The following is a 124,259-nucleotide window of genomic DNA, read 5'->3' as shown; positions in this document are numbered from 1 at the left end:
TCCAGCGATGACCCGAAAACTGCAGTAGTGGCTGGTGCTCACAATGCTGCGTATCCCCGCAGGATGGAAGATCCAGTGGTGAACCATGTACTCTGCCAGGACTGGGCCATGTAACTGTGAAAACAAAGCAGAGAGGCAGTAACAACAACGTGAGTACTCCATCCATTAAATGGGGTAACTCAGCTGTGTGGAATACAGTAGTACTTTATAGGGTTGACAAACCGGAAGTGCGTCATTCTGTAGTCCGGTCCAGGAAGTGGATGTTCCAGCCGGATCACATCTTTTAGGAGCCCCAACCAGGACATCTGCAAGAAGGAAGAGGCCCAGGAGGATATATTCGCCGCAGAGGAGTGCCAGTGAGGGCAGGCACCAGCAGTCTTCTCCCAGGCCGGCGGTTTCGCAGCCTGGTTTTGAGGAGATAGTTGTGTCGCCGCCTGAAGACCCGGATCAGCAGCCCAGGGGTGAGAGCTCAGGCAGGCATTCAATGCTGTCTGATAATTGTAACCATTCTTTTTTACAGGATTTAGCTAGAATTTTCTCTGAGTTAGCACAGGGTAATATAGCTAGGGCAGATCCGGCAGTAGTGTCGCCATCATTGGCGTGGACTGATCGTCCTTCATTGGCGGTTAGTGTTGCTGCTAGTAAAGGGGGACCAGTCCTTCAGAATGCTGTAGGGGTTAATGAGTCATGCTTGAAAGAAGCGCTATCTTGTGAGGCTTGTCCTCTGGGTTTTCATCTGTCAAATGTAGTTAAAGAAAAAATTTGGCGGTGGAGTATGTAGATATTATATCTTTACTCCCATCAGCTAAAGAAGTTTTTAAGGTTGATAAGAAGTCAAATGAAAAGTCAGAGGAAGAGAGGAGAAGAGGTGTATCTAGATCCTTTAACAATTGGTTTCAGGCGTTTTGTATTTACACTTCTATTTTAGTTTCTAAATACCCCCAGTTGTGTGTAGGCCTTTTTCAGCATGTTGACACCATTTTGGAAGCCTACCATAATTTTGGAGGGCTTTCATGGTTTCAATATGATTAAACTTTTAGACAAAAGTTAGCGGTTCATCCATGTTTAAAATGGGGAAATAAGGACGTAGGGTTATGGCTTAGTTTGATGCTCCCTCAGAGGGCGGTAACATCAAATAAGCAGCATATGGTGGGAACTCAAAATTTGATCAAGAAAGGCTTGTGTTTTGCTTTCAATGAGTCGGCGTGCAAATGGTTAAATTTTTGCAGGTATAGGCATGAATGTTCTGTCTGTTCCGGTCCTCATCCAATGTTCAGGTGTTTCAAAAGGCCCTCTGGATTCCAGCAGGCAGGCATTAGCCGAGATTATACAAAAAGCGCAGACTCCAGTGAACTTGCAAAACATGCGGCCATGGTTAGAAATTTACCCAAACAGGGAGAAAGCCGAACTTCTTCTTAAAGAGGACCTTTCACCGATCCTGACATTGTCAACTAAGTATCATGACATATACAGCGGCGCCCAGGGATCTCACTGCACTTATTATTATCCCTGGGCGCTGCTCCGTTCTCTCGTTATGTCCTCTGGTATGTTCGGGGACTTGGTTATAGTAGACGGTGTCTGCCCTTGTTCTGTGGGCGTCTCCTTCTCCTAGGCTGTAGCGCTGGCCAATCGCAGTGCAGAGCTCACAGCCTGGGAGTTTTTTTTCTCCCAGGCTGTGAGCGCTGCGATGCGATTGGCCAGCGCTACAGCCGAGGAGAAGGAGACGCCCACAGAACAAGGGCAGACACCGTCTCCTTCTCCTAGGCTGTAGCGCTGGCCAATCGCATCGCAGAGCTCACAGCCTGGGAGAAAAAAAACTCCCAGGCTGTGAGCTCTGCACTGCGATTGGCCAGCGCTACAGCCTAGGAGAAGGAGACACCCACAGAACAAGGGCAGACTCCGCCTACTATAACCAAGTCCCCGAACATACCGGAGGACATAACGAGAGAACGGAGCAGCGCCCAGGGATAATAAGTGCAGTGAGATCCCTGGGCGCCGCTGTATATGTCATGATACTTAGTTCACAATGTCAGGATCGGTGAAAGGTCCTCTTTAAAGGTTTCAGTTTTGGTTTCTTTGTTCCAAATTTTCAAGGGCCAGGTTGTAAGTGGAGTGAGAATTTAAATTCGGTATCACTTAATATGGAGGTAGTAAAGGATAAAATTAATAAATAAGTTGTGGCAGGTCCATTCACTACCCCCTCTTTTGAAGATTTTCGCATTTCTCTTTTGGGTTTAGTACCAAAAAAAAGCTAGTAATGAATTTAGGATTATCCACCATTTATCTTTTCCAGAAAAATGTTCATTGAATGATGAAATTGATCGTCAGTTATGTTCGGTATTATACAGCTCGTTCGATGAGGCTGTGAAATTATTAATATAGAAAGAATGGGCACTCTTATAACTGGACCACAAAGTTAGTAAAGCGACACTAATTTATTAGTAGCAGTATATAAGCAATGATCACCATGCATAAAAATAATATATGCCCTAAATAGAACTTGACTCTTAAAATAAATGATAAAAGTTGGTAAAAATTGATAGTACAATACAATTATCAGTCCACTGATATCGCTAATAGATAACAGGGCTGGGAGGCCTAATATCCCGGCCAAAATAGAAGATATAAAATAAAAATGAAAATGAATATAGAACCAAAATCTGTTCCAGCTGCCTATGTATGATCAATTAGCTGCAGTAGTGGCTGATACATACTTACACATAATTATTTCTTTTTTGAGGGGTCTTATTACCTGCAGACTCGAGGCACTGCCATGGGCACCAGATTCGCCCCCAGCTATGCCAATCTTTTTATGGCACAATGGGAACAGGAGACCATCATACCCAGGCTGGGGTCGGATCTGGTGCTCTGGCAGCGCTTCATTGATGATGTAATTTTTATCTGGCAGGGAGATGTATTTAGCCTCCACACCTTCTTAGAAGATATCAATAAGAACGAATATAATCTTAATTTCTCCTCTAATATTAATCAGGATTACACAGAGTTTCTGGACATACGGATCACTACTCAAATGAACCAATATATATGTACTACTTTTCAGAAAGAGGTAGCTAAGAATAGCTTCATCCTCTTCTCTAGCTGCCACTTACCCTCCTGGCTATTGAATATACCCACTTGTCAGTTCCGCAGAATTAAAAGGAACTGCACTAGCCAGGCAGGATTTGAGGAAGAAGTTATAAACATGAGAAAAAAAAATTTGGCGAAGGAATATCCAGAGACAGTGGTCGAAAATGCCCTGCAAAAAGTTAGAAAGATGGATAGGAAAAAGTTGTATATGTAACATTGAGCGAGTCTTTGTGTTATATGATCTAATTATCTATATAAGATGAGAATGCAACAGTTATAACAAAAATTATGGATAAGGAATGTTTCTGATGAACCCAAGATCATATAACACAAAAAACGCATGAATGCATAGAAAACCGCAGATGAACCGCATCAATATTGCAACACATAGAAAATCATATCTGTGAAATCCAGACTTCCCAGATCCATCTCGGGTTTACTATGGAGTCCTCTTGGAAGCTAATATGTATAAATAGCCGGCAAGCGAGTCAGATCCAACATAGCCACTGAGGAAGAAGGAGGATAACCTTCGAAACGCGTCAGGCGTGGAGGAATTGGAGCTGACTAAAACCGGCCAATTTTCAACTATAATAACTTGTTATTACTGACTGGACTAAGAAAGCGCTTTTAAAGAAAAGGAACCGCGGCCTTTTGGATATAGTGCAGCTACCTACGGGTGTGACTGAACCACAGGTGGAACACCCATTCTAATTAAGGAAATCCAAGGTGCATTCACAGCTGAACTTACAAAGTTACAAGACCGGATTGTACAGCCCTTCTATTCAGCAGTAAGGTAAGCTTACCCTGAACCTACACCACGTGGGACGCCACGGTGGATAGCAGGACTGAACGTGAGTAAGAAACTACAATCAATACTGCTGTAATTGCATTGACTGTTGCAAAATTACCTTACTGCACTGTCTCCGCTGAAATCTGTTGGACTACAACTCTGCGATACCCAGTTCACTCCTAGGAACTGTGTGGACCTAACATTGAAACATTTAATTGTCCTCTAGGAAAGCTGCTACAATATAGCAGAAAGACTGAGCTCTAGAATTACTATTAACTAGTGAGACGGACTGTCCATTGTTAATGCCGAGTCTCCAGAGACACTTTATGATTTTATACGGATATTGAATATCGCAATGATTTGAGCACTGCTATTTTTCAAATATTCTATATATCGACTCCTAGATATCTACACTTATTTGCCCTCATCTTAATAATAGAAATACTACTGTTTCTTTCACTAATTTGTTGTTAATATTGATATATATTTTTTTGCTAGCACATGTTACTTATTTTGGTGCACTTTTTGGATCGTACTTACTCTTGGGAGTGTATTTATATATTTTTTCTTTTCTATCTAACACTGCAATTTTCTTGTTTGCATTTATTTTTTGGGGATTTACTCGGTATCAGCCACTGCTGCAGCTAATTGATCATACATAGGCAGCTGGAACAGATTTTGGTTCTATATTCATTTTCATTTTTATTTTATATCTTCTATTTTGGCTGGGATATTAGGCCTCCCAGCCCTGTTATCTATTAGCGATATCAGTGGACTGATAATTGTATTGTACTATCAATTTTTACCAACTTTTATCATTTATTTTAAGAGTCAAGTTCTATTTAGGGCATATAATTTTTATGCATGGTGATCATTGCTTATATACTGCTACTAATAAATTAGTGTCGCTTTACTAACTTTGTGGTCCAGTTATAAGAGTGCCCATTCTTTCTATATTACAATTGTCCTTTTGGTGGTCGGGGTACGACATCTGATTGGTGCACCTTGCCATCTTGAACCAGGGGTGAGCCGTCCTTTCTTCTATTTTATCTGTGAAATTATTAAATTCGTTTGGCAAGAATTGTTTATTGGCGAAAGCGGATATAAAGTCTTCTTTTCGCTTATTACCAGTATGCCCAGAGGGTTTTAATTCATTAAGATTTCAGTTTGAGGAGAGATTTTACTATATGTGTTTGCCTATGGGTTTTTCGTTATCATGTTCATATTTTGAGTCGTTTTCTTTGTTTATTCATTGGGTTTGTATGTACAATGTTAGGGTAGGTGGTTTATTACATTACCTTGATGATTTTTTGTTTTTTGGTCAGGCCGGTTCTGAAGCTTGTTCTAGTTTGTTAGGTCGTTTTTATGAGGTTTGCAATTGTTTTGGGGTTCCTTTAGCTGAAGAAAAATCCTTGTTGCTCTATTGAATTTTTAGGTATAACTATCGATACGGTGGCTATGGAATTTAGGCTTCCAGCGGAAAAAATTGATAGGTTGCTGTCATTGATAAGGAAAATGTTGGCAGTAAAGAAAACTACTTTACGTGAATTACAAAGTTTGTTGTTTTTTTTTGCCTTTGCGTCTAGAGTAATACCTGTTGGTAGGATTTTTTCTAGGAGACTATATGGCTACTAGTGGTCTTAAATCATTGGGAGCGCATGTGCGATTGAGTAAGGAATTTAAGGATAATCTTAGGGTTTGGGAGGAGTTTTTGATTCATTTTAATGGAGCTAGCATTTGGCAGGGAGATTTCGTTGAGGCGGAGGCATTAGTCTTGTTTACAGACGTGTCAGGGTCATGGGGCTTTTTTACAGGGGCAGTGGTCGGCGGAGACTTGGCCTGAGTCTTGGAGAGCTATGGGGCTTACAAAAAACTTAGTTTTATTAGAATTATTCCCAGTAGTATTATCATTGGTTATTTAGGGTTTTGTTGCACACAGATAACAAAGGGGTGATGTTTGCAGTGAATTGCTTATCTTCTAATAATAAGTTAGTAGTGAAGTTATTACATGTTGTGGTCAAATGTTGTCTTTCTAGGAATATATGACTGAAGGATAAGTATATAGCAAGGAAAGAAAATAATATAGCCGACTCTCTTTCTCGTGCGCAGTGGGAGGAATTTCAAGTTCTGGTTCCAGACGCTCAGAAGAAAGGTTATCTGGCACTGATGAGTGAACATATTCGGAATTCATTGGCACCTAATACATGGAATGGGTATGCTTTAGCTTGGAATAAATGGGTTGTATTTTGTAATAAGCATGGTTTAATGGTTTTTGATGGAAATGTAGGGTCAGTTTTGGATTTTAGTTGTGGTTTGGTTAGGATGGGTTTAGGATTTTCAGCTATTCAAAAGACGTTGGCAGGCGTGTCTTTCTTTTTTAAGTCAGCAGGTCTTCCTCCTGTTAATTTGTTGTAAAGCAGTTTTTGAAAGGTTTTAAGAGAGGTAGTTTTGTTGTCTATGCTCGTAGGCCAGTTACGTTTGAATTGCTTGGTAGGTTAGTTTCGTCTTTGAGTCATGTGGCTTCCTCTGTTTTTGAGTTTCGGTTGTTTAAGTTAGCGTTTGTGTTGGCATTTTTTGGTGCGTTTAGATTAAGTGAATTGGTGTCTGTTAATACTCGGTCTGATTCTCAGTTGTTGCTTTCTGATGTCAAGTTAGGTGTATATTCAGTTTTGATCTCAATTAAGAAATCAAAAACGTATCAGATTGGTAGAGGTTCAGTTATTTCTTTGAATAAGATTGGGAAATCGGAGGTTTGTCCGGTTCAGGCGGTTAAAGAGTTTTTAGTGGTTTGTCCGGTGAGAGGTAATTCTTTTTTGGTTAATGAGGATGGTTCTTCATTGTCCAAATTTCAATTCAATGCAGTTCTTAAGAAATGTTTTATCTTCATTGGGCTTGGGGTCGGAGCGTTATTCATCCCATTCGTTTCGTATTGGGGCTGCTACTGAGGCCTCACGGATGGGGTTGGATAAAGCTTTGATAAAAAGAATTGGTAAATGGGAGTCAGATTGTTATAGAATGTATGTTAGACCTAATTTGGTATTATGATTCTTTTTCAGGTTCTGATATCATAGTCTGGATTATTGGACATTCATTCGTTTTTTGGGCTGAGAAGAGATCCTCTGCTCGTAATTATGCTCAGCAAGTGTTTTTTAATATTCCTTCAGTTTATTTGTATTGGTTAGGTTTTAGAGGTATGAAATGGCATCAAGTGGTCCTTATTTTAAAGGGTGAGTTACAATCCCATCTTCCTCCTCAGGTTATTATCTTTCATGTCGGAGGAAATGATCTGGGTAGGAACAAAACTTTGGATTTGTTGTCAGAAATGAAAAGGGATTTAGCGTATATTAACGAGCTTGGTCAATTTCGGTTAATACCTTACTTGCCTGTTGGGGTTAGTCGCTCATAATTCTGGGTGGACTTAAATTAACTCAGTAATGGACTTTATTATTTATTCAGAATGGTATTTATATTGGTATTTTAAAGTTGGTTGATTTTAATAAAGACCGCGGCCTTTTCATCCACAAGAGGTTTGTGTCAATTTATTAATTAATTATTGTTGAATATGGCACCATGATAGGGGCATGGCCTAAATGGGCTTTGCCCCTCATGGTGCCATTGAAACATGGATTGTGGTTTTGTGGAGTTTTCTACCCCTTCCCCCCTTTTTTTCTCTTGTGTTATTTCTCCTCAGGTAAAGTGAGCCGGTTTTATGCTGGACAGCTTCAGGATTGGACAATTAGATGGCTGGTCAGCGTTGCTATCGGTAAAATCGGTTGCTGGGCCTGTTTTTTTTTTTTATCTAATTCCCTGATAGGTTTCTGGTGGTGTGTAGCGGGAATTTCACCTATTTATTGAGACAGCTTACCTGTGGATTTCAGTCGCCGTGTCAAGATCAGGAAGAAGCTCATCCAGCCCTCCCTACAATATTTGTCGCGGTCTTTGTTGTATTTTGGGGGGGTTAGACGCTCAGAAGTCTGGGTGGACTTAAATTTATTCAGTAATGGACTTTATTATTTATTCAGAATGGTATTTATATTGGTATTTTAAAGTTGGTTGATTTATGTAACCCCCAAGATTTTAACCCCTTAAGGACACAGCCTTTTTACACCTTAGGACCAGGCCATTTTTTGAAAATCTGACCAGAGTCCCTTTAAGTGCTGATAACTTTAAAACGCTTTGACTTATCCAGGCAGTTCTGAGAGTGTTTTTTCGTCACATATTGTACTTCATGACACTGGTAAAATGGAGTCAAAAAAATAATTTTTTTTGCACCAAAAAATACCTAATTTAACAAAAATTTGGAAAAATTTGCAAATTTCAAAGTTTCAGTTTCTCTACTTCTGTAATACATAGTAATACCCCCAAAAATTGTGATGACTTTACATTCCCCATATGTCTACTTCATGTTTGAATTGTTTTGGGAATGATATTTTATTTTTTGGGGATGTTATAAGGCTTAGAAGTTTAGAAGCAAATCTTGAAATTTTTCAGAAATTTACAAAAACTCAATTTTTAGGGACCAGTTCAGGTCTCAAGTCACTTTGCGAGGCTTACATTATAGAAACCACCCAAAAATGACCCCATCTAAGAAACTACACCCCTCAAGGTATTCAAAACTGATTTTGCATACGTTGTTAACCCTTTAGGTGTTGCACAAGAGTTATTGGCAAATGGGGAGGAAATTTGAGAATTTCATTTTTTTGTCTAATTTTTCATTTTAACCCATTTTTTCCACTAACAAACCAAGGGTTAACAGCCAAACAAGACTGTATCTTTATTGCCCTGACTCTGCCGTTTACAGAAACACCCAATATGTGGCCGTAAACTACTGTACGGCCACACAGCGGGGCGTAGAGGGAAAGGTGCGCCGTTTGGTTTTTGGAAGGCTGATTTTTATGGACTGGTTTATTTACACCATGTCCCATTTGAAGCCCCCTGATGCACCCCTAGAGGAGAAACTCCCTAAAAGTGACCCCATCTAAGAAACTACACCCCTCAAGGTATTCAAAACTGATTTTACAAACTTTGTTAACCCTTTAGGTGTTGCACAAGATTTAATGGAAAATAGAGATACAATTTCAAAATTTCACTTTTTTGGCAGATTTTCCATTTTAATATTTTTTTTCCAGTTACAAAGCAAGGGTTAACAGCCAAACAAAACTCATTATTTATGGCCCTAATTCTGTAGTTTACAGAAACACCCCATATGTGGTCGTAAACCGCTGTACGGGCACACGGCATGGTTTTTGGAAGGCAGGTTTTGCTGGACTGTTTTTTTTTACACCATGTCCCATTTGAAGCCCCCCTGATGCACCCCTAGAGTAGAAACTCCAAAAAAGTGACCCCATTTTAGAAACTACGGGATAGGGTGGCAGTTTTGTTGGTACTAGTTTAGGGTACATATGATTTTTGGTTGCTCTATATTACACTTTTTGTGCGGCAAGGTAACAAGAAATAGCTTTTTTGGCACCGTTTTTTTTTTTTGTTATTTACAACATTCCTCTGACAGGTTAGATCATGTGGTAATTTTATAGAGCAGGTTGTCACGGACGCGGCGATACCTAATATGTATACAATTTTTTTTATTTATGTAAGTTTTACACAATGATTTTATTTTTAAAACCAAAAAAATGTTTTAGTGTCTCCATAGTCTAAGAGCCATAGTTTTTTCAGTTTTTGGGCGATTATCTTAAGTAGGGTCTCATTTTTTGCGGGATGAGATGACGGTTTGATTGGCATCTATTTTGGGGTGCATATGACTTTTTGATTGCTTGCTATTACACTTTTTGTGACGTAAGATGACAAAAAATGGCTTTTTTTACACCGTTTTTATTTTTATTTTTTTACGGTGGTCATCTGAGGGGTTAGATCATGTGATATTTTTATAGAGCCGGGCGATACGGATGCGGCGATACCTAATATGTATACTTTTTTTTTATTTATGTAAGTTTTACACAATGATTTCATTTTTGAAACAAAAAAAATCATGTTTTAGTGTCTCCATAGTCTAAGAGCCATATTTTTTTCAGTTTTTGGGCGATTATCTTGGGTAGGGTATGATTTTTGCGGGATGAGATGATGGTTTGATTGTTACAATTTTGGCGTACATGCGACTTTTTTGATCACTTTTATTACCTTTTTGGGAAGTAAGGTGGGAAAAATTTCAATTTCATCATAGTTTTTTATTTTTTATTTTTATGGTGTTCACCGTTCGGGTAAAGTAACATGACCGTTTTATAGATCAGGTCGTTACGGACGCGGCGATACCAAACGTGTAGGGAATTTTATTTTTTTCATTTTTTATCAGTGATAAATGTGTTTTTTGATTTTTACTTTTTTTTCACTTTTATTCACTTTTTTTTGACCCAGACCCACTTGGTTCTTGAAGATCCAGTGGGTCTGATGTCTGTATAATACAGTACAGAACAATATATATTGTACTGCACTGTATTTTACTTACACTGAACAGATCTATGCCTTTCAGCACAGATCTGTTCAGCACCATGGACAGCAGGACGCCTGAGAGGCGTCCTGTTGCCATGGGAACCTTCCCCGTCTGCTCAGAACTTCGCAGACGGGGAAGGGTAAGGAGGGGATCTCTCGGGGGGCTGTCTGGGGGCTCTCTCCCTCTCCATCGGGGGGCTGCAAAGGCACAGCAGCCCCCCGATGGGAGAGGGAGGGAGCTCCCTGCGCTGTTAACCTTTTCCATACAGTGGTCCGTACGGACCGCTGTATGGAAAGGGTTAAACGGCTGACATCGCATCGCAGATGTCAGCCGTTTATACCAGGGTGCCAGCAATGTGCTGGCACCCTGGTATACCCACTGAACACCAATGAATTTTCAAGGGAAGGCAGGCGGGGGATCGCGATCCCGCCTGCCGCACCGCCCGCAACCCTCCCCCTGCACCTCCCGCCACCATAAAAATCATTCGGGGGTGCAGGGGGGGGGTGAATAAAACTTTTTTTAGGCATATAAAGTTTCTGATCCCCGCGGACCAGAAACTGCAGAAACCGCAGGTCTGAATTGACCTGCGGTTTGCCGCGATCGCCGACATGGGGGGGTCACGGGACCCCCCGCGCATTTAGCCTAGGTGCCTGCTCAATGATTTGAGCAGGCACCGGGTTCCGATCACTGCCAGCCGCACGGCAGTGATCGAAAATACACAGGGCGTACATGTACGCCCTGTGTCCTTAAGTACCAGGGCACAAGGGCGTACCTGTACGCCCTATGTCCTTAAGAGGTTAGTAAAGAACAAGAGGTTTGTGTCAATTATTTATTAATTAATTAATATGGCACCATAGGAGTAATCTGACTGCATGGTGCGCACTATAATGAGAGTGGAGACCTGGCTACAGCATCTGGAAATGGTATAGGTACTGTGCTTGATAAAGGAGTAATATGAATGCATGATGCACACTAGAACCAGACAGGTGTAATGGCTACAGTATGTGGAGATGGTACAGGTATTCCACCTAAGAAAGGAGCAATGTGGCTGCATGGTGTACACTAGAACCAGACAGGTGCAATGGCTACAGAATCTGAAGATGGCATCTGTACTTCGCCTGATAAGGGAGAAATACAGCTGCATGGTGCACAGTAGAACGAGACAGGTATAATGGCTACAGCCTCTGGAGATGGTACAGGTACTCCACCGAATAATGGAGTAATATGGGGTGCATTAGAACCAGACAGGTGAAATGGCTATAGCATCTGAAGATGGTACAGGTACTCCACTTAATAAGGGAGTAATATGGTTTTGTGGTGCACACTAGCACCAGAATGGTGTATTGGCTACAGTGTCTGGAGAAGTAATACGGTAGCCTGGAACACTCTCCGACTAGGGGGTCTGTTGAATATAGCCCCTGGTAAATTACTCCAGCTGAAAAGGAGATACATTGGAACCAGGAAAGTCTGCTGGATACAGCATTTGGCAGTGGTACAAGTACCCTTCTGTGAAGGGGAAGGCGTACGTACCTGGGACACCACATAGGTGTGTCGGTGTGCTAAACACGGTGGCAGGTAAAGCACCACCTACTGGAGAGGCGGCAAGCTGACCTACCTGTGTGGATAATTACCTCTGCAACCAGGGGAGTGCCATCTGAAAATCCACTAAAGGGGATACCAACCCTAGAGAGGAGAGGTTACTCAGTGGACATTGGTCTTTGACCACCCAGAGAGAGTCTGTATGGTGGAAGACGCCTGATGCTCTGTTGAGTCAGAATCGGTGCAGAGGAGTCCCCCCGATGAGGCAGAAAAAACCTGAGGCGTTTCCCTCAGTGCTAGTCCCATCCTGGGAGGAAACCAGGATGCAGGGGATGAGCGGGACATATGAGGGGAGACCCTAGGCAGCTATTGGACTCTGCGTCCTGCCTCGGTCCATATCAGGGGGGCAAAGGACTCCCGGGGGGGGGGGGGGGGGGAGATGCTGCTGCTGCATGAGGGCAAGGAAGAGCGCCATAATATCATCATAGCTAAGAATGGGCTCAGGCTACGGTGGAGGTGAGGGACCCACGTGGGGAGAAGGTGACCCATGAAAAAAGATGAGGGTAACCCGACTGAGCCCAGTATCTAGTCACCGCATGCAGGCCAGCCAGGTAGATAGCACAGCAGCCTCCACAGGAGCAGGTGAAACCCTGGGGGAGGGATGGAGGGCAAGGGGACCTGCCACAACATGAACCACCGAACAGGGGCCCAAGATAATACGTCCCACCAATGACGCTATGCGGGCAGGGGGCCCTGTGAAGATGGAGAAAGCACCCTCTGGGAAGGACATCTCGTCCTCCCACCGGAAATTCTGTGCAGAGACCTCTAGAAGGTTATGAGGGAAGCAACACCCCTAGAAAAAAAAAAAAAAAAAAAAAGTGACGGGAAAGTGTTTGGCCTAGTCCCGGCAGAAGCCGGAGGCTAGAGAGATAGTGTAGCCGAAAATTAGGGACCCCCAGCGGACTGATCCTGCAGGGTGCTGGAAAGCGGAAAAAAGCTCAAAAAAAGGGTAGGCACGGAAATGGGCTTTGACCCCCATTAGTGAGAAAAATGACCCAATAGAACCCCTAGATGGCAGGGAAAAATCGGAAAACAGATGCGGCCTTGTCACAGCCGGGGACTAAAGTAGATGCCGCAGCCGAAAATGAACCACCCACAGCGGGCGGGACCTTGGGAGGGGGGGGGGGGGGTCATAGCGACCCCTATATAGAGAGAAAATGAGCCACACAGAGAAGGAAAAAGGTGGGAACTGGCACGGCCTAGTCCAGGCACAAGCCAGGGACTAGAGTAATTAGGAGGCCGAGAAAGGGAAGGATGGCCAGGAGGGAGGGGACCCTGATGGATGGGAGAGGAGTCCCTAACTAGTGTAGGGAGCATACTCACCATCTGGCGTCTTCGGGCGCCGCAAGGTCACCCCCTAGGTAAACTCGCACTAGAGTGGGATTACCGGTACTCCACTGCGGATGCAGTAATGGGGGACTAGGTGATTGGCGAGGTACCCGCCCGCAGGGGGTGCTAACTATAGTGGACTTCCACGATGAAGACACCCTGCTGCAGGATAAAAGAAAATGCAACTGTAAAGTGAAAAGAAAAAATAAAGCAAAAAAAGTAGCAGCAAGACCTGCAGGAGAAGAGCAGGTCGTGTATGTTTCCTATGGACACTAGACTAAGGGCTCATGCACACGACAGTATTTTGCGTTCAGTATACTGGCCGTTTTTTTTAGTTCAGTATGCGGTACATATACTGAACCATTCATTTCAATGGTTCAGCAAAAAAACTGGTGTCTCCGTGTGCATTCCGTTTCAGTATTTCCGTACCGTGAAAAGATAGAACATGTCCTATTCTTGTCCGCAAATGACGGTGCTTGGCTCCATTCAAGTCAATGGGTCCGCCAAAAAAACGGAACACATACGGAAATGCATCCGTATGTCTTCCGTATCCGTTCCTGCGGAACCATCTATTAAAAATGTTATGCCCAGCCCAATTTTTTTCTATGTAATTACTGTATAATGTATATGGCATACGGAAAAACAACGGATCCGTAAAAAACGGACCGCAAAACACTGAAAAAGCCATACGGTCGTGTGCATGAGCCCTAAAACTGACTAGCCTAGTGTCTGTGGAAAAGGTATAGCCCACCTGGGCGGAGCCAGCCTTTTTCATATCTAGTGTCGCCTCCCAGTGGTAGCTGGGCGTATACCCATGGTGCTGTGTCCCCCAATGACATTAACGAGAAAGATGTATTAAGAAATAAATCAACACAAAAACTTGGACCAAATATTAGAAGATGCTAAAAGATAATGAATACATTTCAGAAGCTCTGTTAAGTACCAAAGGGGAGTGGGCATTTGGTAAAACCTTCTCTTTCTAGAGATCATTAGTGGTCCAAAATCACAGACTTTATACCAATGTGAACTATTCAGATATCAATGACCTTGTAAAAAAAATCTATTTGACTAGATTTCTCCTTAAAGTGGTTCTCCCATTACACAGGATAGGGGTTAAGTGTCAGATGGGCAGGGATACAACAACTAGGGCCGTGTCGGGCACGAGAACGGGAGCACATATTCCCCCCCTTTGAATGGAGCACGGAGGGCATAGGTCCCTGTTTTCATGATCGGCGGAGCACCTGTGGATAGGAAATAAGTTGTCATAATGGGACGACCCCTTTAACCCCGTAAAGGGTTACTCCCATCTCAGCCTTTCATGGTCGAGATTGAAAAAAAATCTTGTGAGCGGGGGCCAGGGGTGGCTGGAGTTATGGAAACGGCGTGGCACAGCCTGCCCAGCTGTTTACATAACTCTGCTTACAAGGTTTATTCCAATCTCGGCCATGAGAGGAGTAACCCTTTAAAGACCAAGTCAGTTTTTTTATTTATTTAATTTATTTATTTTTTCTCCACGTAGCTCTATGAGGCTTTGCTCTTTTTGCAGGACATGTCGTACTTTTGCGCACATTACCCTTCAGTTTATACTTTTTTATTTTAGAAAAAATAATCTCCCCTCCCCCATAATACTGTATTTATATATTATATTTTTCAATGTTTTGGCACTTAGGTTTAATAATTTATTATAAAAAAAAAAGTTTCTGTATTTTTTTAAATCAGAAAGTATATTTTTAAACCTCAATAAGAACACTTTTTTACTATACCGTTGAAATTTTAATACAAAACACTGTCCTTCTGTCAGCACAAATGTTAAGATCTATGTAGATACATCATCTAGTGTCAGTTTACTGCTACTTTGCAGATAACATTTCCCCTCACAGCAAGGCCCCTTTCACACGGGTGAGAATTCCGCGCGGGTGCAATGTGAACGCATTGCACCCGCACTGAATCCGGACCCATTCACTTCAATGGGGCTGTTCACATGAGCGTTGATTTTCACTCATCACTTGTGCGCCGCGTGAAAATAGCAGCATGTTCTATATTCTGCGTTTTTCACGCAAAGCAGGCCCCATAGAAAGGAATGGGTCTGCGTGAAAATCGCAAGCAAGTGCGGATGCGGTGCGATTTTCACACATGGTTGCTAGGAGATGATAGGGATGAGCAACCCCATTAAAGTAAATTTACTGTATTATTTTCCCTTATAACATGGTTATAAGGGAAAATAATAGCATTCTGAATACAGAATGCGTACGAAAATGTGGCTTGAGGGGTTAAAAAAATAAAAATTAACTCCCCTCATCCGCTTGTTCGCGCAGCTGGCATGTCTTCTTTCTTCTTCTTTGAGGACCTGCCAAAGGACCTTTGATGGCGTAATTGCGCTCACCACATGGTGAGCACGGTGACGTCAGCGCAGGTCCTGCTGAATGAAGATCTTCTGACGTCACCGCGCTCACCACGTGGCGAGCGCGATTACGTCATCAAAGGTCCTTTGGCAGGTCCTGAAAGAAGATTATGCCAGCTGCGCAAACAAGTGGATGAGGGGAGTTAATTTTTTTTCCGTTTTTAACCCCTCATGCCACATTTTAGTACACATTCTGTATTAAGAATGCTATTATTTTCCCTTATAACCATGTTATAAGAGAAAATAATAAAATCTACAGAACACCTAACCCGAACTTCAGTGAAGAAGTCCGAGCTCGGGTCTGGGTACCACCATCATTTTTTTTTTTCTCACGTGCGTGCAAAACACATTGCCCTCGCGTGTAAAAAAACTGAGCAACACAATCAAAACTGACTAAAATTGCGTACGCACTCGCAAGATGTTCCCTGATCGCAGATGCAGCGCATCCGGATCTAATCCGGACACGCTCGTCTGCAAGGGGCCTAATTCTCCTTTCATCTCTCCATCAGGATGCCCACATAGGAGCATTGATTAATATAATGTGAGAAGCCCTGACCAGCCACATGTCTGGGATAAGGGAGCTGTTCTCGTAAGTTGCTGCCCCCACACCTCCCGGGTCTCACTGCTGGTCTGACAGAGTGTTAAGTAAGACTACAAATTCAGGCAAAGAGGGAGTTAAAGAGTCAACTAGTGACTTCAAAAATTAACCCTTTTTTTTCTGATAAAAAGTGACCGAATATTCACGTATAGGTTATTAATACAGTGTGTTATAAAATGGTGCAATTTTTTTTATTCTATTGTTTTGTCATACTGTATGACTATATGCCAGTACATTAGATTTTGTTCTGCTGGAGCATACTGACGAATGATTGCCTGTGTACTAACGGAGTATATGGTCAGACAGCCCTGATGGTCTCCAGTGAACCCTGGCCCATGCTAGGTAGAAATGTGATTTAATAGAAGTAGTTCTTCCTCAGTCTCTCCCTTTGAATCCTGGATCAGTGTTGATCATGGCATTCAAAGGGTTACACAGCAGAGATCAGAGGTTATTCAGATCCCTGTGGCTTTGTATTACAGCCATTGCACCTGATAGCAAAACTTACGTTAGTTTTTTGAGGAACATTTAATTTTTTTTAAAAAGTCATGGTTTTGCCCACTTTACCCAACTATTATGTCTGGAACAAGTGGGCATTATAAACACAGTGCTGACAAATACATGGTGTTTAGTCGGCAGCTTTCCATGAGGTACACCCATCTGGTCCTAAGGAGATGCTTCCATGGCCACCAGGTGTAGAGCCTTGGCCACTGCTCTCTCTTCAGCTTCTTCCATTTGCTTGCACACAGGGACCTCTGTCTCCTGCAGAAGGATGGGTCCGGGGGAGCTGCCATCCTGTATAATCAAGTGCACACAATGTACACGGCAAATGCTGCAAAACATCTTGCTAGGTTCTTAAAGGGGTTGGATAGGATTTAAATATGGAGGACCTATCCTCAGGTATATCAGACATGCCAGTCGTGGGTGTACTGATGGGTTAACGGAGAGCATATTCCCTCTTACATGCTGTGGTCCCTATTGTACAGGTGCCAACAGTCCTGAATTAGCCACAGTTGTCTCGAATTTTCATAGACAATCCTTGCAAATTTGGCTTGTCCCAGACCAAAAATTGGTGGGGCTGCCCAGAAGTGGGTGGTACCTGCTGGTGGTGCTATGGACTACTGAAACAGTATGGATACTTGCTTGTTCTATGCACTTGCGTTACCAGACATCCCAACCTGCAAAAACTCATTTCATGGAGGTTATCTTCTTTTTTTTTTTCACGAACTTTTTATTACATTTTCCAAACATATGCAGTATCTGCACACTTTGCTCTATGGTGTGGAGGGCTGGGCTCATTACCCTGCCCCAAATTATCATATTTATGTGTATGATTAAAGGGATTCTGTCACCACCTATAAGCCCTGTGAGCTAAACATATGCTCATGTCCAGGGTAGCATTCTGATTTCTAAGGTGGCCTCATAAAAGCTATTTGTGGCTTTATTCTGCGGAAAAACAGGTTTTACTAACCTGTCAATCATTGAATTAAGGTGCCCAAGCAGGGGAGGTCTGTGGATGCATGGTGCCAGGCCACACACATCGCCGTTCGTGCCCAGCGCCGCCTTCTACTCCTCAGTGCCGCCTCTCCCTCTCCCTCCTCCCGCTTTAAAATACTGCGCGTGTGCACAGGCTCAGCCTGATGCGCCGTTGCGGACTGCTGGCATCGGCTTTTTCTTGCACTGTGCGCACGCGCCGAGAAGGGGACACTGCTACAGGTTGCCGGAAAGGTTTACTGCGAGTAAACTAGAGATGGGAAGTTCGGATCTTTCACATGAATCGGTTCATTCGCTGAGCTGACAAGAAGCAAGTGAACCGAAGCTTAGGTTGCGCAATGCGCATGCGCGGATGCTTCCATTCACTTACTGACTCGCTGAGTCGGCTCTTGGTCTGAGTCAGGAAGTTTATTCTTTAAAGCCCTGTGTGTAATTATCTACCCCACTGTAGGAAAAAACAAGCATCCAGGGGGGGTGAATTTAACACTGGGGTAAATAATATAATTAAAATGGAGGGTTAAATGTGTAAATGTATTTAAAAAACATACATCTCTCTCAATAGTTCTATAGCTACTGAATGAGAGAAGAAGGGATGCCTTTAACATATATATCTCCTTGAGAAGCCAATTTGACCCTAAAGGGTTAGTTCAACCTGTAATCTAAACTCTGTGTCCTGTCACTTCTCTTATCTCTCTGCTCTGCTATCAGTAAACCTTTCCGGGATATATTGTTTCACATGCGGGTGTCAGGGAGCCGCTATCTAATAGCAGGAGACTCCCTGAACCTCCGGGAGACTTGAGATCCCTGCGTTACACTGCTCAGACACTACTTAGTAGAAAAGCTGTGTGCGCCTGGTACATCCAGGAAGCAGGACTTTTCTACTATCTTCAAGATGGGAGGGGGGGAAGGAGCACATTCCAAGGTACAGTGAGGGGGTTGCGCAGCTGATATCTTAAGTCAGCCTGAAGGAAAAGAAGTGTAAGATTAACCCATTAAATGCTTGCTATTCTGTGTGAACACTCACAATAAACTAGAGATTTTGCTTTGACCCCAGCATGTTTTTTCTTTGCTTAATTCCTCTGTGCACGTAAAGACAATAGCTACTAATTTGGAGCAGTACATCAACCTACCTGGTATCTTGATCAGATCCAAAACAAGGACCCTAAGCACACAGCACAGGAGTGGCTGACTTAAACCCAATCGAACATTCAGGGCTGCATATGCAATGAGACAAGAGGAGTATCTTGACCCAGGCGGCGGCCAACCTGCCTCTATGGGGGTGGCAGTTTGCGGCAGTGCATGGGAGCCTATGGCTCCTGTCCCTGCTGTTCAGCCTTGTGACCTGCAGCCTACTAAGCCTGAAGCCAATGTGGTAGTAGAACAGTGCAATAGATAGCGGTGACATAATCGCAACCTTCTCCACTGGGTTTTAGGCGGCACCATCACATACAGTCAGGTCCATAAATATTGGGACATCAACACAATTCCAACATTTTTGGCTCTGCACACCACCACAATGGATTTGAAATGAAACAAACAAGATGTGCTTTAACTGCAGACTGTCAGCTTCAATTTGAGGGAATTTACATCCAAATCAGGTGAACGGTGTAGGAATTACAACAGTTTGCATATGTGCCTCCCACTTATTAAGGGACCAAAAGTAATGGGACAATTGGCTTCTCAGCTGTTCCATGGCCAGGTGTGTGTTATTCCATCATTATCCCAATTACAATGAGCAGATAAAAGGTCCAGAGTTCATTCCAAGTGTGCTATTTGCATTTGGAATCTGTTGCTGTCAACTCTCAAGATGAGATCCAAAGAGCTGTCACTATCAGTGAAGCAAGCCATCATTAGGCTGAAAAAACACAACAAACCCATCAGAGAGATAGCAAAAACATTAGGCCTGGCCAAAACAACTGTTTGGAACATTCTTAAAATGAAGGAACGCACCGGTGAGCTCAGCAACACCAAAAGACCCGGAAGACCACGGAAAACTGTGGTGGATGACCGAAGAATTCTTTCCCTGGTGAAGAAAACAGCCTTTACAACAGTTGGCCAGATCAAGAACACTCTCCAGGAGGTAGGTGTATGTGTGTCAAAGTCAATAATCAAGAGAAGACTTCACCAGAGTGAATACAGAGGGTTCACCACAAAATGTAAACCATTGGTGAGCCTCAAAAACAGGAAGGCCGGATTAGAGTTTGCCAAACAACATCTAAAAAAGCCTTCACAGTTCTGGAACAACATCCTATGGACAGATGAGACCAAGATCAACTTGTACCAGAGTGATGGGAAGAGAAGAGTATGGAGAAGGAAAGCAACTACTCATGATCCTAAGCATACCACCTAATCAGTGAAGCATGGTGGTGATATTGTGATTGCGTAGGCATGTATGGCTGCCAATGGAACTGGTTCTCTTGTATTTATTGATGATGTGACTGCTTACAAAAGCAGCAGGATGAATTCTGAAGTGTTTCGGGCAATATTATCTGCTCATATTCAGCCAAATGCTTCAGAACTCATTGGACGGCGTTTCACAATGCAGATGGACAATGACCCAAAGCATACTGCAAAAGCAGCCAAAGAGTTTTTTAAGGGAAAGAAGTGGAATGTTATGCAATGGCCAAGTCAATCACCTGACCTGAATCCGATTGAGCATGCATTTCACTTGCTGAAGACAAAACTGAAGGGAAAATGCCCCAAGAACAAGCAGGAACTGAAGACAGTTGCAGTAGAGGCCTGGCAGAGCATCACCAGGGATGAAACCCAGCGTCTGGTGATGTCTATGCGTTCCAGACTTCAGGCTGTAATTGACTGCAAAGGATTTGCAACCAAGTATTAAAAAGTGAAAGTTTGATTTATGATTATTATTCTGTCCCATTACTTTTGGTCCCTTAATAAGTGGGAGGCACATATGCAAACTGTTGTAATTCCTACACCGTTCACCTGATTTGGATGTAAATATCCTCAAATTAAAGCTGACAGTCTGCAGGTAAAGCACATCTTGTTTGTTTCAAATCCATTGTGGTGGTGTATAGAGCCAAAAATGTTAGAATTGTGTCGATGTCCCAATATTTATGGACCTGACTGTATATGGGCTCTACAAAGTGGAGAACTACAGGGGAGGCATAACAGGTTGGTGCACTACAGGGGGCCATTAGAAGTGGGGGGCATTATAATACAGGAGCACTGCAGGGGGTATTATAATACAGGGGGCAGGGAAGGGTGATAGAAAAGTTAGAAACCTAAGGTGTCTGTTTGCCAAATTCTACAGAGACGAGATGTGGCTGAAAGAAGTCGTCAAGGTGCCATTTCAATTTTCACATCAGGCAGCAGACAGGTGAATGGCAGAAAATCCCCAAATCCAGGTGTGTACTGGAGGCTGTAATCGCTGCCAAAGGTGCTTCAACTAAGCCCTGAGTAAAGGGCCTGAATACTTATGTCAATACAATATTTTTGGTTTTCCTTTTCATAAATTACCAACATTTCTAACATTCTGTTTTCATTTTCCCAATAATGGGGTATTGAGTGCAGAATAATGGGCAAAACTGTTCACATTTTGTTATGCTGTGGCCTTGTGCTGAAATAAAAAAAAATCCAAAGTGAAAGGGTGTGAAGACTTTAATGCATTTTCTGTATATTACTGTGTACTTTGGATCTGCTTTACTACTGCAGTTCTGGCATTGGGTTACAGTGAGCAGCTGGCATTTAAACCAGCACCCAGATCTGAATATTTTTGTAATTGTATGTAATTAAAAATGTTGTATAAGCCGCTAAACTATTCAATAAAATGTCTGCATCGCGCCACTTGCTGTTTGTTCTTTTCCTTATTTCTCTATCCACCTTGCTGCCACCAATGATTATAATAGTTATAATGCACTGCGCCACCAATGAATATAGTTTATGCCTGAATACAAACGCAGGCTGCGGGTGCCGGCCCTATCCCATACCCGGCACCCAGCCTCTATGACTGCGTGCTGGGATCCACCGCTATTAACCTGTCAGGTGCCGCACCTGACGGCGCTCCGAAAAACATATCACATATTGCCACGTCTTAAAAGTCCAAACTATTAAAATATAAAAAAAATAAAAAAATGGCTAATCGCGCAGTTTTTATTTATTTTATTTTCTGTTATGGCGTTAACAGCATAGGAGATTTTTATTTAAGTCACCTTGTCCCCCCACATCTAGGAGAGCAAATGGAGCAATAAATGAGGAGATCTCTGGACCCATGTGAGTCATGACATAAACCCTTTAAGAGGGATTTTTAGCCTTTGAATAGAAATAAACCCGTAGACTGCCAGGAATCGCTCCTAGGTGTCATCCCCTCACCTGGCTGCCGGATCCTTGTACTGAGCCGGGTCTAACTCTCCTGCCAAGCGACTGATAAGCGCTTTACATCACTGCAAATGATAAATCGCTGAGAGGACAGATAAGATAAGCATGCCAAAATACATCAAGTCAGCCGCCCCGCGCTTGCCGTTTCGGTAGCACCCATTACATCACAATGGGCGCTAATGAAACTCCCAACTCCGGGCCGCTCTGCTGTTTCCTGACCACCGGGTGGTCAACTCTGTCCTTAGTAACAATGAGATGAGACAACCCCTCTAAGAGTGTTTACAGGGTAGATTGACATTTCTGGGGCCCAAGCAAAGCCATGTGCTTGGATCCCCATCCCACTGCTAAGCCCCACCCCATCCCACTGCTAAGCCCCACCCCATCCCACTGCTAAGCTCCACCCCCATCTTCCCCCTAGGCCCCACTCTCAGCTTAGCAGTGCAGCCTGGCCACTTCTACTATGCTACAGCTGTGAAGACCCCCCCATCCTATCCCGGTGGTGTCCACCCCCTATAGTCAGCCATGTGTGGGGGTAAAGTCTGCCCTCGGGATGTGTACCATCAAAACACAAACAGGGGACTCTATGTCCTTGTTGCTGAAATGCAACTGGCGTCACGACAAACATTTATTCCATAAAGGGACCCCTAGCCGCGTGTCGGGACGCTGCAAATACAGCTCTGCTACATCTGTCTTCTCTTGTTCTCCACCAGCAATGTGACTGAACGGCTTCATATACTGCACTACTACATTGTCTATTCCCCTCCCCCACCAGCAATGCCCTGCCCTGCTGTATATAGTAGACAGAAACACAAAAATACTCCAATAACTAAAGTAAGGTGCTACGTCGGCATACCCAGCTCTGCTGTATGAAAATGCGCCACTACTGTGTATGGTGATGTAGAACCTTACTTTACTAGTAGGAGTTAGTTGGTTTCTGTCTATGACATACAGCAGGGCAGTAGTTGTAGCTATAGCTACAAAGCCATAGGGCTGGTGGGGGAGGGGAATAGACAGATGTAGCAGAGCTGTATATGAAATGGTTCAGCCACAGTGCTAGTGGGGGAGGGGAAGACAGATGTAGCAGAGCTGTATATGAAGTGATTCAAACACTGTGCTGGTAGTGGAGAGGAAGACAGGTGTAGCAGAGCTGTGTATATATAGCGGTTCAGGGAAGACAGATGTAGCAGAGCTGTATATATAGCGTTTCTGGGAAGACAGGTGTAGCAGAGCTGTGTATATAGCGTTTCAGGGAAGACAGATGTAGCAGAGCTGTATATATAGCGTTTCTGGGAAGACAGGTGTAGCAGAGCTGTATATATAGCGGTTCAGGGAAGACAGATGTAGCAGAGCTGTATATGAAGTGATTCAAACACTGTGCTGGTAGTGGAGAGGAAGACAGGTGTAGCAGAGCTGTGTATATATAGCGGTTCAGGGAAGACAGATGTAGCAGAGCTGTATATATAGCGTTTCTGGGAAGACAGGTGTAGCAGAGCTGTGTATATAGCGTTTCAGGGAAGACAGATGTAGCAGAGCTGTATATATAGCGTTTCAGTGAAGACAGATGTAGCAGAGCTGTAAATATAGCGTTTCAGGGAAGACAGATGTAGCAGAGCTGTAAATATAGCGTTTTAGGGAAGACAGGTGTAGCAGAGCTGTGTATATAGCGGTTGAGGGAAGACAGGTGTAGCAGAGCTGTATATGAAGTGATTCTGGCAGCACAGTGCTGCTTGCATGAGCTGTTATAGCCATCCCTGCGCCAGAGGACAAGGGGTCAGAAAACCGGACCTCTGACCACCCTGCCATATAGACATATGTGAAAGTAGCAGCAGGGAATGGACGCACTCAGGATTCTTGCTGCAGATTCGGAAGCCATTTCTCCTTGATAATGTTTTCCTTTCCTGAGCACAGACATCAGGAAGCCGCACGGTCTGCACGGACACTTCCTCACCAACCACCTTGTTTACCTCCCCTGACTGACTCCCCCGCTGCAGTCACTGCCAACAACCCCCCGGTCACATGACCATGACGACGCTGATCTCTCAGTACGACTCCTACCAAGGACTCTTATCACATGACCGTTTCTGAGCGCGATCACGTGACTTAGGCAATACCATCTCAGAAGCCGGTGGGAGCGTAGTTATTTTTCTATTTTGTGACTGCGAGTTTTGTGAAGATGAAGCGGCCCGGGAGGCAGGCAGGACCGGGCGGTGCGTTATGTGGGGTTCTACGGACCCTGGTACTGAAATGAGCCGCGCCAGGCTGTTTCCACCGGTAATTCCGGCTTGGGACACCCTGAGGGAAGCATTGTGCAGGTCTTGCAGATTTATTATCGCTATTGCCCCTTCTTCCCTGAGTCAGCCTGTTCTGTGGAGATAAATAGGCGTGAGGAAGAGGAGCAGGAGACCCAGGCAGAAGGAAGGCGCAGGACAACATCAAGATGACCCTGAAGTTCGAGCGATCAGAGATCGGCCGTGACAGCCCGAGCATGAGGTCCACGCTGTCCGATCTCTACCTGGAGACCCTTCTCCAGAACCGGACCACCAGCCAGGTAACTAGAAAAGCGGAGAAGATGCTCTGCTGGGTGCAATGCTCTGCAGGGTGACCTTTGCCCAGCTTATCTCAGCATTCAAAAGAACCATCCGGAAGGTTTAAAGGGCACGATTTCTGGGAGTGTGGACCTTTAATAATCAACAGCCCTGGGGATTAACCCTTACTTGTCCCCTTTTGTGCTTACGGAAGAAGCAAAATGGCTGTTCACAGAGATCAGAGAGGGATGAGATTAGGCATGGAAGACTTTTTCATGTAAACCGTGAAAAGTCTCGGCAGCTGTGGTCGGGCATGACAGATGTCAGGATCCCTGGAGGAAGATGGCCGACCACGCTGATGGTTTTATAGACCCCCCTTCCCTTCCCCCACACACTAATGTGCCCTCAGAAGTGACGCATCTCTGGATTATCTGATCATGAAGCGGAAAGGTTCTGATGGGGCAGATTTCCAACAGTCGTTTACTTTACATAGAACTACAGACAATCTGAACAATTTTTTGCAGTCGTCGGCGGCAAAATCCCGTGGCTTGCTATAGTGTATGGGTGCCGCCACATGATGACGCCGTCTTTGAAGCCAAAAGTGGATTAAAAAAAAGAAAGAGGATTAGTCCATGTCCTTACTATTTCTCCTCCTTTTTAGGATCCATACCTGATTTTGGTTTCAAAAACGGAATGTGTGACGGCACCCTTCAGTCGCCTGTGCACGGTATAGTACCTGCATGCAGATTGCTGGGCTGCGCCTGTACAGTAGTATCCAGCATGTACGGGTGCACACACTTTTGTAATCTGCAGCGGTTAAGGTGCTGCGATTTTGGAGTGGCAAACTGAAAACACACAGCAAACTTAATTACATTAAAGGGGCTTTCCGAGACTTGTATACTGATGAGCTATCCTCTGGATAGGTCATCAGTATCTGATCGGTGGGGATCCGACACCCGGGACCCCTGCCAATCAGCTGTTTGAGAAGGCACCGATGCTCGCAGTAGCGCCGCAGCCTTCTTCACCTTTTCCTAGGCCAGTGATGACGCGTTGATCGGTCACGTGACCTAGGTGCAGGTCAGCCCTATTGAAGTGAATGGAGATGAGCTGCGATACCAGCCACAACCGTTATACAATATATGGCGCTGTGCTTGGTGAACACGGAGAAGCCTGCAGCACTCGCAGGAGCGCCGTTGCCTACTCAAACAGCTGATCCCGGGGGCTTGGGGTGTCGGACCCCAACGATCAGATACTGATGTCCTAAACTGAGGATATATATATATATCAGTATATTAAAGGTGTATAAGGCTAGGTCTACACAACGACATTTGTTGTGCGACATTTTTTATAATGGTAGTCTATGGTGTTGCCTTGCGACATGCTGCGACACGACAGTCGCAAAAACCCATTCAAGATAGATTTTTCGCGTCACAGCATGTCGCAGTGCGACACCATAGACTACTATTATAAAAATTGTCGCGCGACATATGTTGCAGTGTAGCTGTGCCCCTATGTGTCACGTGACTTATTGTCGCGCCACAAATGTCGTCGTGTAGACCTAGCCTTAGACACCCCAATCGGGCAGACAATCTCCTGCTCTCTAGCGGGGGAGACTGCTGCTATGACCTGCAGCGATCGCTATGCCATTGCTCATCCCCATGCTGTACAGTGGTTTGCTGCCATCAGATCGTAATCAGACAGCACGATCCGCTTCCGACCAATTCTGGTCTTTCAGCATGCGGCGGCAGTATTACACTGCTCATAAGCGAAGATTGGGCGGAAAATCTGCCCGTGTAATACACCCTTTAGTCTCGGAATACCCTTTTAATAAAAAAAAATAGAGTAAGGGCTCGTGCACACGGCCGTTTCCGTGCCTTGGGGACCACAATTTGCAGTCCCCAATGCACGGGCAACATCCGTGCAGATTCTACAGACGGATGCAGGTCCATGCAACTTGAATGGGTACATGCTCCGTCCGAACCGCCAAAAAATAGTGGCTGCACTACTTTTTTTGCGGTGCGGAGGCATGGACAGAAACCCTACGGAAGCACTCCGGACCTTCCAGATTTCGGACCCATTCAAGTGACTATGTCCGCATCCGTCATGTGGGGTGCACAAGCCCGGAACCCGCATATTGCGGATGCGATGTTTGCGGGCCGCAATACGGCACGGCTGTGTGCATAAGCCCTTACATTTAATGTCATTTAAGTCTGCTGTGTGTTTCTCTTTGCTGGAAGAAAACACACCATAAATGCAGCTATTTTTTATTTATTCTCTCTCTCCCCCCGCACCAAAACTGCAGCATACCCGCCACGTGTGGCAGCACCCGCACTTGTCAGAGAGCTGCACTGATAAGGACTTAGGAAGTCGGCCAGGTTAGAAATGGCTTTAAGTCACTTTCTTCCTTCACAACTTTACATTTTCATTCATTTATTTTTTAGGGATTTTCCTCCCCGTCTAATGCTTTAACGGAAGAGTTTTACACCAATGGATCTGCAGCCCCCGGATGTCCTGAGGAAAAGAAAAAAGTTCGACTAGTGCAATTTGAAAGGGAGACGGAGGAGCCCATGGTGAGTCGGGTGCACGGAGAAATGGGAACAAACCCTGGAAAAGCAGAAGTAAAATCTGCAAGTAGTGCATCTGGTCTGTAATGAAGGAGGTCATAGGGCCCCGCAGTGACTTCACGGTCTACACATGGGGGAAGAAAGCTGTACCACAGTCTCAAGAATGGCTTCTTCCACTATAAGGAAATCTTGATAACGCACCACTAGATGACCATAACCATAGTCGTGACGCGGCAAAACTAGCAGTGGTAGGACATGATAAATATATTGTATTATGGCTGACGTCGCATGACCACGACGCTGATCTCTCAGTACGTCTCCTACCAAGGACTCTTCTCACATGACCGTTTCTGAGAGCGAGGGATTGTCTCACAGATGCCTTCTCTTTTTAAATAGAATCTGACCCATCACCCAGCCATACCCTTCCTCGCAGTGGTGGTGACTAGGCCGTACGTCAGGGATCAGCATGTACTGAAACTACAACTCCCAGAATCCTCCTTTCACATCTATGGGAGTTAAAAAAAAAAAAAAAAACAGCCAAGCAACTGTGCATGCTGGGAGTAGTGGTTTCACAGCAGCTGGAGTACCGAAGGTTGCTGACCACTGCCATACATACTGGTGGTACATAGTGGCCTTCTCTTGGGCTGCATTCACGTGACTTTCCGCGTGCTTCCGGGTCCGTGCCTCGGCGTTGCAAAAGACAGGTCATGTCCATCTCTTGCCTCATCTTGCGGATCACAGACCCATTGAAGTCGAGGTGCACACGGCCTGTGTCCGTGGCTTGTAGAGCTGCGGTTTGCAGTCCAAAAAATGGACACAGCTGTCAATCAGTCATGTGAATGCAGCCTTACAGAAGAGTTTCCTGAGGCATCAATAGACCCTAATAGGGCATATAGACAAGGGGTGTTCTAATACCTTTTAAAGGGAATGTGCCTCAGGTCACGGAGCAGGCCTAGAAAGCTCTCCCATAGGATCGCTGAGGTCCCCTCCTGTCCATTGTGTCTACAGCCCATGTAGCTGCTCTCAAAATACAGGTTGTCTTAACATATTTTTAGGCCTAGCAGTCAGTGAAAGATCGGGAGTGAGCTGATGATATCACCTGAATGGTGGATCCGGTGTTACCTATACAGAGGTGTTACTTGTTATTGTAATTCTGCTTGTGGTGATAATATCTACTAAAGTTACCTGTACAGAACAGGTAACCGTGACCTAATATCAGACCTAGTGGCCAGTGTGAAAATTGCAGGATTATACTACGTACCCATTATATACCGTATTTTTCGCTTTATAAGATGCACTTTTTTCCCACAAAAGTGGGGGGAAATTGTCAGTGCGTCTTATAAAGCAAATACTAATGAGTGATTCCATGATGGATGTGCTCTCTAGTATGCAGTCGGTGTGCGGAACCCTGAGTGATGCGCTGCGAGCGCTCCCTGTGGCACACTTAACTGTCCTTACTGCGCACAGCATGACCGGAGAAGACGAGGCAGGGCGACTGCTGCAGAGACCACCAGGCCTGGAGAAGAGCCGCGGAGCAGGAGAGCTAACTGAGTTTATTTATTTTATCTGAGGTCTGATTTGGGGGGGGGGTTCTCACATGGGGGTCTGATGAAAAATACTATTTTCCTATTTTCTTCCTCTAAAACCTGGGATACCTCTTATCGGTCTAAAAAACATGTTTAACATAAAAATAAGAGTTAGGGTCCATTCACACGTTCGCAAATGGGTCCGGATCAGTGGGGACGGAATGGATGCGGAGAGCACACTATGTGCTCTCCGCATTTCCGGAGTGCGCCCCCGAACTTCCGGTCCGCGGCTCCGGAAAAAAATAGAACATGTCCTATTCTTGTCCGCAGTTGCGGACAAGAATAGGCAGTTCTATGGGGGTGCCGGGTGGGTGTATTGTGGATCCGCAATACACTACGGACGTGTAAATGGAGTCTTAAAGGAGTTGTCTCACTTCAGTAAGGCTCCATTCACACACGTCCATGGTGTGTTGCGGACCCGCAAATTGCGTATCCGCAACACACCCACCCGGCACCCTATAGAAATGCCTATTCTTGTCCGCAGCTGCAGACAAGAATAGGACATGTTCTATCTTTTGCGGAGCTGCAGACCCGAAGATCGGGGCCGCGCTCCGCAAATGCGGATGCGGACAGCAGACTGTGTGCTGTCCGCATCCATTCCGTCCCCATAGAAAATAAATGGGTCCGCCCCCGTTCCGCAAAATTGCGGAACGGATGTGGACCCATTTGCGGACGTGTGAATGGAGCCTTAGTGGCATTTATGATGTAGAGAAAGTTAATACAAGCCACTTCCTAATTTGTTATTATCCATATTGCTTCCTTCGCTGGCTGGATATATTTTTTCTATCACATTATACACGGCTTGTTTCCATGGTTACAGACCACGCTGCAATCCATCAGTGGTGGCCGTGCTCACACAATATAGGAAAAAGCACTAGTCTGTGTGCTTCCATGGTCCCAGCTACCAGAGAGGCTGACGCTTTTTCCTATAGTGTGCAAGTACGACCACCACTGATGGATTGCAGAGTGATTGTAACCATGGAAACGAGCAGTGTATAATGGGATGGAAAAATGAATCCAGCCAGCAAAGGTGGCAATATGGACAATCACAGTACATTAGTAAGTGCCTTGTATTATCTTTCTCTACATGATAAATGCCACTTACTGAAATGAGACAACCCCTTTAACCACCTCCGGACCGCCTAACGCAGGATCGCGTTCCGGAGGTGGCAGCCCTGCGCAGAGTCACGCATATATGCGTCATCTCGCGATGGGCGAGATTTCCTGTGAACGCGCGCACACAGGCGCGCGCGCTCACAGGAACGGAAGGTAAGAGAGTTGATCTCCAGCCTGCCAGCGGCGATCGTTCGCTGGCAGGCTGGAGATGTGTTTTTTTTAACCCCTAACAGGTATATTAGACGCTGTTTTGATAACAGCGTCTAATATACCTGCTACCTGGTCCTCTGGTGGTCCCCTTTGTTTGGATCGACCACCAGAGGACACAGGTAGCTCAGTAAAGTCCCACCAAGCACCACTACACTACACTACACCCCCCCCCCGTCACTTATTAACCCCTTATTAGCCCCTGATCACCCCTGATCACCCCATATAGACTCCCTGATCACCCCCCTGTCATTGATCACCCCCCTGTCATTGATTACCCCCCTGTAAAGCTCCATTCAGATGTCCGCATGATTTTTACGGATCCACTGATAGATGGATCAGATCCGCAAAACGCATCCGGACGTCTGAATGAAGCCTTACAGGGGCGTGATCAATGACTGTGGTTATCACCCCATATAGACTCCCTGATCACCCCCCCTGTCATTGATTACACCCCTGTCATTGATCAACCCCCTGTAAAGCTCCATTCAGACGTCCGCATGATTTTTACGGATGCACTGATAGATGGATCCGATCCTCAAAACGCATCCGGACGTCTGAATGAAGCCTTACAGGGGCATGATCAATGACTGTGGTGATCACCCCATATAGACTCCCTGATCACCCCCCTGTAAAGCTCCATTCAGATGTCCGCATGATTTTTACGGATGCACTGATAGATGGATCCGATCCTCAAAACGCATCCGGACGTCTGAATGAAGCCTTACAGGGGCATGATCAATGACTGTGGTGATCACCCCATATAGACTCCCTGATCACCCCCCTGTAAAGCTCCATTCAGATGTCCGCATGATTTTTACGGATGCACTGATAGATGGATCCGATCCTCAAAACGCATCCGGACGTCTGAATGAAGCCTTACAGGGGCATGATCAATGACTGTGGTGATCACCCCATATAGACTCCCTGATCACCCCCCTGTAAAGCTCCATTCAGATGTCCGCATGATTTTTACGGATGCACTGATAGATGGATCCGATCCGCAAAACGCATCCGGACGTCTGAATGAAGCCTTACAGGGGCATGATCAATGACTGTGGTGATCACCCCATATAGACTCCCTGATCACCCCCCTGTCATTGATCACCCCCCTGTAAAGCTCCATTCAGATGTCCGCATGATTTTTACGGATGCACTGATAGATGGATCCGATCCGCAAAACGCATCCGGACGTCTGAATGAAGCCTTACAGGGGCATGATCAATGACTGTGGTGATCACCCCATATAGACTCCCTGATCACCCCCCTGTCATTGATCACCCCCCTGTAAAGCTCCATTCAGATGTCCGCATGATTTTTACGGATGCACTGATAGATGGATCCGATCCGCAAAACGCATCCGGACGTCTGAATGAAGCCTTACAGGGGCATGATCAATGACTGTGGTGATCACCCCATATAGACTCCCTGATCACCCCCCTGTCATTGATTACCCCCCTGTAAAGCTCCATTCAGATGTCCGCATGATTTTTACGGATGCACTGATAGATGGATCGGATCCGCAAAACGCATCCGGACGTCTGAATGAAGCCTTACAGGGGCATGATCAATGACTGTGGTGATCACCCCATATAGACTCCCTGATCACCCCCCTGTCATTGATCAACCCCCCTGTCATTGATCAACCCCCCTGTCATTGATCACCCCCCCTGTCATTGATCACCCCCCTGTCATTGATCCCCCCCTCTGTAAGGCTCCATTCAGATATTTTTTTGGCCCAAGTTAGCAGAATTTTTTTTTTTTTTTCTTACAAAGTCTCATATTCCACTAACTTGTGTCAAAAAATAAAATCTCACATGAACTCACCATACCCCTCACGGAATCCAAATGCGTAAAATTTTTTAGACATTTATATTTCAGACTTCTTCTCACGCTTTAGGGCCCCTAGAATGCCAGGGCAGTATAAATACCCCACATGTGACCCCATTTCGGAAAGAAGACACCCCCAGGTATTCCGTGAGGGGCATATTGAGTCCATGAAAGATTGAATTTTTTGTCCCAAGTTAGCGGAACGGGAGACTTTGTGAGAAAAAAATTAAAAATATCAATTTCCGCTAACTTGTGCCAAAAAAAAAAAATTTCTATGAACTCGCCATGCCCCTCATTGAATACCTTGGGGTGTCTTCTTTCCAAAATGGGGTCACATGTGGGGTATTTATACTGCTCTGGCATTCTAGGGGCCCCAAAGCGTGAGAAGAAGTCTGGTATCCAAATGTCTAAAAATGCCCTCCTAAAAGGAATTTGGGCACCTTTGCGCATCTAGGCTGCAAAAAAGTGTCACACATCTGGTATCGCCGTACTCAGGAGAAGTTGGGGAATGTGTTTTGGGGTGTCATTTTACATATACCCATGCTGGGTGAGAGAAATATCTTGGTCAAATGCCAACTTTGTATAAAAAAATGGGAAAAGTTGTCTTTTGCCAAGATATTTCTCTCACCCAGCATGGGTATATGTAAAATGACACCCCAAAACACATTCCCCAACTTCTCCTGAATACGGCGATACCACATGTGTGACACTTTTTTGCAGCCTAGGTGGGCAAAGGGGCCCATATTCCAAAGAGCACCTTTAGGATTTCACAGGTCATTTACCTACTTACCACACATTAGGGCCCCTGGAAAATGCCAGGGCAGTATAACTACCCCACAAGTGACCCCATTTTGGAAAGAAGACACCCCAAGGTATTCCGTGAGGGGCATGGCGAGTTCCTAGAATTTTTTATTTTTTGTCACAAGTTAGTGGAAAATGCTTATTTTTTTTTTTATTTTTTTTTTCATACAAAGTCTCATATTCCACTAACTTGTGACAAAAAATAAAAAGTTCCATGAACTCACTATGCCCATCAGCGAATACCTTGGGGTCTCTTCTTTCCAAAATGGGGTCACTTGTGGGGTAGTTATACTGCCCTGGCATTCTAGGGGCCCAAATGTGTGGTAAGGAGTTTGAAATCAAATTCTGTAAAAAATGACCTGTGAAATCCGAAAGGTGCTCTTTTGAATATGGGCCCCTTTGCCCACCTAGGCTGCAAAAAAGTGTCACACATCTGGTATCTCCGTAATCGGGAGAAGTTGGGGAATGTGTTTTGGGGTGTCATTTTACATATACCCATGCTGGGTGAGAGAAATATCTTGGCAAAAGACAACTTTTCCCATTTTTTTTATACAAAGTTGGCATTTGACCAAGATATTTATCTCACCCAGCATGGGTATATGTAAAAAGACACCCCAAAACACATTCCTCAACTTCTCCTGAATACAGAGATACCAGATGTGTGACACTTTTTTGCAGCCTAGGTGGGCAAAGGGGCCCACATTCCAAAGAGCACCTTTCGGATTTCACAGGTCATTTACCTACTTACCATACATTTGGGCCCCTAGAATGCCAGGGCAGTATAACTACCCCACAAGTGACCCCATTTTGGAAAGAAGAGACCCCAAGGTATTCGCTGATGGGCATAGTGAGTTCATGGAAGTTTTTATTTTTTGTCACAAGTTTGTGGAATATGAGACTTTGTATGAAAAAAAAAATTAAAAAACAAATCATCATTTTCCACTAACTTGTGACAAAAAATAAAAAATTCTAGGAACTCGCCATGCCCCTCACGGAATACCTTGGGGTGTCTTCTTTCCAAAATGGGGTCACTTGTGGGGTAGTTATACTGCCCTGGTATTCTAGGGGCCCAAATGTGTGGTAAGGAGTTTGAAATCAAATTCAGGAAAAAATGAGGAGTGAAATCCGAAAGGTGCTCTTTGGAATATGGGCCCCTTTGCCCACCTAGGCTGCAAAAAAGTGTCACACATCTGGTATCCCCGTACTCAGGAGAAGTTGAGGAATGTGTTTTGGGGTGTCTTTTTACATATACCCATGCTGGGTGAGATAAATATCTTGGTCAAATGACAACTTTGTATAAAAAAATGGGAAAAGTTGTCTTTTGCCAAGATATTTCTCTCACCCAGCATGGGTATATATAAAATGACACCCCAAAACACATTCCCCACCTTCTCCTGAGTACGGAGATACCAGATGTGTGACACTTTTTTGCAGCCTAGGTGGGCAAAGGGGCCCATATTCCAAAGAGCACCTTTCGGATTTCACAGGTCATTTTTTACAGAATTTGATTTCAAACTCCTTACCACACATTTGGGCCCCTAGAATGCCAGGGCAGTATAACTACCCCACAAGTGACCCCATTTTGGAAAGAAGAGACCCCAAGGTATTCGCTGATGGGCATAGTGAGTTCATAAAACTTTTTATTTTTTGTCACAAGTTAGTGGAATATGAGACTTTGTAAGAAAAAAAAAAAAAAAAAAAAAATCATAATTTTCCGCTAACTTGTGACAAAAAATAAAAAGTTCTATGAACTCACTATGCCCATCAGCGAATACCTTAGGGTGTGTACTTTCAGAAATGGGGTCATTTGTGGGGTGTTTGTACTGTCTGGGCATTGTAGAACCTCAGGAAACATGACAGGTGCTCAGAAAGTCAGAGCTGCTTCAAAAAGCGGAAATTCACATTTTTGTACCATAGTTTGTAAACGCTATAACTTTTACCCAAACCATTTTTTTTTTACCCAAACATTTTTTTTTTATCAAAGACATGTAGAACTATAAATTTAGAGCAAAATTTCTATATGGATGTCGTTTTTTTTGCAAAATTTTACTACTGAAAGTGAAAAATGTCATTTTTTTGCAAAAAAATCGTTAAATTTCGATTAATAACAAAAAAAGTAAAAATGTCAGCAGCAATGAAATACCACCAAATGAAAGCTCTATTAGTGAGAAGAAAAGGAGGTAAAATTCATTTGGGTGGTAAGTTGCATGACCGAGCAATAAACGGTGAAAGTAGTGTAGGTCAGAAGTGTAAAAAGTGGCCTGGTCTTTCAGGGTGTTTAAGCACTGGGGGCTGAGGTGGTTAAACAATAGGTAATTCTCTGATGACACATAATTTCATGTAGTATTTTCCAGCACGTTACAGAGCCAGAGGAGCCGAGTGGAGTTTTGTGGGAAGAGTTAGTAAAACTTGTCACTTTTACCTTTTACATCTCTGCTGTTTTCTGAAGGCCCCTTCACACAGGCCGAGAATCTGGCAGATAATCTGTAACGAGCATTCATAGGAACACTCGTCAGCAATGATCTGGCAGTGTAAAGGTGCCGCCGATTACCTGATGAACGAGCATTTCGCTTGTTCGTCGGGTAATTAGATAATTTGTGTAGGCACCTAAATCGTCGTGTGTAAACAGCCTCTGCTGTCGGTATGGGGACGAGCATTAAGCCTCATGCACACGTCCGTGGAACACGGACCGCGAGACACCGGCCTGGATTCCTGCTGAGTGCAGGAGTGCACGGCCTCATTGGTTGCTATGACGTTGTGCGCTCCTGCACTCAGCAGGAATCCAGGCCGGTATCATGCGGTCCGTGTTCCATGGACGTGTGCACGAGGCTTTAGCATTAGCAATCACTCCTCCCCATACTGAGGAGGTGATGTGACGTCACATTCATCGGTCACATGGCTAAGGCACAGCTCAGGCCCATAGAAGTGAATCCAAAGCACATGCGCTGTACAATGTATGGCGCTGAGAGAAGGCGGCAGCGCTACTGTGAGCATCGATGCCTTCTCAAACAGCCGATCGGCGGAGGATAGGTCATGAGTTCAAAAAAATTTCGGGAAAAAAGCAGAGATTAGAATTTATACAGTCATAAGTTGTTTTTTTGTTTATCTTTTTCCACAAAACTTCTATATCAGTCTGCTGAACTTCTGCTGCTCTGCAACGTGCCGCCTGCAGATTGCTTAATATAAAGTTAATCCAGATTTTTGTGCAAAAGAAATTTCCACATTTAATTCTTTTTTGCAGATTATCATTTGTATACACCCAGAGTAGATAATTTATACATCATAAGTATATAGCCACATGAGACAAAATTCCCGGAGGTTTCGGTCAATTCCGACCTTCTTCAGCGGGGTCTGGTGGCAGGCGCTGGATGTCATCCATCTCACAGGCACCCACACTGGATCCAAGGTGTGCAGAGTGCTTGACATTTTGTGGTGACAGGTCCGGTATAAATAATCTTTCAGCAGAAGGCCACGTTCAGATGCTGTATTTTTCAGTCTGAAAATCCGTCAGATTTTCAGTTCTATCCCTATTCAATGGTGGTAAATCTGCAAGCGGCAACCGTGAGCGTGGCATTTGTTTTTCCTGCTGATCGGCGTGCAGAACCATTGACACCGTATGAATTACAGTGCGGAATGGAAAGTACCTCACAGTCCTGCGGTTGGTTTTAAATCTTGTAGATGTATTCATGTATTTTTCATCTTTACCTGTTACAGGGTATCACCCTTAAGCTGAATTCAAAGCAGAAGTGTGTCGTTGCACGCATTTTACATGGCGGACTTATCCACCGGCAAGGTAATCCTTTTTTATTTTTATCATTGGTCATTTTTATCTATATGCTTCTTTTATCTTTCTCATTTAAAGGGGTTCTGCACTTTGTTTAAACTGATGATCTATCCTCTGGATAGATCATCCGCATCTGATCGGCGGGGGTCCGACACCAGGACCCCCGCCGATCAGCTGTTTGAGAAGTCAGCAGCGCTCCAGCAGCGCCACGGCCTTCTCACTGTTTACCGCTGGCCCAGTGACGTCACGACTAGTATCAACTGAGCGGGGCTAAGCTCTATTCAAGTGAACAGAGCTTAGCTCCGCCCAGGCCAGTTGATACAAGTCGTGACATCACTGGGTCGGCCGTAAACAGTGAGAAGGCCGCGGCGCTGCTGCCTTCTCAAACAGCTGATCGGTGGGGGTCCCGGGTGTTGGACCCCCGCCGATCAGAAGCTGATGATCTATCCAGAGGTTAGATCATCAGTTTATGTTTCAATTATTTTTATTGAAAAATTTTGAACAATACAAAGATGCAACTGCAGAACCCCTTTAATGTAACCCAGAGATACTATCTTAAAGGGGTCCTCTGGTCCTATAAAGATTTTATTTCATCTCTCCAGTGTACCACAAACACTGCATATTTTGCCCCATATACCTTTTTTTCTGCTCAGCACTTTCTTTTCCTTCTACTCTCTCCACCTGCCACACTGTTCCCTCTGCAGTAGTCACACCCTTAGGGTCCATTCACACTTTCGCAAATTGGGTCCGCATCCATTCCGCAATTTTGTGTAACGGGTGTGGACCCATTCATTTTTAATGGGGCCAGAATGTGCTGTCCACAACAGCTGGTCCCTGATAGAACATGTGCAGCGTACTCAAGTTGTGTTTAGAAATGTGTTCCTGGGTGTAGTAGTGCAATAGACACTAACCTGAGACGGCTGACTCTCTGCATAGGCAGGTGATGGTAGAAATTGTTCGTGACGCCAGTGCCAATTAAACGGTGGCACGCCGTTTGCGGATAGCAGGAATAAATGAGGAACACCGTGAGGTTAAAGCAGAACTCCAACTTTAGTAGGTTTCATAGAGACAATAATGGAATCGCAGTTCCTTGGCATACAGTCGATTTTGCAATACGGTTGATGCAGGCAATACAGATTGAGCAAGGTGATTACAGAGTGTTTAAACACAGGACTTGCAGTACAGGAGCTTGCACTCTATCTCTGACTGATCCTGGAATATAGCAAATCTTCTCCAAGGCCCAATAACCTAGCTCTGGCTTTATATCCTTGGTTTTAGCTTTATAGAGTACCTCCTCTGTTCTCTTGAGTACCTCTTGCTTTCTTGAGCTTTGCCTCTGTCTCTCTCTCAGCTTCCTCAGGCTCTTTAACTTAAGTATTCCTGTTTCTGCATAAGGGAATTCAGGAGGGAACCTTCTCCTGATGGCAGGCTTCAGGCCTGGACTGGTTTCTGACATTGTCTAATCTCCAACTGTAGATTACAGACACTAGACTCCGTCTCCCTTTCACTTCCCTGACTGGGCCTTATATAAACTAGGGCTCCCTAGCTCCCTCTAGTGACTAGAAGCTGGAATGACACCCCTAGCAGGCCTGTACATGCAAGTTTCACAGTAACAGGGAAATACATAGCATTACATTACATGACATTTTATAAAACTGACATATACCAACTTCCCATGATTAAGGAGGGACGACAGCACACCAAGTGACACTTTTGTAGTGACGGGCATTACAGTCCCCGTACACTACACATGTCCTATTATTGTCCGCATAACGGACAAGGATAGTACTATTCTGTTTTTGAACGGAATACATACGGAGCACGTTCCGTTTTTTTCCCCAGACCCATTGAAATGAATGGTTCCATATACGGGCCGCAAAAAGCGGAACATAAACAGAAAAAAAAAACGTTTGCGTGCAAGGGGCCTTAGGCTACATGCACAAATGGCGGTTTTTTTCATGGCCATTCTGCATTCATGTGTCCATCCATTTTCTGTCCGTTTTTAGTATCCAGAAAAAAAACTGCTTTGAAAAACTGATTAATTTATAATAAAGTCCCCCACAGTGCCACCCTGTATGTAAAATTCCCCCCAATAGTGCCACCTTATGTATGAACCCCCTCCCTTCCCCTAGCAGTGCTCCCGCTGTATAATATAATGCCCCAATGTAAACTAGTCACTCATTTTATTGGGTGCAAAAAAATATATAAAAAAAATACTAAACACTTGAACGTGTTGACAAGCGCTCTGCACTGGAAGGACGTGCTTCTCCCAGCATCATGACATCACGAGCATGAGGTCTTTCCAGTGCAACCCGTTTGTCAGTGTGTTTAAGTGGAGATGTGTGTGTATGTAATATATATATATATATATATCACACACACACACCCTTGAAAGGCATTTTAACCTGTTTTTAATGGCCGTTAGATGGGTGCACTCCTGTCTACATGTTAAGGGGATATTAATTATTGATATTTATGCAAATCTCAATAATTAATATTCATAAATAGGCGTGAGTCGTCTAGTGATGACTCCGCCTATTTATGCCTAAATTATAAATACCTAGCTATACTCTCTAGCTAACTACCTCTGTTGCCTATACACTCCACTAAACTACACTACGTGCGACTTACTACTATACTACGGCTGCGACTACTAAAAACACTATACGCTGTATTATACAATAATACAAGTTTAATTATACGCTATATCTATATCTATATATTTATAGATCAATGATTCAAAATATATATATATATATATATATATATATATATATATATATATATATATATAAATATATGTATATGACGCACACACCACAGTACAGCAATAACACTACAGTAAACACAATACAAACCTAGGCCAGGGATGTAGCCATGAGTACAGGTTCAGGGAATACAGGGTCAATACAGCCCAGCAATGCAAGGGTTAAAGCGGGGCTGTAAACCACACAATCACTGCAATGTAGGGATAATCACAGTGCAGGGGATGATGGACATAAAGGGGTAAACCCAGGGTTGGACACCGGGGGTTACCTGGGTCAGGGGTATTGGGGCTATTGCAGGGGACTGGGATATCAAGGGTTAATACAGCCCAGCAAGGGTATGCTGGGGCTGCACACAGGGAATGCAGGAGTTAAGGATATGGGCAGAGGCGGACAGGGCTGAGGTTAATGCTGCAGGAGGTCAGCAGCAGGGGTAAATACTGACTGCAGGAGTTAAGCAGCCGAGGTTAGGGGATGGTTGGTGGAGCAGAGGTTAATTCAGGGGTTATGCAGAAGGGGTTATCGGTGGTATAAGGAAAAAGGGGTTAAATGCAGGGGTTAGGGTTTACCCAATGCAGGCCAGGGGTGAATAGGGGTAAATCAGGGCAGGGGTATTAGGGGTCTGGAGGGAAAGGGTTACTCGGCCATCTCCAGGGGCATGTGGGGCTCTGCCTCTCTTCCTTCAGGGAGCTGTTCCCATGTGTCTCTGTTTGTAGTCCAGTTCCAAGAGACCTTGTGTTCCTGGCTTGGGGCTCATATATCAGCCACAGAAACAGCCCACCTCCCCCCTCCTCAGGGATGTGACATCATAGTGTGACTGTGACGTATGCCTGCATGGACTGCCAGTTGGCCCCCTGAGGCTAGCAGCACCACACGCCCAGCCATGTCACAAACACAAGGTGGGGGAGAGCATAGTGACTAGGCTGATAAGCTGGGGAAACTCAACAAAAGGCCTCAGATCTATTGATCCCTTAGCCTTTGAATCCACCTGGAGACATATCCACCCCTGCAGGAACTGGCATGCAGGAGGGGGCTGGTTAGCATTTAAGTGTATATATATGTATATAGATACTTGGGGCGCATCTATATACACATATATACTCATTATAAACCTGGGGCATACATGGGCAGTTATAGGCCTCTCTCTCTCTATATATATATATATATATATATATATATATATATATATATATATATATATATATATATATATATATATATATATATACAGGGAGTGCAGAATTATTAGGCAAGTTGTATTTTTGAGGATTAATTTTATTATTGAACAACAACCATGTTCTCAATGAACCCAAAAAACTCATTAATATCAAAGCTGAATATTTTTGGAAGTAGTTTTTAGTTTGTTTTTAGTTTAAGCTATTTTAGGGGGATATCTGTGTGTGCAGGTGACTATTACTGTGCATAATTATTAGGCAACTTAACAAAAAACAAATATATACCCATTTCAATTATTTATTTTTACCAGTGAAACCAATATAACATCTCAACATTCACAAATATACATTTCTGACATTCAAAAACAAAACAAAAACAAATCAGTGACCAATATAGCCACCTTTCTTTGCAAGGACACTTAAAAGCCTGCCATCCATGGATTCGGTCAGTGTTTTGATCTGTTCACCATCAACATTGCGTGCAGCAGCAACCACAGCCTCCCAGACACTGTTCAGAGAGGTGTACTGTTTTCCCTCCTTGTAAATCTCACATTTGATGATGGACCACAGGTTCTCAAAGGGGTTCAGATCAGGTGAACAAGGAGGCCATGTCATTAGATTTTCTTCTTTTATACCCTTTCTTGCCAGCCATGCTGTGGAGTACTTGGACACGTGTGATGGAGCATTGTCATGAATGAAAATCATGTTTTTCTTGAAGGATGCAGACTTCTTCCTGTACCACTGCTTTAAGAAGGTGTCTTCCAGAAACTGGCAGTAGGACTGGGAGTTGAGCTTGACTCCATCCTCAACCCGAAAAGGCCCCACAAGCTCATCTTTGATGATACCAGCCCAAACCAGTACTCCACCTCCACCTTGCTGGCGTCTGAGTCGGACTGGAGCTCTCTGCCCTTTACCAATCCAGCCACGGGCCCATCCATCTGGCCCATCAAGACTCACTCTCATTTCATCAGTCCATAAAACCTTAGAAAAATCAGTCTTGAGATATTTCTTGGCCCAGTCTTGACGTTTCAGCTTGTGTGTCTTGTTCAGTGGTGGTCGTCTTTCAGCCTTTCTTACCTTGGCCATGTCTCTGAGTATTGCACACCTTGTGCTTTTGGGCACTCCAGTGATGTTGCAGCTCTGAAATATGGCCAAACTGGTGGCAAGTGGCATCTTGGCAGCTGCACGCTTGACTTTTCTCAGTTCATGGGCAGTTATTTTGCGCCTTGGTTTTTCCACACGCTTCTTGCGACCCTGTTGACTATTTTGAATGAAACGCTTGATTGTTCGATGATCACGCTTCAGAAGCTTTGCAATTTTAAGAGTGCTGCATCCCTCTGCAAGATATCTCACTATTTTTGACTTTTCTGAGCCTGTCAAGTCCTTCTTTTGACCCATTTTGCCAAAGGAAAGGAAGTTGCCTAATAATTATGCGCACCTAATATAGGGTGTTGATGTCATTAGACCACACCCCTTCTCATTACAGAGATGCACATCACCTAATATGCTTAATTGGTAGTAGGCTTTCGAGCCTATACAGCTTGGAGTAAGACAACATGCATAAAGAGGATGATGTGGTCAAAATACTCATTTGCCTAATAATTCTGCACGCAGTGTGTGTATGTATATGTATATATATATACATACCTGGGGGAGAGCCATGGCAGATACACATATACAGATGTATGCACTGCATACGCACATCTCCATATATACATGAGAGGTAATATATGGCCAATAGGGATATATATTCCCTGTATGGCCGTGTATATAAGGGGGCCCATATACATACATACATACATCAATGAAGGGGCAGATACATATATATATCCATATACATACGCCCACCTGACTTCCCTCTACCCAACACGACCATTAAAAACAAACCTATTGATTTCAATGGGTTCCGTCTGGTCGTGAAAATTGCCAAAAATACGACATGTCTCACTTTTTGACGCCAGGATTCATTGGCTGTTAAAAAAAAGGCCATGTGAATAGTCCCATAGACTGCAGTGATTCTGAAAACTGCAGCGTGGCTGCCGTCAAAAAAACTTTCTTCACTGTCCTGTGCATGTAGCCGTCCACCTTCCTTTTCCATGTTGGCTACGCAGAGCGTAGAAACCTTCCAGAGCATCTCATGCTGTTCTTAGCAAAGCCTGATAGAAGCTGATGACCACCAGATGTAGAGGACCTTTCACTAGAATAGAAAATGTAAACTAACTATACAGACATGGAGAGCGGCGCCCAGGGATCCCCCTGCACTTACTGTTATACCCGGGCGCCGCTCCGTTCTCCGGTTATAGCCTCCGGTATCTTCATATGTTCGGCTCCACCCAGTTGAGCCTGCCGGCGTCTCCTTCACCCAGGCTGTAGCGCTGGCCAATTGCAGCGCTCAGCTCATAGCCTGGGAGTTTTTTTTTCTCTCAGGCTATGATCTGAGCGCTGCGATTGGCCAGCGCTACAGCCTGGGTGAAGGAGACGCCGGCAGGCTCAACTGGGTGGAGCCGAACATATGAAGATACCGGGAGAACGGAGCGGCGCCCAGGGATAACAGTAAGTGCAGGGGGATCCCTGGGCGCCGCTCTCCATGTCTGTATAGTTAGTTTACATTTTCGATTCTAGTGAAAGGTCCTCTTTAAGATCCTGCCAAGATGCAGTAATGCCATGAGAAACAAGTATATGAGGTAAACCATGCAGTGTTGGTGCAGAAAAAATATTTATTAGTCTGGAAAACGTCCAAATAAGTATTTATTCCTAAAATAAGTTTTAGTATAGTAGGCAGAAAGCTGTATAGATACTGCGGTCACACGCCATTGCGTACATCCTCTTCGTCCTATCATAAATTATGTAGATTAACCAGAGGGCAGACGGCACAGGATTTGGGTTTAAGGCTACTTTCACACTCGCGTTTGTTGCGGATACGTCTTGTATCTGCACAGACAGATCCGCACCAATAATGCAAACGCTTGTATCCGTTAATAACGGTTCCATTTACATTATTCATAAAAAAAAGTCTAAGTCAAAACGGATCCGTCTTGACTTACATTGTAAGTCAGGACGGATCCGTTAGGCTCCGCATAGTCAGACGGTCCCCAAAACACTGCAAGCTGCGTTTTAGTGACCGTCTAAAAAAAACGTAACTTAGACCAAACGCAGCCAAATTGATGCATTCTGAGCGGATCCTTATGCATTGGGGCTGAACTGATCCGTTTTGGGCCGCTTGTGAGAGCCCTGAAAAACGGATCTCGGAAGCGGACCCAGAAATGCCAGTGTGAAAGTAGCCTTACCAGGGAGATTGGTAGATCTGAACGGCAGCTGTAGGCACAAAACAATAGATCTGCAAACCTTTTCATTTTAGATACGTTGGAGCAGTCAGTAAAATGATTGTGATGTAGAAATCGACATGCTGTGTTTAATGCTGTGTTTAATGCTGTGTTGTAGCATTTTAAAGTATTTTTTATTTCTCTGACTTGAGGTTCTCTTCATGTTGGTGATGAAATTCTTGAAATCAATGGGAAAGGTGTCCAAAACCAAAGTGTGGATCATCTGCAGAGCATTTTGGTGAGAAACTGTGAAATCTTATTTTATTTTTTTTCATAGTGGAAAGGAAGAGGAATATTTAAAGGTGTTTTCTGGCTAAAGAAAAAAACCGTTGCAGCAGAGCAGACACCTCAGAAGTCCTCCACCTGTCTTCTTTTTAATTTTTTTTACAAGCTGCTGCAGCCAGTCAGTGGCCTCAGCGGTTAACTGCCGTATTTGCTAGCATCATGGAACTGTGATGTCAGGTAATATTGCATTTGACTGCTGAGGCCACTGAAAGACCTCCGCAGTCATGTGCAGGCAGCCTATATACAAACAAACTAAAAGCAGTGGTGACCACTGTGCTGGATCGGCAGAGCATTATGTGATCACATCTGTTGTTAGATGAAATGTTGAATTCTATGGTCAGAAAAACGAGGACGTAAGCAAACTAACAGACTTCTTGTTGTCTTAAAGGGGTTTTATATTGATGACCTATCCTCAGGTTTGGTAATCCATATCAGATTGGCAGGGGTCCACCACCCGGCACCCCTGCTGACCAGCTGTTTGAAGAGGAGATGGCAATTGCTGCTTCCTGTTCATTACACTGCCCGTCGTCTCGGAAGCGAGTGTAATTACAAGTACTTGCTCTATGCACACGAATGAAGCGAGTACTTGCAATTATACTGCGCCAGCACTGCAAGGGAGGCAACGCATAGTGTAATGAATAGGAAGCAGCGCTCGCATGGAGCGCAGCCTCCTCGTCAAACGGCTGATCGTCTGGGATGTTGGGTGTAGGACCACCACCGATTAGATAACGATGACCGGTTCACAACCCCTTTAATCGGGCTACACGTTAGATGTATGTCAGTAGAAACATTAGATTTCAATCCTTCTGGGATATAAACTGATGCTAAAATAGTTTGGCCGCGGCTTTCTCCTCATTGAGAAAACCTGCATGCTTAAAGGGAACCGGTCACCAGGATTTTGTGTATAGAGCTGAGGACATGGGTTGCTAGATGGCCGCTAGCACATCCGCAATACCCAGTCCCCATAGCTCTGTGTGCTTTTAGTGTGAAAAAAAAACTATTTGATACATATGCAAATTACCCTGAGATGAGTCCTGTACGTGAGATGAGTCCAGCGTGAAGGAGTGCAGCACCGCTCCGCATCCTCAGAATCTCCTCCTTGCTCCCCGACGTCAGACAGCCAGACCGCCGTAATCTTGCGATGCGCGAGCTAGCGCATGCGCAGTTCGTTCCTTGAGGCTAATGCCAGCACAGGGAAGGAACACTATGCCAACACTGTGCATCCGCTAGCTCGCACATCGTGAGATTACAGCGCTCTGACTTTCTGCCATCGGGTAGCAAGGAGGAGATTCTGAGGATGCGGGGCGGTGCTGGGCTCCCTCACGCTGGACTCATCTCACGTACAGGACACATCTCAGGGTAATTTGCATATGGATCAAGTCGTTTTTTTGACACAATAAAAGCACACAGAGCTATGGGGACTGGATATTGCGGATGTGCTAGCGGCCATCTAGCAACCCATGTCCTCAGCTCTATACCCAAAATCCAGGTGACAGGTTCCCTTTAACCAACCATGGGGTTTATGGGTGAGCTGGGGAGAGTCGGCTGTCAGCCATCTATGGCGTATGGCCAGCTTTAGCATTAAGCTTGACATTGGTGGCAGTAAAAGAACAATTAGTTTCATTGTGTTATTTGCCTTTCAAACAGGATGATCCTGATATCACATGTTAAAGAAATAAAAAATGTTCTGTTTCCTTCTCTAGAAAGAAAGCAAAGGAACTGTCACTCTAAAAGTGTCACCAACTCAAAGCAACCGCAAGCCCCCACTGCAGGTAAATTGAGTTCATGGCATAATGGGTAAGTGATCTGTGAGCATTAGATACTAGTGGATGTGTGAGGCTCTGCTAAGTGCTGCCACCCTGCAGATCTGGCACTCGCCGCTCCCTGCTGCACTGTGACCTGATGCCACCCTGCAGATCTAGCACTCACCGCTCCCTGCTGCACTGTGACCTGATGCCACCCTGCAGATCTGGCACTCGCCGCTCCCTGCTGCACTGTGACCTGATGCCACCCTGCAGATCTAGCACTCACCGCTCCCTGCTGCACTGTGACCTGATGCCACCCTGCAGATCTAGCACTCACCGCTCCCTGCTGCACTGTGACCTGATGCCACCCTGCAGATCTGGCACTCGCCGCTCCCTGCTGCACTGTGACCTGATGCCACCCTGCAGATCTAGCACTCACCGCTCCCTGCTGCACTGTGACCTGATGCCACCCTGCAGATCTAGCACTCACCGCTCCCTGCTGCACTGTGACCTGATGCCACCCTGCAGATCTGGCACTCGCCGCTCCCTGCTGCACTGTGACCTGATGCCACCCTGCAGATCTAGCACTCATCGCTCCCTGCTGCACTGTGACCTGATGCCACCCTGCAGATCTGGCACTCGCCGCTCCCTGCTGCACTGTGACCTGATGCCACCCTGCAGATCTAGCACTCACCGCTCCCTGCTGCACTGTGACCTGATGCCACCCTGCAGATCTAGCACTCACCGCTCCCTGCTCTTCTTCCGGCCCGCGCTGCACTATGATCCGACTCCACACATCGTCGGGTCATAGTGCGCGACCTGCATGCACTCCGTCCTGATGCTGTATGGTTGTAACTTGTGCAGAAAAAATATTGAAATATTTTCATAGTTTGTATACTCTAATGGTTTGTGTGTAATTATATTATATTCTAATATATATATATATATATATATATATATATATACTTACATACTGTCTTTTTTTTCCCTAGATGTTTATGCGAGCGCTGTTTGATTATGACCCCCTCTCCGACCCACTTATTCCATGCCGGGAAGCAGGATTGCGCTTCTACACTGGAGATATTCTGCAAATCATAAACAAGGATGACTCCAACTGGTGGCAGGGAAAGAAACAAGGGGAAGAAAAAGCTGGTCTTATACCTTCACCTGAACTACAAGAGTGGTAAGGCTTGTCCAGAAAGAAGTTTTTATTTTTTTTTGTAAACATATACTCTACCGCCTAGTCTGACATTGGACATGGAGAAACGCAGCTGTATAGTGTGAGGCAGCCATCCCATTCCAAGCAAATATTGCGCACGTGTTCTACTTTAATAGGATGCTTGCACGATACTCGGTGATCATCCTATGGTTGCTTTACGTTGTTGAAGGGTTATTCCCATTCATGGCTGAGATCTGAATACCCATTGTATGTGGCAGGCTTGAGCTACAGAAAAAGCTGAGCACAGGCTGTTGGAATTTATCTACTTATGTGTAGAGGATACATTTCCAGGAATGTACGTTCCCAAGTAATGGCGCAAAAACCCTAAATGAACTATTTTCGACCCTGTATTCCTTTTAGGCGTGTAGCAAGCACTAATACAAGCAATCAGATACCTCAAAGCTGTAGTCCCTTCGGCAAAAAGAAAAAATGCAAGGATAAATACTTGGCAAAACATAGCTCTAGTGAGTATACATTGTAATAAATGGTGTCCTGTGTACTAGCATCCGTATCCGTGCGTACTGAACTGCCTTCTCTTTACAGTCTTTGATCAGCTGGATGTGGTATCCTATGAAGAAGTGGTGTCTCTTCCTGCCTTTACAAGAAAAACCCTTGTGCTCATTGGTTAGTAATAAATAAAAACGAGCTGCAGGATAGCGAAGGCTACTTTCAGACTGGCGTTTCTCGGTCCGCTTGGGAGATCCGTTTCAGGGCTCTCACAAGCGGCCCAAACCGTATCCGTTCAGCCCCAATGCATTCTGAATGGATAAGGATCCGTTCAGAATGCGTCAATTTGGCTGCGTTTGGTCTCCATTGCGCTTTTTAGACGGTCACTAAAACGCAGCTTGCAGCGTTTTGGTGACTGTCTGACTATGCGGAGCCTAACGGATCCGTCTAGACTTACAATGTGAGTCAATGGGGACGGATCCGTTTTTTCACTGACACAATATGGTGCAATTGAAAACGGATCCGCCTCCCGTTGACTTTCAATGTAAGTCAAGACGGATCCGTTTTGACTTAGACTTTTTTTGAATGAATAATGCAAACGGATCCGTTATTAACGGATACAAGCGTTTGCATTATTGGTGCGGATCCGTCTGTGCAGATACAAGACGGATCCGCACAAAACGCGAGTGTGAAAGTAGCCTAAGCCACAGTTAGGCTCTATTCACACATGTAATATATATCCGTGTGTATACCTGGTGCCAACAAATGGCATAGAAGGCATTATTGAACGGTGATGTACCAGTACCCTCTTAGGTGCTAATTTTCCATCTTGTGCATACAGTATGCAGCCATAAAACATACGTGTAAATAAGAACTTATTTTGCATGCGCTGTATATTATTGGAATTGCTCCATGTGGAAATGGCCATACTTCACGTAGGTATATCATTGTAATACAATGGTTAGTTATAGGACCTGTTGAGGGAATTGATTGAAGTAACATGCAGGATTGTAGTTTGAGATGTATGTGCTATGACACACTCATGTAAGGGCATACGTTTTTTTAAAAACAGAAAAGTTATTTCAGTATTTTGTGTTGATTGCTGAAATCCAAAACCCCCTCTGTATTGTAATATTGTATGTATTTATCATATGCTGCTTGAATGCACCTTCTTTAAAGGGGTTGTCTCACTTACAGTAAGTTGCATTTATTATGTAGAGGAAGTTAATACAAGGCACTTACTAATGTATTGTTATTGTCCATGTGGCTTCCTTCTCTGGCTGGATTCATTTTTCTATCACATTATACACTGCTCGTTTCCATGGTTACAGACCACCCTGCAATCCGTCAGTGATGGTCGTGCTTACACACTATAGGAAAAAGCACCAACCTATGTGCGCTCCCACGGTCCCGAACACCCAAGAGGCACTTTTTCCTATATGGATTGCAGGGTGGTCGTAACCGTGAAAAAGAGCAGCGTATAATGTGATGGAAAAATGAATCCAGCCAGCAAATGGGGCAATATGGACAATCACAGTACATTAGTAAGTGCCTTGTATTAACTTCCTCTACATGATGAATACTATTTGCTGAAGAGGCACAACCCCTTTAAAGAAGGTGCATTTAAGCATCATGTGATATATACATCCCGTAGTACAATACAGAGGGGTTTTTGGATTTTAGCAATTAGTTGCACCCAAAACAAAATACTGAAATGACTGTTCTGTTTAAAAACCTTTGTCCTGAGCCAAATCTTACACAACTGTCATGGCACATGCATGTCACTTCAACCAATTCCATCAATAAATCCTGTAGCTAACCGTTGTATTACAATGGGATCAAGTTACTGCATTGTAAGGATTATCCAGGAATCGGACAGACCTCCCAGAGAAGATGATACTTACCTGGTCCCCGCTGCTGGGTTCGGTGTCTAATGCTCTCAGGCGGACTCTTCCTCTCCGGGCCGTGCTGAGACCAACATCCATCAATGGAGGGACACATGACCCTGCAGCCAATCACAGGACCTTCATGATAACTGGCCACGTGACGCAGGTGACCGCTGCTGGATGTTGATCTCGGTGCAGTAGGGAGAGCAAGAGCCAGCCTGTCAGCATTGGGCACCGAACCCAGCAGTGAGGACCAATAATGATCTCCACCGCAGGTCAGCCCGACTCATGGATAAATTCTTTTTGTCTACATCACCTATAGCAGGGATGCCCAACCTGCGGCCCTCCAGCTGTTGCAAAACTACAACTCCCAGCATGCCTAGACATCCTACAGCAGGGCATGGTGGGAATTGTAGTTTTACAACTGCTGGAGGGCCGCAGGTTGGGCATCCTTGATCTAAAGCCTTGCTGAACCTGTCAGCCCGCCCCAGCTGCAGTGCAGGAAGAGTTAAATGTTTAATCTTATAGCTCCAAGTCCAGTTCCAAATCTGAATGGTCTCTGTAGTGCTGGTAACCATTGCCTATCTTTCACAGGTGTCAGTGGAGTTGGGCGCAGTCACATAAAAAACGTTTTACTTACAAAATACCCGGAGAGGTTCAGCTACCCTTTACCGCGTGAGTGCCGGATACCTTCACATACATAGCGATTTCTAAGTTTATTCTGTAAGCCATTCTGTCATAATACCCTTCCAATTTTGCAAGTAAAAGCAAGTGCAGTGGATAGGTTCAGGGTAGGGCCACATGTGACGCCAAAGGGCGGCTGCACGTGCTGCAGATTTATGTGAATGAAATCCTCGCCAAAAAGTGCACAGTAATCCGCACCATGGGGGAGATTTATCAAACTGGTGTAAAGTAGAACTGGCATAGTTGCCCATAGCAACCAATCAGATTCCACTTTTCATTTTGGACAGCTACTTTGGAAAATTAAAGGTGGAGTCTGATTGGTTGCTATGGGCAACTATGCCAGTTCTACTTTACACCAGTTTGATAAATGATCCCTAGAGTGTATATGAGATTTGTCTAATCTCATACACGAAAGTCTGTATGGAAAAATCTCATTGTGTGCAGGCACTTTAAAGGGTATTTGATAGTTTCAAGAAACTGGATTACATAGAGTATTTATAGAAATAGATTGACTGTTCACCATTGTCCACGTCCAATTAGAACGAGCCTGTAATCCAGGGTAAGGCCTCTTTCACACGAACGTGTGCGCTCCGTGGCCGTATTGCAGACCACATTTGCATTCCGCATCACTGATGCGGACCCATTCACCTCAATGGGTCCGCAAATCCGGAGATGCGGAATGGTACGGAACCCTACGGAAGCACTACAGAGTGCTTCCGTGGGGTTTCATCCTGTACTTCCGTTCCGCAAAAAGGATAGAACATCTTTTTGCGGAACGGCCGGTCCGCTGCCCCGCGGTGGGTGTCTGTGCATTGTGGCCCACAGCATGGCCTGTTTCGTATTCAGCACAGTGAGTAAAGCCGGCACCAGGAGAGCGTCCTTCACTCACTGCGCCGAATACTAAACGCGACTGCGCATGCGCAGGATTTTACGGCCACAGAGGAGAACTAGGACGTCCATCAACTGGACATGGGCGTGCCAAAGGGTGAGATGACGGAGCCTCTAGGTGCTGCAGCAACGCCCCAGTAGCACCTAGAGGCTCATTAGCATATTATAAAAGTCTTTATTTTTTTTGTTATCATTTTGTGGCTCATATATGAGCCTATACATTGTTTTTTAATTTTCCATTTTGGTCTATCAGGGTTTTTTTTAATGCCATTTAAAGTCGATTTTTTTTCTCATTTCTTATCCTGGCCTGCCATCTGGAATAAGAATTGCAGCATGAACACTTTCAGCACGGCATCGGTAGGTTTTTGCACATTTAGGTGCCGTGATCTCACTTGATCACGGCATCTAAAGCATTTAATTACCGCGATCAGCATTATTGCCGGTCGCGGTAATTAGCCGCAGGTCTCTGCTGTATGCCTGCTGCACGTGCGAGCGGGCGCCATGTTTACACATCGTTCTAGCGCCGTACATGTAGCAAAAGGATTAATGGGGAAGGCAGTAGATAAAATGGCATTCTTACTATTATGGGACAACTCGTTTAAAAGAGGTTATCCGAGATTATTAAAAATCTCCGAAAATAAAAAACATGTTCTACTCCCTCCTTTCTACGCTGCCGCTCTCTGCAGCACTGGTCTGGTTCTCCCTGCGCTATTTGTTTATAAGCAGCAGAGGTGACAGCTTGGCACAGTTTTGGCACGTGAGCCAGTTGTGAACCGCCACATGATCGCTGAAACCTGCCATTGGCTGCAGCTACGCAAATGAACCCTTCTATGCAGAAATTGAGAGACATGGACCAGGAGTTTCTTCACCGGTGGGGGAGGGGGAAAGAAAAATCCTGGACAACCCCTTTAATACATTGAGCTGTTGATTTACTGGAACTAAAAAAATAAAACTGTTCGGGTGAAATGAGCGCATTTAGTAGAGCTTTACCTCATGTATATACAGACCATGTGTTACCTGCTTAGTCCAAATGATCAGAATCCATAGGACTAGATGAATAGCAATCGATGTCTTCTGTACATCACAGTAATATTTTATTATCTGTTTCTTTCTTTAAGACACATCTCGCCCCCCAAAACGTGGAGAAGAAAATGGAGCGTCATATCATTTTGTGTCTGTGGAAGAAATGAGCCAAGGAATCTCAGAAAATCAGTTTTTGGAGTTCGGAAGCTTTAGTGGATATATGTTTGGGACAAAGATCCAGACTATAAAGGATATCCATACTGAAGGAAAGTTGGCCGTACTTGATATAGAGCCACAGGTCAGAATTTAATCATAAAGTTTTTTTTTAAACATTTTTCTAGAAGTTACCGTTCTACATATTATGGGGACTGAATACTTAAGCAAATGTTATGTGTAATTGCACTTGAAGGGGTTGTCTCATCTCGCCGCGAGATGAGACCCAGTCCTGACCACTAGCCAGCCGGGAAACAGCAGAGCGCTGTGGTGCTCGCTCTTTTAGTAGTAACATGCTATATAAGGCCGAAAAAAAGACATCTGCTCATCCAGTTCCGCCTGTTATCCTGCAAGTTGATCCAGAGGAAGGCAAAAAAAAACTGAGGTAGAAGCCAAATTTTACTCACTTAAAGGGTTATCCCGCCTTCTGCTTTCCATGCCGTTGCTGCTCTGTCCTCTTCAAGAAACTGCTCAGTCAGGGGGCGTTGTCCTTTCTATTGATGGACAGCGGGATCAGATCTACTGACTGTGTGCTCCCGTGTGAGCCGGAATTAATTCCAGCAGCCGCCTCTGCGCTCCTACTCTCCTATCCCTTCCTGCAACTAGATACCCATGGTAAGTGGACTGACAAGCGCAGGAAAAATAACCAGCCCGCAGGCACGGAGATTTATCTTAAAAAAAAAACTGGACGGAGCAAAGTTATTGATCGCGCATGCGTGAAAATGCGCAAGCCCGTGAGTCAGGTCTGGCGGCGTAGAATAAAAAAAACAGGATGATAGCGCGCAAGCGTGGCCACCGCGCCAGTATCGCTGGGGTGGCCGTAACTAATAACTACCAGATGTAAATAAGGCTGCAAAAGAAGGCCATTTATAGAGGAAAGGAGGAGGAATCACTAATAACATGTATTGGGTAAGTTGCTGGTGGTGGCATAAACAGATTTAAACATATTTGAAAACATGGAATAACCCCTTTTAAGGGGCAAAAAAAATCCTTTCTGACTCCAATCAGGCAATCAGAATAACTCCCTGGATCAACGACCCCTCTCTAGTAGCTATAGCCTGTAATATTATTACGCTCCAGAAATACATCCAGGCCCCTCTTGAATTCCTTTATTGTACTCACCATCACCACCTCCTCAGGCAGAGCGTTCCATAGTCTCACTGCTCTTACCGTAAAGAATCCTCTTCTATGTCTGTGTACAAACCTTCTTTCCTCCAGACGCAGAGGATGTCCCCTCGTCACAGTCACAGTCACAGTCCTGGGGATAAATAGATGATGGGAGAGATCTCTGTACTGACCCCTGATATATTTATACATAGTAATTAGATCTCCTAATCTTTCAGGGTACTGTAGTTGCCCCATTCCAGTTATTACTTTAGTTGCCCTCCTCTGGACCCTCTCCAGCTCTGCTATGTCTGCCTTGTTCACAGGAGCCCAGAACTGTACACAGTACTCCATGTGTGGTCTGACTAGTGATTTGTACAGTGGTAGGACTATGTTCTTATCACGGGCATCTATGCCACTTTTGATGCAACCCATTATCTTATTGGCCTTGGCAGCAGCTGCCTGACACTGGTTTTTACTGCTTAGTTTGCTGTTCACAAAAATTCCTAGGTCCTTTTTCAATGTCAGTGTTACCCAGTGTTTTACCATTTAGTATGTACGGGTGACTTGCATTATTCCTTCCCATGTGCATAACCTTACATTTGTCAGTGTTAAACCTCATCTGCCACTTATCTGCCCAAGCATCCAATCTATCCAGATCCCTCTGTAGTAGTATATTATCCTCTGTAGTGTGTATATATATTCAGTATACTGTCCTCTTCTGTGTTAATTACTTTACACAGTTTAGTGTCATCTGCAACAATTGATACATTACTGTGCAAGCCTTCTACAAGATCATTAATAAATATATTGAAGAGAATAGGGCCCAATACTGACCCCTGAGGTACCCCACTAGTGACAGTGACCCAATCTGAGTGTGTACCGTTAATAACCACCCTCTGTTTTCTATCCCTGAGCCAGTTACTTACCCACATACAGACGTTTTCTCCCAGTCCAGGCATTCTCATTTCTCGTGAATGGCATTGGAGGACACAGCACCATGGGTATATGCCCAGCTGACACTAGAAGTGAAAAGTGTTGGCTCCTCCTATCTGGGCTATACCCACTGCACATGCAGGAGCAAACCATTTTTTTTTCTAGTGTCCATAGTAGGCAGACACAACCTGCTTTTTTTTTTTCTCTAGGTTTTGTTGCTATTTTGTTATTTAATTTTTTCATCTTGATGTTCTTCCTTTATGCAGGTTTTTCACCTGCTGCAGGTGGGTGCTCCATTGTGGGCTGCCACTTTAGTTGCACCCCTTGCGGGCGCGCTATTTCGGTACCTCTCTGGTCACCCAGTCCCCATTATTGCCTCTGCAGTGGCTTGCCAGCATTCCCACGGGTTCCGTGTTGAGTCTGCTGATGGAGTGACCCTGCGGCGCCTGAAGACGTCATAGGGTAAGTACACTAATCCCCCCCCCCCTCCTTCCCGGTTTGGCCAGGGCGCCTATTTCTAAGTGGGGGCACTTTATAGGGTCTATACCATTTCAGCCACAAATACCTTAGTCCTCGGCTTATGCTGGGAATAAGCCTCATTTTTCTCCAGCTTGCCGGACCCATGGCCTTCCAGGGTCCCCGTTTCTGTTTCCTGGGGCGTTGCGTCTCCCCCGCTGTAGTCAGCAACCTTTTCCCCGTTAGGGGGTGCGAGCACTCCCTTCCATTCCCACGCGCGGTCGGTGGAGCTCGGCCGTTTCTTTGCTAATTTAGTCCCCGGCTTTTCGGCCCACTAGGCCGCGCCTTTGTTCCGCCCCTCTTTCTTCCCGGGCTTTGGCCCAACTACTCCTCACATCGGCAGGGGCCTTCTGCCGAAGCTCCTATCCCGGCTAAGCGCGGGTTTTTTTCTGTAGAGGGGCTATATCTTTTGCTGCTTTTAAAGAAGAAGACTCTCCATCTTGCTGTCGCCATCTGGAGCATTCCTGTGTCCTTCCTTAACTGCTGCAGCGCATCTTTGGACACAGCACCTGGGGCCTGGTAGGATAGCCTTTCCTGGCTAACCTTTTTCTTTTCTGATGTTTTTCTTATGCCAACATGTCCTCTGCCAGTGCGGACCCCCAAACCTGGGTCCCTATTGGGGTAGCCATTTATTATGTGTGCTCCTGATGCAATAAGGCCTTGCCTTCCCCACAGCCTAACTCGCTCTGTGCACAGTGACTTGACCCTATGCCCCCTCCTGACGCCCTGGCCCCCTCTGCGGTGTCGGTCCCTCCTGACTGGGCCGCCTCAATGTCCCAAGCCATAGGGAATCTTGCCAGCCTTTCCCGGTCCATGGTGCAGTCGCTGGATCGCATGCCTGCTCAAATTGTGGCAGTTTCAGCCCCACGTAGGAACCGTGTTGCTGAAGGGGCACGCCCCCGCTCTGACACCAGGTCCCGTAAAAGACCTCGAGTAGTCTCAGCCGCGTCACGCTCATCCTCTGTCACTCCCTGGACATGTCTGAGGCAGGCGAAGTCTCATCTTCTGACGCTACTGGGGACACCCCTGACTCTGCAGGACCTCGTTAAGGCAGTTAGAGACTCTCTCCTACTCTCTCTACTTCCTCCTCTACCCAGGATTCTGTGTCCTTCTGCCGTTTTTTCTAACCACCCGGATCTCGACGCACTCTTGGCCAAGGAGTGGCGTCAGCCCGATAGGCGCCTGCAGTCCTCTAAGAGTTTGGACACTTTTTTTCCTTTCAGTGAGGAGTCCGTTAACCTCTGGTCAGTCCCACCCCAGGTTGACCCTCAGGTGGCCCGTTTAGCCAAGACCACCACCCTTCCTTTGGCTGACGCGGCTTCCTAGTCGGATCCTGCTGATAAACAGATTGATTCCGTGGCGAAGTCCGTTTTTGTGGCAGCAGGCTCTGCTGTTCAACCTGCTTTTGCCGCCTCCTGGGTCGCTAAAGCCTGTGTGGTCTGGGCTAAGCAGCTCATCCGTTCCCTGACGGATTCTGCTAATTCTGTGGCCATACGCTGTACTGTCTGGCTCCGTACATGGAAGGCAGATGCAGCCTCCAAGAAGGTGTTCATTTCTCTCCCTTTTCAGAGCAAAAATTTTTTGGGGAAACTTATTTCCGAAGCCATGGAAGGAAAAACCTCCCTCCTCCCCCAAAGCCGCGGTCGCCTTCCCTTGGCGGCTTTGCGGTCCAAAAATTTTCATTCCTTTTCACTCGGACAAGAAGTCGGCGAGCCTTACTTCAAAGCCAGGCCCGCCTGGCATTCTCGCCCCAAGCCTTCAAAACCCCAGCCTGCAAAAACCTCTTCTGCATGACTGCGCTTTGCCGCGGGTGGTGGGCCGCTTGCCCGCCTTTCAGGAGTTTTGCACAATTCCACTCCCGCCCTCTTCAGCTGGCGATCCTGTCCAGCTGGGACAAGTCCCAGTCGGGCCTCGACTTTCCCCTCTTGTCCGCAAGGAGTTGTGCTGGTGGCTGCGACCTTGCATGCTCTCTCTCGGCAAGTCCTTTCTTCCCCCACGTTGGCGGGTGATTTCCACAGACGCCAGCCTGACTGGTTGGGGAGCTGTCATCGGGTCCCTCACTGCTCAGGTCCTGTGGTCAGCGGTGGAATCTTCCCTGCACATCAACATTCTGGCTCTCTCCCACTGGACGCACCTTCTCACCGGTCTCCCGATTCGGATCCAGACGGACAACTCCACTGCGGTGGCTTATCTGAACAACCAGGAGGGCACCAGAAGCGTGAGGGTCATGGAAGAGGCCTCACGCATACTACGGTGGGCGGAGGACTTTGTTCCGATTCTTTCCGCAGTTCATATCCCCGGGGTCGACAATTGGGCAGTCGCCGACGCCCCGACCTGGGCGAGTGGTCCCTTCACCCAGAGGTGTTCCTATAACTCTGTCAGCATGGGGGCTCGCCGGACGTGGAACTCTCTGCCTCCCGTCTGAACCACAAGCTCCCGCGTTACGTCACAAGGTCCCGGGACCCTCTGACGCTGGCCTCAGATGCTGATCCTTTCTTGGTCTCAGTTCAGCATCTTATACCTCTTTCCTCCCATTCCGCTCCTTCCCAGGGTCCTCAAACGCCTGAAGGCGGACCGGGTCCCGGCGATTCTGGTGGCGCCGGACCTTCTGTTTCTGCTTGCAGACGCTCCATGGCATCTTCCTCTAAATCCCAAGGTCCGCTACTACACCTAAGTTTACCTTGGCTGAGTTTAACGGCGTGGCTGTTGAAGCCACGGTCCTGAGCTTCCGCGGTCTCTCGGAGACTGTTATCCAGACTATGCTCCACGCACGCAAGCCCCAATCATCCAAAATTTATCACCGTACCCGTACCCTTTCTACCTCTCTATTCCCAGAATCTTGTCTTTTCTGCAGGCTGGTTTTGACAAGGGTCTTCATCTGGCCCGTCTCTTCCAGAAACCCCTGGCTTCTCGCCGCCAAGTGAGAACCTTTCTCCAGGGGGTTGCTCACCGTGTTCTGCCTTTTTGTTCTACTGTGGAATCGTGGGACTTGAACCTTGTTCTTGATGCTCTTCAGGCCTCTCCCTTTGAGCCCTTGCAGGATATCTCTTTCATTTTTGTTTCTTTTAAGGTCGCTTTTCTTGTGGTGATTACTTCCATCCGCAGAGTCTCTGAACTTGCTGCGCCCTCTTGCAGGTCCCCTTTCCTGGTGTTCCATCAGGACAAGATGGTTCTGTGTCCGGTCCCTTCCTTTCTCCCTAAGGTGGTATCCTCATTCCACATTAATGAGGAGATTGTCCTTCCATCCTTCTGCCCTAACCCTTCTCATCTTAGAGAGCGTTCTCTTCACCGTTTGGATGTTAGGGCACTTCGCCTCTACCTTTGGTTGACTTGAGTCCTTCCGCCGGTCGGACTCCCTCTTCGTAGTCCCTGAGGGCCCTCATATCCTGTTGGATTCGGTCGGCTGTCAGGGAGGCCTATGTTGCAAAGGGTAATGCTCCTCCCTTTCGGTTGACCGCTCACTCCACTAGGGCGGTCGGGGCTTTTTGGGCGGTTTGACATCAGGCCTCGGCTTCCCAGGTCTGCAAGGCCGCCACCTGGGCCTCTATCCATACGTTTTCCAAGTTTTACCACATCCACTTCTTGGCTTCTGCTGATGCCAGTTTGGGTCGCAGAGTTCTGCAAGTTAGTTGCGTTGTATGGCTGTTTTCTGCCCTCCCTCGTGGACTGCTTTAGGACTGTGCTGGTGCTGTGTCCCCCAATGCCATTCATGAGGAAATTGGATTTTTGTATTCACCGTAAAATCCTTTTCTCGTAGGATGCATTGGGGGACACAGATACCACCCTCTTTGGATCGTTTTTTCTATTGTTGGTCCTCTCTGGTTTAGGATTTTTTGTCTTCTCATATTTTTTTTTTAGTTGTGCTCCTACTGGTTTGCTCTTGCATGTGCAGTGTTTATAGGCCAGATAGGAGGAGCCAACACTTTATACTTCTAGTGGCAGCTGGGCATATACCCATGGTGCTGTGTACCCCAATGCATCCTACAAAAAAAAGGATTTTACGGTGAGTGTGTCGTATACCACACCTCGTGCCCGCTTGACGTCGAGCTCACGAGACACGGTATGGTCACGGGTTACCAAAAACGTGATGTTACGCCCTCCAGAGGAGCAGGTACGGTCAGCTTGGTACAGTTTTACACAGACACCTCCTGTCCACGCTGGCACAGAGAGGCAACAAGCTGAGAGAGCATTTTCACGGCCGCAGTGAAAACAGCGCTGTCTCAGCTCGGATAATCTGCCACCAGCTTCTCGTTAAATATAAGCCCGGTCCGTTAACGGGATTATATAGGGTGAGAAACCAACCCGCGGTAGCTTATAACTAGGCGAAAACGTGGACGCGAACGTGGGGGTTCGTGATAGAGATATAAGATAGCACAAGATTAAATCATAAAATTAATCGTAAGGGCACACTAGATATAACACAATATACACAAACTATATACAGTGGTCTGAGGTTACAGATACAGGTTATATGGGTACAACAGGGTTAAGCAGAGCAAAAGTCAGTTACTGGGTAGTTGAAAGTTCTATGATGGTGGAATAGTCCTTAGCTTCAGTCACGTTGGGGGCGGTGATGTCAGCGGTTTCCAGGTCTCTCCAAACACATTTGCACGATGTGACACCCTTTCAGAGAAAGACACCGCCCTCTGGCTTGCATGGGCTTATGACCTGTAGCTGGCCGCTCCCCTCCCCACCTATGGGTAGGGTCCACCCCTCTTTTTCTGGTGCTGGGAGCAAATGACCCATAGGGCTCATAGCCCCAGACCAGAATGTCGCAGGAAGATGGTTCCTGGCCCAATTGATCCGCCTGGGTTTCGGCTACAACTAGAGTACAAACATGGTACCGGTATTTGGTTTCTGTGGGGAGATATGGATATCTTCTTTCCCTGGCATGCCCCCATCAAACAAAGCCCATGGGCACGTACATCGTGGCCACCGGGACACAAATATGTATCCGGTTTGCGCCTGCGATGGCCGGGCGATTCATAATTCCTTATTAAATGTAGGTGCCAACATGTCTGGAAGGTATCCTTGATCCTGGCAAGGGCTGATACCTCCTGCTGGGGGGTTTTCCTGCAGGATTTAGCTTGCCTCCAAACTGGTTGATTAAGGTGTGACCTTCTCCACCTGGGGCCTCCTTGAAGCCTGGACCCCTGGGGCTTTCTTCCTTGTCAGCTGACAATCAGATGCCTGGGGGGGTGGGAACTTATTTTGCATGTACACTGATGAACATGCCAAAAGGTGAATCAAATGACAATCGGGGCCCTCCTGTGGAGTTCACTACCTCTGCTATCTGTCAGCAAATGGGGGTGTGAGGACCTGCTGACAGTAAATATTATGCCATATTCCTCACAGTGAGTACAAAAAGTCCAGTTTTTATATACTAACCTTTTATGTGGTACAGTGTCAAATGCTTTGGAGAAGTCCAGATATACGACATCCATTGATTCGCCGCTGTCAAGTCTAGAACTTACCTCCTCATTGAAACTGATTAAATTAGTTTGACATGACCGATCCCTCATGAAGCCATGCTGATATGGCGTTATTTGCTTATTTTTATTTAGGTACTCCAAAATAGCATCCCTTTCACACGGGCGAGTATTCCGCGAGGGTGCAATGCGTGATGTGAACGCATTGCACCCGCACTGAATCCGGACCCATTCATTTCTTTGGGGCTGTGCACACGAGCGGTGATTTACACGCATCACTTATGCGTTGCGTGAAAATCGCAGCATGCTCTATATTGTGTGCGTTTTCCACGCAACGCAGGCCCCATAGAAGTGAATGGGGCTGCGTGAAAATCGCAAGCAAGTGCGGAAGCGGTGCGATTTTCACGCACGGTTGCTAGGAGACGATCGGGATGGAGACCCGATCATTATTATTCTCCCTTATAACATGGTTATAAGGGAAAATAATAGCATTCTGAATACAGAATGCATAGTACAATAGCGCTGGAGGGGTTAAAAAAATGTAACTCACCTTAATCCACTTGCAGCCCGGCATCTCTTCTGTCTTCATCTTAGCTGTGTGCAGGAAAAGGACCTGTTGTGACGTCACTCCGGTCATCACATGATCCATCACCATGGTAAAAGATCATGTGACGTCACCACAGGACCTTTTCCTGCACACAGCTAAGATGAAGACAGAAGAGATGCCGGGCTGCGCGATCAAGTGGATTAAGGTGAGTTAAATTATTATTATTTTTTTTAACCTCTCCAGCGCTATTGTACTATGCATTCTGTATTCAGAATGCTATTATTTTCCATTATAACCATGTTATAAGGGAAAATAATACAATCTACAGCACACCGATCCCAAGCCCGAACTTCTGTGAAGAAGTTCGGGTTTGGTTACCAAACATGCCGATTTTTCTCACGCGCGTGCAAATCGTGCATGTTCCCGCAACTTTTCCCTGCAACGCCCGTGTGAAAGAGGCCTTAGAAAACCTTTAAACAGTTTACCCATGACAGATGTTAAACTTACCGGCCTATAGTTTCGGGGCTCTGTTTCTGGACCCTTTTTGAATATTGGCACCACATTTGCTATGCGCCAATCCTGTAGAACACTCCCTGTCAGTATAGAGTCCTTAAATATCAGAAATAAGGGTCTGGCTATGGCATTACTTAATTCTCTTAGGATACGGGGGTGTATGCCATCTGGTCCTGGCAATTTGTCTATTTTAACCTTTTTAAGACGGGTCAGACAGGACACTTTTAATGGGGAATTTACTTTTACATTCTGCATTTTATCGGACAGTTTATTTTCCTCAGTGAATACAATGGAGAAAAAAATATTTAAAGGGGTATTCCCACCTCATTGATCATATTTTAATTTGTTATTGAAGTGCCTGTGATCATTTTTCTAGTTATGTTCCTTTATCAAATCCCTACCTATCTTGGCAAAATTCGTTCACTCCTACCCCACTGTTGTCTTCTGGTATCCACTAGATGCGGCCACCGCTTGTGTGCCACATCAGTGGGCCGCGCCTGCGCACAACACATTGTCTTCCCCCGACTGAGCCGCACATCGCTGTCTTGAACGCGCACTCCGCCGCGCATGCGCAATGGTGACTTCTTCCTGGCCAAGTATATATAGTACAGAGCATGCGCGGCTCTGTACTATACACGGCCAGGAAGAAGTCACCATTGCGTGTGAGCGGCAGCGTGGACATCGTCGAGGGACGTGCAGGAGAAGTATCGGAGGACTGGGACACTTCAAAATATGTGAGTATCATTTTTAGATAAATAAATTCACCACCTTAATCCACCAACGATATTATGCTAATAGACAATAAAAGGGGGTAACTCAGGAAGTCAAGAGGAACTCCAATGGATGAGATTATGGAGTGGAGGGACGCAGATGGTGGACGTTATGAAATTGAGGGACACTGGGGAGGACATTATGGAGTAGAGGGACATGTTTGCAAGAATCTCTAAAGCCAATACTCTCTCAAATTCTTAATTTTGCCAAAGGAAAAATAGAGTCAACATGGCAATCGGCCATGCCTGGTTTACCTAAAAATATAGCCCCAATTGAAAGGCCACCAAAAGAAGACTTGGTTCGAAGACATTTGTTTAAAAAATAAAAATGATGTAAAGCTATAATAATGAAACAATATTCAACAGTTATGTTGTTTGTAGAATAAAAATGTATTTTTACATGTACATGTTAATAACGTTCAAATTTTTAAAATATATATAAAAAAAAATGGTTTGAATAAAAGATTAATACATTTTTTTTTCAATAGATGTCCCAGGTGGTACCTACTGTATATGTGTGAAGGGCTTTGTTGATAGAGGGATTCATATATGCATGTTATCGGTATTGATAACCACTTTTGTGCTGCCGTTACCAGACATACTTTTGTTACAGACATATTCAAATAGCACACACTGGTGGCATAGCTGTAGGATAAATCCCCACGGAATGATAGTTGTGTGGGTCTAGCAGCTATGGGAACAATCAGCCATCTGTTAAAAGAAACCAATAAAGCCCTGGACGGGCGGACAGTGCTTACAGAGCAGTACTACATTGGTTCAGATACTGACATTGAAATTTGCTTCTAATGAAAAAGTCTAAACAAAGAATTCACTTTTAAATTATTTATTATAATAATAATTAATTTCAATTTCATAATTTTATTTTTTTTATGTTCTAAAAATTGAAATCAAAATCAGCAGCAGCAAGGGGAACATCCTGATAGTATGTAAAACCAGTGTATTGCCCTTCATGGTCCGGAAATCTCTCCCTTATTGTTCTTGTTACTCAGGAAGGAATCTGTATCCGTACATGTTTTCCTAGGTCTCCATAAATCCAGGTGGTACATTTCCGATAAGCTGTAAGTCGAAGACTAAAAAAGAAACAAAAGAAAAAGGCAAAAATGTTACACTCTCACATCAGCAGTGTAATTGACTTGCTGTAAATACAACTTTTAGAAATGTCATCCACCCCTCCTCCCCCACAAGCACTGTGGATGTCACTACTACATGTGTGTCTTGCCCCACCAGCTCTGTGGCTGAATCATCTGATATACAGCTCTGCTACATCTGTCTTCTCTTGTTCTCCACCAGCAATGTGACTGAACGGCTTCATATACTGCACTACTACATTGTCTATTCCCCTCCCCCACCAGCAATGCCCTGCCCTGCTGTATATAGTAGACAGAAACACAAAAATACTCCAATAACTAAAGTAAGGTGCTACGTCGGCATACCCAGCTCTGCTGTATGAAAATGCGGCACTACTGTGTATGGTGATGTAGAACCTTACTTTACTAGTAGGAGTTAGTTGGTCTCTGTCTATGACATACAGCAGGGCAGTAGTTGTAGCTATAGCTACAAAGCCATAGGGCTGGTGGGGGAGGGGAATAGACAGATGTAGCAGAGCTGTATATGAAGTTACTCAAACACAGTGATGGTAGTGGAGAGAAAGACAGGTGTAGCAGAGCTGTATATATAGCGGTTCAGGGAAGACAGGTGTAGCAGAGCTGTATATATCTGTTTCCTTTATGAGATATACAGGTTTCAGTTCCCCAGTAGAAGTCGCCCATAATAACTACCTCATTATGATCTGCCGCCTTGTTTAGTAGCAGATTTTGCATGAGAGCTACAAGAATGATGTAGCTCAGCCAACTGTTAGGGTGCTGTACTACGCTGTTTCTGTAGCTCTCATGCACCGCTTTAGTAACCGTGAGCTGAGACAACCCCTTTAAGATATAGAAGTATTGATGCACTGATATTGTGATAGAGCACATGGTAATTGATTTGTATTAGTAAAAGCAAAAATGTAATTAAAAGTTTGATTATGCAAAGTAGATCATCACATGATGTGTTTTATTTCCTAGACCTTGAAGATGGTTCGTACAGCAGAGCTGGCTACATTCATTGTGTTTATATCCCCTACTGATACTGATAAGGTGAATTTTTATGTTTGTTTTGGGTGGAGCATGGTGGTATTTGAATGGTTTTGAGAGTTGTCCTTGGGAAGACTTGTGAGATAAAAAAGACTACTTTATTCCATTTCAATAAGGAATCGGGCAACTGAAATGCCAGGGTGGGGATGAAGTCTGTTACCAAACTACATAGAAAACTGTATAGCTAAACTGAAATTCAAAATCTTAACCTCTTAAGGACACAGGGCGTACAGGTACGCTCTGATGTCCTGGTACTTAGGCCTCATGCACACGATAGTATTTTTTCACAGTCCGCAAAACGGGGTTCCGTTTTTCCGTGACCGTTTTTTCGTCCGTGGGTCTTCCTTGGTTTTTGGAGGATCCACAGACATGAAAAAAAAAGTTGTTTTGGTGTCCGCCTGGCCGTGCGGAGCCAAACGGATCCGTCCTAAATTACAATGCAAGTCAATGGGGACGGATCCGTTTGACGTTGACACAATATGGTGCAATTTCAAACGAATCCGTCCCCCATTGACTTTCAATGTAAAGTCAGGAGTTAATATACCATAGGATCGGAGTTTTCTCCAATCCGATGGTATATTTTAACTTGAAGCGTCCCCATCACCATGGGAACGCCTCTGTTAGAGTATACCATCGGATTTGAGTTAGATCGTGAAACTCAGATCCAACAGTATATTCTAACACAGAGGCGTTCCCATGGTGATGGGGAAGCTTCAAGTTAGAATATACTGAGAACTGTGTACATGACTGCCCCCTGCTGCCAGGCAGCACCCGATCTCTTACAGGGGGCTGTGATCCGCACAATTAACCCCTCAGGTGCTGCACCTGAAGGGGTTAATTGTGCATATCATAGCCCCCTATAAGAGATCAGGGGCTGCCAGGCAGCAGGGTGCAGACCCCCCCTCCCTCCCCAGTTTTAATTTCATTGGTGGCCAGTGCGGCCCCCCCCCCCTCCCTCCCTCCCTCTATTGTATTATTTTCATTGGTGGCACAGTGTGCGCCCCCCCCCCCGCCCTCTATTGTATTATTTTCATTGGTGGCACAGTGTGCGGCCCCCCTCCCTCTATTGTATTATCATTGGTGGCCAGTGTGCGCCCCCCCTCTATTGTATTAATATCATTGGTGGCCAGTGTGCGGCCTAGCCCCGCCCCCCGATCATTGGTGGCAGCGAAGAGTTAGAAGCATCATACTTACCTGCTGCGCTGTCTGTGACCGGCCAGGAGCTCCTCCTACTGGTAAGTGACAGGTCTGTGCGGCGCATTGCTTAATGATCTGTCACTTACCAGTAGGAGGAGCTCCCGGCCGGTCACAGACATCGCAGCAGGTAAGTATGATGCTTCTAACTCTCCGCTGCCACCAATGATCGGGAAGGGGGGGGGGGAGGGAGAGAGGGGAGGCCGCACACTGGCCACCAATGATATTAATACAATAGAGGGGGGCCGGGGGGGGTGCACACTGGCCACCAATGATAATACAATAGAGGGGGGGGGGGCGCACACTGTGCCACCAATGAAAATAATACAATGGGGGGAGGGGGGGGGGCCGCACTGGCCACCAATGAAATAAATACTGGGGAGGGGGGGGGGTCTGCCCCCTGCTGCCTGGCAGCCCCTGATCTCTTATAGGCGGCTATGATATACACAATTAACCCCTTCAGGTGCAGCACCTGAGGGGTTAATTGTGCGGATCACAGCCCCCTGTAAGAGATCGGGTGCTGCCTGGCAGCAGGGTGCAGTCATGTACACAGTTCTCAGTATATTCTAACTAGAAGCGTCCCCATCACTATGTGTTAGAATATACTGTCGGATTTGAGTTTTCCCGAATTTTCCACGGACCCATTGAAAGTCAATGGGTCCGCGAAAAAAAACGGCACAACGGCCACGGATGCACACAACAGTCGTGTGCATGAGGCCTTAAGGACACAGGGCGTACCTGTACGTCCTGTGTATTTCCGACCAGGCACCCTGGGGTGGTCCCAATTCAGACCTGCGGTTTGCGGCTTTTACGAGCCGTTGCCATCGGGTCCCCGTGCGGCTGTAATGGGGACCCGATGGCATGGAAGGTGGCACGATGCCTTCCTTAGGCATCGGCGCTGCCTTCCGGTGACGAGCCTGTGAGATCCAGCCCCCTGGATCTCACAGGCAGGAAGCTGTATGAGTAATACACACTGTATTACTCATACAGCCAATGTGTTCCAATACAGAACTATTGGAATGCATTGTAAAGGGGATCAGACCCCCCAAAGTGGGACAAAAAATAAAGTGAAAAAAAAATAAAATGGATAAAAATAAAGTTTTCCTCCCCAAAAAATTAAGTTTCAAGTAAAAAAAAAATTAGTAAAAAATAGGGAAGTAGACATATTAAGTATCAGCTCGTCTGTATCGACCGACTCTATAAACATATCACATGACCGCCGTAAAAAATAAAAACTGTGCTAAATAAACAATTATTTCTCGCTCCTATCATTGGGGGACACAGGACCGTGGGTATAGCTTGCTGCTGCCACTAGGCTGAAAGCTGTTAGCTTTTCCCCTGCAGGCTATATACCCCCTCCAGCCTGGAGAGAGCATATCAGTTTTTAGCTTAGTGTCGTAGGAGGCAGACCTCCCTGCTTTGCAGGGTGGCGTTTGTATTTTTCTTTGATTTTACTATTCTTTTATTTTTATTCACAGACTACTGGAAGGGGGCACAGGGTCGCCTGCGTCCCTGTATCCCCGGGAGGCTGGCCGATGTATCTAATTCACCGCCTTGTCTCCCCCAAGAAGCTAAAGTGGACCAGGGCAGCCTCGCTCCCCTGCTTCCCCCCAGCAAAAGGGCCACCCTCTCTTCAGCCCTTCTCTGCCCGGGCCCCTGTCGCCTGGAGCCAGCGGTCATAGGGTGGCCCTGCTGGTGATGCATCATAGGGTGAAGAACACAGATGAAGACAGGTAAGTATACCTGCTTCATCCTCCTGGCTGCAGTGGCTTCTCCAATGGAAAGGGAGAGAGAGCCTCCTCCATCTTCCACCCCCATCATCCGCACACCCCCCCCGGCCCGCCCCCCCTCGCCGCATGGCGCGCATACCGGGATAATTTATTTAGAGGCGGCAGCATAGCCCAAGGGCGCGCTTAAGCGCCGGGGGGGAACGGCACATACTTAGGGTGCCGGGCATCACGTTTCAACCGCAGCGGTTCCAGTACCGCTGCGGTCAGGACCGGGACATGGGGAGCATTAGGGCATTCTGGCCGCAGCATCAGCGGTCACGTGCGCACCCCGAGCCATTCACAGAGCGGGAGGCATGGCCTCCCCACTTCAGCATTAGGCTGCCGCTCCCACCCTAGTTCAACTTCCTGCTTCTTCAATCGGCGCTGCGTGGGTAGGACACAGGACCTGGGACCTCCATACTGGTAGGCGATTGATACCCCCATCCAGCAGGAGATTTGACCATGTCTGACCCGGCCACTGACCCCCCCAGGCACCCTGTAGGACCACTTACTATGCCTGCTCCTTGTGCTCGGCAAAATTCACTCGTGGTCAGTCACTATCACTGTGCTCTGCATGTCAGAAACGTGCACAGAGCCTTCCCCCTAGGGCACAACAGCCCACAGAATCCCAGGATCGTCCTGTCCAGGGGGAACCAGACTGGGCAAGGTCCCTGTCACGGGCAGTGGAAGACCTCTCAAAAATCTCCCATTCCACCCTTTCATTGCTGGGTCGTTTGGTAGAGAAATCACCACCGGTGCCATCCGCACAAGTTGCATAGCGCACAAATCAGAGGCAGACTTCCTAGTAAGCGTCCCAGAGCAGGCACCCGTTCCTCCTCTGACGCCTCAGCATCCCCCCCTGCTCCTGGCTCCCATTCACAGACGTCCTCCCTTTTAGGCGACGCACTGTCAGAGGGAGAGCTTGGGGATTCGGATGCACATATGGATCTGGAGCATTCTTCTCAGATTGCATCCATGGTTGATAGCCTGATATCGGCAATAAGGGACACCTTCCAGGTTCAGGAGGACCTTCCCTCCACTAGCCAACAAGGGGTGTCGTTTCTGCGTGCGAAACAGACCCTCAAGGCGTTCCCATTACACAACGATTTTTCTGTCGTTGTCACGAAGGCTTGGGACCAGCCAGGTTTGCGTTTCGTTATTCCGAAACGCCTAGACCTATTCTACCCTTTTCCATGCGAGTCCGTGGACAAATGGTCCTCCCCACCAAAGGTGGACCCACCGGTTGCTCGCTTGGCAAAATTCACTACCATCCCGGTGGCAGATGGCTCTTCCCTCCAGGATCCAGTGGACCGTCACGTAGAGTCACTCTCTAAGTCGATCTTTACGGCGAGCGGTTCGGCATTGCATCCGATTTTTGCCTCTGCCTGGGTAGCCAAAGCAGTTTCGGAGTGGTCCCTCCGTTTGAACCAGGACATAGCGTCCGACCTCCCTCCCGCGTAACTTCAACCGTCAGCGCTCCAAATTTCTCAGGCAGGGAAATATCTCTGAAGCGGCTCTGGATGCTGGGACGATGGTCGCCCGTTCCTCGGCTCTCGCCACTTCGATCCGCCGGGAGTTGTGGCTCAAGGCCTGGAAGGCTGATTCTTCATCTAAGCGCTCCCTTTTGAGGCTTCTGTTCTCTGGGTCTCGGCTATTTGGGTCCAAACTAGATGAGATTATTTCAGAGGCTACGGGTGGAAAAAGCACCCATCTGCCCCAGCCCAAGGCAAAGCGGCCTTTTCAGTCCAGAACTTCATCTTCTCGCTACCAGTCCTTTCGCCGTTTTTCGGGCACCCGTTCAGCACCCACCTCAGCGGCGGGGCCGCCCAATCAGGATCGGCGGAAAGGACCATCCTTTAAGCCCCAACAGGCCTGGCATCCGCGTGCTCAGCAGCCTCGCACAGCCCCAGGTAAGCAGCCTTCAGCATGAAGGTTTGTCCCCACCCTCACAGGTGGGGGGGGCGTCTCCTCCTGTTTCAGGAGATTTGGCACGCCCATATTCCGGACGCATGGGCGCTCGAGGTCGTCTCCTCGGGCTACAAAATAGTTCAGGTCTCTTCCCTCCCCAACCGCTTCTTCCTCTCCCAGCCCTCCAGGGATCCCGTCCGGGCCGCGGCTTTTTTGCACGCAGTCCAGTCACTTCTCTCACGGGGGGTGATTTCCCCTGTTCCCTTGGAGGAGCGGTTTACAGGTTTTTATTCCAACCTGTTTGTGGTCCCCAAGAAGGAGGGCGATGTGAGGCCAGTGCTGGACCTCAAACTGTTGAACCATTATCTGCGGGTTCAAAGGTTCAGAATGGAGTCCCTCCGTTTCGTGGTTGCTTCACTGGTGAAAGGGGAGCACATGGTGTCCTTAGACATCCAGGATGCATACCTCCACATCCCCATCGCCACAGCCCACCAACGATTCCTTCGATTTGCCATCCAGTCAGCTCACTACCAGTTCGTCGCTCTGCCGTTCGGTCTGGCGACGGCCCCGCGAGTGTTTACAAAGGTTCTTGCCCCCCTTCTGGGGATTCTGCGATCCAGAGGCATTACTCTTCTCCCGTATCTGGACGACATCTTGATCAAGGCACCTACAGCGTCTCCGGATCACGATGAGCACCCTCACTCGCTTTGGGTGGATAATCAACCTGAGGAAGTCATGCCTGTATCCAACCACTCAGATCAGGTTCTTGGGCATGACACTGGACTCCGAGGCTGCCGTGGTACGTCTACCACTGGACAAGAGATCGGACATTCAGAAGACTGTGCGTCTGCTCATCCAGCGCCGCAGGGTGTCGATTCGCAGCTGCATGCGAGTACTGGGCCTGATGGTGGCCTCCTTCGAGGCGATCCCATTCGCCCAATTCCACACCAGGGATTTTCAGCGGCTCATTTTGTCCGCCTGGCACAAGTCCCTGGATTCTCTGGACCTCAGGATCTCACTGTCTCAGCCCGTGCGCGCGGCTCTTGGCTGGTGGATGGTACCGGACCACCTGTCCTCGGGGAAGTCCTTCCTCCCAGTGTCATGGATGGTGGTTACGACCGACGCCAGCCTCCGCGGCTGGGGAGGGGTCTTCGGTACCCGGACAGCCCAAGGCGTTTGGTCTCCGTCGGAGTCCAAACTACCTATCAATATACTGGAGCTCCGGGCCATCTACCTCTCCCTCTGCCATTGGACCCCCTACTTGCAGGGCCGTCTGGTCAGGATACAGTCGGACAACGCCACAGCGGTTGCCTATATCAACCACCAAGGGGGGACTCGCAGCGGGACGGTGATGAACGAGGCCCCTTCCACTCAGGCCCGACCTGCTCTCACAGGGCCCAGTCTTCCACTAGGGTTTAAATACGCTACGTTTAACGGCGTGACTATTGAAACCTTCCTGTTGAAGCAAAGAGGTTTCTCTGATGCGGTCATTCGCACGATGATTAGGGCTAGGAAGCCCTCTTCCGCCAAAATCTATTATCGGATGTGGAAGTCTTTCCTTAAATTCTGTGAGGACAGAGATCTTCCTCCCAGGAAGTTTTCCCTCCCTACGGTGCTGGCTTTTCTTCAGGCGGGTTTAGAGCTGGGACTAGCTCTGAGTTCGCTGAAAGGTCAGGTTTCTGCTCTTTCCATTTTTTTTCCAGCGTACACTGGCGGTATTGGGTCCGGTCAAGACCTTCATACAGGGAGTGGCTCACAACGCAGCCCCTTATCGGCCACCGTTGCATTCCTGGGACCTGAATCTGGTGCTGGTAGCGCTCCAGTCCGAGCCATTTGAACCTCTGCGAAAAGTCTCCCTCCGCATGCTTTCATGGAAGGTCGCGTTTCTGGTTGCAATTACCTCCATCCGGCGGGTGTCGGAACTGGCGGCTCTCTCGTGCAAAGAACCCTTCTTGGTGTTCCATCAAGAAAAGCTAGTACTCTGGACAGTGCCGGCGTTTCATGTTAATGAGGACGTTGTTCTGCCCTCTTTTTGCCCTGAGCCTTCTCATCCTAGGTAGGTGGCTCTCCACCGTCTGGATGTGGTACGGGCCTTGCGGATCTACCTGTCAGTGGTGGCCCCCTTTTAGACGCACGGATTCCCTGTTCGTAATCTCGGAAGGTCCTCGTAAAGGTTTGGCAGCCTCCAAGGTGACGATTGCTCGATTAGATCGGCCATTGCCGAGGCCTACCGCTCCAAGAGCAAGGTTCCTCCTCCCGGTATCACTGCTCACTCTACCAGGGCGGTCGGGGCTTCTTGGGCTCACTTTCACCACGCTTCGGCGTCTCAATTGTGTAAGGCAGCGACTTGGCCTTTTTATCAAAAAGTCGCATTTATGAAAAGAAAACAAACTCATCGTGGGAACAAGTGATAGGTAAGTATTGACCAGCACCGTAATAGTATGGCGTTGGCCGGGTCTTTAAAGATGGCACCTGCTCCTGAGCGCTGCGGGCGCCATAGCCGCAGGTGGCGGCCTGCTTCTTATAGTAGACACCCACGGCTCATGTCCGTAACTGGCAGTAATGCCGATCGTGGACACTTAACCCCTCAGATTCCGTGGTCAATCCTAACCACGGCATCTGAGTGCGCTGAAAACCGAAAGCGCGCGCTTCCGGTGGTGCTCCGGCTCCCCCACATGGCGATCGGAGGAGCCGGAGCTTGTGTGCAGCAGCCCCTGTTTTTGTGAATGACAAGAGGCTGCTGCATAGTATTTCCTATGGAGCCCTTGCCTGTAATAGGGCTCAATAGGAAACAAGCAATTTTCTCATAGACTCTAATGCTAGTGCATTGGAGTCTATGAGACTAGCAATCTAATAAATGCATGTTATAGTTCCCTATGGGAACTATAAAAAGTGTAAAAAAAAAAAAAAAAAATTATAATAATAATTCAAATCACCCCCCTTTTCCCAAAATAAAAAGAACTGAAAAAATAAAATAAAAAAATACACGTCATGGGTGTCGTGATGTACAAAAACGCCCATAGTATAAAAATATATTCGCCATACGGCAAAACGGAAAAAAGCGTACAAATGACCGATTCGCCGTTTTTGGTCTGCATTTTCTACAAAACATGTAATAAAAAGTGAGTAAAAAGTCATACACACCCCAGAATGGTATGTATGGTAATGTTAATGGAAAGTTCAGATTGCCCCGCAAAAAATGAGCCCCCATACAGCTCCGTACACATAATTACAAAAAGGTTATAGGGGTCAAAATATGGTGACAAAAAAAAAATTACAGATTTTTTTTTCCCCACTTTTAATTTTATTTAAATTAATTTTTTAAAACAAAATCAAAACGCAAGAAAAATAATACATATAAGGTATCGCCGGATTCGTACTGTCCTGTAGGATAAAAGTAACCGGTCAGTTTTATCGTACATCGAACGCCGTAAATAAAAAAAAAAAAGTAAAACTGTGGTGGAATTGCATTTTTTTTTTTTGGGGAAATTTCACCCTATTTGGAATTTTTTCCCCACTTTCCACTACATCATGTGCAATATTAAATGGTACAACTTGTCCCGCAGAAATCAAGCCCTCATATGGCTATGTGAACAGACAAATAAAAAAATTATGGCTCTGGGAAGGCAGGGAGCGCAAAAAAAACCTCCGGGGGTGAAAGGGTTAAAAGCAGGATGCATTTATTTTTATCTAATGTAAATGAGCGAAACAACAGGGTTTTGTCAGTAAATTTACATTCAACAAAGCAATAACAAAAACGTCTCGTGTCTGAGACAAAATTCGCAATTTACCAGTGGAAATGCCGCAAATATGCTTCAAAAGTCACAAGTGCGGTCTGGCAGGGTTCGAAGCTACCGAATACAGAAAGTAAGGGCTGTATTACACCGACTGATTATAGTTGGTGTGTGTAATTGGCCATCTGACCAATAAATGGTCAGATAATCTGTTGGTCATACAGGCCTAATTTACAACCTAAAGAGCCATTTAGATGTAAGGACTTGCTTTGTCTGTATTTGGTTATCTGCTTGTTATTGCTTCATTTTTATTTCTAAGGGCTCTTGCACATGACCGTGTTCCGACCGTAGGGCCGCTGTATGCGGGCGCAGGACCCGTTCACTTGGGGAATGGGTTCTGCAATCCTCATCTGGTGCGGAGGCATGGACAGAAAACCCACGGAAGCACTCTGTAGTTCTTCCGTGGGCTTCCGATCCGTGCCTCTGTTCCACACTCGAGTGAATGGGTCCGCATCCGTGATATAGTGTGCACACGGCCGGTGCCCGTATATTGCGGGCTGCAATACTGGCACGGCCAGGCAACAGCTGTGTGGAGACCATTACTCTGCATAAGGGCTCATGCAAATACAATAGATTCGACTTATACTGGCCATCATGAAACCAATTAATATTGTAACATAAGGGACCACTGTAAGTGATGTAGAATAGATGTTGCCATGTCAAATCCAGTAAGATTCCACACATTAGTGTTCCTGCACAGACTATAGTTTGTATTACTTTCTTATTAAAACTAAAAAAAATTTCTTCCATTCTGTCTTCATTTTCTTTACAGTCTGATGCGCTCCAAAAGCTTCGTGCAGATTCCGAGGTTCTCCGCGCTCGCTATGCACAATACTTCGACCTGACCCTAGTTAACAATGATGTGGAACAAACCGTTAAAGATCTACTAGGGGCTCTTGATGCAGCATGTGTCTCTTCCCAGTGGGTCCCAGTGACCTGGGTATATTGACACCGTTACTATACCATACAAGCCAACAACCACTCCAGTATAGGGTATTGCACAAAATATAACAAATGCTCCTTGAACAGATTTCCGTGCAGTCCGTCAAGATTTATTCTCATTTGCCTCAGGCCAGGATCCTATTGTCTGCTATGGTTGCACAGTTCTGACAGTTCAAATATCCCATCAACAAAATATAGACCTGTCCCTGTAAAGTACAGTGACTTTTTAGTATTGTCCGTTTTATTTCAAGTAATAGAAACGAAGCATCAAGTAAGTGTTCATCTGTGTTGGGAAGTTAGGACGGATGTTTAAATTTCTATAAAAGAGGAATGTATTGGACTGATTGGTATCACTGTTTGCACACAGTAAAAGCGTAGTGTGGGTCAGTACTTGTTCTTTCCATGGATATTTGTAATTTGGTGATCTATATCTAAAGAACGTAGGTCAGTCCACAAAATGATACCAATCATGAATGGCCATAAATACCACTGTGCTTATCCCATAATATCATGAATATATGTTTGCTAAATTGTAATACCCATGACCTTCCATGTCTACTCTGTGAGGCTTTGTGAACATTGCAGTTTTTTCCCCAATATGCTAGAGCAGGTGGTTTTTAAAAGTATATATATATATATATGTTTGAAGGTGCCAACAACCTCAACCAGAACCTCCTTTATTAGTTAATTATATTTGTACTGCTTCTTAAAGCTCCGAATCATGTTCATTGTTGCAGGAAGACATCCATTTAATCTCAAGGAAGATCTTAAGACGTTATTGCATTGACATGGATGTAAACCAGTAAAGTATATTGAATAAACTCGTGCCTTTTGTCATTATTCCATCCTAATTTCACCCATTTTTGTTCCTTTTAAAGAAACATGTTTTCTCGCCCATTTTCCTTGGGGGACACAGGAAACCATGGGTATAGCTCTGCTCCCTAGGAGGCGTGACACTAAGTGAAAGCTGTAAGCCCCTCCTCCATCAGCTATACCCTCAGCCTGGAGAGAGAGACTGCCAGTTTTTGCTTAGTGTCCAAGGAGGCAAGACACTCTTTTTTTTTTTTCTCTACTTGCAGGGACAACAGAGGCGCACTAGACCCCTCTGTTTCTCCCGGGGTTGAGTTGCGCCAGTGGCGGTAATTCCGCACTGCCGCCTCCCCCACAGAAGACAAGGTGGACCAGGGCAGCCTCGCTCCCCTGCGTCCCGCCAGCTCAAGGGTCGCCCGCACGCCAAGTCCCTACCCCGGCTTCCTGCCACTGCGGTGCCAGTAGCTGAAGGGGCGACCCTGCTGGATGGATTGAGGGTGAAGACAGCGGATGGTGAGAGTGGCTGCTCCAGCCTCCCCCTTTCCCTCCCTCCCACCGCTGCTACGACTTCCAACCCCCCCTCTCCCCCCCAGGGAGGTTTTTTTGGTGCCCCTTTCAGGGGCACATTTTCATTGGGGGCACCTTAATGGTGAGGGGGAACTTCAGTTAGACCGCCTCCCCGCATTCCCTACCACCCCAGCTGGGAGGTTCGGTGCCCCTTTTCAGGGACACATGTTCTCTTGGGGGCTCTTATGGGCATAACAGGGCCGGCAACTTACCGGGCATCCTTTGGGGGGACTTCGGTCCTCTCCAGCGGCAGGGCTTCAGGCAGGAGGCCGTCTGCCTCATCCAGGCGCGGCGGGGGCCGCGTACTTGGCGCGAACGGCGCCATTTTAGCTTGGCCGGCACTTCATCCTTTTTGGGGGTTAAATCATTTTGCCGCGCACGCGCGGCTCTGCCTTCTCCTTCAGCGCGGCGGGGGGGCGGAGCTTTCCCACATGCGCTCCGCTGCTTCCTGCTTCGTTGGGCAGCACATCTCTAGTGCTGCGTGGAATCTTCTGCTGCCGCGATCCTGAAGTTCTTCATCGTTCCTCAGGAGTCACCCTCCGTGCCTGCTGCCACTCCTCCACAGCCTCCTTCAGTCTGCTGCCCTTACTACTGCCGCTTGCGCTGTCCGCGGGTCTGGTAGGACTGTTAACCCCCTCCGTGCCACCAGTGCTGCTGCCTGGGTGTATCCCTGTTCTGTTTTTTTCTGGGGTTCCCCTCTTTAGGTGCGAAATTTTTTTCACCATGTCAGACCCTTCTGCAGCCGCCAAGCCTTGGTACCATGCCTGTACCGCTTGTAGGGAACCCTTTCCCCGGGGGCAGTCTGATCCACACTGTCTTGCATGCCGGGCTCCACCGCAGCCTCAGTCGCCTGCTGTGTCGCTCCCTGCTTCCTCTGACCCGCCTGACTGGGCTAGATCCCTGTCCCAGGCCGTGGAAAGCCTCACCCATGTCGTGGGCCGCCTAATAGACAGGCCGCCTACCCCGCAGGATGCCGCTCTTACTGTCGCACCCTCCGGGTCTGCCGCTGCGGCGGGTTCACCCTCTCTTAGTGACCCTTCCCGAGCTAGGCACTCTCAGAAGCGTTTTAGAGTGGAGCGCGCCTCCTCCTCGGATGCCTCTCTCTCTCCGCCACGCGTGCGCACTCAGACGGGCCTCTCCTCTCCAAAGGATTCGCCCTCTGAAGGTGAATTGGCGGCTTCGGATTTGGAAATGGACTCGGCCCTGCCGTCCAAGCTAGCCTCAGCGATGGGTCAACTCATCTCTGATATTCGTGACACCTTTAAAGTGCAAGATGACCCCCCTAGCTCTGACGCAGCTAGCATCTCCTTTATCAGACCCAAGCAGGCCTCCAAAGTCTTTCCAATCCACTCTGATTTCTCTTCCGTGGTGTCTAAGGCTTGGGCTCGCCCGGACGCCCGTTTTGTCAATCCCAAGAAGCTGGATATTTGCTATCCTTTTCCAGCCGATGTCGTGGCTACCTGGTCGTTCCCACCCAAGGTGGACCCCCCTGTGGCCCGTCTGTCAAAGACCACGGCCATTCCTGTTCCCGACGGGTCCTCTCTTCAGTCAGCGGAGGACCGTCGTATGGAGACCCTTTCCAAGGGCATTTTTGCTGCCTCCGGTTCTGCCCTCAGGCCGGTTTTTGCATCTGCCTGGGCGGGTAAAGCAATCTCTGCTTGGGGTATGCAGCTGGAGCAGGAGTTGGACTCGGACGTCCCCATCCAGGACCTACGTTCCTTGGCCCAGCTTATTGTTCGGGCTGGGAATTTTGTTTGTGAGGCCTCCCTTGATGCGGGAGCCCTTATAGCACGCTCCTCCGCCCTGGCCGTTTCCGTCAGGAGGGAACTCTGGCTGAAGGTTTGGAAAGCGGACGCTGCCTCCAAACGTTCCTTGGCGGGGCTACCTTTTGCGGGTTCCCGCCTTTTCGGGGCTCGCCTAGACGAGCTTATTTCGGAAGCCACGGGTGGTAAAAGCACCCATCTTCCTCAACCCCAAGCCAGGGGCGCCCCCCGCGGACGCCCTGGTGCGTCTCGTTTTCGGTCCTCCCGCAGGACCTCTGGGACTCGCCCCGCAGCTGCCGCTTCGGCCCCTCCCCAGGATAAGCGTAGGAAGCCGTTTTTTCGGGCACAGCCCTCCTGGCGCAGGCCGCAGGCTGCCCGCACACCCGCAGCAAAGCAGTCCTCTGCCTGAAGGTGCGCCCCCACCCACCCGGGTGGGGGGCCGGCTCCTCCTTTTCAGGGACGTCTGGATGGCTCACGTCTCTGACGCCTGGGCTCTCGAAATTGTGTCTTCCGGATACAAAATCGAATTCGCGTCCTTCCCTCCAGATCGGTTCTTTCGCTCCCGCCTTCCGCGGGACCCGAAAAGCGCGGCCGCGTTCTCCGCGGCTGTTCAAGCCTTACTGGACAGGGGGGTGATTACCCCCGTTCCTCTAGAGGAAAGGTTCCAAGGGTTCTATTCGAACCTCTTCGTAGTTCCCAAGAAGGGAGGTTCGGTGCGGCCCATTTTGGACCTCAAAAGACTCAACCGTTTTCTCCTCCTTCGACGGTTTCGGATGGAGTCCCTCCGTTCCGCGGTGGCTTCCCTGGAGCGGGGAGATTTCATGTCTTCCATCGATATACAGGATGCCTACCTCCATGTTCCGGTAGCCCGGTGTCACCATCGCTTCCTCCGATTCGCCGTGAGGGACCTTCACTTCCAATTTGTCGCCCTTCCCTTTGGGCTGGCGACAGCCCCCCGAGTGTTCACCAAGGTCCTGGCCCCGGTTTTGGCCTTACTCCGCTCCAGGGGTGTTTTTCTGCTGCCGTACTTGGACGATATCCTCATCAAGGCTCCGTCCCTTTCTCAAGCGGCTGCCAGCGTGGATCTCACTCTAGAGACCCTGGCGAGGTTCGGTTGGGTCATCAACTTCCCCAAGTCCTCCCTTCCCCCCTCCAGACAACTGGTCTTCCTGGGAATGCTTTTAGACACGGGAGCGGCGGAGGTACGTCTTCCCTCGGAAAAACGTCTGACCCTCCGTCGGGCGATTCGGGGTCTCCTTCTCCACCGTCGACCGTCCTTCCGCTTCTGCATGCGGGTCTTGGGGCAGATGGTTGCCTGCTTCGAGGCGATCCCATTTGCGCAGTTTCACTCCCGCCCTCTCCAACGGGCGATCCTCTCCTCCTGGGACAAATCGCCGGAGTCTCTGGACCATCCCTTCCGTCTATCGCCTCCGGTGCGGTCATCCCTCCGCTGGTGGTTACAGGCCCCTCTTCTGGGCAAGTCCTTTCTGCCGCTCAACTGGCTGGTGGTTACAACCGATGCCAGTCTCTTAGGCTGGGGAGGAGTGTTTCCTCCCCGATCCGTCCAGGGCATTTGGTCTCCATCGGAGTCCAAACTCTCGATCAATGTCCTGGAGCTGAGAGCGGCCCTTCTGTCTCTGCGACACTGGACTCATCTGCTGCGGGGTCATCCAGTTCGTGTGCAATCTGACAACGCCACGGCCGTGGCGTACATAAACCACCAGGGGGGGGCACTCGCAGCGCAGCAGCGATGCGGGAGGTCACCAGCATTCTCCTTTGGGCGGAAGCCCACGTCCCGGCTCTATCTGCAATTTTTATTCCAGGGGTGGACAATTGGACGGCGGACTTCCTCAGTCGCACCACCGTCGACCCCGGCGAGTGGTCTCGGCCATTTGCCTTCGTTGGGGCATGCCGGACGTGGACCTCATGGCCTCCAAGTTCAATCACAAGGTCCCCGCCTATCTGTCCAGGGCCAGGGATCTGGGAGCTTTCGGAGCCGACGCCCTCGTTCTTCCTTGGCGAGGCTTCGCGCGTCCATACATATTCCCCCCCATCCCACTCCTGCCCAAGGTCCTTCGGAAGATCGCGGCGGAAGGCGTCTCGTGATTCTGGTCGCTCCGGACTGGCCCCGCCGGTCTTGGTACGCCGACCTCATGCTGCTCCTGGCGGACGCGCCCTGGCCGCTGCCCGCCAGGGAAGATCTTCTCTCTCAGGGACCGATCTTCCACCCGCGTTTAAGGTCCCTACGTTTTACGGCGTGGCTGTTGAGACCACCGTCCTGACGCGTAGGGGTTTTTCTGCGGACGTCGTCCGCACCATGATCCGCGCTCGTAAGCCGTCCTCTTCTAGGATCTATTATAGGACCTGGAGGACCTATTTGGGGTTCTGTGCCGATCTGGGGATTCCTCCGCTCCGCTTTTCTCTCCCCACCGTTTTGTCTTTCCTTCAGGGTGGCCTTGCCCAGGGTCTGGGTCTTAGTTCTTTGAAGGGTCAGGTGTCTGCGCTGTCCATTTTGTTTAAGCGCTCACTGGCCCCCCTTGGTCCTGTTAAGACTTTCCTTCAGGGCGTGGCTCACGCGGTTCCTCTGTACCGCCCTGGGACCTGAACTTGGTTCTCTCAGCGCTCCAGGCTTCTCCTTTCGAGCCTCTGCGGACTGTTTCCTTGCGGCTTCTGTCCTGCAAGGTTATTTTCCTTGTAGCCGTCACCTCTCTTCGAAGGGTGTCCGAATTGGCTGCACTCTCCTGTCTGGAACCTTTCCTAGTGTTCCACCAGGACAAGGTGGTTCTTCGTCCGGTCCCTTCCTTCCTTCCTAAGGTGGTCTCCACCTTTCATCTGAACGAGGACATCGTTCTCCCCTCCTTGTGTCCTTCCCCTTCCCACCCCCGGGAGAGGAAGCTTCATCGCCTGGACGTTGTCAGGGCGCTGAAGGTTTATCTGGTAACCAGCTCTTTCAGGCGTACTGACTCGCTCTTTGTGGTTCCGGAGGGGTCGCGCAGAGGGATGGCGGCGTCCAAAGTTGCTATCGCCCGTTTTGTCAAGATGGCTGTTACTGAGGCTTATCTCGCCAAGGGCAAGGTTCCGCCCCTTGGTGTTACCGCTCACTCCACTAGAGCGGTCGGGGCTTCCTGGGCTCAGAGGAATCGGGCTTCCACGGAGCAGATTTGCAAGGCGGCCACTTGGTCCTCCTTGCACACCTTCACCAAATTCTACAGGGTGCATACTCATGCGTCGGCTGACGCTGCTTTAGGCCGTCTGGTGTTGCAGGCAGCAATTGATTGATGCCTCTGGGTGTTGGTCTGGTTGTTCTGGTCCCTCCCTTCTGGGACTGCTCTGGAACGTCCCATGGTTTCCTGTGTCCCCCAAGGAAAATGGGCGAGAAAGGGAGACTTTTGTATAACTTACCAGTAAAGTCTCTTTCTCGCTCTTCCTTGGGGGACACAGCACCCGCCCTTCATTTGGGTTTACAGTTGTGGTTCCGGCTTGGTTGCCCCCGTTGGGGCTTGACAGTTCTTTTTTTCCGGTTGGTGGTTATCTTTCACTACTTGGACACTTTCACTACTTATAGGTTCCCCACTCAGCTGGCCGTGCAATCAGTAACAGCTGTCACCATCGTGCAAAACTAACTATCATAAAACAGTAAAAAAAAACCTGATAATGATAAAAACATACAAATGATCTTAATAAAATGCATGTCATAAATCCCCTTATTATTGTAGTATAAGATCGTGCCTTTTGTTTAAGCCAATGGGTTGACGGGCGTCTAACTGAAAAATCCAGAAAGCTTCCCTATTTAATAATTTTCTTCGATGGTCCCCCCTCTAACAGGTATCCTAACTCTCTCTCAATGCCCTGTGCCACTAAGCTAGATGTAGCTCCTCCATGAACTATCGCAACTATTTGCTGTGATTTGGAGCTGGGTTTGTCTCTTTTTTTATGAGATTACCGCTTCCAGGCTCATCCAGCAGAGGAGCAGGTGAGCGCTGCCTTTTGCATTTACACTTGACTGTTTGTATACCTGCTTTTGGCGAGCACTCCCTGTTACGGTGAATTTTACACCCACGTTTTTCTTCGATCTGGTCTAAACATGGCTCCGATTTCACTGCGTTCCATTGATGAAGATGGTGATGGAATGCAAAAAATGTATGCCATTTTTAACATTCCAGAACAACCTGAATTTAAAAGTACTTATGTCTAGGCTTGAAAAGTTGCTTCTGAAGGAGCTACGGACCTGGTGGGATTCTACCTCACTTCAAAAATATATTGGCAAACAAATAATACCAAGAGGTTTAAGAATAAAAAAAGAAACCTACCACTGAATATTCCGAGTCCTTCATCACTCAATGGCAAGCCATCCTCTCTGATTGTTCATTAAAATTAATGCAACTGATTGTCCAGCAAGAGCACCAAGTTTTATCCGAACTGAGGGAACAGATCAAGTGTACACAGGATCAGCTATTAGCCCATATTAATACACCGGCTTTTATGGAGCTAGATAATAAGCTGAAAGAAAACCTAAATAAAATGGAGGATGATTTGATCCAGTTTAAACAAAGCAAGTATAATAGGGACTTACTGGATTATAACACCGACACCTTATATACCTGGGTTGATGCACAGGCTAAAATGTCACGCTCTATCCTCCAGAAACTCTCGTTCTAGGAGAAGGTCATCCTCCAGTTCAACTGAACCTGACTGTATTGATTCTGCACCTGAGGGGGGTGATTCTGTGACTCACTCTGACATTAGGATGGCGAGTCACTTTGGATCACAAGGGTTTCAAAAACCGGAGGGCAGGCAGGAGGCACAGAAAAGGCCCGGCGGTATCACGGACATTCAACTTATTAACATGTCGGCATCGTTAATTACAGGAGTGTGTGTTAAAAAAAAAAGAATATCATTTTCCTCTACGCATCACTTTGATTTGTATCGAACGATTCTTGTGCTGAAAAGGTACTTTTGTGATGTCTCTCCGGAGTTTATTTCCCCGGTTGAGACGCACAATTTTGTCACCTCTGATATGGACAAATGTTCTTCAGAGGATTTTTCATTTGGTGATGAAGTTGTACCGGCTTGTAATGTAATGACATGTCCTTTTTAGAAATGGTTCATTCTAACTCCTTGCAAGGGATGCGAACTAGGCAAGATGACCAATGATCTATTAATATCTCGCATACATTTAAGACTTCTATAACAGGGATTTTTACCCTATACAATCCAGGGCTCTAGCCTTAGACCGCTACCAAGAGCTTGTCGAAAGGGATTTATGCTCCTTGTATAATAAAATCAAGTCTGATAGATATGATACCAGTGGTTCCAGGCTTATGAATTGAACCTATGATGAGCGTAAAGCTTTACAAAGTCTTCAAACAAGGGAGGAGCGGTGGTCATATTGGATAGCGGTGTTTATAAGGCCCAGATTTTGGAGATGCTGAATGACACCAATACGTACAAGCTTTTTAATGGCAATCCCCTCCTCCCTTTTTCAAGCTGAAATGTTTAAACTATTGACCATGGGCCTGGAGTCGGGTTTTTTTAAATCAGAAAGAGTTGGAATATATTTATTTTCAGCATCCAGTCATACCCATTTTCCACGCACTTCCGAAAGTTCACAAAGGTATATTCCCTCCACCCCTTAGGCCGATTGTAGCAGGGATAGGCTCTTTTTCTGAGCGATTGTCGGAGTGGATTGATACACTCCTCCAACCATTAATTCTACTTATCCCAGGCTTTCTTTTAGGGTACTAGGTCTGTTTTACAAGCCTTTTCTGCCTTTCATTGGAGAAACAATTCTAGATGGGTTACTGCGGACGTGGTGGCATTGTACACCAATATTCCCTATGATCTGTCGTTACAGTGGTTCTTAAACACATATAGTGATTACTCGGATGAACTGCAGAAATATATGGGGATTGTGGTTGGTTTCCTCCTCAGGCAATTATTTCATGTTTGATCACAATTTTTTTTTTTTTGCAGGTGTCTATGGGGGCTAAGTTCTCTCCCTCCATTGCAAATATTTTTATGGCATGGTGGGAAGGACACTTTCTCCTCATCGACACCCACCCCTTTTGTGATCAATTACAGTGGTATGGTCGCTATATGTATGGTCTGGTGATGTGGCGACCATACCATTGTTCTCTAACTATTTAAATTCATGTTTGGATTCTATTTCATTTAGCCTACAGTATGATGTCCATGAGGTCTTTTTTCTTGATTTGTGCCTGAGGGGGGATGTTGCCACTTCCCGGGTTCTGACAGCTACCTGCAGAAAGGAGTTCATGCATCTTCTTGCCACCGGCCTCATACAATACATAACATACCAAAGGGAGAGTTAATCAGGGCTCGCCGCAACTGTTCAGACTTAGCGTCATTTGCTCCCGAAGCTACCAGTATAACAGACTCCTGTGTAGATCCTATTCACATAAGCATGTATCCAGTTAAAAAAAAACTCAGTGCTAGCTATGGATAGAAAATCTTTAGTCTTCCCCCCCCCAGTAAAATCTTCAGGCTATCATACCTATTCCTCCCATCGCAAACAAGCGGTGATCCCCTTTGTGACACAGTAGAGTGAGGAGTTTTCAGATATTTGTAGAATTATTTAAAAAATATTTACCCTTACTGGCCTGTGACAGACAGTGGATGGACATAGTTTCCAGTGGAATAACATGTGCAGCACGGAGAGCTCCTACCATAGGAAACATAGTAAGCCCTAGCTTGTTTCAGGATAAAAATAGTCCTAAACAAACTTGACTTGCTAAAAAGGGCAGTTACAAATGTGGACACAGCAAATGCATATGCTGTGAACACACTAAGGTCAGCAAACATTTTAAATCCACTGCAAACAATAATGAGTATAGCATTCAGTCTTATTTAAACTGTAATACCAAATTTGCAGTGTATTTGATAACCTGTGAAGCTCGCAACCTACAATATGTTGGGTGCACCACTAATGAGATCAAGTCTAGAATCCACAAGCACATTTCTGATGTTCCTCACTATAAAAGCTGCAATGTATCTACATTTTGCCATAGTTCACGGAGGAGATATATCCAGCTTAGGCCTCATGCACACGATCGTTGTTGGGTTCCGTGTCCGTTGTTCCGTGATTTTCTGCGGACCCATTGACTTTCAATGGGTCCGTGGAAAACTCGGAAAATGCACCGTTTGTCATCCGCGTCCGTGATCCGTGTTTCCAGTCCGTGAAAAAAATATGACCTGTCCTATTTTTTTAACGGACAACGGTTCGCGGACCCATTCAAGTCAATGGGTCCGTGAAAAAACACGGAGGCACACAAGATTGTCGTCCGTGATCCGTGTCCGTTTTTTTACTATAATTTTCAAGGCAAATTTGACTTTGATTTTTTTTTCACTTTTCATGTCTGGTGATCCTCCAAAAATCAAGAATCGCCCGCGGGCGCGGCGCCCCTCCGTGCGGGCGCTTGACAGTTTACCAACCTGTCGGCTCACAGCAGTGACAGTGTCACTGGCAGTCTATCTATAGATCATGACTCATTAAGATGGCCGCCGCCAACTGTAGACTCTGCCATTGGGCCACTCTGTGGTCTCCTCATGCTGATGCCACATCCACACTCTGTCATTGTGCCGCTCTGCGGCCTACTTAATTATATTTGGGGGCGGGGGGCATTTCCAAACTTTAACCTGGACTCCAGGTTGGACCTGGAGAGATGTCAGGCACTAAGAGCCCTCTCTGTGGGCCCAAGGCGAGTGCATCACTCGCCTTACCCTTCCTATGGCCCTGATTACGACTGACCTCTGCACACTGTGCGTTACTTCCTCCTGACGTCTGCACACTGTGCGTTACTTCCTCCTGACGTCTGCACACTGTGCGTTACTTCCTCCTGACGTCTGCACACTGTGCGTTACTTCCTCCTGACGTCTGCACACTGTGCGTTACTTCCTCCTGACGTCTGCACACTGTGCGTTACTTCCTCCTGACGTCTGCACACTGTGCGTTACTTCCTCCTGACGTCTGCACACTGTGCGTTACTTCCTCCTGACGTCTGCACACTGTGCGTTACTTCCTCCTGACGTCTGCACACTGTGCGTTACTTCCTCCTGACGTCTGCACACTGTGCGTTACTTCCTCCTGACGTCTGCACACTGTGCGTTACTTCCTCCTGACGTCTGCACTCTGTGCGTTACTTCCTCCTGACGTCTGCACTTTGCACATTCTGTGTGTTACTACTGACCTCTGCACTTTGCATTACTACTCAGCATTGCATTATTTACGACTGAGCAGCTGGCTACACCAAATAGAATGCCACAATGGTCTCTTCCATCTCATTTAAAATAGGAATTATCCGATATGGATCAATATGAAGAGTCAAAAACCATAATTTTTTACTTCCACATTACGGAAATGGAGGCATGATATTCGCCATGAAAATATGAAGACCACAAATGTATATTCTGATACATTTTGCAACTGGTTTTGTTCAACTGCCAGTTATTTACGATTAGTATGTTTAATATTTGCATTACTGATTGTACCTTGTCCTTACCTAGTGACATCATGGGTCCCAAAAAACTCTCCGGTTCCCAAAATCGAAAACGTAAGGTGCTTATGAATTTAGAGGACCAGAAGAGTGCAGGGGCTTTAAAAAAGTTCTTGGGAAGATCAGCACATAGTGCTTCCGAAGCAACTGAAGAAGAAAAACTAGATGACGTTAGCTGCAGCAGTCAAGCTGATGATGTCCATCTTGAGAAGAATGAACCTTCAACATCAAGTTCATGTCTACAAGATCTGGATTCAAGTGCTCTCTCTAACCCACTGTCTTCTAATAGTCCCCCTGACTCAGTGTCTTCTGAGACAACATCTGAAAGTCTATCAGATCCTGCTTTATGGCCGAAATTAATTTCCAAGAATGTTGACCGTATTTTGGAATTTGGCCCTGTGCAGGTAACAAATATGGAGTTTAAAAAAGATGTTCATAATCGCCACTTCTCTACTACATTCTATAAGCGAAAGTTAGAAAGTGGAGAAGAGCAGACAAGGTGATGGCTGGTGTACTCTCCATTTGCAAATAAAGCTTTTTGTTTTTCTTTGACTGGAATGAAAAAAGTTCTTTGGCTTCAGGAGGGTCAGAAGACTGGAGACATATGGCAAATATTCTCAAATCTCATGAAGCCTCCAGCAGTCACTTTTTAGCTCAACAGATGTGGATGGAAACACAACTGAGATTGAAGTCCAAAAGTGCAATTGATCACAATTTACAATCTCTTATGAGCCAAGAAAGAAAACATTGGAGATCAGTAATGGAGAGGCTACTAAACATTGTTCACTTTTTAACTGAGCGTAACTTGGCATTTAGAGGATCTTCAGATCGTTTTTTTACACCCAATAATGGCAATTTTCTTGGGCTTGTGGAATTACTGGGAAAATATGACAATGTGATGGCAGAGCACTTACGCCGTGTGGCCTCAAAAGAGACAGCAGACCACTACTGTGGAAAAACAATTCAAAATTAAATAATAAACCTAATGGCAAAACAGGTACTTGAGGACATTTTGGAACGTTGTAGAAAAGCAAAATATTACTCAATAATCCTGGATTGCACCCCAGATATTAGCCACAAGGAACAGATGTCATTTACAGTTAGATTTTTGGATAACAGCACTGGGGATTTGAAAGTAAAAGAACATTTTATTGGGTTTCAAACAGTAGATGACACAACTGGAAAGGGACTGGCTGACTTTCTCCTTCAATTTCTATCTGAAAAAAAACTGGATATTGATAATTGCTGTGGACAAGGGTACGATAATGGGGCAAATATGGCAGGAAAAAACAGTGGTGTCCAGTCAAGAGTTTTAAGTATTAACCCAAGAGCCATATTTGTACCATGTGGATGTCATTGCCTTAATCTCGTCATTGGTGATGCAGCACGGTCAGGCAAGGAATCACTAGAGCTGTTTGGAGTAATTCAACGCATTTATGTTTTATTCTCAGCATCTGTAAAGAGGTGGAAGATTTTGACAGACCATGTATCTGGCCTCACGTTAAAGCCTCTATGCACTACACGGTGGGAATGTCGGATCAACTGCCTTAAACCTTTCAGGCATAATCTTGTTGAGATACAGGATGCATTGATTGCATTGTCAGAGAAAGAACACGCAGAACCAAGTGTCTGTCACGAAGCTCTGACATTGTCTCAGCAGGTTGGCAATTTCAAATGTATTATGGCATTATGTGTTTGGTATGAGATATTGTACCAAGTCAATATTGTCAGTAAGGCAATGCAGCGCGAAACAGCGGACTTGATTTTGGTTACAGAGTTAATCGAGAAATGTAAACACTTTGTGCAAATCTTCAGAGATTTGAAAGTGCATTCCTTATTGCAAAGGAAATAGCGGAAAAGCTTGAAGTTGAGCCTGTTTTTTTTATCATCTGCTCGCATTCGAAGGAAGAAGGCTTTATTCAATTATGAGGGGAAAGATGAACCTTTAACTAATCCAAAGGAGAGATTTAAAATTGAATTCTTCTATGCTTTAGTGGAGGAGGCCGTAGGAGGGCAACAACCCAGCAGCAGGACTGCTACCTCCGCCTTTGCGCAAGGAGGAACAGGAGGAGCACTGCCAGAGCCCTGCAAAATGACCTCCAGCAGGCCACAAATGTGCATGTGTCTGCTCAACCGGTCAGAAACAGACTCCATGAGGGTGATATGAGGGCCCGACGTCCACAGGTGGGGGTTGTGCTTACAGCCCAACACCGTGCAGGACGTTTGGCATTTGCCAGAGAACACCAAGATTGGCAAATTCGCCACTGGCGCCCTGTGCTCTTCACAGATGAAAGCAGGTTCACACTGAGCACACAATGCTAGACCTCATGTGGCTGGAGTGTGTCAGCAGTTCCTGCAAGACGAAGGCATTGATGCTATGGACTGGTCCGCCCGTTCCCCAGACCTGAATCCAATTGAGCACATCTGGGACATCATGTCTCGCTGCACCACAGACTGTCCAGGAGTTGGCAGTTACTTTAGTCCAGGTCTGGGAGGAGATCCCTCAGGATTTCGTCCGCCACCTCATCAGGAGCATGCACAGGCGTTGTAGGGAGGTCATACAGGCACGTGGAGGCCACACACACTACTGAGCCTCATTTTGATTTGTTTTAAGGACATTACATCAAAGTTGGATCAGCCTGTAGTGTGTTTTTCCACTTTAATTTTGAGTGTGACTCCAAATCCAGACCTCCATGGGTTGAAAAATTTTATTTCCATTTTTTTATTTTTGTGTGAGCTATCAGGAGATTTAGGAGCACTTCATGCTTCCATCTGCTGAAAAGCTTTATGGAGATGAAGATTTCAGCACGACCTGGCACCTGCTCACAGTGCCAAAACCACTGGTAAATGGTTTACTGACCATGGTATTACTGTGCTCAATTGGCCTGCCAACTCTCCTGACCTGAACCCCATAGAGAATCTGTGGGATATTGGGAAGAGAAAGTTGAGAGACGCAAGACCCAACACTCTGGATGAGCTTAAGGCCGCTATCGAAGCATCCTGGGCCTCCATAACACCTCAGCAGTGCCACAGGCTGATCGCCTCCATGCACACGCCTACACGTACTGAATAACGGGTCTGCCCCCTTCAACTTCTGGGTCTCCAAATTGGGCTCATGGCCTGAGCTTGCCCTTTACGCCTTGGAGGTGCTAGCCTCCCCTGCAGCCAGTGTATTATCTGAACGTGTGTTTAGCACGGCAGGGGGCGTCATCACAGACAAGCGCAGCCGCCTGTCCACAGCCAATGTGGACAAGCTCACGTTCATTAAAATGAACCAGGCATGGATCCCTCAGGACTTGTCCGTAACTTGTGCAGAATAGACATGTATACCGGTGTTCTGCCAGATCTCTATAGATTGCCGAAAGTGTATAGCGGAAGTCACGTGGTGCGCTGCGCAAGCGCACTTCCACGAATCATCCCTGCAGCCTCCATTGAAGTACTTCGCGCACCGCTCGTGCGCACACGGAAAGGTTTAGAGACGTCTTAAAGTGACAGTCATCTCTAGTGAAATACATCCGCGCCACCCCCAGCGCTCACTTATTACTGTGGCCATTCGTCTCTAGTGAAATACAGCTGCCCCCCCCCCCCCACCCCCCCATTTACTACTGTGGCTATTCACACAGCTCCAGTAAAGGGGCCATAGGGTATTTAAATATTAGACCATGCCCACATGAAAACCGCCCCCTTTTCCTGGAATGTCACCGCCCACCGCCTCCTCTGATTGGTCCTCACTTTGGAATTTCTTAAAATAATTCGTCGCTATAGCAATTGTTCAATGCAGCATTTTCATTGGCAGGCAAGTGCTTTTTAGTGTTAAATGTAAAAAAAAACCCTAAAAAGTACACATATTAGGTATCACCACGTCCGTAAGAATCTGCTCTATAAAAAAATCACATGACCTAACCCCTTAAGTGAACACTGTAAAAAAAAAAAAAAAAAAATATATATATATATATATATATATATATATATGGCTCTCAGACTATGGAGACACCAAAACATTTTTAAAAAAAATGATATTCATGTGTAAAACTTAAATAAATAAAAAGTATACATATTAAATATCGCCGCGTCCGTCACAACCTGATCTATAAAAATAACACATGACCTAACCCCTCAGGTGAACACAGCCCAAATAATAAAATAAATATGGTGTCAAAAGCCATTTTTGTCACCTTACCTCACAAATAGTGTAATAGCAAGCGACCAAAATGTCATATGCACCCCAAGATAGTGCCAATCAAAGCGACATCTCATCCCACAAAAAATGAGCCCCTACATAACAGTCGCCCAAAAAAAATTAATAATAATATGGCTTTCAGAATGTGAAGACACAAAAAAATCATTTTTTCCCCAAATGCTTTATTATGTAAAACTAAAACAAAAACCGCCAAAAAGTAGTCATATTTGGTATTGTTGCGTCTGTAACAACCTGCTCTATAGAAATAGCACACAATCTAACCTGTCAGTTCAACGATGTAAATAAGAAAAAATAAAATTGGTTGCAAAAGAGCATTTTTTTTGCAAATTTTCCATTAACAGCCAAACAAAACTCAATATTTATTGCCATGATTCTCTAGTTTGCAGAAACACCCCATATGTGGTCGTAAACTGCTGTATGGCCAAATGGCAGGGCGTAGAAAAAAAGGAACGCCATATGGTTTTTGGAAGGCAGATTTTGCTGGACTACTTTTTTTTTTACACTATGTCCCATTTGAAGCCCCCCTGATGCACCCTACAGTATAAACTCCCCAAAAATTACCCCATTTTGGAAACTACGGGATAAGGTTGCAGTTATGTTTGTATTATTTTAGGGTAAATCATATTTTTGGTTGCTCTATATTACACTTTTTTTGAGGCAAGGTATCAAAAAATAGAAATTCTTAAATTTCATCTCCATTTGCCAATAACTCTTGTGGAGCACCCAAAGGGTTAACAAAGTTTGTAAAAAACGGTTTTGAATACCTTGAGAGGTGTAGTTTCTTAGATGGAGTCACTTTTTTTTGGAGTGTCTACTCTAGGGGTGCATCGGGGGGGGGGCTTCAAATGGGACATGGTGTCAAAAAAACAGTCTAGCAAAATCCGCCTTCCAAAAACCATATGGCGTGTCCCTTCTTCTATGTCCTGCCGTTTGGCCATACAGCAGTTTACGACCACATATAGGGTGTTTCTGCAAACTACATAATCGGGGCAATAAATATTGAGTTTTGTTTGGCTGTTAACCTTTGCTTTGTTACTGGAAAAAATAGATAAAAATGAAAAATCTTCCCAAAAATTGAAATTCTGAAATTCTATCTCCATTTGCCATTAACTCTTGTGGAAAACCTAAAGGGTTAATGATGTTTGTAAAATCAGTTATGAATACCTTGAGGGGTGTAGTTTCTAGAATGGGGTCAGTTTTGGGTGGTTTCTATTATGTAAGCCTCACAAAGTGACTTCAGACCTGAACTGGTCCCATAAAAAGTGGGTTTTTGAAAATTTAATAAAAATTCCAAGATTTGCTTCTAAACTTCTAAGCCTTGTAATGTCCCCAAAAAATGAAATGGCATTCCCAAAATGATCCATACATGAAGTAGACATATGGGGAATGTAAATCAATAACTTTTTTTTGGCTGTATTACTATGTATTACAGAAGTAGAGAAATTGAAACTTTGAAAATTGTAAATTTGGTATTTTTTCATAACTAAAAATGAAATTTTTCGACTTCATTTTACCACTGTCATGAAGTACAATGTGTGACGAAAAAACTGTCTCAGAATCGCCTGGATAAGAAAAAGTGTTTTAAAGTTATCACCACATAAAGTGACACTGGTCAGATTTGCAAAAAATGTCCGGGTCCTTAAGGTGAAATAGGGCTGAGTTCTTAAGGGGTTAAAGGGCTAGTGAGCGTTTATCATGTAGAGGAAGTTATCACCTCCCTTACTAATGTACAGTGATTGCCCATATAGTCTTCTTTAGTAGCCTCACATTATACACTGCTTGTATCCAGGGGTTATGGCCGCCCTGCAGTCCCTCAGTGATGGCTGCGCTTGCACGCTATAGGAAAAGGCGCATCACTCTCTGGTGGCCACAGCATAGTCCAGTGTTCTGACAGATTGCTATACGTTGACAAAACGCTATACCCGAAGTCATGTGGACGCGCTGTGCACGTGCACATCCACAGGATTAGCAAAAAATCATTGCTGCGCCGCGGGAGAAGGACTCCATGCCCATCCACGAGTGTAGAATATTGAGGTCACCACATAGCAAAGATACACTCAGCTCTGCGGTAACGATGAACTGCTCCTAATTATTTGTGCGCACTCATGGGTAGGTAGATCTAATAGAACATTTTGCACGGGAAAATCTACCTACCCCTAAGTGTGCACGCGCATGAAGTCTTCTCCCGTGGCGCTGCAATAATTTTTTTGCTAATCCAGTGGATGTGCGCCTGTACAGCGCGTCCATGTGACTTCATGTATAGCGTTTTGTCAAGGTATAGCAATCTGTCAGAAAACCGGTGTTTTGCTACTTTTCTATACCCGGCGAAAAGTCTATACCGGAAGTGATGCGGCCGCACCAGAAGCGACGCGGCCGTGCATCAATCAGCTGGTGCAGGGTGTGCGCAGCGCGGCACAAGCGCACTTCCACTGTCTTCTAAAGAATAATTCCTGCGCCTCCATACAAGTACTTTGCGCACCGCGCATGTTCCACTGTCTTCTAAAGAATCATTCCTGCGCCTCCATAGAAGTACTTCGCGCACCGCGCGTGCACACTTAGGGGTATAGAGATTTTAAAAGTGTTGCATCAGATCCTACTCTTGAGTGCACAGGCGCCCACAAATCATCAGTAACACTTCACCCTGTCGGCAGAGCTGTTGCAGTTCATCCTTGAGCTGAGTGCAACTCATCAGTTGCAGTTCATCCTTACGGCAGAGCTGAGTGCTGGATATTTTGGGGTCACCACATAGCAGAGCGAAGTTCGGGATTTAGCTGAGTGCGGGGTCATCACATAGCAGAGTGGAGTGCAGTATATTTTTGGGAAACGACATAGTAGAGCTGAGTGTGGGATATTTTGGGGATACCACATAGCACAGCTGTGTGCGGTATATTTTGGGGTCACCACATAGCGGAGCTATTAAGTACTTGGAATGGAGTAGACTTTGCATTATATTGGGTGGCTTTGCAGCACTGGGGAGTATTGCATCAGTGTTTTGGTGGTCTGTGCAGTACTTTGGGCATAGACTTTGCATTACATTGGTGGGCACAGATTAATAAACTATTACTAATATTTTATTAATCTGAGCAGATGGCTAATGAAGGCTGTGAAACATTGTAATAGTTTATGTAAAAAATGTATTCGATATTTATAGGTATGGAGAAGAAGAAGTATGACAAAATTTTCCAATTCCTCTCAGCAGGAGATTACCCATCTGGGTATAATAACTCGCAGAAACAATGGTTTAGAAAGTCCACTGCCAAATATACAATAAACGGTGAGTATCATCAATATAAGCAATGTTAGTTGATTTAGAAGAATGTTGCTCCTGAATACAGTTAAGTGGACACCTGAATGTTGGGGTTCGGCCAAACTTCACAAAAATTTCGAGTTTGGGACCTGATTTTGACCTCGAACATGAACCCCATTAAAGTCTAGTGGGAACTGGAAGTTTTGTTCACTAAAATGGTTCTAAAAATGTCATGGATAGGGCTAGAGGGCTGGGTGGATGAGGAGGCCGAGACCAGAGGAGGAGAAATCAGGAGGAGCCAGAGACCTTTATTTGTTTTTGAGGTGTCTCCTCCACTGCAGGTCGTGTATTGCACTTAGATGCCTAGTAATGCAGGTTATGCCCAGGTTGAGAACATGTATGCCTCGCTTCAGGCTCTGATGGCACAGCGTGCAAACCACTCGTGTCTTGTCGTCAGCACATTGTGTGAAGAACTGCCACGCCAGGGAACTCCTTTCAGCAGGCTTTGGTGTGCTTGGTCCCTGGGTGCGGTGGGCAGTAGCAGGCCTACTGTCTAGAGGACTGCCGCTCAGCTTTTGCACCCTGCTCCCTCTTCTGCTGTGCTGGTAGCTCTGTGCAACCACCGCCTCTTTCTCCCAACTACACAGGTCACTTGCATGACCTTGATTCCATGTGGGGTTGAGGACCTCATCATTCGCCATATCATCTTCCACCCACTCTTCACCCCTGCCCTACTTGCCGTTCTGCTCACTGCAGAAAGCCGAAGCAGTTGGCACCTGTGTTTCATCATCATCAGAGAGGTGCTGCCATGGTCCTCCCATGTCCTCATTCTGAAACATAAGTGGTTGGGCATCAGTGCTCTTCCACTTCTTAGGCAGGGCTAGGGGGATGGGCCTGGGAAACCCTGCCAGCAGTCATGAAAAAGCAGAAGAGACTGCTGCATGATTCGGGGCTTAGACTGCTTGGCTGATTTGTAAGGGGGTGCAGGTGCCAACTCTGCCTTTTCCTTTACAGTTCGGGTTAGCTCTAGTCTACCCTAATCTTGAATTATTCCTTTTATTACAGAAGGAAAGCTGTTTGTCGGAAGTAAAATGGTTGTAAAATGCAAAGAAGAGGCAAGAATAATATATGATGAATTGCATTCTACACCGATGGGAGGACATTCAGGGATTAAAAAGACAACGAGGGAAATATCCTCCCGATTTATTTGGCCTGGAATGACCAAAGATATTGAGAACTGGGTAATTAGTAATTTTTTAATGTGTTTTCAATTTATATGAATACAGTACATTGGTTAACAACTGATTTCTTACAGATCATGGAATGCGCAGTGTCAGACGGTTGGAAAGCCTCTATTAGCTCCCCAGCCGTTAAAGTGCATTAAGGTAAATTTCTAATATATAATTACATATGCTTAATTATTACATTGGTTTATTGCAAATAAATATATATTTTTATTTTCCTCCCATTAGGTGTCTGCTGTCTGGGAGCTGGTGGGAATTGACCTAACAGGCCCTATGCCAAAGACAGAAGATGGCTTCCAATATATTTTAACGGCCACAGATTACTTCCTCTGAAGACCAAAACTGCTGCAGAGGTTGGACGTAATCTTTGTTCATTAATATACCGACATGGTTGCCCAAAAAGAATACTTTCTGACCAGGGCCGCGAATTTGTAAATCAAGTATGTTTACTTTCCATTTACCATACATGTACAACTGATGTAATAACCTTATTTTTAATTTATATGCGAATGTTATATATTTGTATTATTATAATTTATTTTTTAAAGCTGAATGACAAAATGTGCAGTGTTCTAGGCATAGAACGAAGTGTGACAGCTGCCTATCATCCGCAAACAAACGGTCTGGATGAGAAAACTAATCACAATATTAAGAGGTAATTTTAATTCTTTTTAGTTTTCAGTCCGGGTTTTATTTGAACTTTGCTTCACAGGTTTGACTTGAACAAATTTTTTCTTACATTCCACTTTTTTCTATTAGCCCTATCTAAATTAGTTAACGATAAACAGAATAACTGGGACATATACTTGGAAGCCACATTATTTTCGCTCCGTTCAAAGGTCCACACAACAACAAAATATTCTCCATTTGTTCTAATGTATGGGAGGGAGGCAGTTTTCCCTGTAGAAGTCCCTGTGGATCTGCCAGGATCAGTTTTTTACTTATTTCTGTCTTTCTTTCACGGCCACACAGAAATATTTGCCTGTGTTACATGGCCTAATTGTTTTGTATATACGGATTTCACCTGATAAAGACTACTTGATTTATTTCACTTAGGTTACAAATTAAATTTGAATATTATATATATTTTTTTTCATTCTTTATACTGTACTGTCTAGCCATTTATTAAAAAAAAAAATATTTTCCCAGCTGTCAAATATCATTCTCCCAGAGGAGAATAATTACCCACGTTACATGGAGGAGAGGAAATCATCCAGGGATTCATTAAAAGAAAAAACACTGGAGAACATATCCAAGTCTCAGGAAAGGCAGAAGATTGCATATGGCAAGAGAGTACTCCGGAAATTCAGGGATTTGAAGTTCACTGTGTGCGATGAGGTTCTCCTGTATAACATGAGGAAGCCTGGGAGAAAAGGAGGACAGATTGAGGCGGACTTCCTAGGCCCTTACACAATCGAGGAGCTGTGTGGCAGTGCGGTTAAATTAGCTAATTCTGACGGAGTTACCCTTAAGCAGAAAATACATATTAATCACATTAAGCCATATAGAAGGAGAAAAGAAGTCAAATCCCCCAAGCAGCAAAGTTGTGGAAAATCACTGAACTTGCCGCATGAATTCCACACTGCCATATGCAATGTTCAAGAAAGGACCTCTGACACTCAATTTGCCTTGAAGAAAAAGGAGAGCAATATGGAGGTACAACTGAACTCCCTAGTTGTATAGCTTGCATACACATATATCGCATCTAATGTGCTTCTTCTGTATCCTCTGCATATTCTTTCTTTTTGTAGTATGTTACAAAATGTAGTTTTTTAACATTAATACTGTTTTTTTTTAAGCCTTCTGCATCTTTGAATTTACAGCAGAGCATAGAAGACAGAGGTAGCATGTGCAAAGTTCTACATTTCCTAGTTTGACCCTGTTGGTCATCTAATTGGCCGTGCCCTGTTGGTCTGGCCCTTTCATTCTGTTAGCCATTGTGGCCGTTGTTCTAAGTTGCCAATGTTTGGCATTATGTTCTTATTTTATTAGCCTTACAAGTTAATATTATACCAAAGAACCTATACAGGTTGAGTTACCACCTTATCACAAATTCCTTTCAACATAGGTGATTTTTATTTTGGAATATTTACATTTTTAAGGAGAGCTCATGCCAATTGTATGCTGTATTTTGAACCAATTAATTTGATTAATTTGGAATTAGAATATAAGGCATACTCGACCTGTATTAGCTTTGGTTCCCAAAAGGACAATAACTTACCTGAAGTTTGATTTTCTTTCTTTCTTTTTTTTCCGCCCAGTTAAAAGGCTGTGGAGTGATGCAGAAAATGGCTCGCTGCAAGCCGTTATCGGACCCTACCGACTGTATATGTCGTCCTTTAAAACACTGCATCACGGGCCGGCAAAAGTTAAAAGACAAGTTCGTCATCAGCCTGCCAGCCAATGATCGTCGCTGGCAGGCTGATGATTTTCAAAAAAACAAATCAGAAGCCAGTTAACACATTATATTTATAAATATAATGTGTTAAATGGCTTCTGTGCTCCTCTGCTGGTCCTTTTCGTCGGTTGGTCCCAGCAGAGGAGCACACATCACAGTGAGTACACCCAACACTACACTTAGCCCCCAGATCACCCTCCATCACCCCAATTAACCCCTTGATCGCCCCTGTCAATCACCTAGTGAAAAGGAAAAAAGTGATCAGTGTAAACTGTCACTTTTTTTTCCCACTAGTATTGACTGTTAGGTTTTAGGATAGTTTAGGCCCCTTGGTTAGGTAGTTAGCGATAGTTTAGCGCCCAGCCCACCGCACTGCAGTCACTGATTCGCTGATTAGCGTATCGCTAATCAGCATTTGTACTTTTATAGTATGATCACAGTCAGATCTATAATTGTATTAGTGTCACCTTAGTTCGCCCTCCACCCAAAACGCAGTGTTTGCCCGATCAGGCCTGATCGGTCGCCCACACGTGCGTTCACCCACGCCCGCCCCGCCGCAGTAACAAAAAATTTTTTTTTTTTTGATCACTGCACAATCACTTTACAAGCGCTGCGGCGATAAAAAAATCAGTTTTGATATTTTTTATCAATCGCAGTGGCCTCCGGTACTTCGCTAGCCTCCCATTTGTAAGACAGGCTTGCTTTTTTTCTTGGGTAGTCTCAGGGAATACCCCCTAAATTTAGTTGACCAAATGGCAAACAAGGGGTATTCTTCTGAAGAGGCCTACAGGATTCTGACCCAGTCGGATGAGGAATGGGAACCCTCATCTGATGAATCCAGCGGGTCAGAATATGAACCTGTAGAAAGCAGTGGCAGTCTGACCCAAAGTTCGGACAAGGAGGTTGAGGTCCCTGATACCACAAGGCGTACCCGGCCCCGTGTTGCTAGACCACAGGTTGCGCAGGATCCGCTTCAAGGGCAGCAGAGTGGGGCTGGCGCTGTCGGATTACGTGGTGAGGCATACACCAGCAGCGCAGCCCATCCTGGACCTAGTACCAGCACTGTCGTACAACATGGTGAAGTGGCGAGCACCAGAAGGGCAGTTGAAGATGGTTAGGTGGCACGTGCATTAGTTCCCCCGTCGCAGCCACCGCACAGACAGGCCCGTAGAGCCCCTAGAGTCCCTGAGGTGCTGGCAAACCCTGATTGGCAGCCCCCAACTTCAGCCGCACCAGTAGTTCCCCCTTTCACCGCCCAGTCTGGAGTTCGGGTTGAGACAGCTCAGATCGGTTTGGCACTGGGGTTTTTTGAGCTGTTCTTGACTGCGGAGCTCTTGGACTTAATCGTGGCAGAAACAAACCGATATGCCACTGAATTTATAGCCGCCAACCCGGGAAGCTCTTATGCCCAGTCTTTCCGGTAGAAACCCGTCCAAGTTTCCGAATTTAAAATTTTTCTAGCCCTTCTCCTCAACATGGGCTTAACCAAAAAGCATGAATTGCGGTCATATTGGTCCACGAACCCAATTCATCACATGCCCATTTTCTCTGCTGCCATGTCCAGAAAACAATTTGAGACCATCTTCTGTTTCCTGCACTTTAGCGACAACAGCACCTCTCATCCCAGAGGCCACCCAGCTTTTGACCGGCTCCACAAAATTCGGCCCCTCATAGACCACTTCAACACCAAATTTGCTGATTTGTATACCCCTGAGCAAAACATCTGCGTAGACGAGTCCCTTATACATTTTACCAGGCGCCTTGGCTTCAAACAATACATCGCAAGCAAGCGCGCCCGGTATGGGGTCAAATTGTATAAGCTCTGTGAAAGGGCCACAGGCTATACCCACAAATTTCGGATCTATGAGGGTAAAGATCAGACCCTGGAGCCGGTCGGTTGCCCTGACTACCTGGGGAGCAGTGGGAAGACAGTCTGGGACTTGGTGTCACCCTTATTTGGCAAGGGGTACCATCTTTATGTGGAAAATTTCTACACAAGTGTGCCCCTCTTCAGGCATTTGTTCCTAGAACAGATTGGCTGCTGTGGCACCATGCGACCTAGTCGCACGGGGCTTCCCCCAACAGCTCGTTACCACCCGTCTTGCAAGGGGGGAGAGGGCTGCCTTGTGTAACCAAGAACTGCTCGCGGTGAAATGGAGAGACAAGCGTGACGTTTACATGCTCTCCTCCATTCACGCAGACACGACAATCCAAATTGAACAAGCAACCAGTGTCATTGAAAAGCCCCTCTGTGTCCACGACTATAATTTGCTCATGGGAGGGGTGGACTTTAATGACCAGATGTTGGCTCCTTATCTACTTTCCCGCAGGACCAGACGCTGGTATAAGAAGGTGTCTGTATATTTGATTCAATTGGCTGTATATAATAGTTCTCTACAGTAAGGCTGGGAGAACAGGATCCTTCCTCAAATTTCAGGAAGAGATAATCGAGAACCTCCTGTATCCAGGAGGTTCCGTCGCCCCATCCACCAGTGTAGTGAGCCGTCTACACGAGCGACATTTCCCCAGTGTCGTTGCTGGTACCTCAGACCGACCGCCACCCTGAAAAAAATGTTGTGTCTGTAGCAGGAGTGGAATAAGGCGTGACACCCGCTATTTCTGTCCTGACTGCCCTGACCACCCTGCCCTATGCTTTGGGGAGTGTTTCCGGAAGTACCACACACAGGTACACTTAGCATAGGGATTGCGTTTCACAGGACAGGCACACAGGGCTATTAGGGCCCTTTCACTCACAGCTGCTGCAAACCTCTCCTTTCACCTGGGACAAAGTGCATAATGTACTTCACCACATCTTTGGGCGATTTGCGCTTTGCACATTGTTCCATGGGGAAGGAGAGGTTTGTCCTATAAAGGTAAAAAAATAAAATAAAAAAAAATCACCGGTAAGCAAAAAAGTTAACGTTCTGTTTAAAAAGTTAAATAAAGTTTATATGTTCCGTTCAAATGTTATTATAAAGTTAATAAATTTATTGCGTTGCGGCCTGGTTTTTTCTTTTTTTTTTTTTTTTTTTTTACCTTCTAGGTGGACCAACCGATGAACCAGCTACAGCACTGATGTGCATTCTGACAGAAGCATTGCGCTGCTGTCAGATTACACAAAAGTCGGTGTATGCGGCGCTGCAAGACGAGATTTCTCCTCTACAGTAAAAGATACGTTTGCCGAGGCATATGAGCTGAGGGGCGGTGTTCATATGCTTTGGCAAACACTTTGTATATAAAAAAAAATATATAAAATAAAATCCCGGCAATGATTTATTCATCCACATCGATTGATGTGAATGGAGAAATCGGGTTTGCAAGGGCATACGAGCTGAGTGGGTCCTGGCAGACGCCTTTCCCCTCTTTTTTTTGGCAGAGATTTTTTCATCCACATTGATCAATGCGAATGAAGAAATCTGTGCCGTTCATTTTTTCTTTCAGCCCAGAGGCTGAACGAAAAAAAAATATGTCATTACCCGTATGCTCAATATAAGGAGAATAGCAGAAACTCCTAATGATGGCCATACATGTAATGATTGCGGAGACCCTCAAATGCCAGGGCAGTACAAACACCCCACAAATGACCCCATTTTGGAAAGAAGACACCCCAAGGTATTCGCTGAGGGGCATATTGAGTCCATGAAAGATTGAAATTTTTGTCCCAAGTTAGCGGAAAGGGAGACTTTGTGAGAAAAAAAAATAAAAAAAATCAATTTCCGCTAACTTGTGCAAAAAAAAAAAAATCTTCTATGAACTCGCCATGCCCCTTATTGAATACCTTGGGGTGTCTTCTTTCCAAAATGGGGTCACATGTGGGGTATTTATACTGCCCTGGCATTTTAGGGGCCCTAAAGCGTGAGAAGAAGTCTGGGATCCAAATGTCTAAAAATGCCCTACTAAAAGGAATTTGGGGCCCCTTTGCGCATCTAGGCTGCAAAAAAGTGTCACACATGTGGTATCGCTGTACTCAGGAGAAGTTGGGCAATGTGTTTTGGGGTGTCATTTTACATATACCCATGCTGGGTGAGATAAATATCTTGGTCAAATGCCAACTTTGTATAAAAAAAATGGGAAAAGTTGTCTTTTGCCGAGATATTTCTCTCACCCAGCATGGGTATATGTAAAAAGACACCCCAAAACACATTGCCCAACTTCTCCTGAGTACGGTGATACCACATGTGTGACAATTTTTTGCAGCCTAGGTGGGCAAAGGGGCCCACATTCCAAAGAGCACCTTTAGGATTTCACAGGGCATTTTTTTACACATTTTGATTTCAAACTACTTCTCACGCATTAGGGCCCCTAAAATGCCAGGGCAGTATAACTACCCCACAAGTGACCCCATTTTGGAAAGAAGACACCGCAAGGTATTCCGTGAGGGGCATGGCAAGTTCATAGAATTTTTTATTTCTTGTCACAAGTTAGCAGAAAATTAGACTTTGTAAGGAAAAAAAAAAATAATCATCATTTTCCGCTAACTTGTGAAAAAAAATAAAAAGTTCTATGAACTCACTATGCCCATCAGCGAATACCTTAGGGTGTCTACTTTCCGAAATGGGGTCATTTGTGGGGTTTTTCTACTGTCTGGGCATTGTAGAACCTCAGGAAACATGACAGGTGCTCAGAAAGTCAGAGCTGCTTCAAAAAGCGGAAATTCACATTTTTGTACCATAGTTTGTAAACGCTATAACTTTTACCCAAACCATTTTTTTTTTTTTACCCAAACATATTTTTTTTATCAAAGAAATGTAGAACAATAAATTTAGAGAAAATTTTAAATAGAAATGTAGTTTTATTTGCAAAATTTTACAACTAAAAGTGAAAAATGTTATTTTTTTGCAAAAAAATCGATAAATTTTGATTAATAACAAAAAAAATTAAAATGTCAGCAGCAATGAAATACCACCAAATGAAAGCTCTATTAGTGAGAAGAAAAGGAGGTATTCATTTGGGTGGTAAGTTGCATGACCGAGCAATAAACCGTGAAAGTAGTGTAGTGCAGAATTGTAAAAAGTGGTCTGGTCATTAAGGGTGTTTAAGCTAGGGGAGCTGAGGTGGTTAAAAAGCCAAAATAAATAAATTATTTATTTCTTCGTTCTATATAATGCAGGTGATTGATGCATACTTGTATCACTTGATTAAAAAGCATCAGGCAAGTGTGAATTGGTGTATGTTTGTGTTGTATTTTTGTGTTGTTGTTCTACATAATAACTGTAAATCTTTTTTAACATTAACCGATTCACCAGTTGGATGCATTGATTTCATTGGCATTATTTTCAGGGACATTAGATAGACTTGGAAAGGTTAGTTCTTTGTCACAATAACAGCTATTCATACACACATTAACAAAAAGTAAATTGATTTTCTTACCCCTCCTGGGAAGTATGTTTATTCCTCATTCTCAGGTCCTCTACCAGAGGCCTGGGACAATGAGGGTTTTGCACAGTATATTAGCTGTTCCTAGAGGAGGACTCTTATGGGCAGCAATCTCAAATGTCCCACCACCTGGAATCTGTTGAAGCCACTCTCCCAACTTATGAGTCACAGCCTTGAGTGCTCTTATCACAACTGGGACTACTACTGCCTTCTACTACTACTGTTGGTGTGTGTATAAGGGCGGTTTCAAACAAACTTGTGTCGCCCTTTTGCCGTGGGCCGCTAATTGCGGGCCACAGGGCACGGGCACATACCGTTTGGAAGCCGCAAGGGGATTGCGGCCCCATTCACTTTAATCGGTCCTCGATCTGTCCGTTCCGCAAAAAGATAGAGCATGCTCTATCTTTTTGTGGTGCGGAAGGACAGAACCGAACACCGGAAAGCACTATGTAGTGCTTCCATAGTGTTTCCTTCTGTCCTTACGTTTCGCATCTCCGGATTTGCGTACCCATTGAAATAAATGGTTCCGCATCAGTGATGCGGAATGGCTACGGACCCGTTCCCATATATATCGGTTCCGCAAATGCAGTCCGCAATACGGGCACGGGCGTCACATGTTCGTGTGAAACCGCCCTAACACACATATATTACACATACATACATGCTTGACAAAGGTCTAATTCTGTGGACCGAAACGTTGCCTGGGGAATAAAGAGGGTCACCTATATTGTCACTAAAGCGGGAGTGCTGTCTCGTCTTTGGATAATACATACCTGGAATAACTGCCTAAATTCCCAAGGGGATTTTGCACCTTGTTCACATTCATCACCTGTGCTGCTGCTTTTTTCTGGTTACTAATATATATATATACAGTACAGACCAAAATTAACACATGCGGAATTATATACATAACAAACAAGTGTGAAACAACTGAAAATATGTCATATTCTAGGTTCTTCAAAGTAGCCACCTTTTGCTTTGATTACTGCTTTGCACACTCTTGGCATTCTCTTGATGAGCTTCAAGAGGTAGTCCCCTGAAATGGTTTTCACTTCACAGGTGTGCCCTGTCAGGTTTAATAAGTGGGATTTCTTGCCTTATAAATGGGGTTGGGACCATCAGTTGCGTTGAGGAGAAGTCAGGTGGATACACAGCTGATAGTCCTACTGAATAGACTGTTAGAATTTGTATTATGGCAAGAAAAAGCAGCTAAGTAAAGAAAAACGAGTGGCCATCATTACTTTAAGAAATGAAGGTCAGTCAGTCAGCCGAAAAATTGGGAAAACTTTGAAAGTAAGGGCTATTTGACCATGAAGGAGAGTGATGGGGTGCTGTGCCAGATGACCTGGCCTCCACAGTCACCGGACCTGAACCCAATCGAGATGGTTTGGGGTGAGCTGGACCGCAGAGTGAAGGCAAAAGGGCCAACAAGTGCTAAGCATCTCTGGGAACTCCTTCAAGATTGTTGGAAGCTGTTTCACACTTGTTTGTTATGTATATAATTCCACATGTGTTAATTCATAGTTTTGATGCCTTCAGTGTGAATCTACAATTTTCATAGTCATGAAAATAAAGAAAACTCTTTGAATGAGAAGGTGTGTCCAAACTTTTGGTCTGTACTGTATATATTATTATTTTTTTTTAATGTAATATAATATGTCAATGCATAGTATATTATAAAATTAGGTATTTATATAATATACAAACAATATGTATTTTTGTAATTTCTCTGTATTCTTCAGATGAGGATTCCCCAGGAAGATCTCTGGCTATGCCCTCTGAACTTCAGCGCTCACTGGATTTTTGTGGTATTTATTAAAGGACTACGTTAATTTACTTTTCTTTACATGTGTTGTCATGTGGTATTGGAAGCGCTTCAAAGTGGGATTTGTTTCCTTATTTTTCATCAACAGCAAAAACATATGTGTGGAAAGCTGAACTTGATGGACAAAAGTCTCTTTTCAGCTATGTAAAATATTTATTTTCAAACATTATTTTTTAGATTGTCATCAGGTCGAAAAAGGTGCTTGTCCTAATTGACCCACTGGGAAATGAAATAAACTATGTTTGGAGAGTGCAACAAAACTGGAGGTGAGTAGTGTGCCTTGGAAACATGTGTTGTCACTTAAACTTATGATCATAAATTTCAATTAAAACTTGTGTTTCTTTTTTATTAGGCCTCATGCACACGACCGTTATTGTGTCCGTTGTTCCGTTTTCCCTGATTTTCTCCGTCCGTGATTCCAGTTCGTCAAAAAAATATAACCTGTCCTATTTTTTTCGCGGATAACGGTTTGCGGACCCATTCAAGTCAATGGGTCCGCGAAAAAACACGGAAGCACTTCTGATTGTCATCCGCGTCCATTTTATTTCTCTTATTTGCCATGGCAAAACTGACTGCCAGAACTTGTGCCAATAAAATAAAAAAAAATCAGATACAGGAAGTTTAATGTCACAGGATATGCAAATTGCTAGGCACCTGTGGTGAAATTCCAGTGTGGTGAGGCATTACTGTCTGGCTATTCGGATTTTTGTCTGGCTATATTCTGTTTGGAGGCCAAAAAGATGCCACGCTGGAATGTGGAGAAATTGATTTGTTTAGTGCAGGAGAGGCCCGAACTATGGGACACCCGGTCCAATAATTATCAGGACCGTGTAAGCAAAGATGCAGCTTGGGAGCAAGTGCTCCGTAATATGAGGAGGCAAGAATGGTCCAAAGCTGATGGACGTGGCCGTGCAGCTTTAGGTAAGTGCCATCAGTGTCGTTGTACTGTCCTTGCCCAGTCTGTCCCTATAAAATGATGTAGCTATAAATTCCATGCGGTCAGAAGAATGTATATTTAGTGGTCCAGCTTCATTTGGCATAAAACCTGCACATGGTTTTGGGAACAGTCGTGCACTAAATACTGTACCCCATTTGTTTTCTGAAAAATGGCTGAGCCTCCCTTTGCTCCAGCAAACAGTACTCATGTCACAAACCTGTATGTGCACTTGTTATCTCCTCACACGTGCCCCTTTTGTAATTGAGCATCCTATATAGTTGTCTCCATGTCATATTATAAATTCATTAAGGCCAAATGGCTTGCACGACTAATCTCCTCCTTCCTGAACTTATTGTACATTAGTATCCCCACACCTGCACTACTGTACCATGTGCTGTATAATCCGGCCTATTCATACATTTATCTGAGTTGGCAACTTGATTTTGAATAATTTTTGCCCTTTACTATTTCTACTGATATATTTTTATTGTTTAGACTGACATTTGTTTACAATAAATGACAAATTTCAAGCGACAAAAACGAGGTGGAACAGCTGCCGGGACCAATTTCGCCGGGAGCTGAATGCTCAAGGCCGGAGTGGTGAAGGCAGCTCCAAGAAGAGGCCGTACATATACACTGCACAATTGCAGTTTCTGCGTCCGGTGATGGATTTGAGGCCGTAAGTTTTTTTTGTTGTTAAAAAAAACCGTTTATCATGGTAATTATTAGTTCCAAATTTTGGATTATGCCATAGTGGTCTACAATGAAACGAGTTGTGTGGCGTTGTCAGGGGCGTAGCTAACGGCTCATGGGCCCTGGTGCAAGAGTTCAGCTTGGGCCCCCCTTCCATCAATGCATTGTGTGTCTTCTTATGTGGCACAAGGGTCTTTGGGCCCCCTCAGGCTCCTGGGCCCGGTAGCGACTGCTACATCTGCACCCCCTAGAGTAGTGATGGCGAACCTATGGCACGGGTGCCAGAGGCGGCACTCAAAGCCCTCTATGTGGGCACCCACGCCCTGGAAAAAGTCTATGGCATAGCAATATGCTTTAGACTTTTCCTGCCATTCATCATCCCCAGGACACACTATAAACAGCACAGGCAGCGCATTAAATGTAGGCTATTAATCTATTATAGATAAATGATAAAGGACATGAAAGATATATTATATTGATATTTAGGTTAAATTGCCGTGTCGGCACTTTGCGATAAATGAGTGGGTATTTGGTTGCAGTTTTGGGCACTCGGTCTCTAAAAGGTTCACCATCACTGCCCTAGAGCAATGCCCATGGGCGCTGAACAATTGTTGAACTATCCTTTGTGTCGGTGAACCAAATCATTTTTGTGGGTTAGTAACCCCGGCCACCACCGATGAGGAGCAGTATGATGACACAACACGTGCAGAGCGCACATGCCGCCTCCTGTATCTTTTTACTCCCTGACTGGCACTATTTTCATGAACAAGTCATAGATCTCAGCAATTAGAGCATGAATCGAGAAGGGAGATGGCCCGTGCGCACTGCACGCATTGTCTCCTCATACAGTTGATCGTGATGGTGGTTGGCTGTTATTCCTCGGCCAATATGATCTTGTGTACTTATCCTGTGTATAGGTAATAAATGTGAAAATTTCTAGAAAAGCCTGTTTCCTTTTTGTGGCCCTGAATAGCGTACCCATTTTGGAAAATTTGGTTAAGTTTATAATTGTTGGAACATACACGCTAATTTTATTATGGTGGTTTTAGGTTTCGGTACCTCTTCTGTACTGTAATTGACATTTACATAGTTTAAATGATTTTTTATAAACCTCAACATAGCGTCCTCTAAAATCAACTTTTATTTTAAAAATGACACATACATAATACACTTTATTAAATAGAGTATAATGATGCTCCAACAGTGTCCGTACAGCTGAATAGTAACTACTACTACCAACATGGCCTTGTGATGCGTGCACCATGTTATTTTTTAGGAATTGATGTTATTTTTGATTTACATTACATATGGATGGTAGGAAGTTCAAAGCAGTCCAGATATAGAAGAGACGGACAGAATTTCAGCACTGGTTTTGGTCCATGAATGTGTATACCTCGTTTTGTGCTTCACAGATTCAAAAGGCAATCATATTTTTAAGTAGTTTTATATTTTGCGTTGTGAGCTAATTTACCTTGAAAAATATATTTATTCTAATTTAACAATTTCACAATCATTAAATGAAAAAATTGTCAATTATGACAAAATCTGTGATGTATGCATGCTCAACGTATATGTAGTTCACACACAGTTGTGTTTATTTTTAAAACATTAACTACTTTTGAACTGTTGTAGACAAATGATGTAATATATGTTTTCATGTCATTTTCCTATATAGTACTGTGGACAGTCTGGATGAGCCAGAAGGCGCATTAAGTGACTCGTCGGCAGTTATTTCACCAGCTACTAGTCCTGCACCAACGCCCGCTGAGGAGCAAGCCATCCCAGGCGGAGGCCTCCCGATCTCCGAGGAGCCGTTCACCTGTCCAGCAACCGCAGCCCAGGCGTCGCCGCAATGTCCCTCAATCTTCCTCTGGGCAAGCAACTCGGGAGGCTATAGATGCCCGAGTCATTGAATTCCTTGCCCAGAGGAGGAGTGACGGCATTGAGGAGTCGACGCTGAGGGGCCTTGCGAGTTTATTAAAACAAGTGCCCGTTGCCAAACATCCTGAATGCGTAGCTTCTATAGCACTGGTAATTCAAATGTATGCCTCAAATTACCAGGGAGACATACACTCTCAAATAAATGAACTGCGCAAGCAGATATTAAATATCCCCCCACATCAGTGGCGTACCTACCATATAGGCAGACCACGCAGCTGCTATGGGGCCCGTGAGGAAGGGGGGCCCGCAGTGGAGTAGAGTCCCCGCCCCCATCTATCTTCCTAACTGTCTCCCGTCTGCTAGCCCCGCCTCCCGCCTGTTAACTCCATCATGCCTGATTCCTCCGGATTGCCACAACCCCACCAGTAATGAAGTAAGTGACGACTTGTAGGTGAGGACAGTGCAGAGGTGTATGTGTGTGGAGGAGGGTGGAGGTCACTCAGCTTTCCCAGGCTATTCCTCTGCACATATGCCATTCAGAACAGGAGGAAACCTGGCTGCTATTATGTAATGTGACTCAGCTTTCCTGATGTCCTGCATGGCACAAGTGCAGAGGCATGAGAAGATATGAGGGTAGGTGGGAGATGTATTACTCAGCTTTCTCAGACTATTCTCATGTCTCTCAACATGTGCCCCACAGGACAGCAGAAAAGCTGGGTGCTATTACATCAGGCAATGTCACTCAGATTTCGTGCTATCCTGCAAGGCATAAATGCAGATAATAAGAACATGGAAAGGCAGGGGGGAGGGGTTCACCCAGCTTTCCCAGAGACTCCTGTCTCTGCACATGTGTCATGCAGGATAGCAACTAAGGGCTCTTTCACACCTGCGTTCTTTTCTTCCGGCATAGAGTTCCGTCGTCGGGGCTCTATCCCGGAAGAATCCTGATCAGTTTTATCCTAATGCATTCTGAATGGAGAGAAATCCGTTCAGGATGCATCAGGATGTCTTCAGTTCCGGACCGGAACGTTTTTTGGCCGGAGAAAATACCGCAGCATGCTGCGCTTTTTGCTCCGGCCAAAAATCCTGAACACTTGCCGCAAGGCCGGATCCGGAATGAATGCCCATTGAAAGGCATTGATCCGGATCTGGCCTTAAGCTAAACGTCGTTTCGGCGCATTGCCGGATCCGACGTTTAGCTTTTTCTGAATGGTTACCATGGCTGCCAGGACGCCTGGGGCGCTCCAGAGTGACGTCAGGGCCCCCCAGGCGCATGGATGACATGATCACATGGCACGTCATCCATGTGCAAGGGGCGCTCTGACGTCATTCTGGAGCGCCCCGGGAGCCGCACGGACTGTAAGTATACCGCTCCCCACTACTACTATGGCAACCAGGACTTTAATAGCGTCCTGGCTGCCATAGTAACACTGAACGCATTTTGAAGACGGATCCGTCTTCAAATGCTTTCAGTTCACTTGCGTTTTTCCGGATCCGGCGTGTAATTCCGGCAAGTGGAGTACACGCCGGATCCGGACAACGCAAGTGTGAAAGAGGCCTAATGTCAGTGTCTCCCAGCTGTCCTGCATGACATGGGGGAATGAGGGCACTCACTTCCTCAAACTTTTCTCATGTCTCTGCGCATGTGCCATGCTGGACAGCAGGAAAGTTGGGTGGTATTACATCATGTAATGCCCCAGATTCTTGTCAATATATGCTGAACACTGCCGGGACCTACCAGATCCCATTCTCTATAATGGGTCTGTTGGGTTCCGGCATGAGTACTGCCATTTTGTGGAACAAAATACTGCTGCATGAGGTGGGGCAGGTGCGAAGTTAGGGAGGGCAGTGAGAGGAGCCAGGGCGCATAGTGGGAGGGACTAGGAAAGGGCATGGGGGCCCAATTTAAATTCTTGCTATGGGGCCCAATGATTTCTGTGTACGCCCCTGCCCCACATGTACCTGTCCCCGGCTATTACCAGACTCAAGCCCCACCTCAAGGGCCATCTTTCCCCCCCATCCCACTTACCAACGCTTCCAAGACCCGACACCAACCAGTTTTCCCCAAAGGATGGCAACTCGGGCCACTGATCCTGGCCAGGTACGGCCACAAACATCTTTTCAGCCGGGCTCGTTTACACAAGAACTTTTTGACCTTTAATGTATTATGTTGTTTAACATTTTATTTATTTTATTTGTTCTTGTGTGTAAATTATTTATTTTAAGATAATTTCCCCCCCAAAATTTTTGAACAGAAAATGTATATTTCTTTGTGTGATTTTTATTAAACAAACAAACAAACATTTACAGTTCATAAACACATAAAGACGCACACCAGTTCACAATGTACATAATTTTTAATTGGGAGGGACAGAATCTGTTTTTGATATTATGTGAACATGAGGTATTAGAAGATTTTTTGGCCCATTACATGAAATACTAATAATGTTAATGTTAGTAACATTTTCATTAAAACATTATTAGTATGGATATGTACTTAAAAAAATATGCTGGCCAAAAAACCTCAGCCCACAAGCCCACTTAAATGGTCCTCAGTCTCTCGTGAGTCCCTACACTCAACTACCACAATAAATTTTAATAATCTATCTACAAAATAATAAACAACTAAAGAGCCCAGAAGATTTCAAAAACTGCCACGAATAGCGTCCCTCTGCCATGGCAAGGACCCCTCTGGGCTGTAAAAGTAGTCTGCATAGAGTTCCCAAACTGCAATGCCTGCAGTCCCAGGTCGTCTTTGCAGGGTCCTTTCCAAACCCAAATCTGATGACGTAGGAAGATCTTCCAGGTCAACAGAAGAGGAAGCCTCGTGAATCCTGGTGAAGTTGTGTAGAACAACACAAGCTTGAATCACCAGGGTAGCATTTTCCGGATCCATTTGTATGGATGACAAAAACACCCTCCACTAGCTAGAGAGTATCCCGAAAGCGCACTCAACATACAGACGGGCACGAGTCAACCGGTAGTTGAAAATACGCCTCCTGACATCCAAACCACGCTTTGGAAAGGGCCGCATAACATGGGGAGTCAATGCAAACTCTTCATCCGCCACGATGACAAATGGAGCCGGCGGACCTGTATATCCGGGCAGTCTTCTGGACTCGGGCAGGGCAAGCTGGTTGGCACGAAGCCGCTCACCCATTCTAGAAGCACTAAAGATGCGAGCATCCGCAGTGCTTCCATAGGCCCCGATATCAACTATTATAAACCGGTAGTTACTGTCAGCAACAGCCATAAGCACTACCGAAAAAAAATGTTTAGAATTGAAGAATCGGGACCCTGAGTGAGGAGGCTTCTTCACACGGATGTGCTTGCCATCCATTGCCCCGATGCAGTTTGGAAACTGCGCTGAAATATTGAAGCCCTCAGCGATGCGAATCCAATCGTCCGTCTTGGGCTGCGGCATCACCGTCTCTCGGAGTTGCTGCCAGATGACCTGGCAAGTGTGACGTACAATCCGAGAAATCGTCGAGGTTCCTAAAAAAACTCAAAATGCAGGGATGCAAAAGAGTTCCCAGTTGCAAGGAATCTGTAGAAAAAAAACAAAAAAAAAAAACAGTAAGCATCAAATCAAAGGGAACATCAGATACATGATTCCCCTATAATGTTTTATACAAGACATGATTTACAACTATGTCCATTGTCGACTAAACATAATTTTAAAAAGTGATTTTGTGTGTATGAACCAAACACTACAAGCTATTGGGGTGTGGGCAGTACTACCACAACAACTGTGTTTAGACCCTTGACATGCAGAAGGTTATGGGCGCATTAAAAATTATGTGAACATTATGCATGATTATGACGTTAGCTGAACACAAATTGCAAACCTCCTAAAAAGAAACGACAAGCTTAAATATTGCCAGGTAATGTGTCAGGGATTAAAGTTTAAAAAAAAGAAAAGAACATAATTTTTGCTAAACATTATGGGCAAAGAAAGGTTACTTCAGCAAACAGAAGCACATGTCTAACAGCAGCCATTTTCTAACACATGTTCCTCCTGACGGAAGCAGTGCACATTACTGTTCAAACTATAAACGTAAGATATTGCTTGCCTCAACGTGACGATGAGCCTTTCCTCTGGAGAAATGCTGCGCCTCATATTGGTGTCCATGAAGGTAAGGACAGTACGTAGAGACGACAGCAAGCGATCAAATGTAGGCACTGACATCCGACAGAAGGAATAAAACTTCTCAGGATGCAGGCGCAGATCTTTGTAGAGGGTATGAAAGTGTCCTTTCCAGTAGCGTTGTGAAACTATCGGATGGACCCAAAATCGCCGCCTTCTACTAGGTTCCTCATCCAACAAAGGAGTGCGCTGTCCCCATTGCCGAGAAACAAGCCAATGCAGTAATACCTCTTCCTCAGAGTCATCCGCCATGGTGAATCAGCAAAGACAAGCAACCAAAAGAACCTCTGTACTCTGTGAAGACTACAGAAAATGGCCACAAAACCAAACTCAGGTGACCTGCATATATACCAGTATCCTGGGTGGAGTTATTAGAATTAAAAATTTTTCACCATTCCTTGTTTTCTGACGGTCCGCAAAAAGAACGGACACACGGAAGCACAACAGAAGAAAAAACGGACTCGGAACAACGGAACCCCGTTTTGCGGACCGTGAAAAAATACTGTCGTGTGCATGAGGCCTTAGAACTGGAAGAAGTTACCCCACAGGAACATATGGACGTAAACCACCAGCATACTCATCCTGCAAAGAGAATAAAATGCATGAAAGGAAATGTTCCATCCGTACAAAACGTGCAAACACGTCAAAAGTCAACAGCAACATGGATTATCATAAATGAAAATGTACATAATAAATAAGCAGTAACCCAAGGGAGGGAAAAATACAACAGGGTGGGCAATACTCGCCTCTGTGTCTTTCATAAAATCATGACTTTACGTCATAAACTAGTAAAATCCAACAATTTTATTTCAAGACACAGAGGCTCCTATTGCAAGTTCAAAGCTGTACTATAACAGAAGAAAAGGCATGTTGAGTAGGGCGAAAGTAGAATTCTTTAAAAGTTGAAACCCGAGACCAGTCTGCAATCTTCATGATGTCCTCCAAACGAGCCCCGGACACCATCATAGAGGTGGAAGCTGCACTCCTAGTAGAATGAGCCGTGAACATGGAGGTATCCACTCCTGCCAAAGACATACTCCATTTAACCTAACGTGCAAGAGTAGGAGTAGAAACCGGGGCAAACGGTCGTCGATAGGAGAGAAACAACTGAGAATTCTCAGCAGATCTATGCATGGAGGTCCTAACCTCGTATTCCTGGAGACAAGCGACCGGGCAAAGGGTCGGAATGGCCGGAAAACTGGGATAAGAGACCGAACGAATATGTGTTTTGGTCCGGCGGGAAATATTGAAAGTGACCCCATCCGGAGAAAATGACCTGGCATCGAAATCCAATGCCCTGACATCGGAAACCCTCTTGCAAGAAATAAGGCAAAAGAGGGTAACTAGCTTGGCCGAAAGCTGGCGCAGAGAAAGCTGAGAGTTAGACGGCCATGCCGTGAAAAGATCCAAGACTAAAGAGACATCCCAGGTGGAAGAAAAACGCGGCCGAGGGGGCCGTGACATCCGTGATCCCTTGAGGAGACGGCATACCAGGGGATGTTGACCCGCAGGGCGTCCTTCGAAACCTTGGTGAAAGGAAGAAATCGCTGACCGGAAGAGATTGATGGTACGATACGCTTTTCCATCCTCGAATAAAGACGTTAAAAACTCTAGGACGTCCGATACAGGGGCTGAAAGGGGATCCACACCCCGTGCCACGCACCAACCAGTCCATGATCTCCAGGCCGCTCTATAGGCCCTCCTGGTGCCAGGGGCCCACGATTCCTCCAAGAGTCTTCTAGTCGCGTCCGAAAGATCTTCGCCTTGGCAGAAGGCCCGATATTCTGCAGGCCAGCAGAGGGAGAGATCCCTCCAGCAACAGCGGGTGTCGCGCGCCTCCGGAGTCTAAGATTAGTTCTGGGTAGTCCGGGAAGAGCAATGGTGGCAGGATGAGCAGATCCAGCAGGTGAGGAAACCATGACTGAGAGGTCCAAAACGGCACAATCAACACCACCTCCGCTTGCTGACAGCGTACCTGAGTCAGGACCCGGGGAAGCATTGCAAACGGTGAAAATGCGTAGAGGAGAGGTCCGTGCCAATCTTGCAGGAATGCGTCCACAGCCTCTGCGTCTGGGCGCCAACTGAAGAAACGTAGTAACTGAGTGTTCAGCCGAGAGGCGAACAGGTCGATACAGAATGGACCCCAGAGGGGGGAGATGTCTAAGAACACCAGCCCATCTAACTTCCAATCGCTGCCATCCCTGAGGTATTGAGAGTTCCAGTCCGCCTGGACATTCTGCAGACCAGGTAGATACTCCGCCACCACCGTAACCTCCTGGTTGAGACAGAAAGACCAGAACTCCTTGGCCAAATGAGACAACATGCTCGAATGGGTACCCCCATGGAGTTGACATATCGGACAGCCGACACGTTGTCCATACGCAGGCGAATGCAGGCACTGGCTATGTTCTTGGCAAAACTGCGGATGGCAAATGACCCGGCCAACAGTTCCAGGGCGTTGATATGGAGCGAGGATTCTTCCTGAGACCAGCGACCTCCGGTGGAAACTCTGTCGCAGTGGGCCCCCCAACCGAGCAGGCTGGCGTCCGAGTCGATTGTGAAATCCGGACGAGGGCCGCAGATCGCCTTCCCATTCCAAGCTTGAAGATCCACCAATGCAACTCGTCTCGAGTCTCCGAATCCAGAGAGATCATATCCGCGTACGAGGCACAGGTCTGAAGGTGCGCATGTTTCAGGCGTTGAAGAGCCTGGTAATGGAGAGAGGCCGGAAACACCGCTTGAACGGAGGAGGAAAGGAGTCCTATAATTCGCACCAAATGGCGAAGCGTAATCTGAGGGGAAGCCAGCGTCTTGCGTAGTTCCTTGCGGATGGAGTGGAGCTTCGACTGAGGAAGGCTGACAGTCTCCGAGACGGAATCCACCGAGAAACGGAGGAATTCCATGACTCTGGAGGGGATTAGAGTAGACTTCTCGTAGTTGATGAGGAAGCCCAATCGGGATAGGAGATCCATAGTCACCTGTAACTGCGAGAGAAGGATAGTGGGAACCTGGGCCAGTATAAGGATGTCGTCCAGGTATATGATTAACCTGATCCCGCGACTGCAGAGCCAAGCCACAACTGGGCACATGATCTTGGTGAAGCACCAAGGGGCCGAAGACAGGTCGAAGGGAAGACCAGAGAAACGCCATACTTGTCCCTTCCAAAGGAAACGGAGAAGGTCTCTGGAAGGTACTGAAACCCGGGACGGTGAGATAGGCATCTTTTAGATCTAACTTCACCATCCAATCTCCCTGGAGGAGGAGATCCCTGAGGAGGTGAATACCCTCCATCTTGAAATGCCTGTAACGTACAAACCTGTTCAGAGGCTTGAGGTTTATGACGGGGCGCATCTGCCCCCCTTTCTTCCGTACGAGAAAAATACTGCTGAGCAGGCCCTCTGTAGGATAAGGGGCCAGTTCGATGGCACGTTTGTGAAGGAGGCCTGTGAGCTCCTTGTCTATGGCCCGTAACCAGGGCCGTCTTTGCCGCAGGGCAAAAGGGGCAGCTGCCCCGGGCCCAGTTGCTCCTGGGGGCCCAAGGGAGCTCCGTTTCACGACTCCCATTCACTAGTGACTGCATCACTAGATTAAAACATTCGGGGCCTGGGCCCCTGATGTTTTGTCCCAGGCCCCGAATGTCCTGCCTGCCTGCTAGATACAACTGTATTGCCGTACACAGAACGGCAATACAATTGAATCTAATACACTGGGTGTAGAGGTGAAGGACCTGTGGTGACATCACAGGTCATGTGATCAGCAAAACAGGCTGTGATAGGATGACCTGGATGATGTCACCATCATGTGACCAGTGCAGGATTGGACCGGAGTGAAGAGGGGAAGGAGCCTAATGCTGATGTCTGTACATGAGGACTGGAGAGGCAGAGCAATGCTGGGAGTTGTAGTTATTTAACTGGGATGTATGTTAGGGCTGAAGGGAGGGATGTTATTGACATGGAACTGTGTGCTTGAGGTGGCTGGGGGAGGGAGTGATGTTATTTACATGTGACTGTATGTTGAAAGTGGATGGTGGGGGGAATGAGGTTTATGTACATGGGACTTAATGTTTAGGCTACGTTCACACTTGCGTTTGGGGATCCGCTTGTGAGATCCGTTTCAAGGCTCTCACAAGCAGCCCCAAATGCATCAGTTTAACCCCAATGCATTCTGAATGGATGCGGATCCATTCAGAATGCATTCGTTCGGCTCCATACAGCCCCTCGTTCCGTTTTGGAGGCGGACCCCAAAATGCTGGAAGCAGCGTTTTTGTGTCCGCATGGCCTTGCGGAGCCAAACGGATCCGTCCTGACTTACAATGTAAGTAAATGGGGACGGATCCCTTTGCATTGACACAAAATGGTGCAATTGTAAACGGATCCGTCCCCCATTGACTTTCAATGTAAGTCAGGACGGATCCGTATTGGGACTTAGAAATTCAAATCTAATACAAACGAATCGGTCCTGAACGGATGCATTAGTTTGTATTATCGGTGCGGATCCGTCCTGTACAAGTACAGGACAGATCCGCACGAACGCAAGTGTGAAAGTAGCCTTAGGGGGTGATGCTTACATGGGATTGTGCGTTGGAGGCGGCTGGGGAGGAGGTGATGTTATTTACATGGGACTGTATGGTGGAGGGAGGATTATAACTGCAGGGGGCACTGCAGATCCAGGGGACATTATAGGCGGTCTTATTACTACTGGGGGCTCTATAGGAGGGTCTTATAGATTTGTCTTATTTCTACTAAGCGCACTATGGGGGCCTTATTACTACTGAGGGGTCTGTAGGGAGCTTTATTACCACTGGGGGAACAATAGGGGGCCTTATTTCTACTGGGGGGCTCTGTGAGGGTATTATTAATATGGGAGGGCTCTTCTAATAATGGGGGCATTGTTGAGGAGCATTATCACGGTTGGGGCAGTGTTACTAATGAGGACACTCTAGAAGGGAATTACTATCGGTGGGACTATGAGGAGCACTATTACTATGGGGGGCAGTAATGTTTCTTCAGGATAGTATTTGGGGGTATTGGGAGGGGGGGCAGGGGCGTAACTAAAGGATCATGGGCTCCGGTGCAAGAGTTCAGCTTGGGCCCCCCTTCCCTCAGTGCTTTGTGTGTCTTCTTATGCGGCAGAAGTGTCTTTGGGCCCCTTCATGCTCCTGGGCCCGGTAGCGGCTGCTACCTCTGCACCCCCTATAGCTACACCCCGGGGGGGGGGGGGGGTGTTGTACAGCAAGCAGCAGGATAACACTGTGGGGACTCCAGTTGGGGGGATAATGAAGCTGCCGGCCCTCGAGGAAAAACGGCTCTGGAATACCTTCCCCATGGAAGATTGTGCTTTGTCAAGAGCCGTAAAGGCCCCAACGAATTTGCCCATGTCCTTAATGAAGGACTCTCCAAAAAGGAGGCCCTGTGCCTCTCGCCCGGCCTCAGTGAGGGCCAAATTCACTAATTTGGGCTCTATCTTAAATAATATAACCCTACGTCGTTCAATTGACAGGGAACTGTTCACGTTGCCGGCTATGCATATGGCTCGTTGGATCCACCCCCGGAGTTCCTCCGGATCCACCGATGTATTAGCCGCTCTGGCGATTTCCGCCATCTCAAAAATTTTTGCCAAAGGGCCGAAAACGTCCAGGAGCTTGTCCTGGCACGCTTTGAGGGCCGACTCCAGACCCCTTCTGGGGTTCCACCCTGACTTCGATAAAAACTGGACCATTTTAGGGTCCACCGACGGAGTCTCACAAACCTTGTTTGCCACTATGGGTCTCGGGCACTCTGCCTTCAATTTATTACGAGCCTCTTTAGTCAGAGGGCAACGGACACGTGCTTCAAGGTATTGTGCCACGTGGTCGAGGGGAAGCCATTCGGCCGATCTAGGGTGGTGGAGACGATCGGGATCGAAGAGGGGCTCCCCTAGAGGGTCGGTTAAGATACCAGAAGGCCCCTGCAATGCGTCCGAGGACGAAGCGCCGGGAGGCGCCGGGGTGAGAGCCGGAGCAGGGTCAGTAGGGGCAGAATCGGACAGCTCGTCCTCAGGGAAATCCATATCCTCAAACCCCGCCTCCTCCTCAGAGCCGGTCTCAAACTCAGTTTGTGCTCTGGCACACTTACAATTCCTCGCCCGTTCTGCCTGGCGGGATGAGGCTCTTTTGCGCGATGTCGCGCTCTCTCGAGTGGCATTAGACTCACTAATCAAAAGGGTTCTGGAGGCGTGAGGTACAGACAAGTCGGGTTGTGCCGTGTCAGTGGAAACACTAGGGCGAGCTGAGAGGGCATCAGAAATGGACTTAGTGAGGGTGTGAGTCATAGACCCCATTGCAGCCATGATGGCTTCAGAAACAGAGCGCTGGAAAGCATCTGCTGAGAAGCCGGTGCTACCAGCATCAGGTGCAGGGGAAGAGAACTGTGCGTCTCTCCCTGCATCCACAACCTGAGAGAAGGGGTGCTCAACAGGGTGGGACATTATGGCAGGTGTATTGCACAGTATGGCTATATATGGCAGGAGTATATGCACAGTATGGCTATATATGGCAGGTGTATTGCACAGTATGGCTATGTGCCCAGTAAGGAGCAGACAGAGAACTGCCTGAGGGATAACCTAATGGGGACAAAGCTAATCCTGAGGGTAGAGAACAAACCTCACAGTGGGAAGTCACCCAGCTAGTGAAGAGAAGTGTGGAGAGGCAGCCGGACAGCAAGGGAGCACAGGACGGAAGGCGTGGCTAAAACCGGAATAAGGAAGAAGCTGCACTAGAGGGAAAAACAGACTGAGCAATAGAGGAGCCTATACAGAGAGGCTACACCAAGATGGCCGCCGAAACAACGCTGCAAGCTGGGTGAGAAGGAAAAAACAGAGGGGGAAGAAAAAAGAGATGCGAAGGGGAGGAGGAGGAAGGTGCGAGACTGCAAAGGAAACGATTAACCCCCCCCCCCGGCTCCCTAGGCAATGAGACACAGGCTCCAGCTAGGGACAGGGGAAGCTGGAATAAAGCTTCAGATAAGATGATACCCTAGGGTAAAAAATATATATATATACACCCCAGCAAGAAGAAATAATAGCAAGGACAATAAAATATAATAAAACACTGTAGAATACAATGGAGATATGGTGGACATTATATAGGGGGCAACTGTGTGGGGAGGGACTGTTGCTATGGCAATATGTTAATGTGGTTCATTTTTCTTTGCTGCTGTGGCTGTCAGTAAAGAGAGATTAAGCAATAGGAGCCTCCGTGTCTTGAAATAAAATCATCATATATCCAATCGAGGTAGAATTGTGTTCATTATTAACTCCTTAAGGACAGGGCTCATTTTCACCTTAAAGAGGTATTCCCACTTCATTAAATAGGGTTACATTAAATCATTGCCCCCCACTGAACATTTCTTATTATACATGTCATTAAAAAAAAAAATACCATTCGTCCTAAAAATGCTTTCACTCCCCTTTGTTTATCCTGGTATCCCATGGATACGGCCTCATCCATGTGCCGCGGATGCGCACTACATCCTGACCTATCCAGCGGCCGGCCTATGCTGTAAGACGTGAACGCGCACGTCTTATCTCTTTCGGGCGTCCGCGCATGCGAAGTATATCCATCGCTTCTGAGATAGAGCTGCGCATGCGCGGGCATCCGAACAGTTCGGGCGAGTCAGCGGACGGACGTCGGAGGACCGGGATACTATCTCCTAATAGGTAAGCATAATTTCTACTGGCCCACTAATCCACCAACGATTATTGAATATGTGCCAATAAAGGCGGTTCATCCTGAATTCAAAGGGGGCAACTGTATGAATTGTATGTACACTGGGGGCAACTATATGAAATGGATGGACACTGGGGGCAACTATATGAAATGGATGGACACTGGGGGCAACTGTATGAAATGGATGGACACTGGGGGCAACTATATGAAATGGATGGACACTGTGGGCAACTATATGAAATGGATGGACACTGGGGGCAACTATATGAAATGGATGGACACTGGGGGCAACTATATGAAATGGATGGACACTGGGGGCAACTGTATTAAATGGATGGACACTGGGGGCAACTGTATTAAATGGATGGACACTGGGGGCAACTGTATGAATTGGATGGACACTGGGGGCAACTGTATGAATTGGATGGACACTGGGGGCAACTATATAAATTGTATGGACACTGGGGGCAACTATATGAAATGGATGGACACTGGGGGCAACTGTATGAAATGGATGGACACTGGGGGCAACTGTATGAAATGGATGGACACTGGGGGCAACTGTATGAATTGTATGGACACTGGGGGCAACTGTATGAATTGTATGGACACTGGGGGCAACTATATAAATTGTATGGACACTGGGGGCAACTGTATGAAATGGATGGACACTGGGGGCAACTGTATGAAATGGATGGACACTGGGGGCAACTGTATGAAATGGATGGACACTGGGGGCAACTGTATGAAATGGATGGACACTGGGGGCAACTGTATGAAATGGATGGACACTGGGGGCAACTGTATGAAATGGATGGACACTGGGGGCAACTGTATGAAATGGATGGACACTGGGGGCAACTGTATGAAATGGATGGACACTGGGGGCAACTGTATGAAATGGATGGACACTGGGGGCAACTGTATGAAATGGATGGACACTGGGGGCAACTGTATGAAATGGATGGACACTGGGGGCAACTATATGAAATGGATGGACACTGGGGGCAACTATATGAAATGGATGGACACTGGGGGCAACTGTATTAAATGGATGGACACTGGGGGCAACTGTATGAAATGGATGGACACTGGGGGCAACTGTATGAAATGGATGGACACTGGGGGCAACTGTATGAAATGGATGGACACTGGGGGCAACTGTATGAAATGGATGGACACTGGGGGCAACTATATGAAATGGATGGACACTGTGGGCAACTATATGAAATGGATGGACACTGGGGGCAACTATATGAAATGGATGGACACTGGGGGCAACTATATGAAATGGATGGACACTGGGGGCAACTGTATTAAATGGATGGACACTGGGGGCAACTGTATTAAATGGATGGACACTGGGGGCAACTGTATGAATTGGATGGACACTGGGGGCAACTGTATGAATTGGATGGACACTGGGGGCAACTATATAAATTGTATGGACACTGGGGGCAACTATATGAAATGGATGGACACTGGGGGCAACTGTATGAAATGGATGGACACTGGGGGCAACTGTATGAAATGGATGGACACTGGGGGCAACTGTATGAATTGGATGGACACTGGGGGCAACTGTATGAATTGGATGGACACTGGGGGCAACTATATAAATTGTATGGACACTGGGGGCAACTGTATGAAATGGATGGACACTGGGGGCAACTGTATGAAATGGATGGACACTGGGGGCAACTGTATGAAATGGATGGACACTGGGGGCAACTGTATGAAATGGATGGACACTGGGGGCAACTGTATGAAATGGATGGACACTGGGGGCAACTGTATGAAATGGATGGACACTGGGGGCAACTGTATGAAATGGATGGACACTGGGGGCAACTGTATGAAATGGATGGACACTGGGGGCAACTGTATGAAATGGATGGACACTGGGGGCAACTGTATGAAATGGATGGACACTGGGGGCAACTGTATGAAATGGATGGACACTGGGGGCAACTGTATGAAATGGATGGACACTGGGGGCAACTGTATGAAATGGATGGACACTGGGGGCAACTGTATGAAATGGATGGACACTGGGGGCAACTGTATGAAATGGATGGACACTGGGGGCAACTGTATGAAATGGATGGACACTGGGGGCAACTGTATGAAATGGATGGACACTGGGGGCAACTGTATGAAATGGATGGACACTGGGGGCAACTGTATGAAATGGATGGACACTGGGGGCAACTGTATGAAATGGATGGACACTGGGGCAACTGTATGACATGGATGGACACTGAGGGCAACTGTATGAATTGTATGGACACTGGGGGCAACTGTATGAATTGTATGGACACTGGGGGCAACTGTATGAATTGCATGGACACTGGGGGCAACTATATGAAATGGATGGACACTGGGGGCAACTATATGAAATGGATGGACACTGGGGGCAACTATATGAAATGGATGGACACTGGGGGCAACTATATGAAATGGATGGACACTGGGGGCAACTATATGAAATGGATGGACACTGGGGGCAACTATATGAAATGGATGGACACTGGGGGCAACTATATGAAATGGATGGACACTGGGGGCAACTATATGAAATGGATGGACACTGTGGGCAACTATATGAAATGGATGGACACTGGGGGCAACTATATGAAATGGATGGACACTGGGGGCAACTATATGAAATGGATGGACACTGGGGGCAACTATATGAAATGGATGGACACTGGGGGCAACTATATGAAATGGATGGACACTGGGGGCAACTGTATTAAATGGATGGACACTGGGGGCAACTGTATTAAATGGATGGACACTGGGGGCAACTGTATTAAATGGATGGACACTGGGGGCAACTGTATGAAATGGATGGACACTGGGGGCAACTGTATGAAATGGATGGACACTGGGGGCAACTGTATGAAATGGATGGACACTGGGGGCAACTGTATGAAATGGATGGACACTGGGGGCAACTGTATGAAATGGATGGACACTGGGGGCAACTGTATGAAATGGATGGACACTGGGGGCAACTGTATGAAATGGATGGACACTGGGGGCAACTGTATGAATTGTATGGACACTGGGGGCAACTGTATGAATTGTATGGACACTGGGGGCAACTGTATGAATTGTATGGACACTGGGGGCAACTGTATGAATTGTATGGACACTGGGGGCAACTGTATGAATTGTATGGACACTGGGGGCAACTATATGAATTGTATGGACACTGGGGGCAACTATATGAAATGGATGGACACTGGGGGCAACTATATGAAATGGATGGGAGGCACTTATGGGGGCAGATGGAGGAGGCACTTATGGGGGCAGATATGCAGAAATGTGTATGTGGCGGTTTAGAATCAATGCGGGTGAAAGATAGAATTAGATGTAGCAGAGCTGAATAAGCGCTGTTCAACCACAGTACTAATGGTGAAGGAAATAGACGGATTTAGCAGAGATGTGTATGTGGCGGTTTAGAATCAATGCTGGTGAAAGAGAAACAGATGAAGCAGAGCTGAATATGCGGGTGTTCTGACAGTGCTGGTTGAAGAGAGAAACAGATATAGTAGAGCTGAATATGCGGCTGTTCTGACACAGTGCTGGTTGAATAGAAAAACAGATGTAGCAGAGCTGTATATGTTCTAGATCAGTGGTGGGCAACTTTTTTTGTCAACTGAGCCAAATATCGCCAAAACCCTGATTGGAATTTCTTTTGAGAGCCACATTTTTAAAACCTAAAATATTGCATCAACAGTACCAGTGAGGACTATTATGCTCATGCACACGACCATGTGCCCGCAAAAAAGTAGCGCATGCTCAAGTGAATGGGTCCATGATGAGTGCTGCACACGGCCGTGTGCAGCCAGCATCAAGGACCCATTCACTTCAATGGGTCCAGGATCCGGGCGCATGCACTACTTTTTTGCGGTGCGGAGGCACAGCCAGAAGCACCACGGAAGCACACTGCAGCACTCATATCCCCGATCCTGGACCCATTGGAGTGAATGGGTCCATGATGCGGGCTGCACACGGCCGTGTGCAGCCCGCATCATGGACCCATTCACTTCTGCATGTGCTACTTTTTCGCGGTGCGGGCAGTCGGATGCGGATCGAGAACCCCATTCAAGTGAATGGGTCCGCGATCCTCATGCAGCTGCCCCATGGTCTGTGTCCGTGCATTACGGACCGCTATTTGCGGTCCGCAGCACAGGCACGGCGCCCTTACATTCGTGGGCATGAGCCCAGAGTGTGTTTTTGAATACTTTTATATGTACTTTCTTTTATTTGGATCTTGATTATTATTTCATTTTATCTTTATCATTTTTTACTTTTCTTAAACTTGTCTGCAGATGTGGATGTAATGTGGATGACGCACTTATGGGGGATATCTGTGGATGACGCACTTATGGGGGATATCTGTGGATGACGCACTTATGGGGGATATCTGTGGATGACGCACTTATGGGGGATATCTGTGGATGACGCACTTATGGGGGATATCTGTGGATGACGCACTTATGGGGGATATCTGTGGATGACGCACTTATGGGGGATATCTGTGGATGACGCACTTATGGGGGATATCTGTGGATGACGCACTTATGGGGGATATCTGTGGATGACGCACTTATGGGGGATATCTGTGGATGACGCACTTATGGGGGATATCTGTGGATGACGCACTTATGGGGGATATCTGTGGATGACGCACTTATGGGGGATATCTGTGGATGACGCACTTATGGGGGATATCTGTGGATGACGCACTTATGGGGGATATCTGTGGATGACGCACTTATGGGGGATATCTGTGGATGACGCACTTATGGGGGATATCTGTGGATGACGCACTTATGGGGGATATCTGTGGATGACGTACTTATGGGGGATATCTGTGGATGACACATATATAGCATAAAATGCTATATATGTGTCATCCACAGATATCCCCCGCAAGTGCCCTCCACAGATATCCCCCACAAGTGCCCTCCACAGATATCCCCCACAAGTGCCCTCCACAGATATCCCCCACAAGTGCCCTCCACAGATATCCCCCACAAGTGCCCTCCACAGATATCCCCCACAAGTGCCCTCCACAGATATCCCCCACAAGTGCCCTCCACAGATATCCCCCACAAGTGCCCTCCACAGATATCCCCCACAAGTGCCCTCCACAGATATCCCCCACAAGTGCCCTCCACAGATATCCCCCACAAGTGCCCTCCACAGATATCCCCCA

The 124,259-nt window shown here is 46.2% G+C and overlaps 1 protein-coding gene and 1 long non-coding RNA gene across 2 annotated transcripts; both read left to right on the top strand.

Moving 5' to 3' along the window:
- Window positions 1-24,195: 24,195 nt before the first annotated feature.
- MPP1 (membrane palmitoylated protein 1) lies at window positions 24,196-74,559 on the top strand. Its single transcript, XM_040427855.1, has 12 exons — window positions 24,196-24,626; window positions 27,045-27,173; window positions 36,422-36,500; window positions 43,907-43,992; window positions 45,743-45,811; window positions 46,777-46,967; window positions 47,364-47,467; window positions 47,547-47,627; window positions 49,931-50,011; window positions 52,027-52,229; window positions 64,044-64,115; window positions 73,550-74,559. Exons 1-12 carry the CDS (start codon window positions 24,516-24,518, stop codon window positions 73,724-73,726), a joined length of 1,383 nt encoding a protein of 460 aa, XP_040283789.1. The 5' UTR covers window positions 24,196-24,515; the 3' UTR covers window positions 73,727-74,559.
- A 325-nt stretch (window positions 74,560-74,884) lies between these two features.
- LOC120997667 lies at window positions 74,885-94,719 on the top strand. The gene is made up of 6 exons (XR_005778208.1): window positions 74,885-74,895; window positions 92,725-92,847; window positions 93,886-94,061; window positions 94,136-94,205; window positions 94,293-94,504; window positions 94,613-94,719. It is a non-coding gene; the product is annotated as an uncharacterized LOC120997667 (long non-coding RNA).
- Window positions 94,720-124,259: the final 29,540 nt, after the last annotated feature.

Source organism: Bufo bufo, chromosome 1, assembly GCF_905171765.1.
Source record: "Bufo bufo chromosome 1, aBufBuf1.1, whole genome shotgun sequence".
Lineage (NCBI taxonomy): Eukaryota > Metazoa > Chordata > Amphibia > Anura > Bufonidae > Bufo > Bufo bufo.
This window is presented reverse-complemented; position numbering and strand designations above follow the sequence as displayed.

Bases quoted from the DNA above. Each gene is read 5' to 3' on its own strand.
- MPP1 (XM_040427855.1), top strand. From the start codon at position 24,516: ATGACCCTGAAGTTCGAGCGATCAGAGATCGGCCGTGACAGCCCGAGC. The intron at 45,812-46,776 runs GTAAATTGAGTT...TTTTTTCCCTAG, and splicing joins ACCGCAAGCCCCCACTGCAG to ATGTTTATGCGAGCGCTGTT. The intron at 52,230-64,043 runs GTCAGAATTTAA...TTTATTTCCTAG, and splicing joins TACTTGATATAGAGCCACAG to ACCTTGAAGATGGTTCGTAC.